The sequence below is a fragment of the Amblyraja radiata genome, chromosome 24, assembly GCF_010909765.2.
Source record: "Amblyraja radiata isolate CabotCenter1 chromosome 24, sAmbRad1.1.pri, whole genome shotgun sequence".
In the NCBI taxonomy this organism is placed as follows: domain Eukaryota; kingdom Metazoa; phylum Chordata; class Chondrichthyes; order Rajiformes; family Rajidae; genus Amblyraja; species Amblyraja radiata.
In genome coordinates this window covers 5,194,524-5,338,702 of record NC_045979.1, presented here as the reverse complement: position 1 = coordinate 5,338,702, position 144,179 = coordinate 5,194,524, and positions in this window count along the sequence as shown.

Genomic DNA, 144,179 nt, shown 5'->3' with positions numbered 1-144,179 from the left:
AAATGCTACAGGTTATGATCTCTGCATTGCTTCCAGTACATGTGTTAGTGAGGGTAGGAACAGGAAGATAGGGGAGATGAATGTGTGGCTGAGTTGGTCCAGAGGGCAGGGATTCAGAATTCTGGACCATTGGGATCACTTCTGGGGCAGAGGTGACCTGTATGAGGGATGGGTTGCACCTTAACTGGAGGGGAACCAACATCCTGGCAGGCAGGGGGTGGGATCGTATACAGGACAGAGGCAGATAAGTGGCTGGACGTATTTATGGATGGTGATGAAAGAATGCTTAGTGGACCGCATAGGCAGGAGGAAGGCAGCTTGTGACGAAGGACTGTTGGGTTGAATTGCACATATTAATGAGGGAGGCCTGATGGGTAAGGCAGATGAACTCAGGGCGTGGACGGTTACGTGCGACTGGGACGATGTGGCCATTACCGAAACCTGGTTAAGAGAGGGGCAGGACTGGCAGCTCAATGTTCTATGGTATAAATGCTTCAGGAGAGATAGAGGTGGGGGTAAAAGGGTAGGTAGGGGGTGTAACTTTATTGATTAAGGAGCATGTCACGGCAGTGGTCAGTCATGATATTAGTGATGGTTCGGCCAGTGAGTCTAAATGGATGGAGCTGAGGATCAAGAAGGGGGTGATCACCTTGTTGGGGATGTACTATAGCCCCCCCAAATTGTCAAAGGGATTTAAAAGAGCAAATGTGCCAGGAGATTGCAGGCAGCTGCAGGCTAATAAGGTTGTTGTAGTGGGGGATTTCAACTTTCCCAATATTGACAGGTACTGTCATGATGCGGAAAAAAGATTACGGAGAGTCGGTTTGTCAAGGAAGACTCTCTCTAACTTCTACAGGTGCACAGTCGAGAGCATGCTGACCGGTTGCATCATGGCTTGGTTCGGCAACTTGAGCGCCCTGGAGAGGAAAAGACTACAAAAAATAGTAAACACTGCCCAGTCCATCATCGGCTCTGACCTCCCTTCCATCGAGGGGATCTATCGCAGTCGCTGCCTCAAAAAGGCTGGCAGTATCATCAAGGATCCACACCATCCTGGCCACACACTCATCTCCCCCCTACCTTCAGGTAGAAGGTACAGGAGCCTGAAGACCAGGTTCAGGAATAGCTACTTCCCCACAGCCATCAGGCTATTAAACCTAGCCCGGACAAAACTCTGAACATTAATAGCCCATTATCTGTTTATTTGCACTTTATCAGTTTATTTATTCATGTGTGTATATATTTATATAATGGTATATGGACACACTGATCTGTTCTGTAGTCTATGCCTACTATGTTCTGTTGTGCTGAAGCAAAGCAAGAATTTAATTGTCCTAGCAGGGACACATGACAATAAACTCTCTTGAATCTTGAATCTTGAATGCAAAAGGCTTAGATTTAGATTTGTACAAATTTGTCTGATGTGTTCAGGTAAGCCTCCTCAGCCAATACCCAGTATAGGGTAACATTTGACCTTGATTTAGGAAATTGGGATGGACGAGTGGATGAAGTGTTCATGCCTTTTGGGACCAGTGACCACTTTTCTATCAGATTTAAGAAAGTTATGGATAGAAAGAGGGCGACCCATGCAACAAAATACCAAATTGGGGCACGGCCAACTTTGAAGGTATTAGACAGGATCTCGCTCAAGTTGATTGGAGCAGGTTGTTTGAAGGAAAAGGAACATCCAGAGAGTGAGATGTTTTTAAAAGTGTGCTGACAAGAGTCCAGGACCTGCACGTTCCTGTTAGAGTGAAGGGCGAGGCAGGTGGAATTAAGGAAGCTGGGTTCACGATAGAAATTGAGCTCTGGTCAAGAATAAGAATGAGGCATGGGGCAGGTATAGGAGGAGGCTGGGATCACACATGTATCCCTGGAGGAGTTTCGGGAATAGAGGAGCATGCTAAGAAAGGAAATTATGGGGCAAAAAGTCGTCAATGAGAATTCCTCCTCTATTTTTACCATGGAGAAAGGCAGGAGGTCCGGGGACCTTGGGGGCAGTCAGTGGAAGTGTCTCGAGGGCAGTCAGTTTCATGGTCGAGGAGGTGCTGAAGGTCCTAAAACAGGAAGGTAGACAAATCTCCTGGGCTTCAGCAGATATGTCCAAGAACACTGTGGGAAGCTAGTAAAGGAAATTGCAGGTACTCTGGCTGAGATTTATGAGTTGTCTTTAAGTACAGGTGAGGTGCTGGAAGACTGGAGGTGGCAAATGTTGTGCCTCTATTCAAGAATGACTGCAAGGAAAACCCGGGGAACTATAGGCCAGTGTGTCAAACATCTGTAGTCGGAAAATTACTAGAGAGTATTCTGAGGGATAGGATGTACATGCAGTTAGATGGACTATCAGCCATGATCATATTGAATGGCAGTGCAGGCTCGAAGGGCCGAATGGCCTGCTCCTGCACCTATTTTCTATGTTTCTAGGGCTGATTAGGGATAGTCAGCATGGTTTTGTACGTGGGAATTCGTGCCTCACAAATCTGATTGAGTTTTTTGAAGATGTGACCATAACGTCTGTGGAGAGCAGAGTTATACATGTTGTATACATGACTTTCAGCTAACAAAGTTTCACAAGGCAGGCTTCTCTGGAGGATTAGATTACGTGGGATCTAAGGAAAGCTAGCTAACTGGATAGAAAATGGGCTTCATGGCAGGAAGCAGACGGTGGTGGCCCTGTGACTAGTAGTGTGCCTTAGGGTTCAGTACTGGCCTCATTACTGTTTGTACTATCACAACGTTTAAAAAATATTTGGAAAGGTACATGGATAGGATAGGTTTAGAAGGACAAGGGCCAAACACAGGCAGGTGAGACTAGTGTAGATGGGACATGTTGGTCAGCATGGGCAAGTTGGGCCCATTGGCCTGTATGACTCTCTATGACTCTCAATGACTCTATGAGGTCTGAGGAAGCAACACCTGGTTCAGGGTTGCATTATATTCCTCCCCTAAGAAACTCCATTGAGGCTCCAGTAGGGAGCAAGGCCGGACTCGGAGTCACTAGCAGGAGTAACCTGTCTAGTGAGTAATAAATAAATAAATAAACAAACAGACAAACAAACAAATAAATAAATAAAAACAAATGGATAAATAAATAAATAAAATGAAAAAAGGAAATGTGCTCCTGGCTCAGGAGGCACTTACAGGCTGTGCCAGTCAGATGCCTGTGGAAGCAACACCTGGTTCAGGGTTGCGTTATAATATCTCCCGCTCAGAAGAAGGGAAGCAACACCTGGCTCAGGGTTGCGTTATAATACTTCCCGCTCAGAAGAGGAGAGTGTTGGAGACTATTGCATAGGTGATCCAACTAAGTGGATATCGATAAGGAATTCGAATCCCTTGAATTAATGGGGGATATGCTTCATTTTAATCATATGAAGGAGCTACCAGCTTGTCACATATTTGCCATATCTTTGGGGATAGGAGATTCACTGGAGGAAGATCTGGCTAAGAGCATCAGGAATCTAACTTCTCATTAGCTAAGGAGGGGAATATGCTGGATACGGCTGGGAAATATGCCTGTCCAGATAACCGCCAGACTTTCGGATGGTCCATAAGTCAATTTCATCACCTATATAAATGCCATGAGTTTGTATCAAACTCACTAATTCTCTGGACCTGCCCCAGTGTTGGAAGGTTCAGAGACTAGTCTCAGCTGAATAAAGAATCGATTTCAACAGCTACAAGCGTTTGAGTCAAGTTTTCTTGACTTTAGATTGACAAAAGAACTCAGTTTAACATGCTGAGGAAACATGACATGAAGCAGCTATAGGCAGCTGAGATATAATGTATCCCTGGAGGAGTAGAGAGGATTGAGGAGCATACTTAAGAAGGAAATCAGGAGGGTAAAAAGGAAGCAGGTGGGGAAAGAGGGGCGAAAAGAAGATAGCTCTGGAGGATGCTTAAGGAGGATCCAAAGAGATTTTATTTATATTAAGGGAAAAAACAAAACTACAGGGACAATGGGGCCCCTCAGAAACCAAAGTGTGCATCTATATGTGGAGCCGCAGGAGATGAGCAAAGTTCTCAATGGAAATTACTCCCTACGTGGAGAAAGAGACGCAGACTAGGAAACATGGGAAAGTTAATGGTGATGTCTTGAGGATAATTGCATTACAATCGAGGACTGCTGGAATGCCTAAAATATATGAAGTTGGATAAATCTCCTAGGCTTGAGCAGGTATATACATGGACACCTCCACTCAGTCCGTCTTAATCTACCTGATCTCCCGGTTGCTCAGCACTTCAACTCCCCCTCCCATTCCCAATCTGACCTTTCTGTCCTGGGGCCTCTTCCATTGTCAGAGTTTACACCCCAGCGGTGTGACCATTGACTTCTATAACTTCAGATAGCCCTTGATTTCCCTCTCCATCCCCTCCCCAGTTCTCCCACTAGTCTTACTGTCTCTGACTACATTATTTCTTTGTCCCACCCCCTCCCCTGACATCAGTCTGAAGAAGGGCCTCGACCCGAAATGTCGCCCATTCCTTCTCTCCAGCGATGTTGCCTCACCCGCTGATTTACTCCAGTATTTTGTGTCTACCTTCGATTTAAACCAGCATCTGCAGTTCTTTCTTACACAAACTACCATCTATATTCTACTTTCCACATTCATTTTACAACTAACTGATTACTTTGAAAACTGTTCAAGATTTCCTGGGATTCTTCCATAATCAAATACCATCTCCTAGTAAGGAATGAGAGAAAATGAGGAAGAGGTGTATCTGATGATATACAAGTGCACATCTAGGTTACAGATCGAACAAACCCAAAGGAGTAATTGGATTCTGTACATCTACCAGAGAGGCCTGGTGGAAGTGTGCCTGAAAGATACTGGCATAGATATTTGTACTCGTATTTCAAAATGGACATCCTCCATTTTTTCTCTCAGAAGTATTTGAGAGCCTAGTTTAGTTTTAGTTTGGAGATACAGCGCAGAAACAGGCCCTTCGGCCCATCGAGTCCGCACCGACCAGCCAATCCGCGCACACTAACACTATCCTACACACACTCGGGACAGTTTACACTTATACCAAGCCAATCTACTTCCATATCTGTACGTCTTTGGAGTGTGGGAGGAAACCGACGATCTCGGAGAAAACCCGCGCGGTCACGGGGAGAACGTACAAATTCCGTACAGACAGCACCTGTAGTCATGATGGAACCCGGGTCTCTGGCGCTGCAAGCGCTGTAAAGCAGCAACTCTACCACTGTGCCATCATGCCGCACAACAGGAGCAAAAGGCAGACAAATAGAGAGATGGGAGATAGACACAGCAAGGGCAGAGGCAGGTTGTGAAGGACTAAGACATAAATAGGCAAAGCTAGAAAGAGAGAGAGAGAGAGTGAGAAACTGAAGGAGACCCAGCAAGTAAAAATCATGAGCAAGAAACCGAGTGAGAGGAAAGTGGCAGGAAAGGCCGAGAGACTCACAACGTGGGTGGAGGTCTTTGTCTCAGGATGAATTTTATCATTGATTTGTTGGTGACTTGTTTTCATACTTTGGCTCAGAACAATCAGGATTTATACAATTATACTCGTGCATCTTCCTCTGTGCTGCTCCATCACACAGTCCCGGGGCAATTATATCACAGAGAATCTCTGGAATCCACCTCCCTGGAGGGCCGTGGAACTTAGATTACTCACTGGGTTGTTTAAAAAAGAAAGCACATAACTTTTTGAAGGATCAGGGAATATGGGGAACTGAGGTCTGCGATTTCTTTAGTTATACTGGGTCTCTACCAGAATTATGTTAATGGCAGGAGGAAAATCTCAATATCCCCTTCGCTTCTGTGAAGCATGGAGTTTTGAATCTCACTGACCCAGCATGGTTTTCAATATTTCTACAGAAGGGAATATTTCAGACTGGTGGGTGGAGGATCTTATCAACAGATTTTTCAATACTGTCTATTTAAATGTGACCATGAATTCAATTTTTACTTTAATCCACAATCCCATCTATGCACCACATCACTCAATCCCACTTACTCACCTCCACATTATCTACTGTCTGTCTGTCTGTCTATATATCTGTCTGTCTGTCTGTCTGTCTGTCTGTCTGTCTGTCTGTCTGTCTGTCTGTCTGTCTGTCTGTCTGTCTGTCTGTGTCTGTCTGTCTGTCTATATATCTGTCTGTCTGTCTGTCTGTCTGTCTGTCTGTCTGTCTGTCTGTCTGTCTGTCTGTCTGTCTGTCTGTCTGTCTGCCTGCCTGTCTGTCTGTCTGTCTGTCTGTCTGTCTGTCTGTCTGTCTTTGTCTGTCTGTCTGTCTGTCTGTCTATATATCTGTCTGTCTGTCTGTCTGTCTGTCTGTCTGTCTGTCTGTCTGTCTGTCTGTCTGTCTGTCTATCTATCTATCTCTATCTATCTGTCTATCCGTCTGTCTCTGTCTGTCTCTATCTGTCTGTCTCCCTCCCTCCTGCGCATGACCAGCATTTATGGCCTGTCACTGGTTGCCCTTCATGAAGGTAGTGGGCAGATCCTTTCATGAACTGGTACAGTCATTCTGGAGAAGGAATTTTGAGATGTTTTTGAGGAAGGAGCTCCAGGATTTAGACCCAGTGATGATGAAAAAATGGCAATATGATCCCAAATGAGAATAGTGCAGGATCTGGAGGGGAACCGCAGGTGGTGGTGTTCCCAAGTGTCTACTTCTCTTGTCCATCTTACTGGCATTGATTGTGATGGGGGACATAGTGACAATAATTTCTTTGAATGTCTAGGGTTGATAGAAATAGTTATTGCCTTGTATTTTCAAGTGCAGGTATGGACTGGTGTGCGTTTTTTTGAGGATTTGTGAATGGAATAGGATATTGCACAATTAACAGCCAAAATCCTCATTTTTACTTCATGATTGGACAAAGTATTGCAGATAGTTGGGCCTGGGACACTACCCTGAGGAACTCCAACCTTTCAGTGAGCAAGATATAACTCTAATTATTGAAGTGCTTTCCTCCTGAGATCCCCAGACCTTGGACTCCTTCATGCCACATCCGGCCAAATGTTGCTTTGGTACAAAAAGCAGCCACTCTTACTTTATACTCAGAATTCATTTCTCTGGCCCAGGCTTGGACCAAGGAGATTTGCAACCACTTGTTCCCGATGTTGGGAGAGTCCAGAACCAGGGGCCACAGTTTAAGAATAAGGAGTAAGCCATTTAGAACGGAGACGAGGAAACACTTTTTCTCACAGAGAGTTGTGAGTCTGTGGAATTCTCTGCCTCAGAGGGCGGTGAAGGCCGGTTCTCTGGATACCTTCAAGAGAGAGCTAGATAGGGCTCTTAAAGATAGTGGAGTCAGGGGATATGGGGAGAAGGAAGGAATGGGGTACTGATTGGGGATGATCAGCCATGATCACATTGAATGGCGGTGTTAGCTCGAAGGGCCGAATGGCCTACTCCTGCACCTATTGTCTATTGTCTATCTCCTGGGATATGAACAGGTGCAATGAGACATTGCACAAAATTGAGACTTTGCTTTATACACTGAAACCAGAAAGTACTGTTGCACCATTATCTATGAGTGCCCTTACAAGTCACACACTGTTTGGATGCAGACATCCAATCATCCTAATTTTTTTTCTCAAAGTTTATTCACAGAATTTAAAAGGCGAACATTAAAAGAGCAAAATGGTGGTGCAGCGGTAGAGTTGCTGCCTTACAGCGCCAGAGACCCGGGTTCGATCCTAACTACGTGTGTTGTCTGTACGGAGTTTGTACGTTCTCCCCGTGACCACGTGGGTTTTCTCTGAGATATTCGGTTTCCTCCCACACACCAAAGACGTACAGGTTTGTAGGTTAATTGGCTTGGTATGAATGTAAGATTGCCCCCAGTGTGTGTAGGATGGTGTTAATGTGCGGGGATCGCTGGTCAGTGCAGACTCGGTGGGCCGAAGGGCTTGCTTCCACGCTGTATCTCTAAAAAAACATCTGGGATATTGCAGTTCCTTCTTGTGAATACTTTCAGGTAAATCAACAAGCAGCTGAAGATTTATCCTGACTACAAATACATTTTTGTATACAGAGTGTAGCAAATTTGAAAACACATCAGCATATCAAATGAAGCTACCAATGAAACCATTATGGAAGAAACTACCTCAAAGAGATGTGGTTGTCTTGCATTTGGTTTTAAAAAAACATGTAATTTTGCTGCTCTAGTGAGTAATTTTTAATGAATTGTTAGGGTTAGAGAAAGGTGCACTTAAAGTCCAATTAGAGTGGAGTGGTGCTGCAAACTACCAGTGCATTTGAGCCATGTTGGTGCCGTTAAATATTTATATGGCTCAATGTTAGCAAAAACTGAAAGGAATCTGTTGTTTTTTGCGAATTCAACAGAATTTTGCTTGTCAGTTAAGTTTGCGGCAAGATAATTATTAGGAAGACGATCAAGAGGCATAACCCAACATAAGGTTTTCTCATCATAATAGTTGGCCCTGTTGTTTTTACTTATATGGATGAGTAAATGGAAATAAAAATATATTCATTCCTGAAAAACTGTTCAATAATTTTTTTTTTCACCGAACAACTGCCTTCTGCCCAGTGGAGTTGAAATGTACAAGCATGCACATCAGTTTCCCGAAGAGGGCAGAGATTTCACTGACTGAACAGTCGACTGTTATTATCATTAGTCTATATTTTTTTCAAAGCATGGTCGAAGTTATTAATTCTGTGCACATCCTGGTGAGATCGTTTACTTGTCCATATTGCTGCTGGCTCAAGTTTCACAGGAGCAATGCACTTTTCCCATTAAGAATAACTCAGCCCAGGAACTTCTGCGCCCTTGAGACTGATTCCTGATATATCGGGTTTCTTGCAACCTGCAACTGAGACAAAGAATCCAATTAAGGAACTCGAGTTACCTTAACTGGCTTCAAACCCAAACAAATTGTCTTAGCATGTGGACTCGTGGTCTGTATCAATGAGAAGGTAAATAAGGAGAGACTGTTTCTATTGAGGGAAATTACAATATCCAGAGAATACAGATTGAAGGTGATTGGGCAGAGAACTAGATGTGAAGAAGCAAAGGTTCAAAGGTTCAAAGGTTGATTTATTGTCACATACACCTATGTGTAGTGAAATTCTTTTTGCCAATGCAGCACATAAAAAAGAATACAAACATAACAATAATAAATAGCTTCAACATAAAAACATCCCCCCACAATGGTTCCCATTATGGGGGAAGGCACAAAGTCCAGTCCCATCCCCAATGTTCACCCATAGTCGGGCCTATTGAGGCCTCCACAGTTGCCTCTACTGAGGCCCGATGTTCCAGGCTGTTCTCGCCGGGTGATGATGTTCCGGCGTCGGGAGAGTCCTCTCAGCGGCTTGGGAACCCTGGAACGGCCGCCTCCCTACTCGAGACCGTGGCTTCCAGAGCCGACAAGGCCGCGCCGAATGGAGCTCAACTGGCGATCTCGTCGCGAGATCCCAGGCTCCCGATGTAAAGTTTCAGCGCCACCGCCCGCAGCTCCGCGATGTTTTTAACGCCGGTCCCAGCTCACCGGAGTTCCACCGGATGTTTTTTTTAAGATTTGGAATATATTGTAATAACAAGGAATTGCAGGTGTTGGTTTACCGAAGAAAGACACAAAAAGTTCGAGTAGCTCAACGGGTGTGGCAGCATCTCTGAAGAGCATGGGGAGGTGACGTTTCGGGTCGGGACCCTTCTTCAGACCGATTGCAGAGGGGGAAGGAAAGACAGCTGGAAGAGAGGAGGGTCAGGACAGAGCATGGCTGATAGTACAGGACAGGGCTGACAATAGGTGAACACAGGTGAGGGGGTTTTCTTTTGGCCGGCAAAGTTGTTAGACAAAGGCCAGAGATGAAAAGATAGGTGTCAGGACAAAAGGATAAAGAGTCGTGAATTGTGAATCTCGAGGATAGAAACGTTTGTGAATTGTGTAGTTGATGGAAGGGATGGGGGGGGGGGGGGGGGGGGAGAAACCAGTGCAGGGTCTGCCAGGGTGCAGAGGAGGGGAGTGAAAGGGGGGAGTGGGAAGAAAGGAGGTTGGTTTGAATGGGAGAAAGGGGAGAGGGAAGGAAGCTGTTTGTGGGTTAGTTATCTAAAACTGAAGAATAGTAAGATTAAACGAGAACTTACCAGTTCGAATTTTGATCGTTATTTTATGAGGAGTAACGTTGAGGGATTACGTGAAGAACCCGCCAGGACGCATGCATGTCATTCTTCAAAGCAGCGGTGTGAAATCACAGATAACAGTAATGACTGAACATAGTAAGATTAGAGAAGAAAATACCAGTTGAACTGTATGATCAAGGGTGGGAGCGGAGGGCACGTAATCCCTCAACGTTACTCCTCATAAAATAATGATCAAACTTCAAACTGGTAAGTTCTCGTTTAATCTTACTATTTTACTTCGGAGTCACGTAAGTGACTACGTGAAGATTTCAAAGCTCTGTGATTTCATGCCGTGGAAACGAGTCCATGCATCACATCTGCCTTAATTGATTAAGAGAGGAATTGTGTTAACATGTTTAAACATGAATCCGACATTGAAATCCATGATAAAGTTATTAACAACAAATTATAGCCCCTATTTCATGGGGTGAAATCATATTACAGAACTTAAAATTGATTCTGCAAAAGTTCCAGGTTTAACCACTGGCTTATGGTAGAATTGTTGGAACTTTTTTCCCTTGACCATCCTGCTGTCTCCAGGATTTGGTCCATCGGTACGTCCAACTCCATAGCTGCCGATGTAGCTGCAGCCCTGGTGGAATGAGATTTGAATATGTTAGTATCCACTCCAGCTGTTGTTAAAACCTGTTTCAGCCATCTGGAAATAGTTTGAACCGACACTTTTTTGTGGGGTTGCTTGTGGCTGATTAGTAGTGCCATCTCATAGCCTCTGATGTTTTTGGTATTCTCTATATATAACAATAAATGTCTTATTATACAGAGACGATCATCTATAGGGTAAGCCCTAAATTCTATTTTGAGGCCTGATGGTCCCGGTCTGTTCTGTTTGACTAATTCGTGAACATGAAAAGTTATATTTCTTGTTGAAGAAGTCATATTGTCCAGCCTTAACTTATGTAAAGACTGTACCCTTTGTGCTGTGACCAAAGCCATCAGCATGACTGTTTTATGCGTCAGTTTTTGCAGGGACAGAGCTGTTGCTGGAGACAGTTCCTTAGCAACGTTAGGACAATACTCACATCCCATATTTGAGAGTACCTGGTTCTTGGGGGATTGATATTAAAAAATTCCCCTCATAAGGATTAGGATTAGGATTAGGATTCAATTTATTGTCATTTGGACCCCTTGAGGTCCATACGAAATGTCGTTTCTGCAGCCACACATTACAAAACAAAAAGACCCGAGACACAACACAGTTTACACAAACATCCATCACATCGTTGTGATGGAAGGCAAAAAAAAATTATCTCTCCACTGCACTCCCCCCCCCCCCCCATGTCAGTCAAAGTCAAAGCCCCCGGCTGGCGATGGCGATTGTCCCGCGGCCATTAAAGCCACGCCGGGTGATGCAAGGTCGCGCACCGGGTCTTGGTGTTAGAGCCCCCGGCGCGCGCTCGCAAAGTCCCGAGGCCATTCCAAGCCGCGCGGGGCGATGGTGTAAGGCCCCGCTCAGGTGCTCTTCAACCCCGCAACTCGGGCGGGAGAAGTCGCCGTTGCGGAAGCCCCGAAAAGCGGTCTCCCAGCAGGGACCCGCGGGCTCCCGGTGCCGCCGCCCGCCAGACCCGCAGTTGCAGCCTCCGAAACTCCGGGGGTCGGGTGGCAGCAGCGTCCACCACAGCTCCACCCACTCCGGACTCGGCCAGCCCCGTGACGGTGAGTAGTCGGCAGCTCCGCAGCTGGAACCCCAGGTCGTTCCTGTTGGAGACCGCTCCACGTTGCAGCCCCAACGACAACGGAGACCCGACAAAGAAAAGGTCGGGTCTCCCGTGCAGGGGAAAGATTTAAAGTTACCCCCTCCCCCCCCACACCACCCCACCCCCACACACACATACCCCAACAAAAAAAATAACAAAAACTACATAAAAACGAGACAAAAAAATAATAAAACACAGACGGACTGCAGAGGCCGCTGCTGACGAGAGTCGCGCCGCCCACTAACTCATAAGTTTGGTTACCAGGGGGTGAGTCCCAACAGAATGACTCTCTGATCCTCGCCATAGATATGCTGAAAGGGCACTTCTGGCGCAGTTAATGGCACTGTAACTGAGTCCCTCATCATAATGGAGGCCTGCCAGGAATTCCACAACAGACGTTTTGTTCATCGTACAGTAGTGATGTTGTTCCTAGAACAATATTTCCCACTTCCTGATGTGGACCCGATATAGTTTCTTCGTGGACTGCCTGTGAGTCGCTGTATATGTTCATTGTTCGGTTCGTTAGTCCCAGGTCCGGAAATGGTTACTTAAGATTCTGCTGACGAACACATTTGTCCTATTATGATAGGGATGATTTTCCCGCCCGTTACGGGATGAACCAACATCTGGTTATTTTGGAACGGAGAGCCATGTTTAGTTGTATTTTGCGTAATACACGACTGATGAGGCAGAAAGGAGGGCATAGAAACAACAATTCCCCCCCCCCCCCCCCCAATGCAGCGAGAAGGCATCCATCGCTGATGCCCCAGTCTGATTCCCAAGAAACACAGAGAGGCAACTGGTGACTAAGCCGAGATGCAATAGATCAATCTCTGGTGTTTCATATCATGCTACAATATCAGCAACCACTTTGCGGTCCAACATCCATTCGATGTTTGTCATGAATTTGCGTGACCTGGTGTCTGCCACTAAATTTGAGGTTACCTGGTAGGTAACTAGCTGATATTGAAATGTTTTTCAGAATACACCATTGCCAAATTGTGTTAGCCGGATTATCACATGATACCGATTTGATTCCACCCATGTAGTTAGTATATGTCACCATGGTGGTGTTATCAATCTGTAGTCTAACATGCAGGTGATGCATTTCTGAACAGTATGATTTTAGTCCATAGAACGCACCCAACATTTCCAAGTAGTTTATGACATGTATCTGAAGCAATGATTCTTCTTGTGCATCCCATCTATATCCACAACTAGAGATGGGGTTAGTAACACGCCAACCATGAACACTGGCATCAGTTTGTAGCACCACTCAATGGTTGCTGACAATGATAGGGTTTGAACAATGCCCAATATTTCCCCTATCATTGTAATTCCGTGATTGCTTAGATTGGTAGCCTCATTGGTCTCTACACATGACCAGTATTGATTTTAAGTGCTTATACCTTTGTCCTTGTAATTATTGGTAATACAAAGGTCAAACAGTGTGGCTGGTAAAGGCCACAGTATTGCCAATTACCCTTGCTACCAGTCGAATAGGTGATTTACTGATGTCAATGAGGTTGTTGGCCTCAGTTAAGTATGTACCTTCCTTTGATAAGTTTCCCACATGTAGACTAAGTCAAAGGTGAACCCCAAGTAGTCCTTAGTGGTGGAAGGTGTTAGCTTAGAATTAATAACGTCTATAATCCTTCCGCATAGGCACCGTATAGTAAACATCTTTTAATGGATGCAATCCATAAAGTAGCCTATGGAATCAATTGTTTGGCAGTAACAAAGGTTTCCATTTTCGAATGAATTTACTGCACAATGTGTTCAGGTTTGTCAGACCTGAATGATTGGTAACCACATCTTTTTGTTTTTCGTAAAGATATTGACACAAATTCCAAAGAGTTGTGTTGGGATTTCCCCATGATTCCCTAGGTAGCCTCTCCAGTTCAGCATACGCTTCCAGTTTTTCTTATCGTGAAGGCACGAACGTTCAGTTCGGTACATGCTGAACCGGGAAATTTTGTGCACAAATTCAATTGTATATCCCTGAACACTAGGTAGAAAATAAGTGTTAGTAGTTATTGCACTCCATGCCTCCCAAGAAAATGTAATCTACACACCAATTTGTGTTATTTACACCTCCTGTTTTTTGGAAGAGACCAGACCCCCCTACCTCCATGGTGACCAGTGGAAAGTTTGTTTTCTTCCTTGCAGTCGCCGTAGAGGTTGTGGCGTCGGTTTTGGGATTTGGGATTTGGGGTCGCACGTCTTCCAGGAAGGCCGGTCTGGGCCAGGCCTAAAAGACCTCTGTCCTGTAGCCCGGCCTTTGAGCTTTCACCAGCTTCTGTGTGTCTTCCTGCTGGTGGGTGCGTGGAGGTGCTGTTGTCGTGTGTAGGAGATCCTGCCTGTTGAGCCCCAGGGTATTGGCCTCCTTATTGAGCTCTTTTACCTGTTTTGACAGGTTGCCCCCAAGTAGTAATATTGGTGGTTTAATCCCTCCAGGTCTGCACAGCTCTGCAAACTTAGGGTTTAAAGCTGGGCGGATGGCGTTCTCCTGAGACTATTAATCTCATACTCCGTATTGCAGAATAATGCCAGAGCGTCTTAGCTAAACATCCTGCCTTCTGACTCCCGTTCCAATGTGTTTTCAGATGTAACTGTTCACCGTGGGAAATTTTTGAGGGATACCCATTTTCCGGTGCCAAGAATTTGGCAGTAGTGTCTATTACAGCCATGTTCCTGTAGTTGTTTTTAGATGTACAAACTTGGACTCCTTTTCCAGGAGGTTTCCTTGTTCTTGCACCCCCTGCACACTGATTTCTTCCTTCAGCAAAACACCTCTTCAGAGGTGTCCCAGAATTGGCTCCCAGTACTCCCCTCTGTCGAGGGAGATGCACTGCGCAGCCCTGATAAGGTACTGCCATGGGTGTATTATATACCCATTGTGACTAGACTCCATCTCCCAGAGTCTGTCACAGTGGAGCATGTGCTCCATAAGCCGCTCCATTTGGCCCCAGTAACGCTGGTCCCCGCGGCATTTCTTTGCAGTTCGACTTGTCAGCCAAGTCGGGCACAGCTGATCCCACTAACGGTGATCTGGTGCCGTCAGCCGCTGCTAGCTGTCCGCAACTCCATAGTTCTTCCCAGCCAGTGCTGCCCTTGTGGACTCCTGTCCATAGTTCCCCCCTGTGAAAACCAGCACGGGAAACAAAGCATGACCGCAGTAATTCCCTTACCTGTCGGTCTTGGTTTAAAAAAACATGCCACTGCAGGGGAATACTCCCCCCCGCCTGCCGTTTTGACTTGTCAGAGTCAACGGCTCTGTCTGTGTAGTCTTCCCGCCCGGCCGTGGTGTTGATCTGGCCAGTGCGGGTGCCAAGTCGGGCACAGCTGATCCCATTCATGGTGATGCTGGTGCCTTCAGCTGCTGCTGGCTGCCCGCAACTCCGCGGTCCTCCCCAGCCAGCTTTAGACGCAGCCCTTGTGGACTCTATATTTGTCCAGTTTCCCCCTGTAAAAAACAGCACGGGAAACAAAAAATGACCGCAGAGTAATTCACTTACCTGTCGGTTGCGGTTTCAAATTTACCGCTGCGGGGGAACGTCGTTCCACCCCGTCTGTCGTTTCGCAATGCGTGAAGCGATATGACACGCGTGTGTCCTGGCGGGTCCTTCACGTAGTCACTCACGTGACTCCGAAGTAAAATTCAATGTTCACAGCATTGGGTGTAAGCTACCCATGCAGCATATGAGGTGCTGTTCCTCGGGTTTACTCCGGCAACGGGCGAGGCCCAGGACAGGAAGGTTAGTGTGGGAATGGGAAGGGGAGTTCAAATAGCAACCGGGACATCCAGGAAGCCTTGGTACACCAAGCGCAAGTGTTCGACAAAGTGGTCAGTCGGAACACGCTGCCTGAAAGAATGGCGGAAGATTTTTGATAGCTAACTTCAAAAGAGAATAGAATTACTTTTGAAGGAGAAAATGTTTGGAGGATACGTGGAGAAAGACGGGGGAGTATCATAATGGTCTGGATTAACATATTCCTTAATGCATCCATCAAGGAGCTGCCTAGCTCATTCCACTATCCTGATTAGAAATAATATGAAACAATTTTCTATCAAATTGTTCATTATATTACTTCAAACCTGGGTTCAAAGCTGAGCTTGGGTGCTGTCTGTGTGGATTTTACACATTCTCTTTGCGTCTGGGTACTCCGTTTTCCTCGGGATGGAGGTTAATTTGCGACCATTGCTTTTTTTCTAGCATGCAGCTAGATGAAACATAGAAACATAGAAAATAGATGCAGGAGTAGGCCATTCAGCCCTTCGAACCAGCACCACCATTCAACATGATCATGGCTGATCATCCTAAATCAATACCCCGTTCCTGCATTCTCATCATAACCCTTGATTCCATTAGCCCTAAGAGCTAAATCTAACTCTCTCTTGAAAACATCCAGTGAATTGGCCTCCACTGCCTTCTGTGGAAGAGAATTCCGCAGATTCACAGCCCTCTAAGTGAAAAGGTTTTTCCTCATCTCAGTCCTAAAGATTGTAGACTATAAGGGGAACTGATGACAATGTGGGAAGAATAAAAAGACGAGATTAATGTAGGATCACTTGAAATGGGCGATTGGTGATCGGCATGAGCTCAATGGACTGAAGGGCCTGTTTCTGTTCTGTTTGTCTCTATGGCTCTATGAAAGTCGATTCTGCATCACTTCCAAAGGAGCTTTACAGATGATTCAGTGGCATCGCGGACAGCAGGTTGTGATCTAGATGATGGTCATCATGAGACTGAAGGATTGTAGGTTTTGGTTCCATTGAAATTGATCTCTATGTCAAAAATTGCTGAATATTAGCACTTTCTTACTAAGTCAATTTGATTTTTGCCAAGTAATAGTATAAAGAAATGCAAAGACAAGCTGATTGATGAAAGTACAGCAGATAAACTTTCATCTCACTGAGTGGCCTACAATATATCTAAAATCTTCAATCATCAGAGAGGTTTAGAGACCTCAAATCTCGTGGCCTGTCTAAACCTTGGGATTTGATGCCTCCTCTCCCAAAGATTGTGATTGTGTCAGGGCCATTCTTTACAACAACTCCCCATACACTGATTTTATTATGCAGTTGGTCAATTTTCAAAAGTGGCAGTGAATATTTGTAAACTATGTGATCGCAAACGTTTAATTTAGAATCTAATTATATATAATTCATAAAACTCATTCATTCTCATGAAGTGGAGAGCGGTGGAAAGGTCACCATGTACATCCCTTGCAGCCTAAAGAAAATAACAGCTTTTATTCTTGACCGTTGCAATCTGTGTGCAGGTGGTGTCAGACAGGCTACTTCCAGACTCTTAAAAGAAAAAAAGGTAAGATTTATATTAATGGAGACATTTTGTAACCTCAAACGACTTGCAGCATTCTGAACTTTCCATTGCAACAGCAATCAGTTGACAAAATGTCCCTTCCTCAGGAGCAAATAAAAAGATACAAAGTGCTGGAGTAACCAGCTTGTAAACCAGCATCTGCAGTTCCTCGATTCTACCTTCGACAGGAGCTATGGGTGTGTTTCATCAAACAGTGGTTGGATTTCAAAGATACTTCAATGGCTGTGAAATATCTTACATTGTGAAAGGTGCTGTGTAAATGCAAGATTTGTTTATTTTTAGGTTGAAAGGAGCTAAAGTCCATGTTTGGACAATTTATCAATTTTATTAAATTAACGGTGGAACAACTGTAGCGTTGCCCTTCTTCTGGTTATATGATCCCAACAGAGAAATAATGATTTAGGGAGCTGTGCTACTGCCGTGACTACTGAAGTTAAAGGAGCCTCTGTATTTCATTGCAACCAGCACACGCTAAAGACATGATGTTAGACTTCCATTGCTTAATCTTTAATCCAGGAATACTTGGCATTTGCTCATCACCTCACAGGTCATAGTATGCTGTCATTAGAAAATGGATTAATGGTGGATAAGATCTGTTGCTGAAGATGGACTCTTCAGTGATGAATGGAAATGAGAGATGACCCGTTTCTCACCAAGGAGTGTCACCCAGAATTCACCCATTGTCTCACTTTATACCTTGGAGCACAGTAGGATGAAGGTGATCTTATATAGGTGTGTACGATCAATAGGTAGAGTAGATGCACATTTTTTTACCCAGAATAGGAGAATCCAGAACCAGACGACATGGGTTTAATTAGAGAGGGAAAAGATTTAAAAGCAACCTGTGGAGCAACCTTTTCATAAATAGGTATATGGAATGAGCTGCCAGAGGAGGGAGTTGAGGCAAGTGCTATAATGACATTTAGAAGACATTTGGACAGGTACATGGATAGGAAAAGTTTACAGGGACATGTCAATCCTGGGCAGGTGGAACTAGTGTAAATGGGGCATCTTAGTCAGCATGGGCAAGGTGGGCCGAAGGGCCTGTTTCCATGCTGCATGGCTCTATGATTAAGTGTCAGATGGGCCAGCATTTACTCTAGATCTTACCTGTGCTGTACCTGCACTGGATATTTCTTAATGGACAATGTAGAGAAAGCTGAAGAAAGGTCTCCACCCGAAACGTCACCCATTCCTTCTCTCTAGAGAAGCTGCCTATCCCGCTGAGTTGCTCCAGCATGTTATGCCTATCTTTGTAGAGAAAGCTTCATTCTGAACCTATTCCATGTTGTATCTGCACTTGACATGTTTGATAAAATAGAGTCAACTTTTGAGGCAAAGCATCATTGAGGCATTGAGCATGGAAACAGATCTTTCAGCTCAATGAGGGCACATCGATTGTCATCATGAGAGGAATAAATTGGGTAGATGCACAAAATCTCTTGCCCAGAGTAGGGGACGCGAGGATCAGAGGACATAGGTTCAAAGTGAAGGGGAAAAAAATTAATAGGAATCCAAGGGGTAATTTTTTCACACAAAGGGTGGTTGGTGTGTGGACCAAGTTCAAGTTCAAGTTCAAGTTCACATTTATTGCCACATGCGCCAATTGAGGGATTTATTTGATTTATTTGAAATTTGATTTATCATGCAGCCATACAAACAAAAGAGTACAATACACAATAGAATATAACATGAACATCCACAATAGTGGAATCAACATTCTTCACTGTGGCGGAAGGCAATATCTTTGTCAGTCCTCCTCCTTTGTTCATCCGTGGTCGCAGCTATGAACCATCCGCGGATGTCGCTACGGATGGCCCGATGTATAGGCCCTCTCATCGAGATGCTCGAAACTCCGACGACGGGACGGACGGACACCCCACGGCTTGGAGGTCCCGAATCGGCCGCTTCCTACTGGAGACTGGGGCTTCACGATGTTATAGGCCGCAGGCCGTCGGTCGGAGCTCTTAAAGAAGGGTCTCGACCAGACCTGGTACATTGTTGGCCAGGGAAGGTGTGATCTCAAGGTAAACTGTGTGAAGCACTGTGGAACTGGTAATACGACAAGGGTGGAGGAAGGGGGCAAAGAGGGAGGGGAGGGGGCTTGTACTCCATACTGGTGTGGGGGAGGTAAAAGAAAGAAAGGTTCCAAAAGAAGGATAAAAATGATTCTAGTTTAATGTCTGCAGTGAAATCTTCTCTGGAGTGTGAAATCCTAGGAATCCCGGTAAAGCTGGAAGCTATGACTCTGCAAATCACACTGTGTAAATCAGTCTTTCCTTCTGTGCTTCCATTTGTACTTGTTCTTGTGAAGAATCTATTTCTGAAGCTGTAATTATTCCAGCTCCCACTCAGTAGAAAGGCTGAGGGAAGAAAGAGCAAGCCCCACGGAGGATCTCCAGCTCTGTGTGACTCACTCTGCTGTGGGCACTTTCCCATCCAGTGTAAAATGCTTGTGCATTCGCTGACTCTCAATGTCTCAGTCAGCACACAGAGGCCTTTGTGCAGAGGTTCAATACTTTAATTGGTTCAATAAATTGTTTCAAGAATCCCAATGCTCTCAGGCAGGTTCTGCCTTTTGCGCTCGGGTCTCAGTAATGGCCTGACCGGATGCAGGCTTAAAGAAAGAACTTAATTTCTAAAATTCTTTAGTAACCAAGGTACATCTCAAACTGTTTACAGCCAACAAAATGTAGTCGCTCTGGTGATGCCAAATATCCAGCGGCCAATGATGTCTACAAGTCAGAGATAGACACAAAAAGCTGGAGTAACTCAGCAGGACAGGCAGCATCTCTGGAGAGAAGGAATGGGTGACGTTTCAAGTCGAGACCCTTCTTCAGACTGTAAGTCAGGGAAGGTGCTATTACAAATGCAAGCATACTTTTCTTCAGTGAATCATCCAGCCCCATTCGATCTTTCAGTGACGCCTTATTTTGTTCGGTCGCTGCTGCTGGACTTTTTCTCAGTCACAGGGGATCGCGTTGAGATCACAGCTTAAGGAATAAGGAGGTCTGCAGAGCGAAAATAGGTCAAAGTCATGGTGAGGTCAGGCGAGCTTGCAGAAGGGTTACAAGAAAATTCCTCAATGGAATTCTTTAAAATGAAAGGGAACATGTCAAAATGTTCAACCTTACTTCCGCAATATACAATATTCTTTAAACTTTCTTCCCAATATTTCTGAAGCTCTCCTCCCAATATTCTTTGAATTTTCTTCCCAATATCCGACCATTCTTCTTGACATTGGAAAAGACCATCCTAATGCCTTCCAGTGCCTTTTGTCAAATTATTTTTTAATAATGGTGCTCCTATCAGTTCTACCCAATATTATTCAAACTTCCTTCTACTGTTCACAATTTTTCTTCCTGACATTGCTTCAGTCTTTCACCCAATATTCCACAGAGCCTCTTCCTAAACTTCTGCAAACCAGTCAAGGGATGGCAGGATTTGGATCAAAGCTCCTGTGTTGAGGAGCAGAGTTGCCAGTTCAGCTTAGATAGACACAAAAAGCTGGAGTAACTCAGCGAGTCAGACAGCATCTCTGAAGAAAAGGAATAGGTGATGTTTCAGGTCAGTCTGAAGAAAGGTCCGACCCAAAACGCCACCCATTCCTTGTCTCCAGAGATGTTGCCTGTCCCGCTGAGTTATTTCAGCATTTTAAGTCTATCTTCAGTTTAAACCAGCATCTGCATTTTTTTCCGACACATCTGCAGTTCCTTCCTACACAGCCAGTTCAGCTTACTGCTCGGTCTAACTATTCACTGTCTGCTGAACATTATGGTGAAGACACATTTGGATTATGGGAAAACTGCATATTGTGATAGATATGAAGAAAGGTGAACAAGACCAAAATGGATTAATGATATTTTGCAGAATTCACCTCCCATCAGCAAGAAAACAGTGGCCAACAACACATTTCTCACTCTTACTTAAACATAGAATCATGCTCCCCATGTTGGTGGGATGTGTTAGATTTTGTTCCTGATGTGTTTCCCACGATGTGTAGTGGGTTGAAAATTACTTTTTAACTCAATTTAATTCAGTTTCACACCTTTATTTATAAATAACTGCACTGTGACATATTATTTGTCATTCAATTATTCTAGTTAATATATAAAAATCTTGTGTGAATATTATTTTTCTATAATATGTCTCTGTTCATGGTTATTGTGGAAACTATAAAGGTCTGCATGCAGTAATTACACTCACCATCCAACGGACTCATTGTAGATATTAGCCCCCAAGTGAGGTCTAGCTCAGGGAAGGACCCAGCCCTTTATATTTATTTCCCATAATTTTCCCCATAATCCCCATATTTATCTGCTTTCTCTTTAGAAGCAATACTTGTCTATGTTTCTCTCCTTGTCCATGGCCTAACAACTTATAGTCAGTAATTTTACTTGTAGTTTAGTTTAGTTTAGTTTGGAGATACAGCGCGGAAACAGGCCCTTCGGTCCACCGAGTCCGTACCACTCAGCGATCCCCGTACATTAACACTATCCTACACACACCAGGGACAATTTTGCATTTTATACATTTATACCAAGCCAATTAACCTACAAACCTGCACGTCTTTGGAGTGTGGGAGGAAACCGGAGATCCCGGAGAAAACCCACACAGGTCACGGGGAGAACGTACAAACCCGTATGTCAGGATCTGGCGCTGTAAGGCTATAGCTCTACTGCTGCGCCACCGTGCTGCCCACTTCTACTTATTCATTTACTGCATTTGTGTGTTGCTGGCCGGATTAGCTTTGACTACACGTCCCCAAGGAACTACATGTTCCTGAGCCACTGCCTACATGTCCGCAGTCTGCGCGCATGAAGGTACGCCCACAGTGGTATTTAACGGGGAATCCTGGATTTTGACCCACTGGCAATTGCTGTACTGATGTAAGTACGCTGCCTGACTTTGTATGTAACAAAATCATAAGAAGGTAATGGTAGGTGATATAGTTATAGAATCATACAGCCACACAGCGTGGAAACAGGCCCTTCAGCCCAACTTGCTCACACTGGCCAACATGTCCCAGCTACACTAGTCCCACCTGCCTGTGCTTGGCACATATCCCTCCAAACCTGTCCAATCCATGCACCTGACTAACTGTTTCTTAATTGTTGGTATAGTCCCAGCTTCAACTACCTCTTCTGGCAACTTGTTCCATACACCCATCACCCATGTGTGAAAAAGTTACCCCTCAGATTCCTATTAAATTTTACCCCTTCACTTTAAACCTATGTCCTCTGCTCCTCGATTCACCTACTCTGGGCAAAAAACTCTCTGCATCTACCCGATCTATTCCTCTCATGATTCTATACACCTCTATAATATCACCCCTCATCCTCCTGCGCTCTAAGGAATAGTCCCAGCCTACTCAACCTCTCCCTATAGCTCAGACCCTCGAGTCCTGGCAACATCCTTGTAAATCTTCTCTGTACCTTATCCAGCTTGTTCCTTTTATATCGTCAATATGATTGTGGCTTGTCTGATCTTAGCCTGTGTTCCACTGTTCTGCCTGTTCTCCATAAATCATGATTCAATGATCCAATCTCTTCAATCTCACATTTCATGATTCTCTGCAGAAAGACTTTTCTCCTCATTTTAATAGTTAATGGGCAGCTCATAGAGAAAATAGGCTTTGTCATTCCATATACCTATACACGGGGAAGATGTAGTCTCAACATTAACGCTTTCAAGCCCTCTCAGCATCTTACAAGCTTCAATAAAATTACTCCTCATCTTTCTCACCTTCACCTCCTTTCCTCACGGTATATTTTTATATCTGGTGATGTTATTATATATGAACAAGTAGCTTATGTACATCCACACATAGTTATAATGCATGAAACCAATGTCTATACAAATGTACAGGTGTAATAAGCAATTAAGGTGGCAAAGGACATGCTGGCTCTCTTGTAAGAGGCTTTGAGTACAGATTATATCACAATGATGCAGATTCTTAGTGAGCCCACCATTGGAGTATTGTATGAAGTTCGGTCTTCTTACCTATGAAAGGATATGTTCACCATAGAGTGAGAAGAGCAAACTTTCAGCAGACTGATTCCTGGGATAGCATTGAAACTTACCAAATAGTGAAAGGCCTGGATAGAGTAAATCTGGAGGGGATCTTTCAACTAGTGGGAGAGTCTAGTACAAGAGGACAGAGCCTCAGAATAAAACGATGTACCCAGAAAGGAGAGGAGAAGGAATTTATTTAGTCAGAGGGTGGTGAATCTGTGGAATTCATTGCCACAGCCGGCTGTGGAGTCCAAGTCAATGGACATTTTTAAGACAAAGACTGACAGATTCTTGATTAGTACGAGTGTCAGGCGTTATGAAGGCAAGAAGGGTTGAGAAGGAAAGATAGATCAGCCATGATTGAATGGCAGAGTAGACTTGATGGGCTGAATGGCCTAATTCTGCTCCTCTGATTTATGAACATGAACATATTGAGGCAAGTAGCCTAAGGTTTTCTTGTTTATTGTCCTGTCTTCATTTCTCTCCTAGCTTCCTTACACCCCCCCCCCCCCCTCCGCCCCCACAACATAATCAGGCTAATCAAAGGCTCCCGGCTGAATCATCACCTATCCATTTTCTGCCTGATCCACTAATTTACTCCAGTACTTTGTGTCTCTTTTTGTAAACCAGCATTTGCAATTCCTTGTGTCTTCATCAGACATTAAAGCTGGGTGTTCTGAGAGCTTTGTGTGGACTTGCAAAGGGGAACAGAAGGGTGAAAAGGAAGGAGAGAGAGACATTACTTTGCAATACCGAGGGCAACACTGAGATTAAAATAAATTAATGCTCATGAAATTTGAATGCAGAGTCGCCATAGAAAAAAAATAGGAAAACGTAGAAAGAAAATGTGAACTCAAACAAGCTAGATAGCCAGGCAGTGGGTGTACATGGGGTAGTTTGTGAGTCACTCACAGCTTGTTTGGAAAAAAATAGAAATGTTCTTTCTGGTTAATAGCACTTTTGAGGTAAAAGACCTGCTGAGAACATGCAGACAATGGAAAAGTGAAGGGCAACAACTTTACTGATGGGGAAGAGCTCTGAAACAGGACAGAGAATGTTCCTTTCACAGAGGTAATACAGATGGCGAAATGGTATTTTAACGCATAGCCACCTGAGATACAGCAATGTGCAAATTCAACACATATAATCAGAAAATGGTGGAACGTTGATTAATTAAGTACAATATCCTATTTAGTTAAAAGAGCAATCAGGACATTTTTTGTGAATGAGATAATAATAATAATAATAATGGATGGGATTTATATAGCGCCTTTCTAATACTCAAGGCGCTTTACATCGCATTATTCATTCACTCCTCAGTCACACTCGGTGGTGGTAAGCTACTTCTGTAGCCACAGCTGCCCTGGGGCAGACTGATGGAAGCGTGGCTGCCAATCTGCGCCTACGGCCCCTCCGACCACCACCAATCACTCACAGACATTCACACACATTCACATAGATAGTATCCTATGGTACAGATTCATGTTAACTAGAATAATGCAAATATTTAACTCAAGCTATCAAGCATGAAGACCTTCGTGCTTCGTGTTTCGAGACTTTTGATTTGTATTATAAATTACAAATGGCTGTGCAAATTGCCAAACTATAACATATGTCAGCAAATGCAAATGTAATATTTGACTACAGGTAAAAACTACCGTTAACAAAACAAGCAGTGCTTCATTCCAGAATTTGGAAGAGCATAATGGAGCGTAATTTCATAATTCATATCATCAATGTAAGACCCATTTACCCCATATTCCTTCTTGTTACCTGTGCCAGAGAAAAGGACATGGCAAATCCAGACACAACGCAATAGACCATTGTGGTGTTGCCAATGCAATGCAGGCCTAGAGAAGATGATTCTATGACATGGTACACAGAGAGGGATCCTGTATAACTTATATACTGATGAAGACAATAATTTATACAGCATCCATGCCATAATGGGAACAGATGAAGCAACAGGGTTTTTAAATCACAACACTCGTCCATGGCAAGTCATTGATAATGCAGATTGACATGACTGTGATGTGGTATCCGAACTTGGGAAAGGATACCTCGTAAGAAATCCAATTGTTTGCCCTTAACACAAAGTACAGCCAAGATAGACACAAAATGCTGGAGTAACTCAGCGGGAGAGGCAGCATGGGTGACGTTCTTCAGACTGGGAGTCAAGGGGAGAGGGAGACATAAAGATATCAAGGAAACCATATATCGGATCATAGTTAGCTGAAGGGAAGGTGTCAACAAGGCATACAATCAGTAAAATTTAATCTGGAGGACAGTAAAACTAGTCAGAGAACTAGGAGTAGGATAAAGCGGGTGAAAGGTAAGTGAGAAGAGGAGTGAAATGTGAAGACAGAGGAAGATATATAGGTGGAAAGGGGCAGGGAGGGCGGGTTAAGGGGCTGCTCCACTGCGGCGACCTTTCAGCGACTGCCTTTGACCTTCAAGCTCGAGGGCATTCGCCTGAAAAACGTCGAGCTGGATCGACCGTCAGCGATGAAACTGGATCGACAGACCGCACACACAAACACACACACACACACACACACACACACACACACACACAAACACATCGCAAAGGCGGGGGCCAGGGAAAGCGGGGGAACGCTGTCTGAAATTCACACACGCGATGACCAGAAAGGTAAAAGATGGCTGCACAGTGTACGGTAAGTCCTTTAGAGAGCGCGGGGGGGAGGGGGGGGGGGGTGAGAGAAGGCGGGGGAGAAGGAATGGAAACACTTTTAAGAAGTCAGACAATGTTTAATAAAGTTTAGCGGAAATTTAACCTACCGGTCGGTTTTCCTTGGTCCTAAAAACTTCAATGAGCCAATTAAAATGCCCGGTCAGCGAAGGAGATTGCCTACGGCTACCCTCGACTGCCTGTAACTACATAGAAACCCCACTCCACTGCACTACGAGTTAAAAAGACCCACGCCGACCAATTTTTACTCGCAGAAAATGTTTCAACATGCTAAAAAAAATTCCGCGACCCAGCTGAAGCCACGAGTATTCGGGAACTTCCCTCGAGCATGAAGGAGAGTTCCAGTGACCTCATAGGACCTCCTAGGACCACGTGTTGACCATGCTGCGAGTTTGAGTCGAGGACAAACGCTTCTAAACTCGCAGATTAGGTCGTCGCAGTGGGACAGCCCCTTTGGTGGGAGAAATGGGTGTCGACCTGGGTGGGGTATAGGAAAGAGCGGGAGAAAAAAAGGGGGGATGTTGCCAAAAAACAAAGTGCTGGAGAAACTCAATGGATCAGACACTATCAGTGGAGGAAAATGGAGAGAGGAAGTTTTGGACCCTTCTTCAGACTCTGTACAGCCAGCTCTCATAGTCAGGGTCAAACCCGAGTCTCTGGGATTGCAGGGGCAACAATTCTACTGCTGTGCCACTGTTCCGCCCACTCTCGGATGCCCAGAAATGGAAAGTTTCATCTTGGGAGCAGATGCACTGATGGAGAAAGGGAGAGTAAGGGTTGGCATCCTACCAAGTGGGAGGAGGTGTCGAGGGTAACTGTGGGAGTCAGTGGGTTTGTAGTAAATGTCAGCACATAATCTCACATTTCATGATTCTCTGCAGGAAGACTTTTCTCCTCATTTTAATCGTTAATGGGTAGTTCCTTATACAGAAAATAAGCTTTGTCATTCCATATTACATTGCAAGGGGAAGATGTAGTCTCAACATCTACCTTTTTCAAGCCCTCTCAGCATCTTACAATCTTCAATAAAATTACTCCTCATCTTTCTCACCTTCTCCTCCTTTCCTCACAGTATATTTTTATATCTGGTGATGTTATTATATATGAACAAGTAGCTTATGTACATCCACACACAGTTATAATGCAAGAAACCAATGTCTATACAAACGTACAGGTGTAATAAGCAATTAAGGAGGCAAAGGATATGCTGGATAGGCTCTCTTGTAAGAGGCTTTGGGTACAGATTATTTTACTATGATGCAGATTCTTAGTGAGCCCACCATTGGAGTATTGTATGAAGTTCGGTCTTCTTACCTATGATAGGATATGTTCACCATAGAGTGAGAAGAGCAAACTTTCAGCAGACTGATTCCTGGGATACCATTGAAACTTACCGGGGCAGAAGCTGCCTGACCTGCTGAGGTACTCTAGCATGTTGTTGTGTCCTTTGCTTTATCTATTGTAGCTGAGTTTGACTTGATTGTATTTATGTATAGAATATCGTATCTGTTTGGATAACATGCAGACAGAAGCTTTTCATCATACCTCAGTAAACACAACAATAATAGATCTAACCTAAACAACATTTTCACAGTGACTTACCCAAAGATTTGTATAGGTTTATCATGACACTAATGCGTTTGGACTCCTTATAAACGCATTTTATAACATTTGGAATCTCCTGGGTATTATGTAGCTTTTACAAACCATTATTCAAATTTTAATTATTTTCATGTTTAGTTCAGTTTAGTTTATTATCATGTGTACAGTGAAAAGCTTTTGTAAATTACCTCCAGATTTTAATTTTGTTTTTAGTTTAGGTATTTTCCATTGGGATCATGCTTCATATTGCTGTGAAATTTGCCACTCACATTTTTAACGAAAATAATCCTCAAATTAATCTGTTCAATCTATTAGCCTGCTCCAAATCTTGCTCAAGTAGCATCCAGTGTTCATAGCAGTGGACCACTGTCACTCCATGTATATTTAATGCATCTCCATCCACAAGTCCAGATAATGTATAAATATAACAGTTGTGGTTGCAAAAGTGACCCCTGGGGGACACTGTGTTAACATCTCTGCAGTACAAAGAACATCCATTAATCATTATTAGTTTATTTGTCCTTTATCCTATTTCCTAACTATTCTGCTACTTCTAGTATGATTTGCAGTTTTATCAGAAAGCCAACTATCCATCTCCTTCTGCAAACTCCTCATAGCAATACCTGTCATATTTCTTCAGTAAAATTGCTTCTCACAAATCCATGCCAACTCCTATTAACTAATTCTTGTCGAAGATAGACACAAAATGCTGGAGTAACTCAGCAGGACAGGCAGCATCTCTGGAGAGAAGGAATGGGTGACGTTTCATAAGATCATAAGAAGTAGAATTAGGCCATTTGGCCCATCAAGTCTACTCCGCCATTCAATCATGGCTGATCTATCTCTCCCTCCTAACAGACTACTCTGAAGAAGGGTCTCGATCCGAAATGTCATCCATTCCTACTCTCCAGAGATGCTGCCTGTTCCGCTGAGTTACTCCAGCATTTAGTGTCTATCTTCAGTTTAAACCAGCATCTGCAGTTCCTTCCCACACAACTAATTCATGTTACTCAGTTTATCATCCGATGCATATAAAATTAATCTGTAAAATCTGAATACATCAAACAGGAGCAAGAGTTAGCCATTCACCCCCTCGATCGACATGGCTGACCTTCTGTCTGACCTTCAACTTCAACACCATTTTTATGCCCTTTCCCTATTTGTGTTAACTCTGGGAATCTATTAATCTCAATGATGGATGCAATCAATGACCTTCACAGCTCAATCCAAGAATTGGTGCCGGCACCTTGACTGCTTTGATCTATATCAATGGCAAATGAAGGAGCAAGTAAAATGCTTCCAGGATTGTTGATGCATATCTAAATGGAATTGTTAACAGTGAGAGGATGGAAAGACATATAGATTTGTTGAGTAAAGTGAAAATGAATGTGGATGATTGAACATAATGGAGAGAATAGATAGGGTGAATGCACAAAGTCTGTGTCATGGGGTGGGGGAATCAAGAACTGGTGGGCATAGGAGGGAGGGGAAGATTTAATAGGAAACTAAAGGGGGCAATTTATTCACACAGGGCGTAATTCTTAGTTGACGTGGATGCATTGGGCAGAAGGGCCTCTTTCTGTACAGTACTACTCTTTGACTCTAAAGATAGACACAAAATGCTGGAGTAACACAGCGGGACGGGCAGCATCTCTGGATAGAAGGAACGGGTGATGTTTCGGGTCGAGACCCTTTTTCAGATTCTAAATCAATTAGCTAGTGGACTTGGGACTTGGTAAATTGGATTGTAGCTTTATGGTAGCTGTTGCTGGGCTCAGGGGAGTGAAGTGGTGGGGACCATAAGTGGATGTTGGGAAGTGTCAACGATTCAAGTTTCATTCCATCAGATGGTTCAGGTTCACTCCCCAGCGCTATACTAAGGGAGTGCTATTTGTCAGACTGAGTACCGGGCATTTTGGGGAAGTGGGCTGTGGCTGGGGATGGATGTAGGGGTGGCCAAGAGAGAGCTGCACAAAGGGTAAAGTTTATTCTTAACCTGAAGCCGTTTCTCAACGTTGCATTCCACCGACTGGACTGTCTCAGGCTGGTGCTCTTTAGAGCACCCTCACTTGTCAAATGAAGACCTGCCTCTCTATGAACACCCTGCTGCATGTGTGTGAATGAAGATTACAACGTAGCTTCCAGTCGTGTGTTGTACATTATCCAATGCCTCAGTGAATACAAGGAAAGGCAGAGACTTTGGAATACACCGATAAATCCCTGTGTTATTTTCCTGTTCACCATGTCTTAAGAATTCAGTTCCATAGTACACAAACGTTTGGTATTGTCATTGCTTAAGGCTAACGTTATCACATGTACTAAGAAATAGTGAAAAGCTTTTGTTTTCATGCGATCCAGTCAAATTAAGTCATACTATAAATGAATGTAATCAAGTACAAGTACAATGAGCTGCCCAAGGAGGTAGTTGAAGCGGGGACTATTGCAACGTTTGAGAGACAGGTACATAGAAACATAGAAAATAAGTGCAGGAGTAGGCCATTCGACCCTTCGAGCCTGCACCGCCATTCAATATGATCATGGCTGATCATCCAACTCAGTATCCCGTACCTGCCTTCTCTCCATATCCCCTGATCCCTTTAGCCACAAGGGCCACATCTAACTCCCTCTTAAATATAGCCAATGAACTGGCCTCAACTACCCTCTGTGGCAGAGAGTTCCAGAGATTCACCACTCTCTGTGTGAAAAATATTTTTCTCATCTTGGTCTTAAAGGATTTCCCCCTTATTCTTAAGCTGTGACCCCTTGTCCTGGACTTCCCCAACATCGGGAACAATCTTCCTGCATCTAGCCTGTCCAACCCCTTAAGAATTTTGTAAGTTTCAATAAGATCCCCCCTCAATCTCCTAAATTCTAGCGAATATAAGCCAAGTCTATCCAGTCTTTCTTCATATGAAAGTCCTGACATCCCAGTAATCAGTCTGGTGAACCTTCTCTGCACTCCCTCTATGGCAATAATGTCCTTCCTCAGATTTGGAGACCAAAACTGTACGCAATACTCCAGGTGTGGTCTCACCAAGACCCTGTACAACTGCAGTAGAACCACCCTGCTCCTATACTCAAATCCTTTTACTATGAATGCTAACATACCATTTGCTTTCTTCACTGCCTGCTGCACCTGCATGCCTACTTTCAATGACTGGTGTACCATGTCACCCAGGTCTCTCTCGTTGCATCTCCCCTTTTCCTAATCGGCCACCATTTAGATAATAGTCTGCTTTCCTGTTTTTGCCACCAAAGTGGATAACCTCACATATATCCACATTATACTGCATCTGCCACACATTTGCCCACTCACCCAGCCTATCCAAGTCACCTTGCAGCCTCCTAGCATCCTCCTCACAGCTAACACTGCCCCCCAGCTTAGTGTCATCCGCAAACTTGGAGATGTTGCATTCAATTCCCTCGTCCAAATCATTAATATATATTGTAAATAGCTGGGGTCCCAGCACTGAGCCTTGCGGTACCCCACTAGTCACTGCCTGCCATTGTGAAAAGGACCCGTTTACTCCTACTCTTTGCTTCCTGTTTGCCAGCCAGTTCTCTATCCACATCAATACTGAACCCCCAATACCGTGTGCTTTAAGTTTGTATACTAATCTCTTATAACCATATAACCATATAACAATTACAGCATGGAAACAGGCCATCTCGGCCCTTCTAGTCCATGCCAAACACGTATTCTCCCTTATGTGGGGCCTTGTTGAAAGCCTTCTGAAAGTCCAGATACAATACATCCACTGGTTCTCCCCTATCCACTCTACTAGTTACATCCTCGAAAAATTCTATAAGATTCGTCAGACATGATTTACTTTTTGTAAATCCATGCTGACTTTGTCCAATGATTTCACCACTTTCCAAATGTGCTGCTATCCCATCTTTAATAACTGACTCTAGCAGTTTCCCCACTACCGATGTTAGACTAACTGGTCTGTAATTCCCCGTTTTCTCTCTCCCTCCCTTTTTAAAAAGTGGGGTTACATTAGCTACCCTCCAATCCTCAGGAACTACTCCAGAATCTAAAGAGTTTTGAAAAATTATCACTAATGCATCCACTATTTCTGGAGCTACTTCCTTAAGTACTCTGGGATGCAGCCTATCTGGCCCTGGGGATTTATCGGCCTTTAATCCATTCAATTTACCCAACACCACTTCCCGACTAACCTGGATTTCACTCAGTTCCTCCTTTGACTTGTGGTCCCCTGCTATTCCGGCAGATTAATTATGTCTTCCTTAGTGAAGATGGAACCAAAGTAGTTATTCAATTGGTCCGCCATATCCTTGTTCCCCATGATCATTTCACCTGTTTCTGACTGCAAGGGACCTACATTTGTTTTAACTAATCTCTTTCTCTTCACATATCTATAAAAACTTTTGCAGTCAGTTGTTATGTTCCCTGCCAGTTTTTTTTCATAATCTATTTTCCCTTTCCTAATTAAGCCTTTGTCCTCCTCTGCTGGTCTCTGAATTTCTCCCAGTCCTCTGGTATGCTGCTTTTTCTGGCTAATTTGTACGCTTCATCTTTTGCTTTGATACTATCCCTGATTTCCCTTGTCATCCACGGATGCACTACCTTCCCTGATTTATTCTTTTACCAAACTGGGATGAACAATTTTTGACGTTCATCCATGCACTTTAAATGCCTTCCATTGCATATCCACCGTCAACCCTTTTAGAATTAATTGCCAGTCAATCTTGGCCAATTCACGTCTCATACCCTCAAAGTTACCTTTCTTTAAGTTCAGAACCATTGTTTCTGAATTAACAGTGTCACTCTCCATCCTAATGAAGAACTCAACCATATTATGGTCACTCTTGCCCAAGGGGACACGCACAACAAGACTGCTAACTAACCCTTCCTCATTTCTCAATACCCAGTCTAGAATAGCCTGCTCTCTCGTTGGTTCCTCTACATGTTGGTTTAGAAAACTATCCCGCATACATTCCAAGAAATTCTCTTCCTCAGCACCCCTGCCAATTTGATTCACCCAATCTATATGTAGATTGAAGTCACCCATTATAACTGTTTTACCTTTGTTGCACGTATTTCTAATTTCCTGTTTGATGCCATCCCCAACTTCACTACTACTGTTAGGTGGCCTGTACACAATACCCACTAGCTTTTTCTGTCCCTTAGTATTTCGCAGCTCTACCCATACCAATTCCACATCCTCCAAGCTAATGTCCTTCCTTTCCATTGCGTTAATCTCCTCTCTAACCAGCAATGCTACCCCACCTCCTTTTCCTTTCTGTCTATCCCTCCTGAATATTGAATATCCCTGGATGTTCAGCTCCCAGCCTTGGTCACCCTGGATCCATGTCTCCGTGATCCCAACTATATCATAATCATTAATAGCTATCTGCACATTCAACTCATCCACCTTATTACGAATGCTCCTTGCATTGAGACACAAAGCCTGCAGGCTTGTTTTTACAACGCTCTTACCCCTTTTAGAATTATGTTGAAAAGTGGGCCTTTTTGATTTTTGCCCTGGATTTGTCTGCCTGCCACTTTTACTTTTCACCTTGCTACCTATTGCTTCCACCCCCATTTTACACCCCTCTGTCTCTCTGCTCACCCATTTAAGAACCCCACCACCTCTTATTCTCTGTTTATTATTGTTTTCTTCTTTCCCCCCTACATGTTGGGTCTGAGTGCTTTCATTCTCTGCCTCCTGCCTCACAAACTGTCTACTAGCTTTCTCTATTTGAGTCCCTCCCCTCAACCGTTCTAGTTTAAAGTCTCCCCAGTAGCCTTTGCAAATCTCCCCACCAGGATATTGGTCCCCTTCGGGTTCAAGTGCAACCCATCCTTTTTGTACAGGTCGCACCTTCCACAAAAGAGGTCCCAATGATCCAGAAATTTGAATCCCTGCCCACTGCACCAATCCTTCAGCCGCGCATTTATCCTCCCCCTCGCTCCATTCCTACTCTCACTGTCGCGTGGCACAGGCAGTAATCCCGAGATTGTTACCTTTGCGGTCCTTCTCTTTAACTCCCCTCCTAACTCCCTAAATTCTCCTTTCAGGACCTCTTCTCTTTTTTTCTACCTATGTCATTGGTACCTATATGTACCACGACCTCGGGCTCCTCTCCCTCCCATTTCAGGATATCTTGGACACGTTCAGACACATCCCAGACCCTGGCACCAGGGAGGCAAACTACCATCCGGGTCTCCCGACTGCGTCCATAGAATCGCCTGTCTGACCCCCTAACTATAGAGTCCCCTATTACTAATGCCCTCCTCTTCTTTTCATGGATAGGGTAGAGGGATATGGGCCAAATGCAAGCAGGTGGGACTAGTGTAGATGGGACGCGTTGGTCGATGTGGGCAATTTGAGCCGAAGGTCCTGTTTCCACGCAGTATAACTCTATGAATCTATGACTCTATGATAAGTAGTGCAAATATAGTGTTAGTGCATTGTAGCATTACAGTTACAGAGAAAAAGTTCAATGTGCACAATGAGGTTGGTTGGAAGATCAAGATCACACACTATTTCATGGAAGGACTGTTCAGTAGTTTGATAACAGTGGGGAAGAATCTGTTCATGAACCTGGTGGTATGTGCTTTCATGCTTTTATATCTTCTGCCCAAATGGGAATTGGGAGAAAAGCGAATGACCGGGGTTAAAAAGGTTCTTTCCTTCGCCCCATAGATGCTGCTGCACCCGCTGCGTTTCTCCAGCATTTTTGTCTACCTTCGATTTTCCAGCATCTGCAGTTCCTTCTTAAACATTTTGTCTACCTCTTAATTATTTTGCCTACTTTAGTTAAGGCAGCATCATGTCATAGAGTCATAGAGTGATACAGTGTGGAAATAGGCCCTACGGCCCAACTCGCCCACACCGGCCAACATGTCCCAGCTACACTTGTCCCACCTGCCCGCGTTTGGTCCATATCCCTCCAAACCTGTCCTATCTATGTACCTGTCTAACTGCTTCTTAAATGTTGAGATAGTCCCTGCCTCAACTACCTTCACTGGCATACACCCACCACCCTTTGTGTGAAAAAGTTACCCCTCAGATTCCTATTCAATCTTTTCCCCTTCACCTTCAACCTGTAATAGAATAGAATAGTGTAATAGAATTTCTTGGCTGATTTTATTAAAAAGGTTTGAGTCTGGGAAGACTGGGGAATGCAGTTATTTACAATGACCTCAAGACTTTGTACATGTATCATTGAAAGCAAGTAAATGATATGTTAGTTTTTTATATAACAAAACTGGTGTTTAAGAGAAAAGGGTCAGTGTTCTGATGGAAGGTCATCAGTTTGACGTCTTAATTCCGCAGCTCTCTCCACTATGTTGACCTACTGATTACTTCCAGCTTACAGTGTTATCATTCCTTAATGAATAATAACAGCTCTGAATAACAGCGCAGAATTCATTAATCCTGATAGTTCCACCTTGGAGTGGAAAACCACTGCATCAAACTGGTTGCGGCCTCATCGTCTAGTCAAGGCAAGACAAGGCAAATCAAGGTCGAGTCAAGTCGTATGCATAAGGTCACGAGGTATGGGTGCAATGAACATGAAACTTTCAGCGGCATCACAGGCACTTAGGCTCAGGCAACAAATCAAACATAAATTATAAGCAAATTATACAAGAAGCGAAAAGAAAAAGTCTACGCAAAAACAAGACATTAATGCAAATCATGATTTGAAAACAAATCCAATGATAACATCTCGTTGCCAAGATAAAATTAAGGGATGCTGCCTGTACCGCTGGGTTCCTCCAGCATTTTGTGTCAATCTTCGGTGTAAACCAGCATCTGCAGTTCTTTCCTACACATAGCTGGAAGGGGATGGGTGGAGGATGAAGGGGAGAAATGGCTGTGGATCCAGGTGGGGCACTGGGAAGAGAGGGGGAAGGAAAAATAAATAAAATGAGGGGGTTGTTCGACTCACCCTGGTCACTCCCTCTTCTCCCCTCTTCCATCAGGCAAGAGGTACAGGAGCGCAAAAACGCACACCTCCAGATTCAGGGACAATTTCTTCCCAGCTGTTATCAGGCAACTGAACCATCCTATTGGCAGCCAGAGAGCAGTCATGAGCTACCATCTGCCTCACTGGAGACCCTCGTATTATCTTTAATCGGATTTTACTGGACTTTATCTTGCACTAAACATTATTCCGTTTATCATGTATCTGTACACTGCGGATGACTCAAACCTGACCTTTTCTTGAAACTGGAATGAGGTGTGAAAATGAGCAAATCTGTGCCCTGTAGATGAAGATAGACACAAAAAACTGGAGTAACTCAGCGGGTCAGGCAGTATCACTGGGGAAAAGGAATAGGTGACATTTCGGGTCAAGACCATTCTTCAGACTGAGGGTCAGTGGAAAGGAAAATGAGAGATATACTGTGGACTAATATAGAGAGATATAGAACAAATTCATGAAAGATATGCAAAAAGTAACAAAGATCAAGGAAACAGTCCATTGTTGACTGTGTGTTAGGTCTAAACGAGTTATACGGACAATGGAACTCACCAGGACAACAGTGGAACTAGTACAATGACTAGGGTGGGTGAGGGACAGAGAGAGAGGCAATGAAAGGGTTACTTGAAGTTAGAGAAATCAATACTCATACATTGACCAGAAACATCACCAATTCCTTCTCTCCAGAGATGCTGCCTCACCCACTGAGTTACTCCAGCATTTTGTGTCTACCTTCAATACTCATACTGCTGGGGTGCAAGCTGCCCAAGCGAAATATGAGGTGCTGTTCCTGCAACTTGCCCTTGGCCTCACTGACAATGGAGGAGGCCCAGGAGAGGAAGTCAGCATGGGAATGGAAAGGGGAGTTATAGTGTTTGGCAACCAGGAGATCACATAGGTCGAGGCAGACTGAGCGAAGGTGTTGAGTGGAATGATCGCCGAGCCTGCGCTTGGTCTTACCAACATATAGGAGTCCACACCTGGGACAGTGGATACAGTAGATGAGGTTGGAGGAGGTGCAAGTGAACCTCTGCCTCACCTGAAAGGACTGCCGGGGTCCCTGGACAGAGTCGAGAGAGGAGGCATAGGGACAGGTGTCAGGATTCTGTTTCATCTGATCTTGCATGATCATGAATATTTTGAATTTGCTTTTGTGGAAATGACTGAATTTTAAGGAGAAAGGGTTAACAGTTTCAGATTGTATGGGTGGAGGCTTTATCCAGTGATTGCATGTTGCATATGCAGCATGGATTACTGTGGCAGAGGCTGAAGTACTTAATTAACTCAAAGGGGTGAAAGGCTGAAATCTAATAAAGCAAATTAAAAGATGTTAATTTCCTGTATTAGGAACAGCGAGATGCTCTGAATAAAATATCGAGAGATTATGGAGAGATTAAGCACATCTATAATACAGAGGCAGGCTGGTTATCAAGAGGCACCAAGGAGAAATTCTTCAAAAATGTTTTGGCAGCTTCTTCACGCTTCGCATTTAACTTCTGGTAACTATTTTGTGGTTCTGTCATTTTTAAATTTTTTTTTAGTTTAGAGATACAGCACGGAAACAAGGCCCTTCGGCCCACCGAGTCCGTGCCGACCGGAGATGATCCCCACACGTTTACACGACCCTAGGGACAATTTACACTTATGCCAATACAATTAACCCACAAACCTGTACACTTTGGAGTGTGGGAGGAAACCAAAATTCTCGGCGAAAAACCCACGCAGGTCACGGGAGAACATACAAACTCCGTACAGACAGCACCCGTAGTTGGGATCGAACTCGGGTCTCCGGTGCTGCAAGTGCTGTAAGGCAGTAACTCTACCGCAATAACATAGAAACATAGACGTACAAAATAGGTGCAGGAGGAGGCCGTTCGGCCCTTCGAGCCAGCCCCGCCATTCATTGTGATCATGGCTGATCTTCCCCAATCAATAACCCGTGCCTGCCTTCTCCCCATATCCCTTGATCCCACTAGCCCCTAGACCTCTATCTAACTCTCTCATAAATTTATCCCATCCTATATTTGGTACAGATTGCATCACATCATGCATATGGAGCAGGTAAGTATTCCATCATTCTATTGGCACGGGTGGGAATCCCCTCATATCTTTAGTGTGGGTGGTATTGCATCAAGCATGTGATATAAGATGATGTCTGATCATGTTGTTGGCACAAATGAAAAATAATCATGCATTTGATACAGGTAGGTCTTTCAGAGCAGCACTGTGGCACAGTGGTAGAGTTGCTGCCTTACAGTGCCAGGGACCTGGGTTTGACCCTGACTATGGGTGCTGTCTGTACGGAGTTTGTACTTTCTCCCCGAGGCCTGCCTGGGTTTTCCCCGTTACCTCCGGTTTCCTCCCACACTCTAAAGATGTACACGTTTATAGGTTAATTGGCTTAGTATGAATGGAAACATTGCCCCTGGTGTGTGGAGAATAGTGTTGATGTGTGGGAATCGCTGGTCGGCATGGGCCTGGTGGGCCGAAGGGCCTGTTTCCACACTGCATAACTAAACTAAACTAAACTAATGAACTGAGGGTAAATACTCTGGAATTGTAACTGAATTAAATTTATCTTGTAATTGCAGAGAGTTCTCCTTGAATAAATAAGCAAGCATGTGGCTGAATAGTCTGTTTCACCTGGGTCAACAACAATTTATCTTTGTGGTTATTGCATTTTAAAGCCTTTTTTAAACAGTTTGGAGAATGGATGACAACTGGAAAAATATTTAACTGGATGGAATGAACTGTTGGTTTTCTCTGGATAAAATTTTCTGGATAAAATTCCCATCATAAGACAGTCATCAGCGTGCATAGTCAAATCTTCATTAGAAATCCTTCTGCAATGCAACAAACTAGGAATCTTTCTCGAGCTCAGTTCTAAAGTCGATTTGAAAAATAACGTCAGAAGCAAAGATGGTGGGCAACATTAGAAATGAAAATATTTGAATCCTCTTGTTACAAGTCTCTTGTAGTCCTAAATGGGGCAGTGAAACAAATTTTTTTAAACAGCTTTCAGGAGTCATTTAAAATCTATTTCTAAAGCTGGCCTATTTTCGCTCCGTCTTCCGCCAGTAGGTTCGTGGGAAGCGCTGTGCCGCGGCAGAAGGCTCCCTGGATGTACCGCGGCTGCACGCTGCGACAGGCCTTACTCGATACTACAAAGAGTGACCAGGGAGGCCGCAGTGTGGAGGATCGGACGCCACCGAGCTTGGCCCTGAAGACCGGCGAGCCAAGGAGGAGGGAGTTGCTGGCAATGACCGACGCGTGGAGTGGGCTGGTAGGAGAGGGACTGGGGTATTGCCTCCAGCACCGGCAAGGTCGGCTGCAGGAGGTATTTCTCACTGGTGCACAGCGGCGGGGGCCGGGCGAGGAGAGGGATGTCAGTTGGTGGGCCGAGCCAGTCGAGGGGCGACGGAGGTGGACCTGCAGCAGCCTGGGGTTCACCTGGATCAGGAGCTGCTCTAGTACATCGAGCACATGGAACAAACTTTGGGCTTTTTGTAAATGGCGCCAAAATATGGCAACATGTGCATGTGTGATCTAGACAAAATGAATTCCACTTGCCGTACACACATGACAATTTGAACCATTGAACCATTGAATAAATAATGGTGACACAGCTTTGGTTGGGCAGTAGCAAATTGGATATTTGATTTATATATAGAATTGTCCACATCTTCAAAATTATTTCAATGGTTGAAAGGCCTTTTTGGATATGAATAACAGAAACGCCTAGAACTAATGTTGTTTGGCTCTGTCTTTCATTGTTTCCCATTGAAGTCACTGTGGTTAATTCAATGGAAAGTTGGATCCATTATGATTAACTTTGAACTTTTGCCTAGAATAGATTTGTATTAGTATCCTACAGGAAAGGTCTCCTGTGCAATGACCGATTGTTGGCACTTGCAGTAATTCACCAGTAGATTAGACTAGATCTGGATTAGATGTGGAGGAGATGTGACAACAGCCTGCGGCATGTAACATACTTGTACATGCCAGTCATAGCTCTTCCACCAATGAGTCAGACATTTGTGGGTCCAAGTTCCAGTGGTGGAGCCAGTATATTATTGTGGGTGTGTGGGACCTGTGGCGGTTTTGCCAGTTTTTAACCCAGGCCCTGGGCAAAAGCTCAATAAGCTCGCAAGTAATGTGGGGAAATATGGCAGCATTGAAATTGAAGGCTATTTATTGATCAGGACATGAGTGAGACCTCTTATGGAAATGTGCCACGTGATGTTTTCTGCAAGGTGATGTTGGACGATATTAGAACAAGAACAGAGAACTGTACAGAATAAGAACAGAGAACGGTACAGCACAAGAACTGGCCTTTCGGTCCGTAATATATGTGTCGAACATAATGCTAAATTAAACTGAAGATAGACACAAAATGGTTATACACCGGTTATACAACTGGATATTAGGCAGGATGCTGGTTATACATTGAAGATAGACATTAAATGCTGGAGTAACTCAGCGGGGCAGGCAGCATGTCTGGAGAGAAGGAATGGGTGATGTTTCGGGTCAAGACCCTTCTCCAGACTCCCTGCACTTGATCCATATCTCTTTATTCCCTACATATCCATGTTCCCAACTAAAAACCTCTTCAAGACCACTATTATATCTGCTTCCATCACCACCGCTTGCAGTGCATCCTAGATAATCACCATTCTCTTTGTTCCCCCTCTCTCCTCTCCCCCTCTCTCCCTCTTCTCATCTCCCCCTCTCCCTCTTCTCCTCTCCCCCTCTCCTCTCCTCCCCTCCCTCCACCCCCCCCACTCTCCCCACCTCTCCCTCCCCCCCCCTCTCCCTCTCTCTCTTTCTCTGCCCCACTCTCTCTGCCCCTCGAGATAGGTTAAAAGGAGCCAATGAATAATATTAATATAATTTCAAGGGGGGTGGCTAGTGTGTGTGTGTGTGTGTGTGTGTGTGGGGGGGGGGGGGGGTGGTGGCTAGTGTGTGTGTGTGGGGGGGGGTGGTTAATGTGTGTGTGATGCGGCAGCCCCCCCCCCCCCCGCAAATGGGCGTTGAGGGGATAGGACCCAACGGGTCGCCCTTGGTCTAGTATACTATAAGAAGGTAGACAAAAATGCTGGAGAAACTCAGCGGGTGAGGCAGCATCCTTCGATTTTTCCTGCGTCTGCAGTTTTTTTTAAAACATTTGGCATATACTATGGTATGTATACTTTGGAGAAATGGCTGAATATCTCCTGTGAAGAACCTTGGGAGGTTTTTATGGCACTATATAATTAACGTTATTGTAAGAGATAAATTTAGTCAGCTAGAGGAAGTAAAGTTTGAATATGTGCTACATATCAAATGAGAAAAGCATTAGATCCTTTTGGTGGCATTAACACACTTTGAATTACCTTGCCCATACTCTGGGATGGACTATGGGAAAACTGAGTGCCAACGTGCCCCACACATAAACCTCATTCTGGCTTGGCAAATCTAATGAACTATTCTTTTAACTTCACATTCCGCAATGTTAAACAACTAATGAAGTCATTTGACTAGCAAGTCTAAAGATAGACACAAAAAGCTGGCGTAACTCAACGGGTCAGACAGCATCTAGGTGACGATTCGAGTCGATACGATACAATATGATAGAACTTTATTCCAGGAGGTAATTGATCTGCCAACAGTCATTAAACAGTCATAACATTTTTTTTTAAATTGCAGTTTTTTTCCCCCTTTTTCCTTCCGCCCACAATATTTAATATGTAAAAGAATATGTGATTCTGTTCCATTCTGTTTGTAGGTTGTTTGGTTGGTTGTTTGTTTGTTTGTCTTTTTGCACAAAGTCCGCGAGCTTTGCCACTTTTCATTTCACTGCACATCTCGTATGTGTATGTGACGAATAAACTTGACTTGACTTAACTTGATGAAACATGAAATTAAAGTGATGAGTGGAAAGGATTGGGGACATGCAAAGATTGGGGAGGGGAGTGTTGGGGGGAGGGGAGTCAGTCTATCCCATGACAGAAGTGGGAGGAGTTGTACAGTTTGATCTGGTTCTGTACTACATCTTGGTGGAACCAGTCTGTTGCTGAAGGCGCTCCTCAGGTTGACCAGTGTGTCATGGAGGGGGTGAGCTGTAATGTCCAAGATGCTCCGCATTGAGGAGCATCCATCCCTCCAAGACCACCTCCCATGAATTCAACTCCAACCCTCTGATCAGTTTGTTAATCCTGTTGGCGTCTGTGCCTTCGCCCTGCTGCCCCAGCACACCACAGTGAAGAAGATGGCACTGGCCACCACCGATTGGTAGAACATCTGCAGCATCTTACTGCAGTCGAAGGAGCGGAACCTTCTCAACAAGTACAGCCGGCTCCGTCCCTTCTTGTACAGGGCCTCAGCATTCCTGTAGGAGGTCTTTGTAACTAATCTTCATGCTCGAGAGTAGTCCCCGCATACTCGAGGCCTCAGCTAGGTCACGGCGTTTTTATCAACATGTTGAAAAATGCCCGCGAGTAATAAAAAGGTCGCCATGGAAAAAATCAATACTTTTTTACTCGTAGGTTTGGTCGTAGTAGGTCGTAGTAGGTTGGCATGTTAGTCGTAGGTAATCGAAGGTAGTCGAAGATAGTCATAGATAAATCTTCATCATAGTCGAAGGGAGGTCGAAGGAGATCGAAGGAGGTCGTCTTCACTCTCCATTATTCGGTGTCTAATTTTCCCGAAGTTAGTCGTAGCTAGTCTTCAACATAGACGAAGGAGGTCTTCAACATGAAATTTTTTCAAACTCTCCTAAACTCTTCTAAACTCGCCAATTAGGTCGCCCAAGTGGGACAGCCCCTTTAGATTGCATCTCGTCACTGGAGGGAGCTCTGTAGTGATGGTGAAGGTGAGGGCGGTAAATCTGTGGAACTTATTGTCACAGAAGGCTGTGGAGGCCAGGTCAGTGGATATTTTTAAGGCAGGGATAGATAGATTCTTGATTAGTACAGGTCAGAGATCATGGGGAGAAGGCTGGAGATTGGGGTTAGGAGGGAGAGATAGATCAGCCATGACTGAATGGCGGAGTAGACATGAATGGGCCGAGTGGCCTAATTCTACTCCTATCACTTATGACTTTTTGACCTGTTGACCTATGTCTATCTGATGTTGGACTGTTTCTATGTTGGACTGGTGACTGTTTAACAGATTGAAGGACCGAATAGAGTATGTATCAGACTGAGAATCTTTCCAGCTGATCTGTGGATCTGGGGGGGTGGGGAGAGTATCAGTTTGTGGATTGATCAGGGAGGAGTTCCGTGCAGCAGCCTGTAGTTTGTGCATTCAGCTGGAGTTCCATGCATCAATCTGGGTTGTTCCGGGATTTGGGACTGTGAACAGCAAGCCAAGAAACAGTCATGGTATATTTTATGCTGTTCTTGAAATTTGTAACTGCCGAAGCAATGGATGATAAGTAAGGCTAATGTGCAGTGTTTATTTGAAAATGGTCTTTAATATCAGTCTCTGGTGACTCACTTGGACAGTGTGAAATTGGAGTTAATAATATTTATCCAGAATTGTTTCCTTGGTTTTTGCTGTCGCAGATCATTGATCAATAACACACAAAGAGGAATCAATGTAAGAGAATGGGCATCATATTACCTGCCGTGAGACCTATTAATTCCAGCCGTTGTCAGGGCTCTTAAAGGGCATTGCCATTTTGGAAAAGGAATAGGTTTAAGCCATTTGTCAGAAGAATGAGTGACATTTGTATTATGAAACACTTTGGCTGTAAAGCACTTTGAGGGGAAACGGAATATAGGATTATAATGTACAAAATATGGCTGACAAGTAAGACACCAGAAATACCAGTGAGAAAAATGTGCCAGGGCGGCACGGTGGCGCTGCGGTAGAGCTACTGCCTTACAGCGCCAGAGACCCGGGTTCGATCCTGACTACGGGTGCTGTCTGTACGGAGTTTGTACGCTCTCCCCGTGACCTGCGTGGGTTTTCTCCGAGATCTTCGGTTTCCTCCCACACTCCAAAGACGTACAGGTTTGTAGGTTAATCGGCTTGGTATAAATGTGTAAATGTAAAATTGTGCGTGTAGGATAGTGTAAGTGTGCGGAGATAGCTGGCTGGTGCGGACTCCGCGCTGTATATCTAACCTAAATTGAAGTAAATGATAAGATAATCTGAGGAGATGCTGATGCTTTCTTCTTCCTGATCAAAGAGCTGTAGGACCTGAATCCCATATGATCACAGGTACAACGGTGATGACAAGGACACTGGTGGCTTTGAATGGATAAATGATCTGGGAAAAGTTAACTGTTCGCCAGTCAGGTTTCCATCAGGGAAGATGGGGTAGCTGACCCTGTCACCACTTGTACCCTGCTGTGGTTTATGATATCCCAAATAATTACACCCTGAACTCCAATGAAGGTAGATAATTCTCAGAGAATGCAGAGTTCCACCATGTCAGGTGCCACCTTTCTAGCTAGCTCTCCTGGAGGATGAGAAAGATGTCATGACACTATTTCAAAGATGTTCTTCCTACTGCCCTGGCCAATATTCACCACTCACCCAACCTCACCAAGGAAAAATCATTATCTTAATGATAAAGGGAGATTGTTGCACACAAATCAGGTGTTGTACAACTGTGATGATAGTTCAAATGTACTTTAGATTTCAGACTTCAGAGTTACCGTGTGGAAACTTTGGACCATCGAGTCCACGCCGACCAGCAATCACCCTGTACACTAGCACTATCCTACGCACTACTGACAATTTACAATATTCGGAAGCCAATTAATCTACAAACTTGTGCGTCTCTGTAGTGTGGGACGAAACCGGAGAAAACACACATGGTTACACAGGGAGAACGTACAAATTCTGTACAGACAGCACCCGTAGTCAGGATCAAACCCGGGTCTCTGCAGCGCTAAGGCAACAACTCTACTGCTGCGCCATAGTGTCGCTCTAAAGAGAAATTCATTAAATGCAAAGTGTCAAGTGAAGAGTCAGGAGTGCTTAATTGTCATATGTACTGTCAAAGGAACAATGAAGTTCTCCATTGCAGCAGCATAGTAGATCTATAAACACACAATATACATAGATAATATATAATAATTAAAAAAATCAATGAATAACAACCCCAATGCTTGTTGCAATACGTGAGATTGTGCTAAATATATGTAAGAGCATCAGTTCCAGTGAGAATGGGATAAATATTAAAAGCTGAACAATTTATAGAGCTATGCTAAGGGAGCAGGATGAAGGGACTAACTGGGTTGCTGTTCAAAAGCTGACAGATATTCAATGGGCTGAATAGATTCCTTCTCTGCTGCAATGATTCTGTGATTCTATGTACATTCATTTCACCCTTAAAACCTACAGGGCCTGTCCCATTTGGCAATTTTTTGGCGACTGTCGGCACAATTGACTGACGTAACAGGTCACCGAAAATCTCACGGCGTGAGGTGGCGTGATGCGCCGTGATGCTCCATGATGCGGCGTGATGCGGCGTGATGTGGCGTGATGTGGCGTGATGTGGCGTGATGTGGCGTGATGTGGCAGTGATGTGGCGTGATGTGGCGTGATGTGGCGTGATGTGGCGTGATGTGGCAGTGATGTGGCGTGATGTGGCGTGATGCGGCGTGATGCGGCGTGATGTGGCGTGATGTGGCATGATGTGGCGTGATGTGGCAGTGATGAGGCGTGATGTGGCGTGATGTGGCGTGATGTGGCGTGATGTGGCGTGATGTGGCGTGATGTGGCGTGACGTGGCGTGACGTGGCGTGACGTGGCAGTGATGTGGCGTGATGCGGCGTGATGCGCCGTGATGCGGCGTGATGCGGCGTGATGCGGCGTGATGTGGCGTGATGTGGCAGTGATGTGGCGTGATGTGGCGTGATGTGGCGTGATGTGGCGTGATGTGGCGTGATGTCGCGTGTTGTGGTGTGATGTGGCGTGATGTGGCGTGATGTGGCGTGATGTGGCGTGATGTGGCGTGATGTGGCGTGATGTGGCGTGATGTGGCATGATGTGGCGTGATGTGGGGTGATGTGGCAGTGATGACGTATTGATGCGCGGTGTCTCCTCAAGTGTCGCAACATTTCCTTTTGTGGCCGCTGGATTTTGAAATGTTCAAAATCTTTCGGCGACTTGATACGTCAGTCAATGATGCCGGCAGTCACTGAAAAAATCGCCAAGTGGGACAGGCTTACCTTAGATGATGGACTGTGAAAAAACATTTGTTAATTAAGGGAGAGAAACAGCTGGGCGCATTGTCCGTTAGTGGTCTACACTGATCATGGCAACTATGGCTTCTCTTTGAAGTGACTTTGAAGGGAGCGGAATAGGTGAATGTGCGACAAGGTGTGGTTGGAAAGCAGAGAAACATAGAAAATAGGTGCAGGAGTAGGCCATTCGGCCCTTTGAGGCAGCACCACCTTTCAATAAGATCATGGCTGATCATCCAAAATCAGTACCTCGTCCCTGCATTCTCCCCATATCCCTTGATTCTGTTTGCCCCAAGAGCAAAATCTAACTCTTTCTTGAATACATTATTAGATGTTCAGTAGTTGTAAGGAAGATTGATATTCTCTTGAGCTTTCAGCCATGATAATGACCTACTAATGAATTATCATTCCATTGTAGAAAGATAGAAACAAGAAACTTAAAGAATAATTCTGAGATTATTCAGACCCTTATTTAATAACGTGATGTTAATAAGTAATGGTCTGCATCTGCATCTGATGATCAGATACTCTGACCAGACAGCACTTAAATGCAAAACTGATGACTGAAGCATCCCTTGGAGTGAATGGTTTAATACTGACGACAGCAAATTACTGTACATATTGCAGCAAGCAATTTCCTGAATTTAATCTAAATCAGAGCACAACATGCTAAAGTAATGATTACATTAATGCAAACAAGTATTACAAAACAGAAATAATTTGTATTAATTTTGTATTCACTAGGGGAGAGAGGAAGGGAAATTGATATCGAGGACAGGATAAAGGATTTGCATTTTGAAGGCTAATTGTATACAGAGTATATTCTCCTCGACTATGTTCTATCAAGCATTCTCAAGATTCGCACAGCTCAGTTTAGACATAACGTGAACATATGCTTATATTATATCTTATATTCTACCAAAGGCTCCCAGGATAGGAACATTAGTGAGACCTGGAATAGACTGAAACCTCTTTGCCGATCACTAGTGCTCGGTCCGCCAAGGCCTACTGGATGTCCCGGTTGCTAATCATTTTAATTCCCCTTCCCTAAATTGACCTTTTACCCTGGGCCACCTCCATTGCCACATGAGAGTGGCCACATGCAAACTGGAAGAACTGCACCTCACATTCCACTTGGATAGCTTACAACCTAACGGTAAGAATATTTCAATTTTCTAATGTTAGACACCACACATATAACCCCCCACCCCCCCTCCCCCCTACCCCCTCCCCCCACCCCCCATCCTTTCTCTTTGGTAAGCTCTTTCCACACTGCCCAATATTTTGCCTGTTCTTCACGTTCACAAGTTACAGGAGTAGAATTAGGCCATTCGGCCCATCGAGTCTACTCTGCCATTCAATCATGGCTGATCTCTGTCTCCTAATCCCATTTTCCTGCCTTCTCCCCATAACCCTTGACACCCGTTCTAATCAAGAATTTGTCTATCTCTGCCTTAAAACATATCCACTGACTCTACCTCCACAGCCCTGTGTGGCAATAAGTTCCACAGATTAACTACTCTCTGACTAAAGAAGTTACTCCTCACCTCCTTTCTAAAATAGCGCCCTTTAATTCTGAGATTGAAGAAATGGAATTGCCAATTGATACAGATGTGACCACAGATCGCAGCAGAATTAATGAGGGTACAGGTGATCATTGATGGAAAGGTACAAAAGATTGGCAAGATTTGATTATAAAAGTCAGCACCACTGGCTGCTTAATACCAACACACACTCCAATTAATGAAAACTGTGGGAAGTCCTTAGATAATTAATATTGGCCTGAACTATTTCCTGGAGATCACTGATTTATCACTTTAATAAAATTCTATCTAAGCTAACATTAAAACCCATATCATGGACTCAGATTTGCATCTTACCAAGATTTGACTAGAGAACCATAGCTGTTATTAAAATGGTAGTCTAGCTGAACGCAGGGACATCAAAACTAATGGTCATACATGCAAAAGAGACACAACTCGAGATTTTAAATGTTGTGGATCGAGGTACACATTTGTAATACAGTGCACATCCATTCTGTCATTTATTTTTATATAAATCCCTACCTCTATCTTGTTAATGTCAGTTGTCCAGAGAAACATTTCCAAACTGATTGGTTCCGATGTTAGTTCTTTAACATTCTAACCTAGAATATAGTCCGTGGTTTCATCCTCAGCATTTCTACTACTGCTAATTTGGTAAACCAGTGGCAAATTTGCTAGTTTGCTTGGGTGGCACAGTGGTGCAGCTGGTTAGGCTGCTGTCTCGCAGTGCCAGAGATGCCGGTTCGATCCTGACCTTGGGAGCTGCCTGTGTGGAGTTTGGACGTTCTCCCCGTAATTGGGTGGGATTCCTCCGGGTGCTCCGGTTTCCTCGTACATCCCAAAGACACAGGGGTTTGTAGGTTAATTTGCCTTCTGTAAATTGCCTCTAGTATGTGGGCAGCGGACAAGAAAGTGGGATAACAGAACTGGAGCGAGCAGTCCAAAATGTTTCCAAATGACTCATTCAAAATGTTTTCTAACAACTCAAGGATAATTCTCCTGTATTTAAAACTACAAAAAATGTTACCAAGCATAGTCTTCTCCTATTCTAGTGAAATTTGTGGAGGTTTTTCTGGGGACCCACTACGGTAAAGGGCCTGTCCCACTTTCAAGACCTAATTCACGACCTTTTTTACTCGTGGACATTTTTCATCATGCTAGAAAAACGCCCCGAACTACTTGATGCCACGAGTACCTATGACTAGCATCACGACCTACCTACGACCTACCTACGACCTCCTACGACCTCTTACGACCTTGTGACGACCATGCTGCGAGTATGAGTCAAGGGCAAACTCGGCTGAGCTCGTGAATTAGGTCGTGAAAGTGGGACAGGCCCTTAAGACCTTTGATGATTATGACTCCAAAATGTGAGGCTGAAGAGTGACTAGTAAGAAGCGGCCAGTTCGGAAACTCCAAGCCACCGAGTGTGTTCCTCCGTTCCGACGCCGGAGTTTTGATCATCCCAGCGAGAGGGCCTGTACATCGGGCCATCCGTAGCGGCTATTGCAGAGGGTTCAAAGGCCCCGATCACGGGTGAACAATGAGAAAGATGCCTTCCCTCACAGTGGGAAACGTTGATTCCGCTGTGGTGGATGTTTATGTTAAACTCTATCGTGTGTTGTGTTCTTTGTATTCGTATGGCTGTATGGTAACTCAAATATCACTCTACCAATTGGTGCATGTGACAATAAATGTGAACTTGAACTTGAACTTAAAGTGACTAAAAGTTAATAATCTGTATTATTGAGTTCTCCTTTAAAGGCCATTACACATCATTTCTTCCGCAGTCTGTGCTGGTAACAGATTATAAATAAAAGCTGATTACTATCTTTCATTATTGGAGCAACCAACCAAATTGAATGCTTGATACTGCTTTTATCTCACAAATTTCATTTGTTGCTTACGTCAATTGTGGGTTGAATAACCAGAGAAAGAATACATACAAGGTCACGACATTTTGGGGAGACAAAGGAAAAGGTTTGAGCCATGCTTAAAGTTGCTGCGCTATCCAACAAAATGAGTCAGTGAAATAAAAGAAGATAGACACAAAAAGCTGGAGTAACTCAGCGGGACAGGCAGCATCTCTGGAGAGAAGGAATAGGTGACATTTCGGGTCGAGACCCTTCTTCAGACCTTGGTCAGTAAAATCTATTGCTCAGATATAACTCAGTCAGTGAGTCTCTTGCATCTGAGTCAGAGGGATATGAATTCAAGACCAAATCAGGAGCATAAGAATTCAAAGGTACACAAAATGGCTGGAGAAACTCAGTGGGTGCAGCAGCATCTATGGAGCGAAGGAAATAGGCGACGTTTCGGGCCAAAACCCTTCTTCAGACTGATGGGGGGTGGGGGGGAGAAGGAAGGAAAAGGGGAGGCGGAGGAGCCCGAGGGCGGGCGGATGGGAGGAGACAGCTAGAGGGTTAAGGAAGGGGAGGAGACAGCAAGGGCTAGCAAAATTGGGAGAATTCAATGTTAATGCCATCCGGACGCAAGGTCCCCAGGCGGAATATGAGGTGCTGTTACTCCAATTTCCGCTGTTGCTCACTCTGGCAATGGAGGAGACCCAGGACAGAGAGGTCGGATTGGGAATGGGAGGGGGAGTTGAAGTGCTGAGCCACCGGGAGTCATAAGAATTCAATTCTGACTGACACTCCCAGTGCAGTGTTGGAGAACTATTGTATCACTGGAGGTACTATCTTCTGGGTGCCAAACACAAGTAACACCCGTCTAATTTTATTGCTGTTACTTTTATTTTACACCTTTATTTTAATCATTTTTTAATTGAACCACTCATTTATGTTATTATGATAGAGGTGCCCTAAGTTCAGTATATTCACTAAAATACGTGCAGTCATGCTCTGGAGTTTAATTATTCTCAAGTAATTTGATTTGACATTATCATTTTCTCTTCACTTACATAATATGGTTATTTTATCAAAGCCAAACTACAAGAATGTTTTTGATTCTTCCATTGGGAATATATGGAGGAAGCAGCCTTGATATTACTCCCCGTAAAATGAGTTTTATTTCAGAGCTGTATCTCTGCAACATTGACCACTGCATTGGTGCTACCTCCTGCACCTATGCAGAACTCATGGACTTCACCACCAATTTCCACCCTGCACTAAAATTCACTCAGACCAACTCCGACACCTCTCTCCCCTTTCTTGATCTCACTGCCTCCATCACAGGATGCTGGTTTAAACCGAAGATAGTCTCAAAATGCTTGAGTGACTCAGCGGGACAGGCAGCATTGCTGGAGAGAAGGAATGGGTGACGTTTTGGGTCGAGACCCTTCTTCAGCCTTCTTCTGTCTATTTGCTTTTGACTGGCAGATGGGTGGACAGAGGTTGGGGATGAAATGGAGGCAAAAAGGTGACCCAAGGGGGAGAAAAGGCGACCAACATTATACACGCAGACAAAGGGCTGTCAGATAAGGCATCCTTTCCTCTTTTATGTCCACTTTTGTCAATCCTTTTGCCTCTTTTTATATCCAGCCTTTGTCCACCCATCTGCCAATCAAACACCCCTCACATTTATTCGCAGATCACACGTCAGGCTTTGTCCTGCCCCCACCTCACTTCCAGCTGTCTCCCCCTCTTACAATTAGTCTTAAGAAGGGTTCTGATCTGAAAGTCACCTATCCATATTCTCCAGAGATACTGCCTGAGTTTCCTCATCACTTTGTGTTCATAAGGTAATAAGTGATAGGACCTAACTCCCTCCTAACCCCATTCTCTTGCTTTCTCCCCGTAACCCCTGACACCTGTACTAATCAAGAATCTATCTATCTGCACAAGATTCCAGCATCTGCTTTTCCTTGAATCTCTCTCTTATATTTCTGTGTTAGGTTGAGCTCATTGCAAATCGAATTGCTCATGTACATATCGGAGCCACGTTCACTAATCTACACTAACTCCTTGTCTGGCAATGGATCGTTTTTAAAATTCCTTCTGATCAAATGCTTCCATGTCGTACCTCTTCCACCATCTCTACAACCAGAATGGTAAAACTGTATTGAGTTCCTGGGCTAATATCCAGAAGCCTAGGCTATTGATTTGGGGTTGAAGTTGTATCCCATGGAATATCTGGGGAATTTTTGGGAAGGTTTCATGCCCATAGTAATTTAGTAGACTCTTAACTGCCCTCTGAAATGGTTCAAAGAAAATAGGCGTATTAATTGCTGGCCTGTGAACAAATTAAATGCAAAAGACTTTGAAGTCTTTTGTGCAACTATTTTCATTGCTATGCTTTCAGCTGTCAAAGCCTTAAGTCTAAAAATTCCCTCCAGAAAGTCTCTTGTCTCTTTGACTTGAATCCAATTGTCTCTTTAATGTGGTTTAGAGTCAAATTTGGTTTGATAGTCAGTCCTGTGGAATACCATAGGATGTTTAGTTTCATTAAAAGTCCTATACACTTGTTGGCATTGCTGCTAAGGGAGGCAATTCATTCCAGACCAAGCAGAAATGACCCATTTCCTTTCTCAGAATATCTAGAGCTTCGAGAGACAGGACTAATATAACAGGTGGAAAAATTAACAAGAGAAAATGTAGTTTAGTTTAGAGATACAGCGCGGAAACAAGCCCTTCGGCCCACCGAGTCCGCGGCGACCAGCGATCCTCGCACTTTAACACTAACCTACGCAAACTAGGGACAATTTACAATTAGACCAAGCCAATTAACCTACAAACCTGTACGTCTTTGGAATGTGGGAGGAAACCGAAGATCTCGGAGAAAACCCACGCAGGTCACGGGGAAGACATACAAACTCTGTACAGACAGCACCCGTAGACGGGATTGAACCCAGGTCCCCGGAGCTGCAAGCACTGTAAGGCAGCAACTCTACCGCTGCGCCACCGTGTCGCACTACACTGATTACACCTTGTGGGTAGTGGATGCCTCAACTTCACGAACGGAACGAGTTATGCAGGTAGAAACCTTCATCATATTTTTTTAAAGAAATAATCAGCATTTGACATTCCATAATGTACAAACCTATAGCCCAAGAGATAGGAAGTAGGGTTCGGCTGGTTAATTTTTTTTCAGCTGCCATAAGATGACTGAACATCTTTCTTGTAAATGTCTATGATTCTGTGAAGTAAATACACGTGGACTTGGTAGCCTTTGCCCTTTTGACCTTAATCAGCACTAAAACATTTGCAGTGCCATGCTACATACTTTCATTTTTATTTTATGTTCTCATGGAACATTGGAATGATGATTTAATAATTTCGTGACCATACTGTAATTTAGTATACACACCTGTCAACTCTTTATCGAAGATGAATAAAAAAGCTAGATTAACTCAGCAGATCAATAGACAATAGACAATAGACAATAGCTGCAGGAGTAGGCCATTCGGCCCTTCGAGCCAGCACCGCCATTCAATGTGATCATGGCTGATCATCCACAGTACCCCCCTGTTCCTGCCTTCTCCCCATATCCCCTCACTCCGCTATTTTTAAGAGCCCTATCTAGCCCTCTCTTGCAAGCATCCAGCCAACCTGCCTCCACCGCCCTCTGAGGCAGAGAAAGAGAGTTAGATTTAGTTCGTGCTAACGGAATCAAGGGATGTGGGGAAAAAGCAGGAACAGGGTACTGATTCTGGATGATCAGCCATGATCATATTGAGCCAATGATCAGCCATTGAGCCAGGCTCAAAGGGCCGAATGGCCTACTCCTACACCTACTTTCTATGTTTCTATGTCGGACAGCATCTCTGGAGAAAAAGGAATGGGTGACGTTTCAGCTCGAGACCCTTCCGTGATCCACTCGCGATTGTCAACTTTTTATTTTCCTCACCTGGTTGTAACAGTGTCACCAGCACTTTTCCAACCTGAGCCATTTCTGAGGGTTTGAAGTGTAAATCTTTGCATTAAATTAATTCAAGACTCATAGCCGAGAGTCCTATAGTGGGAGAATTTTTTGTCGATGCAGTGTTAAATAGAACTCCCATTTGGTCTCTTGAAAGGACATGCAGGATCTCAGGAGAGCTGTTTTGGAAGTGCAACACAGAAGCTTGCCTTCCGGTAGCCCAGTCAAACATATCTCTCAACTTACACCTTTAAAGCTGCTTAAGAAGGAACTGCAGATGCTGGAAAATCGAAGGTGGACAAAAATGCTGGAGAAACTCAGCGGGTGAGGCAGCATCTATGGAGCGAAGGAAATAGGCAACGTTTCGGATCGAGGGTCTCGTTGCCTATTTCCTTCGCTCCATAGATGCTGCCTCACCCGCTGAGTTTCTCCAGTATTTTTGTCGACCTTTAAAACTGCTAATCTGTTTACTTATTCCATTGCAGTTTTGGGGATCTTCAGTTGCCGATGTGTTTTCCATATTAATGACAATACTTCAATTGAACTTTATTGGTTGTGAAGTGCTTTGAGATATCCTGAAGTCTTGAAAGTTTATGTACTCAGGATATGGTCTGATCAAAACATGGCCCTTTCCCAAGACCCCGGACTTGTATAAAATGGCCTTTGGCCCTGTTCAAAGGAAGAATACGCCAACCTATGGGCAACAGAGACCGTTAATGATGCGCCTGTTTCTCATCTGATGAAAGTGCTCATTAGGTGCAGCTAAACTGCCCAGGAACTTCACAGTAAAGTCATCAGGGGGTTAATGGCAGGGCTTGAGCTGTGGAATAAATTTGCTTTGAAATGCCAGGGCTGCTGTATGAGATGCTCTGTTGCTGCAGGCTCCTCGGTGTCAAAGCAGCAACAAAATATCAAAAAACAATTATTGCATTTGATAAGATTCAATCCAACTTGACTTCCTTGCCGAGCATCTGTGGTTGAAGGTCACAGAACCAGGAGGGGGCTGCAAAAGAGGGCTAATCATTCGGGGTAACATTATCTTTATAGGTTGAGACCCGGGTTCGATCTTCACTATGGGTGCTGCCTGTTATGCCCCTGTCCCACTTAGGAAACCTGAACAGAAACCTCTGGAGACTTTGCGCCCCACCCAAGGTTTCCGTGCGGTTCCTGGAGGTTGCAGGTGGTTGCCGGAGGTTGCAGGTAGTGGAAGCAGGTAAGGAGACTGACAAAAACCTCCGGGAACCGCACGGAAACCTTGGGTGGGGCGCAAAGTCTCCAGAGGTTTCCGTTCAGGTTTCCTAAGTGGGACAGGGGCATAAAGGAGTTTGTACGCTTTTCCTGTGACCACGTGGGTTTTCTCCAGGTGCTCTGGTTTCCTCCCGCATCCCAAGGATGTGCAGATTTGTAGGTTAATTGGCTTCTGTAAATTGTGCTTTGTGAGTCAGATGTGAAAGGTGAATAACATAGAACTAGTTTATGACTAGATCATTGGTCAGTGCTTGGTGGACGGAAGGGCCTGTTTCCATGCTGTATCTCTAAATATAATGAAAATAAATGATCAAACATCTCTCATACCCTCAAGACATTCAAACATTTTTTGCAACCTATGAAGTACTTATTTTTGTAGCCAGTTTACATAAAGCAAACTCCCTTGAATAGCAGTGGGATTAATGAGGCCAACATTTCTTGATGTTGATAAAAAATGCCTCAGCACCACTTTTCGTTGTGTAAAGCCACAAGATCTTTTGAGATAGTTTGATCAGGCTTCTTTCAAAGTCTAGATATGAGTTTGTCGAGGGCTGTATGAATCTACAACTCTCTGGTTGAAAGGTGAGAATCTTCATAAATTCATGTTCATGTGATAGGAGCAGAATTAGGCCATTTCTCCACCAAATCTGCTCCGCCATTCAATCGTGGCTGATCTGTCTTAACCCCATTCTCCTGCCTTCTTCCCATAACTGTGCGGTTCCCGGAGGTTGCAGGTGGTTGCCGGAGGTTGCAGGTAGTGGAAGCAGGTAAGGAGACTGACAAAAACCTCCGAGAACCGCACGGAAACCTTGGGTGGGGCGCAAAGTCTCCAGAGGTTTCCGTTCAGGTTTCCTAAGTGGGACAGGGGCATAAAACAAAACCCTAACCCTAGTGTGTGTAGCACTAGTGACGATTTTTAGTTACCAAGCCAATTTACCTACATACCTTTGGAGTGTGGGAAGAAACCAAAGTTCTGGGAAAAAAAGTCACGTGTACATGGGAAAATCCATAGACAGCAACCGTAGTCAGGATCGAAACCAGGTCTCCAGCGCTGGAAGCGCTATAAGGCAGCAACTCTACCACTGCGCCACTAATTGATGGGACGATTTTTTTAAATGTATCCATTATGTTCAATATTTAACAAATTTACTGCATCTTCCTCGTAATGAAGATTAGGCAGCAGTATCCCTATCCCAAATGGAGCCAGGAAAATTAATTTATCCGTTGCTCCACTCCTTATGATGGAGGACGCTTCATCCCTGATGTAGAGGGAAAATGGGAAACCCACCTATACCCCTGCTTTATATTTTTCACCATTATTGGGACATCATTCCATCGAACCTAGATAGTTACAACATAACCTCAATTATTTCTATTTTTTATTAATTTGTGAATTTTCTCTCAACAGTTCATAGCCATGTCGTCACTATAGAAATGTAGGGAATAGCTCTTAGCAACAACTGATGGAATTGTCAGTGACACCCACATCTACACCATAAATAGACTAAAACATTGCACCCATCACGAGATATCTGCATCGTGGATATGTTATTGGCCCGGGAACGATGTCCCCCCCTTCAAAATAATGCTATGGTATTTTTTTTCATCAGCTTAAAGTGTATCCAAAGAATAACTGCCTTCAGGAGTTCTACAGTAAATATATGAGACCATAACCTGGCTGCTCAACACCCAGCTTGAGATCTAACTATTCCTTTGGTTTATGTTTCATCTGCAAGAAGAAGACAGTAAATATCATCCTGGATTTTGTGCTCAGGCCCTGGGAATATGAAGGTGTAGAAAGGAACTGCAGGTGCTGGTTTAAACTGGAAAATAGACACAAAAAGCTGGAGTAACTCAGCGGGTCAGACAGCATCTCTGGAGAAAAGGAATGGGTGATGTTTCGGGTTGAGACCCTTCTCTGGACCCTGAGTCTTCTTCCGTCTGAAGAAGGGTTTCGACCTGGAACGTCACCTATTCCTTTTTTCCAGAGATGCTGTCTGACCCGCTGAGTTATTCCAGCTTTTTGTGTCTATCCTGGCAATTAATGTGTTATTTTCCCATCTGAAAGGCAGCACGTCTCATAATGCAACTCCATGGAGAGTCAGCCTGAATGACACATTCAAGTTACTGCAGTGAGTCTCAAGCCTTTAATCTTCTGGCTCAGAGGTTAGAGTGAACCACAGCTAACACTGAGGATAGACACAAAATGCTGGATTAACTCACCGGGACAGGCAGCATCACTGGAGAGAAGGAATGGGTGACAGTTTGGGTCAAGACCCTTCTTCAGACTGTCAGTGGAGAGGAAAACAAGAGATAAGGAAGGGTAAGGTGTGAAAACGAGACATCAAAGGGGACGAAGACGATGAAAATGTAGAATAGATCGTTGTTAGGCAGGGGAAGGTGACAACAAAGCATACAAAGATAACATTTAATCAGGGGGACATTCAGACTGGTCAGAGAACTAGGATAGGGGAGGGACGGAGAGAGAGGGAAAGCAATGGTTACTTGAAGTTAAGGGCCTGTCCCACGAGCATGCATGCGGCATACGCGACCTAACGTGGTCGCTTGAGCCGTACGGCCTCGCGGGGCCGGTCCCACTTCGATCGCCGGAGCCGTATGGAGTTGTACGGAGCTGGTCCCGACATCGCGCGGGGCTCCAAAACACTGACAGTCCAAACATTCCGCGCGGCAACGGGCTGCCGGATCGCAGCCGCATTGAGGCCGTACGCACCGTCTCGACACCGTACGCACCTTCTCGACGCCGTACGCAGAGTCTTGACGCCATACGTCACGCGCGAACTTCCCGCAGACTTCGCTCGAACTTCAGTCAACTCGTACGGGATCACTGGACCTCCGCGCGGCCCCCGCTTCCGGTTTGATCGCGCTTGCCGCATGCGGTCGCATGCTCGTGGGACAGGCCCTTTAGAGGTCAAAATTCAGACCGCTGGATTGTAAGCTGCCCAAGCAAAATATGAGGTGCTGTGCCTCTAATATGCGTTGGCCTCACTCTGAAAGTGAAGTTGGCCCAAGACAGATAGGTTAGTGTGGGAATGGGAGGGGGTGTTAGAGTGTTTAGCAACCGGGAGATCACATAGGTTTAGGCAGACTGAGCTAACACTTTCTAGAATTAAGGATTTTAATCCTCAGTCTGCAAACGTCACGCATTCCTTCTCTCCAGAGATGCTGCCTGTCCCGCTGAGTTACTCCAGCATTCTGTGTCTATCTTCGGTTTAAACCAGCTTCTGCAGTTCCTTCCTACACAATTAAATCGAAGATAGACACAAAATGTTGGAGTAACTCAGCGGGATAAGCAGCATCTCTGGAGAGAAGGACTGGGTGTCATTCTGGGTCAAGACCCTTCTTCAGACCCAAAACTTCACCCATTCCTTCTCTCCAACTGCCTGACCCGTTGAGTTACTCCAGCATTTTGTGTCAATCTTCGGTGTAGACGGAATCTTCTTTCCTGCACAATACAACACTATCCTTGCTTATGTTTGAACTTCCAAGCTCCAGCAGAGCTTAAGTTTAAAGCCTCATCAAAAAGAGAGCTCTTCTGAAAGTGCAACACAACCTGCACATTGAATTAGGTAGACAAAAGTGCTGGAGAAACTCAGCGGATACGGCAGCAGCATCTATGGAGCGAAGGAAATAGGCAACGTTTCGGGCCGAAACCCTTCTTCAGTCTGCACATTGCATTAATGACAGCCCAGTTTTAACCTTGCAGTGGAGTTTGAGTCTGTAACTTTCTGAATTGGAACCAAGAGCCAAGAGCCATCAGAAGAGCAAGGGTGAGGTTGAGGCAGAAGGGATAGGGAGCGATCTGCACTTCAGCGAGAGAGAGAGAGAGAGAGGGGTGTACGCTTGGAAATGGAATAATAAAAATGTCATTCCATTTACTTTTGAAACAGGCAGATAATTAGTAGCTAAGCTTACTGTTCTAGTGTGCATCTGCTTCAGAGACCTCAAACGTCTTACTGTGAGAATGGTTTAAATTATAATAAGAAGGGACTGTAATGAGATCAATATACTCTCCAACCCCAGGGTCGTGTTCGAAGATCCTTCTGTGTTTATTGCCTTTTTCTGCAGGAATTAGATTCTCACTAATGTGACTCAGAGCATTACCCTCTCAGCAAGCGTCCATTTTAAAGGAAGTATCTGTGATTCAAACAGCGGCTTTTATGGATTCTGGGATGTCCCACAGCTTTTGTTGCCAATGAAGCACTTTCGATGTGTAGCCACTGTTGCACTAAGGTTAGAATAATGATGGCTGTGTTGGGTACAGTAAGATCCCAGGCAGAGCAAATAAGCAAAAGATGAGATCATTTGATAACTAACATTGGTTGGGGGATAATTATTGATCAGGACATTGGGAATATAACTTGAAAAAAAGACACAAAGCACTGGAATAACAATGCGGGGTCAGGCAGCATCCCCTAAACCACAAATTGCTGGAGTAACTCAGCGGGTCAGGCAGCTTCTCTAGAGAACATGGTTAGATAACATCTTTAGACTGAGTGTAGGGGGCAGGGAAAGAAAGCTGGAGGAGGTTTTTAGATAGGCAGATGGTTGGACAAAAGCCAGGGATGAATAGGCATGAGACAAAAGGATTGAAAAGTTGTGAATTGTGAAGCTGGAGGAAGGAATGTAGGTGAAAATAGAGGGGCAGGGGAGAAATAGGTGTGAGTCCAGGTAGAGTACAGGGGAGAGAGGGAAGGGGGGAATAAAGGAGAGGGTTGAGAGAAGGAAGGGATGGGGTGGACTGTTACCTGAAAATTGGTGATATCAATGTTCATACTGTTGTGTGGGTACAGGTGGATTTCACCTCTCTTCCAGCTTTCTTCACCCCCCCCCTCCCCCACCCCCGCCGACGATCAGTCTGAAGAAGGCGAAGGACGGTCCAAGAAACTAAGTGGCCTCCCCAACATCAGCAAGATGTAGAGCAGGCAACCATTTCACTAAACACATGCGCTCGATATGCCATGGCTTGCCGGATCTCCCAGTTGTTCCTGAGTTGTTCCAAGGATCCTGACCCAAAAGGCCACCTATCCATGTTCTTCAGAGACCTGATAAGTGACCCCAGCACTTTATGTCTATTTTCATAATCCAGCATTTGCAGTGCATTGTTTCAATATTTGTTGGACCGTCCTTTGCATCCATCTGTAATGACATTGGCTATCTGAAAGACACCACCGAAGTCCCAGCCTCTGCTGTGTGCCTTGTCTCTTGAACTTGGAAAGATCTTCCTTCCCAAAGGTAAAATGTTATGAGCTGAACCAAAGCTGACACTTGCACCAGTGATGCTTCACATCTTCAGCTACAATGGTAGACAAAAATACTGGAGAAACCCAGCGGGTGAGGCAGCATCTATGGAGCGAAGGAAATTTAGGCAACGTTTCGGGCGGAAACCCTTCTTCAGACTGCTGTGAAGGTGGGGGGGGGGGGGGGTGGGAGGAAGAAAGGAAGAGGTGGAGCCAGTGGGCTGAGGGAGAGCTGAGAAGGGGAGGAGAAAGTAGGGAGTACCTGAAATGGGAGGTCAATGTTCATACCGCTGGGGTGCAACCTGCCCAAGCAAAATATGAGGTGCTGCTCCTCCAATTTACGGTGGTCCTCACTCTGGCCATGGAGGAGGCCGAGGACAGAAAGGTCGGATTCGGAATGGGAGGGGGAGTTGAAGTACTGAGCCACCGGGAGATCAGGTTGGTTATTGCGAACCGAGCGGAGGTGTTTGGCGAAGCCGCACCTGGAAAGACTGCTTGGGTCCTTGAATGGAGTCAAGGGTGGAGGTAAAGTGACAAGTGTAGCATTTCCTGTGGTTGCAAGGGAAAGTGCCCAGAGAGAGGGTGGTTCGGGTGGGAAGGAACACATTGACCAGGGAGTGGTCTCTGCAGAAGGCAAACAGGTGTAGGAGATGTGAATCCACCATGGGCCGTGAATTCCAGACAATAACCATCTCTGAGTATAAAGATTTTTTCTTTGTAACTTATAACTCTCACTTTAAATCTGTAGCCAATTGGTAAATCTTGAACAATTGTCTTTAGTTTAGCTTAGAGATACAGCGCGGAAACAGGCCCTTCGACCTACCAGGTCTGCGCCAACCAGCGATACCCACACATTAACACTGTCCTACACACACTAGGGACATTTTTTACATTCACCAAGCCAATTAACCTCCAAACCTGTATGTCTTTGTAGTGTGGGAGGAAACCAAAGATCTCGGAGAAACCCAAGCAGGTCACGGGGAGAACGTGTAAACTCTGTACAGACACGCACCCGTAGTCGGGATCGAACCCGGGTCCTCTAGGCTCCAAGCGCTCTAAGGTAGCTACTCTACCGCTGCGCCACCATGCCGTCTAATATGCCATATTATCTTTATTCATCTGATCTAAACTAGTTCTGATCTTGCTGACCTCTGTTAAATGTGCCAATCCTTCTTTGCTTCAAGGAGGACAATCCCAGCTTCTCCAGTCTAATGTTTTGCTGTAATTATTACACCAGGGAAACATCCTAATCAATCTCCTCTGCACCATCTCTAGGTAATTGTATACTTGTTCATCTTCTTGAACATTTTAATTAATTAATTCTAAAATTCATGTTCAGAAGTGATAGGAGCAGAATTGAGCCATTCGGCCCATTAACTCTACTCCGCCATTCAATCATCGCTGTTCTATCTCTGCCTTCTAACCTCATTCTCCTGCCTTCTCCCCATAACCCCTGACACCAGTACTTATCAAAAATGTATCTCTTTGCCTTAAAAATATCAATTGACTTGGCCTCCACAGCCTTCCGTGGTAATAAGTTCCGCAGATTCACTGCCCTCTGACTAAAGATGCAAAATTATTGAAGAGGTAACGAAAATTTGTTTTCAAGTAAAAATAGATACACTGAAATCCAATTGCGTATGCTAGAAATCCACAATACAAACAGAAAATGGCAGGAAAACTCAGGAGGTCAGGCAGCATCTATGGTTCATGTGTCAGGTCTGAGACCCACCATCAGGACTGGGAAGGAGAGAAGCAAGTTAGTTTAGGTGGCAGAGTGAGGGTGGGGGAAGGCAATGGGCAAAACAAAGGGAATTTATGTGTTTAGTTTAGGGATACAGTGTGGAATCAGGCACTTCGGCCCATCGAGCCTGCGCCGACCAGTCACCCCCGCACATTTACACAATCCAACACACATAAAGGGCCTGTCCCATGAGCATGTGACTCCATGCGGCAAGCGCGACCTAACGTGGTCGCTTGAGCCGTACGGCCTCGCGGGGCCGGTCCCACTTCGATCGCCGGAGCCGTATGGAGTTGTGTGGCGCTGGTCCCGACATCGCGCGGGGCTCCGAAAAACTGACCGTGTTCAAAAATTCCGCGCGGCAACGGCCTGCCAGCCTGCAGCCGCCTCGACGCCGTACGCACCACCTCGACGGGCATATGCAGCGTCTCGACGCCGTACGCACGTCTTGACGCTGTACGTCACGCGCGAACTTCCCGCGGACTTCGTTCGAACTTCACGTCACTCACTCGACCATGCTGGTCGCATGCTGGTGGGACAGGCCCTTAAGGCACAATTTACAATTTACCAAGGCAATTAACCTACAAACCTGTACGTCTTTGGAATGTAGGAGGAAACCGGAGATTCTGGAGAAAACCCATGCAGGTCACGGGGGTAACGTCCAAACTGGGTACAGACGGGACCCATAGTTGGAATCAAACCCAGATCCCTGGTGCTGTAAGGCAGCAACTCTACCGTTGCGCCACCGTGCCACCCCAGTAGATGGGGTAAAATAATGTGGCAGCTAAGTGGGGGATAAGATCCTTCGTCTGTGTGTAACGTGTTACTAATGTTGCACAGCCTGTATATTTATTCAATCCTTGGATGCCAGAACCATCCTGGTGAATTTGCACTCCATTCCTTCAAAAACCAATCATTACTGAGGTGCAGTTCCCAGAAATGTATTCTATAGTCCCGACATGATCTTCTAATTTTGTATCGCTGAAACAAGCCTCCTCATATTTCTATTCTTGGCTGCCATTTATAAACACTAACATTTCATTTACTTTTTGATCACTTTTTTCCACTGATTACTTGTGACCAGCGATCTGATCCTCAAATCAGCCTGCATTCACGGCTCCGAATTCTTTACACTTTAAATATTGCACACATCTATCCTTTCTTGATGACCTCACATTTATCTGCATTGAAATCCATCTACCACAGTTTTGCTCACTCACTTCATTTATCAACGTCTCCATGTAATTTTATGCCCCTGTCCATACCACTTATTATACCACCAATCTTTATATCATCGGCAAAGCTGGACATCTGACTCTATTATGGCCATGCTTAAATTGGTCGGGGGTCATTAGTTATCAGCTCTAGGGTCAACAATCCAATCGGCAGCTAACTACACCCTCTTCTGTTCCAGTCGCAAGATTCCCGTAATTATTTCTTGCAAACCAAGCAATCAGAAAATTTATCAAGCAGAAAATTCTTCATTAATCAGCCAGTCCATTAGAGCAGCAGCACCTTCCACTACTGTCGATATGAGTCGTTGTTAACAAGGTTCCTTGTGGAGATGTTTTTTACACATAAATATATATCTGTACAAAAAATTCGTAAATGCCTTCACAGTACAGATTGGTTACTGTGTTGGCAAGAACGATGCTGTGCCTTGAATAAAGAACCCACTTTGAAGTGAGTGCTGGAGCTTTTCCCTCGTGGGATTTCAGAGGCACATTATATTAAAACCTGATTAGTGCTCCAACTCATTAGAAATTCATTTAAGGACTACTTTGAACTCCTGCAAGGAACCTGAGCAGAATACGATTAGAACTGTTGAATGCTCTGACTATTCCAGCTGATGTGGAGCGCTGTCTGCTTAGAGGATTGAGCCATTAACTGTCTCGGTACCAGACTGAGGTGAAACATTGGCAAAACATTCCCACTGAGGGGAGGGTTCCCTGGTGCAGAAAATGACTTTTCCCACATATCCAGATTTGACAGTGGATGAAGCAAAACTGATCAGGAATTTTCCATTTATTCCTTTTAAATGTCGACAGGTTTGTTCATGGGTGAGATTTAAATTTCCATTTGATTTTGGATCTATTTGCTTCCATTTAAATAGATGCTGAATCAGTTCCAGTCACCAGAGGTTTAAGAAAGAACTGCAGATGCTGGTAAAATCGAAGGTAGACACAAAATGCTGGAGAAACTCAGCGGGTGAGGCAGCATCTATGGAGAGATGGAATAGGCGATGTTTTGGTCGGTTGGACAGCAGGTCAGGCTGCATCTCTGAAGAAATGGATATGCGATGTTTCGGGTCAGGACCCTTCTTCAGACTGATAGTACTGGAGGGAGAAAGGTGTGAGAGAGATTGGGGCAGTTAAAAGCCTGGCATGTGGTAGGGGGCTACAGATGAGGGGGGTTTGGTTGACAGACATGTGGACAAAGGCCAGAGATGGGCAGAAGACAAAAGGCTGAGATAAGGAGCTAAGGAGAGGGGGGGCATGAAATGTAAAGCCAGAGGAAGGCATGTTGGTGGAAGGGGATGGGGGAAGGGGAAGGGTTGTTGTTAGTTAGTTACCTACTTCAAATTGGAGAATTCAATGTTCATACCCAAGTATCTTCTACCCAAGTGAAATATGGAGCGCTGTTCCTCTAGTTTGTGCGTGGGATCACTCTGGCAGTGGAGGCCAAGTCGCACACAGTCCCAGGAATGATAGCTCAATAGGGGAATGGAAAGGGGAGTTAAATTGGTTAGCAATGGGAGATCCAGCAGGTCTTGCTAGACCAGGTGCAGGTGTGCAATAAAATGGTTGCCTAGTCTATGTTTAGACTCGCCAATGTATAGGAGGTCACATCAGCAGCAGCGGCTGCAATAGGTGAGGTTAGAGGAGGTGCACGTGAATCTCTGTCTCACCTGGAAGAGTTTTTGGGGCCCTGAATGTAGGCAAGGGAGAAGGTATAGGGACAGCTGTTATATCTCCTGCGGTTACAGGGGAATGTACCTGGGGATGGGGTGATTTGAATGAACCAAGGAGTTGAGGAGGGAGCAGTGTCCATGGAAGGCAGAAAGAGGTGGGGATGGGATGATGTGACTGGTGGTGGGATCACATTGAAGGTAGTGGAAATGTCAGAGAATGATATGTTGGATGTGTAGTCTGGTGGAGTGAAACGTATGGACCTGGGGAACTTTATCCTTAGATAGACACAAAATGCTGGAGTAACTCAGCGGGACAGGAAGCATCTCTGGAGAGAAGGAATGGGTGACGTTTCAGGTCGAGACCCTTCTTCAGACTGGTTGGGGATTTACTCTTGTTCCGTTTTGGGGGGAGAGGTATCGAGAGCAGAACGATGGGACACAGAGGAAACTGATGAGGGTGTGGGATCCATCGACAACAGTTGGGGGGGAAACCATGTTTACAAGAATAGAGGACATCTTGGATGTCCTTGAATGGATGGTCACTGGGTGCAGATGCGGCGGAGATGGAGACATTAAAGTAAGGGATGGCTGCTTTGCAAGAGGCAGGGTGGAAGGGGGTGTAGCTCAGATAACTGTGGGCATCAGTGCATTTACAGTAGATGTTAAACGATAGTCTATTCCCTGAGATGGACAGAGAAATCAATATAGGGGAGAGAGTTGTCAGAGATAGTCCAAGTGAATTTGAGGACAGGGTGGATGTTAGTGATAAAGCTGAAGGTAAGTAAATTCCAAACATCGCACCAGCTATTTATTACCACACCCCCTACCTACCCTGTGCCCCACCTTGAATCATACCCATTCCCCCCACCACCTATATTCCTTCCTCTGGCTTCACAATTTGCATCTCTGCTAAGGTACTCAAAAATGCTGGAAAAACTCAGCGGGTGCAGCAGCATCTATGGAGCGAAGGAAATAGGCAATGTTTCGGGCCGAAACATTGCCTATTTCCTTCGCTCCATAGATGCTGCTGCACCCGTTGAGTTTCTCCAGCATTTTTGGGTACCTTCGATTTTCCAGCATCTGCAGTTCCTTCTTAAACACTTGCATCTCTGCTATCCTTAACTCACTACACCTTTTGTCTGTTCATCTCTGGCCTTTGTTCAACCATATGCCTATCAGAATCCCAGTCATGCATCACATGCCTTCACTGGCTTAGTCCTGCCCTACTTCTCTTCCACCATTCTCTGCCCATAGTAGTCTGTGCATCGAGACTACTAGATAAAGGGAGTTAGAGGCTAGGTCAGGAGCAGTGAGGGTTCAGGAGCATTGGAAGATGAAACCGAAAAGCTGTGGTCAGGATTAAAATGGCTGCGGTCACAGCTCCTGGCAGCTCCTGGGTCACCAATCTCACTGGCAGCTAATTTAAACTACATTTGGATTTAAATGACATTTAAAAGGCATGGATAGGATAGGTTTGGAATCAAGAGTCAAGAGTGTTTTATTGTTGTATGTCTCAGATAGAACAATGAAATTCTTACTTGCAGCAGCATCACAGAATATGTAAACATAGTATACTGTAGACAATAAATTAAACAAGAAAAATAAGTCCAGTGTGTGAATATATACACACACATATATCGCACACACGCTGTTCCCGAACCTGGATGTTACAGTTTTCAGGCTCCTGTATCTTCTTCCCAATGGCAGGGGTGAAATGAATGTGTGGCCAGGGTGGTGTGGGTCTCTGATGATGCTGACTTCCTTTTTGAGGCAGCGACTATAAATCGATGGTGGGAAGGTCAGAACCCATGGTGGACTGGGCAGTATTGACCACTTAGAGGGATATGAGCCAAACGTAGGCAGGTGGGACTAACGTAGGTGCGGCACCTTGGTTGGCATGGGAAAGCTGGGCCGAACGGCCTGTTTCCATGCTGTACGACTCTACACTCCCATTGTTTTGGAAATGAGATTCCCACAATGATCTCTTCCAGATGGAGTGTTGGAGAGTGAAGCAGCATGGAGGCATGGGACTTTGGATTGGGGATTGGGGATCTGAATGTGGGTGTAAGTGCATTGGGCATTTGCTTGTGCCAGTATCCAGGGAGGGTTTGGGGCCTGTTTCTGTGTGAAGTTGGATAGTGATAAGTGTTGGATCTAGATCCTGAAAAAAGTTTGCAATGAATGGAAATGGTGTTGCAGTGATCTTCAAAGAACATGCGTCTAAGTTAACCCAACTGCAAAACTGATTGGTCTCTCGGTTTCCATGGCAATAAACAGGAAAGCTTTGACCTTTCCACTAATGCCAAAGCGAGCCTCAACTCTACAATTAAAATGTGCCGTGAGTTACGCACACTGTTCATGGGCATTCAGAGTGCAACATAGGCATTGCATGTCATTTGGCACTTGGTTTAGTTTAGTTTAGAGATGCTAAAGTCAAAGTCGACTATATTCGTCAGAAGCAGTGCGGAAACAGGTCCTTCGGCCCACCGAGCCCATGCCGACCAGCAATCCCCGCACACTAACACTATTATACAAACAGTAGGGTCAATTTATAATGACACCAAGCCAATTAACCTACAAACCTGTACGTCTTTGGAGTGTGGGAGGAATCAAGAGATCTCGGAGAAAACCCACGCAGGAGAACATACAAACTCCATACAGACAGCACCTGTAGTCAGGATTGAACCCGGGTCTCTGACTCTGTAAGGCAGCAACTCTACCACTGCGCCACCATGCACACGTCTGACAACCTCCATGTTTCCGAAACAGCCGCACCTATTAAATCCAATTAAACAATCCACTGTACAAGCTCTCGGTTGCTTGTCCAATCGTGGTTTATTTTGTGGTATAGTGTCAAATGTTGCTTGCTATAAACCTCCTGAAATGCCTTTGGACACTTTAGCATATTGAAACATGCTGTATAAATGTAAGTTATTGATAGTTTTTCTGCTGATCATTGTCTTTTCTTGTGATATAGGCTATCCTCTTACCTAAAAGATCGCTATTCATTATTCCTCGATCACTTAAAACCCCTACAGGCAGACAAAGTGTTTTATTACCAAATGTCATCCATACCCCGAATAAATACAGAGGTTGAGCAACTTCAACAGGAAGATTAAACCAAATCCAAAATGTCCACATCAGTGTAAATAATATGGTATCCAACATAACAAAAGAACAGCTTTATAAGCTGATCTGCACTGCCTGAAAAGGTGATGGAAAGGTTCTCAACACCAAAAGCGTAGGATGAATACATGCAGAAGTAAAGCACAAGGAGTACAAGCAAAGAGCAGAAGAGTATCATTTATTGATAGCTTTCATCTAGAATTTGACCCAGGCATAGTGGCTTCCTCTGGCTGCACCTCTACAATTGTGGAGTATTGTGTGCAGTTTTGGTCCCCTAATTTGAGGAAGGACATTCTTGTTATTGAGGGAGTGCAGAGGGAGTACAAGGTTAATTCCCGGGATGGAGGGACTGTCATATGCTGAGAGAATGGAACAGCTGGGCTTGTACACTCTGGAGTTTAGAAGGATGAGAGGGAATCTCATTGAAACATATAAGATTGTTAAGGGTTTGGACACGCTAGAGGCAGGAAACATGTTCCCGATGTTGGGGGAGTCCAGAACCAGGGGCCACAGTTTAAGAATAAGGAGTAAGCCATTTAGAACGGAGACGAGGAAACACTTTTTCTCACAGAGAGTGGTGAGTCTGTGGAATTCTCTGCCTTAGAGGGCGGTGGAGGCAGGTTCTCTGGATGCTTTCAAGAGAGAGCTAGATAGAGCTCTTAAAATAGTGGAGTCAGGGGATATGGGGAACTGATTGGGGATAATTATCCATGATCACATTAAATGGCGGTGCTGGCTCGAATGGCCGAATGGCCTACACCTGCACCTATTGTCTATTGTCTATTGTCTAATTTATATAGATAGTGAGCATTTATTTAGTTCATTGACAGGAGCTGATTAGTATGATATCTGCCATAACATATGTTCATCTGTTATTCTGCTGTTACACATTGGCTTGCTCAGTAAACTTGCTTGCTGAGTCTGAAACAAGACCTGGATTGTAAGCTTGCGCATCTTTGGGCAGAGTAATGAAAGAGGATGGTGCAATTCTGGGAATAATTGGGGCAGAGACCTTCACACATTTGGAGGGAAATTGGATAAATGTGTGAATGGAGGGTGATTCAGGAGCTGGTCACTGTAATATCACACAAACAGAGCCCAGTGGCCTGCGGTTATAGATTCTGCTGATTCTATTTCCAAGGGTAGCAAAGAACAAAGAGAGGGGGGGGTTTCTGTCCGTGCCTCCGTGCTCCCTTTCAGAAACACATCCGTAAACCAGTGAAAATACTCTCGAGACTGTGAGCGGCTCGGATTTGCCGAAGAAAGTCATGCAAAAATCCTGCTGCCAAACCATCTCTTCTCGGAAGGGAAAGAACGAAACAAAGCGAAACTGTAAGAGAAAACAAATGCCACCTCAAATATGCTCCCTACTTTATTTCATCGTTTCATTCAGGCCCTAGCATGAAATAGATGAAACGGGGGATCTTTGTTTTTGAGGGATTTTTTTTAATCACAAAATGATAAGGCTCTGACATTTTGTTAATTTCCCATGTGAGTACAGATTAGGTCTGAATGCCAGTCATGGTGCCTAAGTAAAAACTGAAAGATTGATCAGCGTATCTGTAGACATGCACATCATGAACATTAGCTTGCAGGCAGATGTCCTGTGGACTATTCGAAGGTCACATACTCCAGATTCCCAACCATCGTTTATCCCTCTCTGTCTCACCAATATTGCCCAATGATAAATGCCTGTCCCCTATGGGTGGGGAGAGCTTCTTTTGCCGCAAAGGTTTCAGCTTCACTCAATCATTTCTTTCTGCATCTCCTATGCACAAAAGGACCATTAGAGTGGTAGATCATGTGAAATTAGTAGGACGAGTCTCTGTCATACCAGACAGGTGGCTGTTCATCTTGTGCTGCAGGCAGATTGTTGCCTTAACAGGTCATGAGGCAAATGTAAATCACACCAGACTTCATGCAATAGAAATAGCTCGATACTTAAGAGCCACTCTGAAAGGCAATTTAGCCTGTCAAGAATTAAGTTGCCTATAAAATTTGGTCAGAGGATAATCGGCCTCTCCTATGGACAAGCATGGAGTAAGACAAATTATTCAATCCTTACAGTGCTTCTTGAAGCTTGAAGGGTAAAGGATTGTCATTAATCCTTGAAGGGAACGCTGCTTAGGCTGCGTAATCTTCACTGGAGGTTCCACAAAGAGTTAAAAAACAATACAAGGCATAAGCTAATTAAAGCAGTATCCTATCAAAGAAAAAGGAAGGACCTTTCACGTTCCTAGCTGAAAAATTGAACTTCACCGAGAAGATTAAACCTGCTAACATCAAGGTTGATAGCCAAACAGAACGTTGTTATATATAACCAGATTATAGGAAGTTATTTTGAAGAATGTAACTGTCAGAAGTGTATCCGTGCGATGGGAGATTTCTCTCACAACTTATTAACACCGTGACATGCATGCTTGGGGTATTAAATGGAGAGTTCAATTGTTTACAGCATTTCAACAGAGTCAGCAGGACTTTATTCTACTGCTCTCTTGACAGCCATGTAAGAAGTGTATTCGATGGAGGTGCAACCAATGAATCGGGTTTATCAGCTCTGTAAGCCATTAAATCAGGTATTAAGTCATGGGGCATGAACCCGTGATAACAACAAGCCATGACGACGAGAGATAATGATGACAAGAGCCTCGGCTTCCTGACCAACAGACCACGATTAGTGAGGAGAGGGGACAAATCAACCTTGGTGCCCCGCATGGATGCGTTCCCAGCCCCCTTCTTTACTGCTTATACACCCACGACTGTACAGCCATGTACAAAGACGCCACTGCAATGGGCCGGATATCAAATAATGCTGAGACAGACTACAGGAAGGAGATCGAGAACCTCGTGTCCTGGTGTCGAGACAACAACCTTTCTCTGAATGTCAGCAAGACAAAGGAGATGGTGATCGAATTCAGGAAGCAAAGCGGAGATGGTTGAAAGCTTCACCTCCTCACCAGCAACCTGTCCTGGACTAGCCACATCGAAGCAATGGCCAAGAAAGCATACCAATGCCTTTACTTCCTTAGAAGGCTTAGGAAGTTTGGCATGTCACCAACAATACTCACCAACATCTACAGATACACCATAGAAAGCTGTTATCAGGGTGCATCACAGCATTGGGAACAGCTCCATCCAAGACTGCAAGAATTTACAGAGAATTGTAGACACAATCTAGATCATCACACTAACCAACCTCCCTTCCATTGATTCCATCTACACTACACGCTGCCTCGGCTAGGGCACCAGCATAATCAAGGGCGAGGCTCACCCCACTCACTCCCTCTTCTCCCCTCTCCCATCAGATAAGAGGAACAGAAGTGTGAAAATATATACTTGACCAGTTTCTTCCCAGCAATTATTAGCCAAATGAACCATCCTATCAGCAACTAGAGAACTGTCCTGAGCTACTATCTACCTCATTGGAGACTCTCGGACTCTACTGGAGTTTACTAAACATTATTCACCATGTCACCATGTTTCTAGTGCCATCTTGTAGCTTTCATTTATCAAATTCTTAAAATTATCATGTCTTATCTTTGACTTTAACCTGTTCACTGCCAAGATTTTTTTGCACCATATTGGCCAGTATACTCGGGGTGGCACTGAACAGGTTAAAGCCTGTTGTCCTGGCAGCGGCAGTGGGTCAGTGATGTAGTGGTCGGCCTGTCTCAGTGATGCTTCTTGTGATGAGATAAGAGGTGGCCTGTATTCTGGGATGTACTCCTCCTACATAACACTTAATCTAGAGCACGCGGGAGGCAATGCACTCCGATAGTGGAGTGGGCCACTGGTGGCCTGGCAGCAGCCTGGGGCTCGGCTGGATCAGCCGCCACTCCAAGAGGCCGAGGGCATGGACCAGATGCGGCCTGCAGCTGCACGGAGTGGTGGAGCAGCGGTGGAGGACACCAACGGCTACACTTGGCCAAGCTGACCCTGCAATGACACCAAGACAACGGGTCTATATGGCCAGGTTAAGAACTCTGCACTTACAACAACTGGGACTTGAAAATGACACCAAACTGGCAACTCTTATATACTTGTCTCAGTGTACTATTTTTATACACCAGTGCTGTGTCTAAGATGTACTTATGTATAGTAATACTTGTACTGAATTGTATGCAAAAAATAATTTCACATGTACCCACAATACAAGTGAGGGTGAAGTACCATTCAACAAGCAGCAATGCCAAAGAATGGAACTTGATGAATATTGGGCAACTCTTCCAAAAAAAGTGATCCAATCTGGAAAAAACATTCAGAAGGGATTTTGAATGTCCAGTCCAGTCCTATTTTGGCTGAATCCACCCACTACCATTAGGCACTGCCTTGGTCTCCAACCAGCCCTCTCTTCCCATTCTTTCTCCCCGAGTCCTGGAGGCTTTGAACACTACATTTGGTCAAGCATGAGACACATCATCACAAACCAACCTAGCCCTGACTCTAGTCTGAAGAAGGGTCTCGACCAGAAACATCACCCATTGCTTCTCTCCAGAGATGCTGCCTGTCCCGCTGAGTTAGTTACTCCAGCATTTTGTGTCTATCTCCCTTCTATTGACTCCATTTATACCTCACGCTGCCTCGGCAAGGCCAGCAGTATAATCAAGGATGAGTCACACCCTGGCCACTCCCTCTTCTCCCCTCACCCATCAGGCAAAAGGTATAGAAGCGTGAAAACGCACACTTCCAGATTCATGGACAGCTTCTTCCCAGCTGTTATTAGGCAACAGAATCATCCTACCACAACCAGAGAGCAGTGCTGAAGTACTATCTACCTTATTGGTGACCCTCGGACTATCCTTGATCCGACTTTGCACGTTATTCCCTTATCATGTATGTGCACACTGTAAATGGCTCGATTGTAATCATGATTTGACTTTCTGCTGACCGGTTAGCAACCAACTTAAGCTTTGTACTGTACCTTGATACACGTGACAATAAATTAAACTGAACTGCTTTGAAGATTATAGCAACATGAAAAAAAAGTGCTTTCTGCGCATCATCTAACAATCAAGTAACATCCCTTTTCAAGCATACTACAGATGCTTGGCCCACAGACTCAACACTAGTATTGAAAATAGACACAAAAAGCTGGAGAGTGGGACAGGCAGCATCTCTAGAGAGAAGGAATGGGTGACGTTTCGGGTCGAGACCCTTCTTCAGACTGGTTAGGGAAGCTATTTTAGAATTTGTGCACAGGTCTCTGGAGTGAAACGAAACCCTTAACCTTACAGGCTGAACAATGATCTAAAGTTGACATGGTAAACCCTGACATGCTAACCCATTAACCGTTTTAGAACAGGCCTGGTCCTCAATTTTGAAAAACAAAGGGGTTAAGTACTGGGAGACAATTCAAGTTGTAAAAGGTGATCAGCTACACTTGTTTACAGATAAACATCCCATTGCATTCAAGCTCTGGGTCATGTGAATGGTGGATAGTAGAACTTTCAGAATTTGTTCTCTGAAATCAGATGACGAATATTAAAGTTAGCTGATAGAAACATTGATGTGTGTAAACGAGTCTATTATTGATTTGACAAAAAAAATGATATTATTGATCCATGTAAATAAAGCTGCGCCGTTTTGTTTCCTACTGCATATTTGAAACGCAACCAGATCGCCCTGCTAGAAAAGTCAATAGTGTGGAGCCTTTAGTTCCTTTGTTACCCCTCACTCTTATCTTGTAATTAACTGTCTCCAAACCCGCTGGTTTATAACTGAATTTATGGAAACTTGTTCCAGAGTCCAGGTAATTTGGAATGCATATGAGGAAAATCTTCATGGCTTCTTGTCATCACTTGTTGATGTGCCTGAGTTTGGCAGAGAATATCACCTACAGTACATGGGGGACAAACGATCAAATGTAGACATAATTCAGCTTCTTTCTATTCTCCAGTAAACCACCTTGTGTAGCATTGACTATTCTTGTTATTATTGCACTATTATTGTTTGTTTGTTTTGTATGTGTACGTATGTGTGCACGTGTATAAATATATATAATGCTGGCGTAACTCAGCGGGACAGGCAGCATCTCTGAAAAGCATCTCTGAAGAAGGGTCGCTCCAGAGATGCTGCCTGTCCCACTGAGTTACTCCAGCATTTTGTGTGTGTATATATATATACACACACACACACACATATATATATATACACACATGTGTACACACACATACGTACTCATAAAATAAACAATATATATCTATATATGTGTATGTGAGTATGTGATATGTATACACACTGAACTTTTTTTTCTCATTTATTATACAGTTTACAGCGTACTATGTTTACAACTTCTGTTGTGCTGCTAAGTAAAAATGTCATTGTTCTCAAAGTCAAAGTCAAAGTAGCCTTTATTGTCATTCAGACCTTTCGGTCTGAACAAAATTTCATTGCCTTGCAGTCACACATATAATAAAAATGACAAAAACACACAATAAACACAAATTAACATCCACCACAGTGAGTTCACCAGGCACCTCCTCACTGTGATGGAAGGCAAAAATCTTAAAGTCTTAAAGTCTTTGTCTCTTCCCTCCTTTTTCTCCCTCTGCGCCGAGGCGATCCAGGCTTCGGATGTTGTGACCCCGCCGGGCGATGGTAAGTAATGTCAGTCCCGCAGCTGAATCCAAGCACCGCGAACGGGCCGGTTCAAACTCCGTGGCCCGGGGCGGTCGAAGCTGCTGAAGCTGCCGCCCTCCAGTCCAGCGGACGCAGCTGATGTTGCGGGAGCTTCGGACACACAAACTGGTGGACAAACTGGGGGACTTGGGACTTCCACACTCCACCTGCATGTGGATAAATAGCTTCCTGTCGGGTCGCAGCCAGAGAGTCAGAGTGGGCCATCACACATCCACGGCCCTCAGCCACAGTACCGGCTCTCCACAGGGCTGCGTGCTGAGCCCCCTGCTCTACACCATCTACACACATGACTGCACCCCCGCCCACCACAGCAACACCATTGTCAAATTTGCGGATGACACTACGGTGGTGGGACTCATCTCCGGGGGGGACGAGTACGCCTACCGGGATGAGGTGGAGCAGCTGACAGTGTGGTGTGGAGAAAATAACCTGCTCCTCAACACCTTAAAGACAAAGGAAATAATAATAGACTTCAGAAAGAATAAAACGGACATGGTACCATTAATTATCAGAGGGGACTGTGTGGAGAGGGTGGCGGATTTCCGCTTCCTGGGAATCCATATTGAGGAGGACCTGACGTGGAGCGTGAACACCTCTGCGCTGCTGAAAAAGGTCCAGCAGAGACTGCACTTCCTGAGGGTGCTCAGGAAGAATAACATCACTCAGAGACTGCTGCTGTCCTTTTATCGGTGCTCCATTGAGAGCATCCTAACATACTGTGTATGCGTATGGTACACCAGCAGCACAGCGGCTCAGAGGAAAGCTCTCCAGAGGGCCATTGACAACGCCCAGAGGATTGTCGGCTGCCCTCTCCTTACCTTGGAGGACTTACACAGTTCCCGCTGCATCAAAATATCCCAGAGTATTATAAAGGACATTTCCCACCCCGGACACTCCCTGTTTGAACTGTTACCGTCAGGCAGACGGTACAGATCTACAAGGACAAGGACAAACAGACTTAAAAACAGTTTTTACCCCACTGCTATAAAGGCACTAAATGTAGCCGCCAAGGAACGCAGGGGCGATACATACTAAGAGACTGTGAAATCGACAGAAGGATGTAGGGCTGGGTGTTTATGCGTGCTATTTTTATGATATTTATTTTAGTTGTTTATCTTTTTTTAAATATTTTACCTTGTATGTATCGTTAGCTTTTAGAAATGTTTGAATGGTGCACTGACTGGCTGACATTTTACAATTTCGTTGTACATGGTTCATGTTACAATGACAATAAAGAAACTATTCTATTCTATTCTAAAAACAGGTCACCAACCTGTGACCCGCGAGCTCCCGACGATGTTGTCCACCGGGCCTGTGGCCGCTCCTCCGAGGTCGGGACGCCGCGGCCGCTGGAACGCCACAGCTCCGAGGTCGGGTTGCCGCGGCCGCTGGAACGCCACAGCTCCGAGGTCGGGTCTCCGCTGCCGCTGGAATGCCACAGCTCCGAAGACCAAGCACCGCGAACGGGCCGGTTCAAACTCCATGGCCCGGGGCGGTCGAAGCTGCCAAAGCTGCCACCCTCCAGACCAGCGGACGAAGCTGTTGTTGCGGGAGCTCCGGAAAAACAGGTCACCAACCTGTGACCTGTAAGCTCCCGACGATGTGGCCGCTCCTCCGAGGTCAGGTCGCCGCTGCCGCCGGAACGCCACAGCTCCGAGGTTGGGTCGCCGCTGCGCCGGAACGCCACAGCTCCGAGGTCGGGTCGCCGCTGCCGCTGCCGCTGGAACGCCACAGCTCCGAGGTCAGGTCGCCGCTGCCACTGGAACGCTGCCCCTGCTCCGAGGCCACCAGCTCCGCTATTAGGCCTCGGCGCAGGCGGAGACGGGGGATACGACATACCCCGAAGGAAGAGACCAAAACATGTTTCTACCCCCACCCACCCACACACATACACAACCTAATAAACCAAAAATTAACTAAAACAAGACAAAACAACAACAAAAAAAAGAAAAAAGCAAACGGACTACAGGCGAGCCGCAGCTGCTAATGCAGCACCGCCATGTTGTTACTGGAACATATGACAATAATACACTCTTGACTCATGACTGTACTTGTTGAAGGGTGTGGAATCTTTTATTGTACTGTACATGTTAGTTATTTATTTACTTGTAACTCTAAAGCAAATTCTTAATTTTATAATTCAATCTTTTGACCCTCCTACCCACTGCAGCCAATGCACACTCCGATATCTCACTTCCACCCTACCCATTCTAGCATTCAACACAGAATATTTATTTCAGTATCAGCTTTGATGGCATCAGCATTTGCCAAAGTGTTTTACATTTTTGCTATGTTGTTACAGTAGTTTAGTTGAGCTGAGTTTAGTTCAGTTTAGTTTACTTTAGATACAGCGTGGAAACAGGCCCTTCGGCCCACCGTGTCCACACCAACCAGCGATCCCTGCACATTAACACTACCCTATACATACTAGGGATAATTTTACATTTATAACCAAGCCAATTAACCTACAAACCCGTACGTCTTTGGAGTGTGGAAGGAAACCGAAAATCTCGGAGAAAACCCACGCAGGTCACGGCGAGAACATACAGTCATGCAACCATAGTCAGGATCGAACTCTGGTCTCTGGCGCTGTAAGGCATTAGCTGTACCTCTATACCACCGTGCCGCCCCAGTAATCTGGTAAGAAACACAACAGCCAATCTGCACTCAAATATTACCCATAACAATATTTTTGACTCTGAATCAGAGTATTGAGGGTTTAATGTTGAAGAACAAATCACATTGGGCATCACTCCCCAAGCAGTGCTCTGTCTGTAGAGAGTGCTATGCAGTCAAGAATCTAACCTCTCAGTGAAATCTATTCCCTTTCAGATGTATATAGAAATTTGATTGGTATTATTCAAGGGGGGTGCAAACATATTACCCACAATATTGAAACATAGAACAGTACCATATAAGAATAGGCCCTTTGGCGCAATGTCTATGCTGAACATGATGCTAAGACCGAAGATAGACAAAAAATGCTGGAGTAATTCAGTGGGAACAGTCAGCATCTCTCCAGCATTTTGTGTCTATCTTCGGTGTAAACCAACATCTGTAGTTCCTTCCTACACATGATACTAAGACCATCACATCTACCTACACACAAACCCATAGCCTGCCATTTCCTGCATATCCATATGCCTATCCAAAAGTCTTTAAAATGTCACTATCGTATCTGCCTCAACCACTTACGCCCGGCAGTACATTCACCTCACTCACCTCCATTTATGCTAAAAAAGATCCCCCCATACATCGTCTTTAAACTTTGACCCTCTCACCTAAAGGCTATGTCCTCTAGTATTTGATTTTTCAATCTTGGGAAAATGGTTCCAACTGTCCATCCTCGCATACCTTTATGTGCTTCTATCAGGCCTCCCTGCAACTTCTGGCATTGCAGAGTAAACAACTCAAATCTGACCAACCTCTCCCTGTAGCTAGGACCCGCTAATCCAGGCATCATTCCGGGAAACCTCCTCTGTACCCTTTCCCGGCTCCTTCTGGTAATGGAACTACCAGAACTGCAAACAATGCTCCAAATGTGACCTAACCAAAGTCATATAAAGCTGCATCATGACTTCCTGACTGTTATACTCAAGGCCCAAAACCTATGAAAGCAAGCATACAATATGCCTTCTTTACCACTTAATCTACTTGTGTTGCCCCATTTTCAGGGAGTTATGGACTTGGTCCCCAAGATCTCTCTCTACATCAATGCTGTTAAGGCTCATGCCAGTAATTGTATATATTTCCCCTCACATTTGACCTTCCAATGGGCAACGCCTCACACTTGCTCAAATTAACCTCCATCTGCCATTTCTCCTCCCACTTCTGTAACTGATCTATATCCCACTGTATACTTAAGAAGCCATCCTCATTGTCCATGACCACAATAATCTGTGTGATATGCAAACTTACTAACCAACCTATCTACGTTTAAGTCGAAGTCATTCATATACATCACAAATATATATATATCACCAGCAGAGGTCCCAGCAGACATCCCTGTGGAACTCCACTGGTCACAGATCTCCAACCTGCATGGGCGGCACGGTGGCGCAGCGGTAGAGTTGTTCTGAAAGTGGTAGAGACCCGAGTTCAATCCTGACCACGGGCGCTGCCCACCGATCCACCAAGTTCATCTGCTTTCCCCCACAATACTTGTGTTAAAATAAGCACACTTCAACCAATCAGCATCTCGTATTCCTTCACTTCCTTCCTTTGAGATTTACTAGTCCTGACCTGTACCTTCCCATCACTCCTTCCGATTGCTGACCGACTACTCTGGTTCCCACCTCCCTGTCTCTCTAGTTCAAATCCTCCCAAGTAGAACTTGCAAACCTACCTGCAAAGATACCCTCCTGTGGTCACTATTGTTCCCTCTCCACAGGCTATATTGTGGCCACTATTTATCGTGATTGTCTATTTATCAAACAGAATCATTGATCATTCATCTCCTTGCTCTTCGTGAAGTCCAACACAAGTTGGCCGCAGAGTTTCCTTTAAGTACATAGTGTTCACTAATGAAAGGTGGGCCATTCAGCTCAGTTATGCAGAATGGCACCTGGGTCACCCTATTACCTAAATCCCTCTGAATATCCAGCTATTTTTTCTCCTTGTGGGAATATACATATTCCCTTTAAATCCTTCTCTGCTATTTCTCTTCCCACATTTCACCTTCCGCTGAATTCCTTGTTGGATTCTCTAGCGATTATTCAACAGCATTTATCAAACTTAGTTTCAAGCTTACCTGAAACATATTCCATATTTAGAGTCATAGAGTGTGATACAGTGTGGAAAATGGCCCTTCGGCCCAACTTCCCCACACCGGCCAACATGTCCCAGCAAAACTAGTCCCACCTGCCTGTGTTTGGTCCATAACACTCCAAACCTGTCCTATCCATGTACTTGTCTAACTGTTTCTTAAACGTTGGGATAGTCCCTGCCTCAACTACCTCTTCTGGCAGCTCGCAATATACACCCGCCATCCTTGGTGTGAAAAAGTTACCCCTCAGGTTCCTATTAATCTATCCCCTTCACATTAATCCAGTGTCCTTGATTTACTTACTGTGTGCAAGAGATTCTGTGCATCCAATCCTCTGATAATTTTATACACTATATGATCACCCCTCATCTTCCTGCGCTCCCTATAACTCAGACACTCAATTCCTGGCAACATCCTTGTAAAATGTCCACACACACACACACACACACACACACACACACACGCACACGCACACGCACGCACACACGCACGCGCGCACGCACGCAAGGGCGCACGCACGCACGCACACACGCACACACGCACACACGCACACACACACACACACACACACACACACTGAAGAAGGGTTTCGGGCCGAAACGTTGCCTATTTCCTTCGCTCAATAGATGCTGCTGCACCCGCTGAGTCTCTCCAGCTTTTTTGTGTATCTTCGATTTTCCAGCATAGGTAGGATTTCATTAGCTGTAAGGAGCCTTGGTGTGTCGTGATATTGAGAAGGGAGCGAAGGAAAGGACTCAGATGTTTTCTTTTTCCATGACAAATAAGATATTACTTTAATATCCGGGACATCGTGATTCTCATGATTTCTCTAATGAGATGTTTCTTTGAGATTAGATTAACTTGACTCAGAATTTAGTTTAGTTTAGTTTAGAGATACAGCTTGGAAACAGGCCCTTCGGCCCACGGAGTCCGTGCCGACCAGTGACCATCGCCAATTAACACCATCCTACACACGCTAGGGACAAATTACAACTATACCAAGCCAATTAGCCTACAAACCTGTTTGAAGATCTTGGAGAAATCCCACACAGGTCACAGGGAGAATATACAAACTCCGTACGGACAGCACCCTTAGTCAGGATGGAACCCGGGTCCCTGGCGCTGTAAGGCAGTAGCTCTACCACTGCGTCACCATGCCCTATCATGATGATCTTCCTGATGTGATTGTGGATGCTCACCAATTCATTCTCCTTCCATCAGATGCAATTAAACTCTAGTGTCAAACCAGTATTCAGAAACTCAAACTGATGACAGCATGCATAGCATTAATATCAAATATTTCTTCCCGAAAACCTGCTTACCCCTGCTTTGATGCCCCTTAAAACCTAGGTCTTTGGAAAGTTTTTTCATCACCTGTTCTGAGACTCAATGTCAAATTAGATGTAATTAATGGTCTTTGTGACATTAAAACCATCGTATAAACATTTGTTGTTGATGGAAATTCTGAACTGCAGTGTATTAAAAATTCATTCGCAGATCTTCATCAAGCTTCATCTATTTACATTTATTGTTTCGATTAAGTACTTTGCATAGCTGTAAGGGCATAAGCATTGCCCTTAGATCACTTTGTGACAGTACTGAATAATGCCCTTAATATTTGGAGTTTCATGAAATGACAGTAAACTAATAGCTGGATTTCCTAGTATGATATATATATTTTAATTCAGGTGGTGTAGACGAGCCAAATGGGACCAGGCTTCTTTGACCAGCTTGCCTGAGGCAATGAGACTCCAGAATCAGTTAATAACTGAGTGGTCTCATAGGACAAAAGACTTCAAACCGTGCCATTTATTGCCTTTGTTAACTCCCCATTGGATTGGGAACTCAACGATCTTCCACTGTTACGCTGATGACACCCAGATCTACCTCGGCACCAAATCCCCCCACAACCCCCCCCTCTCCCATGTCAACTCCTGTTTGTCAGCTATAAAAACCTGGATGCAACATAATTTCCGCAAACTCAACAGCGATAAGACAGAATTCCTCCTCCTCATAGTCTCCAAAGCCACACTCAGCAAAATCAATAACCCCACTCTCACCATCGACGGCACCACTGTCTCCCCATCTCCCCAGGCCCGCAACCTTGGCGTGATCTTTGATTCCACCCTCTCCCTTGAGCCTCACATCCGCCATGTCATTAAAACCTCCTTCTTTCAACTCCGCAACATCGCCAAACTCAGACCCTCTCTCACACCTCCCGCTGCTGAAAGATTCAACCATGCCTTCATCTCCTCCCGACTGGACTACTGCAACTCACTTCTCCTTGGCATCAGCTCCACCTACATCAACCGACTCCGACTGGTCCAGAACGCAGCCGCCTGACTCATTACCCACACCAAATCCTGGCATCACATCACTCCAGTCCTCAAACAACTTAACTGGCTTCCCATCTCCCACTGGATCAACTACAAAATCCTGATCCTCACCTACAAAGCCCTCCACCATCTGGCCCCCCCATATCTCACTGACCTCCTCTCCCCCTATCAACCCTCACGGTCCCTCAGATCCACATCAGCCGGTCTCCTCTCCATCCACAAGTCCAACCTCCGCAGTTTTTGGGACAAAGCCTTCTCCAGGGCAGCTCCCAGGCTCTGGAACTCCCTCCCCCAACTGATCCGCAATTCTGTGTCCCTCACCATCTTCCAGTCCCGCCTCAAGACCCATCTCTTCACCTCTGCCTATCCTTAGCCCCACGTCCCCCTCCCTTTTCATCTGTGCATTAATTGCCTCATATTGTGTTTTGTATTGAATTCTCTCTTTACTTTGTGTATACGTCATGTCTCTACTATTTATTTCATTCCCCTTACATGTTTTTCCTCTACCTGCTAAATTTTTGTAAGGTGTCCTTGAGACTCTTGAAAGGCGCCCATAAATAAAATTTATTATTATTATTATTATCCTAGGTAAGTGATGTGCTCCAAGTCTTCCTGTTCCACAAAAAAAACTATTCCTATAGAATTGCTGTTAACTTACCTCCCTGGAGCTTCACCTTAACTTCCTAAATGCTTTGACAAATTTAAAATTTTCCATCTGTTTTCACATATCTTTGTGGCCTCTCCCATCATTATTTATTTATTCTTGCCATCTCCTTTATTTCTATGATTTTTACATTTTCCTGAGGACCTTTGGCTTGAATCACCGGAGGTCGAGTCCCATATTACCCATCAGATCGATCTCCATTCCATATCAGTAATTCATCCCTTCCATGTATCTAGCCTGCCTTGAAATTAAGTCCTTCAGACACCCAAAGTTAAATGTTCAACTGAGAATTATAAGAGTGTGCAGCACAGAAACAGACCTTTTCTTCCCACCTCATTGATGACAAATGTGATGTCCATCTACACTAACCCTATCTGCCCACTTTAGGACCATATTCCTCTTTGCCTTTCGGTCCATGTGTCTGTCCCAATGCTAGGTAATTGTATGTGGCTCCACCATCTCCTCTAACAGCTCGTGCATGATATTCAGCACCCTCTCAATGAAAAACTTGCGCAACAAGTCTTTTATCATTTTTTCCTCTCTCACCTAAAACCTGTGCTCTCTAGCTCTGGACACCTCTGCCCTGGGAGAGGGAATCTGACTGTCTATCCTAATGCCCCTCATCATTTTATATTTGTCACCCTCAGCCTCCTACGTTCCAGTGAGGATAAAGCCAGCCTATGCAAACTTTACTGATAACTACACACCTTCATTCTTGGTCAATCATCTCTATTCTCTCTGTTGCTCAACGTTCTTCCTGCAATGCAGTGACCAGAAAAGTACTTAACATTCAAAGATAGACACAAAATGCGGGAGTACCTCAGCGAGACAGGCAGCATCTGGGGAGAGAAGGAATGAGTGACGTTTCCAGTCAAGACTCTCGGCCCAAAACGTCACCCATTCCTTCTCTCCAGAAATGCTGCCTGTCCCGCTGAGCTACTCCAGCATTTTGTGTCTATCTTCAGTGTAAACCAGTATCTACAGTTGCTTCCTACACATAATATTCAAAGTGAGGCCTAACCAATGATTTATACACTACAACACAATGTCCCAACTCTTAATCTCAATGCTTTGACATATGAAGGCAAACATACCATGTGCTTTTATTCACTAATCTATCCATGTGTATAACCACTTTCACCTTATTAATGCAAGATTCTGTTCCACTCTTTAAGTAAGGATCCCTCCATTTGTTCCATAATTTTTTTTAAATGTCTTTCTTCCCATTAAATATCTGTGCAATTGAAACACCCATAAATAACATGTTCTGCATATGTGCTTGTGAAGGTTTTGCTCGAAGGAAGAGAGAATATGGGTTTAAAGCTGAATGTAAGACTATCCAATGTACTGAGTCCCATTAGAGAATATCAAGGGCTGTGCAATACATCCAGGATAATGTGCTCACATCTCATGAATCTGCATTGTTAATAGACTCATTCCAGTGAATGCAAGTAGAATTACGAAGCCTCTTAAAGATATGGTAAAATTCTGATATAAAATTCATGATGACATTATGAAATATGAGTTACTGGCCATGGAGCAGTCTCAGAGGGAGAAATTTCAGTATTGAAGGATGTTGTTATTGTACCTTGGCAGCCTAAGAACTAAATCTAGTTTCTCCACTTCCCTCGCTGCCTTTCCCCAACACTCTCCCAATATCTCTACATCTTAAGGGCCTGTCCCACTTGCATGCGACTGCATGCGTTTGGCGCGACCAAACGGAAGCGGAGTTCACGCGAAGTTCGAGCTAAGTATGTGTTAAGTACGCGCTAAATTTTAACATCATTTGCGTCATACTTACCAATCAGCTGGGCAGGAGGCGGGCCGACTGAATTTGGGCGTCGCACGGCGTCGGGCGGTGACGTCATCACACAATGCCAGGCCGGGCGGTGACATCATCACACAACGCCACTCGCAATGCGTACGCCATCAAGATGCTGCGTACGCCGTCAAGATGCTGCGTACGCCGTCAAGATGCTGCGTACATTGTCAAGACGCTATGTACGACCGCAATGCGCCTGCGTGCCGAAAGTCCGTTGGCGCGCAAAGATTTCGGACTATCAGATTTTCGGAGCCCCGCGCGATGTCGGGACCAGCCCCCCACAACTCCGTGCTTTTAAGTGGGACCGGCCCCGCGCGGCCATACGGTGCCCGTACGCCTCAAGCGACCACGAGGTTGCATAATTTGCGAGCCAAGGTCGCGTAAGAGGGACAGGCCCTTTACCCTGCCTCAAATACTTATCCTGTTTTCCCTTAAAAGATGCAGTTGCACAACGATTAAAATATTTGCTCCAAACTCATCTCAGTAACTTAAACTACTATATAGCTGCCCCCTGTCCAGATCTGGCCTTTAATACATGGCATTCTGTCACTTCTCTCGGTCATAGAATCGTGGAGAGAGAGAGAGAGAGAGAGAGAGAGAGCAGGAAATGTTGCCATTCAGACTACAAGTCTATATCCACCATCAGCCACCCATTAGCATTAATCGCCATTAATTAGACTGGGGTTTCATGAACCCCATTTTATTCTCCTCACATTCATATCAACTCCCTTGAGATTGTTTTATCTATCTATATATCAAGAGGAATTTAGAAAGACAATTATCCTATCAAATGCACATCTTTGGGACGTGGGATGAAACAAAAGCAGCTGAAGGACATCCATGCAGTCACAGGGAAAAACATACACACTCCATCCACTCAGCACCTGAGGTCAGGATTGAACACTCAAAGCAGAAGATCTATCAGCTGTACCAATGTGCCATCTATGCTGTGGGCATTTATTCGTTTTGAAACATCCTGGCTTTCATCTCGTTGTGTGCCTGTGGTGGGGAGCTGGATGGAAAGTGGCATTGGGAGGTGTGAGATGGGCCGTTGGGATAGTGGGGAGTCCCCATGTCTATGAAAACCAAGCCATGATAGACCTTTAATCAATCTCTCGCAATGCATTTACCAGTAGGATTTCCCAGTCAGTTGAGGGCCACCTTTGCAGATTCTAGTTATCGCGAGCACAAGTCCATTGTGGACGATATGTATTGAAGCAGATCAGTTGACATCACCAAATCAGAGAAAGAATTTGCTGGTCTCTGATCTTCCAAATTATATGAAATAGGTGGATAGAGTCTACAGAGGAATGGAGAATACTTAGGCTGCAGGAGAAGATGAAATGAATGATTAGAATCCATGATTGGAAAGTGTCAATGGTTATGGAAGGGGATGGAATGGATGAGCTCGAGAACCTGTATCCTATACTTTGCCTGACCTGGCATCATCAGGGTGACTTTCTCCAACTTGCACACAATTTAAATCCAGTGAATAATCTGGGGTTTAATCTTTATCTTAATTTCAGCTGTTACAGTGAAGTGAGTTTCGATGCTCTTATTTTAATTTATGAAGAGGCAAACTATGAAACAAATAACTCAGCATAATTGCAGCTTATACGGCTGACATCCTGAGAAAGTGCTGGCTCAGGCAGGCCCCTGTTTCTGTGCAGCTTGCATGAAATTGCAAATGGAATTTAATTTGCTGTGTCTATCCAGTAGGATCAGGTTATAATGATTAATGTTCGGTTGGATGTTGCTGTAGTGTAATTCATTGCTTCCGCTGAGTACTCACTAGTACTATCAACTATCAGTGACAGGTATGGCTGCTCCTTCTCTGTACAAATCCCCTCCAACCCTTGTAGTCAGGTGTTGGTGAAAGAAAACTTGGAATCAATCGACTCTGCAGCCAATCTATTTTCTTTTAGAGGAACATATGTATTTACATTTGAAAATGTATGGGGCTGAGCAATAATGTGATTCAAAGATGCAAGCATGTTGTGTAGGGGATGAGCAGGTTGCTGAGAGTGGATAGGGAGAGATTTGGGTTTTATTACTGTCACGAGTACCAAGGTACAGTGAAAAACTTCATATTGCATGCTATCCAATCAAAACCACACTAGTGCTAGTGTACGAGCTGATCGCTGGTCGGTGCGGACTCAGTGCACCGAAGGGCCTGTGTCTCTTAAGTCCACAGTCTAAATTTGATAATACTTTAGCCGATGCAGAGACGATGACTAAGTTTTTAGAACAATTTTTATTAACAACTCGCTCCGTAGTCAACAGGTCTAATGCACACGCGTCTGGCCACAACGGTGGTCAGCAAAACAACTGCCGCGCTAAAGCGAAACCGCCCGAAAACCCCGGCCCCTCCCGGGCCATGTGCCCGCGGCTTCCGAACGCCGGGTTCGATACCTGCGTGCGCCAGCAGGCGCGGCCACAATAGGTTATATAGTTGCAAACAAGCTAAGGAATCCCAGAAAATATCTCATGGTTAAGCAAAAGACACAAACTATGAGTGACTCATTTTTTTGTAATTTTATTTTGTCTGTACTACTAGGTATGGGATATATTCCATGCATCCAATTTTTCCAGCTTAAAACACCCGTCTATTACAGTAATAGAGCAAAAAACAGACTGCTCCAGGAAGTTAGCGGGTCAGAGAGAATGAAGAAGGGTCCAAAGAAGTCCCACCATCAAACATCATCTGTCCATTTCCCTCCACAGATGCTGCCTGACCTGCTGAATTCCTGCCGCATAGTTTTTGCTCAAGGTTCCTCCATCTGCTTTCTCTTTTGTTTCCATCATTATAGTTCAGGAGGGGGGAAGAGTAGTGAGAAGGGGTCTCACAGAACCAACCTGCCGATCATAAACCTCCTCACCTGTGTTAACCCCGCACTTGCCATGTTTTGTCCTACCTCCACCATTGTTCCAGCTCTCGCTCCACCCCCAATATTCCAATCAGTCTGAAAAAAGAGTCCTGACCTGAAACGTCATCTATCCATGTTCTCCAGAGCTGCAGCCTGACCCATTGCATTCCTCCAGCACTTTATGTCTTTTTTTAGAAGCCAACATCTGCATTTCCTTGTGTAAATTTGGGGGGGGGGGGGGGAAACACACAGACTTATAAAGCTCTCTCTGTTTCCCACATATTAGACTGCATAACTTGCATGGGCACTTCATTCAGACTCAGGAACAGCTTCATTCCCAGAGCTATAGCGGCTCTGAACCGGCCCTGCTGAGTGCCCCCCACCCCCATGGACTGTCTCCCTCGGATGGTCACGTCGCACAGACACATCTGCACTTTAGTCTGTTTGAAGTGTTTTGACTATTTTACTGTTGTAATGTTCTTTTTACAAACCATGTTCTCAGGGTATCTAAATCTAAATTGTATTAGTGATTTAAGTTATGACATCGGATGGAAGCTGCATACCAAATCTCGTTGCACTTATGTGCAATGACAATAAAATATATTATTATTATTATTATTATTATTATTATTATTATTATTATTATTATTATTATTATTATTATTATTATTATTATGATTATTATTATGATTATTATTATTATTATTATTATTATTATTATTATTATTATTATGGATTAGGAACTTAAAAGTGTGCAAATTACATTGGTGGGGATAGGGCAAGAAAGTATTGAGAAACTGTTTGCACTTGGTGATAGGATGAATCTGAAGTTACAATTAGTCGCAGTAACTTCAACACACAGATTTAAAACAATGACTCAGGTCCGGCATTGAGCGTAGGAGCTACAAAGGATAGTATATGCTGATTGTTGAGGATAAACCCGGTTATCTGTTAAAGAAGCAGGAATGATTCAAGATACCAACTTGTACCAAATCAGTTAATAGCAAGAACTTTTTTATTTAAGATAAATCGTATGACCCCCAGTTTTAAAATAGAACGGATGGAGATGTTCTCCAGGGCCATCAATATAGTTGAAATTGAAGGTAGATCAAAATGTGGCTTGTTTAAACAAAACGACAATAGAACCTGGGAAAGCAACATAATTAATAGAGAAAGGGTCACTTTCTTAAGTTTCTTATCTCCAAGGTACACACCTGCATCTTTTGCTTGGTTTTGAAAGAGTGCACTGTCTGACCTGCTGAAGGATGAATGAGCCCTGCCTCTTGTGATGGAGCACACTTCGCAACACTGATGAAGTGGCAGGAAGATTGGAGATATGCTTTATTCCAGCACCCTTGGCGATTGTAGAAAGTTACAAATTCAGACAAAGAAACCAAAGGTTGGGCAAGGTCATCAGTGATTACATGCTTATGTTGAAGAGTCTCTTCCGACACCTGCAATTTTGCTGAATTGAGCTCTACGGGGCAAGTTTGTGATCAGTTGAACAGAGGAGCAACAACACTCTAAATGATAAAATACACAAAATCCCCACATAAATGCAATAGTTTGCAAATATGACAACCAATTTTGGCCAGTGCGTAATGTCAATGTTTAAGCTATTTATGGGAAAAGAGCAATAATATAAGCAGAAGCTGCAGTACCAAGCCAGAGTTACATGGGCAAATTTGGCATGAAAAACTAGACTGATGGGAAAGGCTGCTACAGGTCTTGTACACAGTTTGCTGAATGTAGGTGCGGCAAAGAAATGAAATGAGGTGTTTGCCTTTATTGGAGAAGTTGGGCACAGGGTCAAGGATGTGATGTTGGGTTGCACAGGTCTGATAGGCCAGCTTAGAGCAGTCAAATACTTCAGCTGCAAATCAGAACGGCTTGTAGTCTCAGTGTGCAGGTGTCTCCAGAATTACAAGACAGAATAATGTCGGCCAAGTAAGTTTCCATTGTAAGGGCGATGCTAATGAGAGAAAATCACAACAGAGAGGTTTGCATGATATTGAAGATGATGAGCAGCAGGAAGAGCAACACAAACAGTAATCATGCAACCAGCAGCATCATGGTTCAATGCAGTGATTTTACAATTAAAATTGAAGTTACTGATGAGAATATTGGGACTAACTTTGAAACTAGGAGTAGGAATAGGTCAGTTGACCCTTTGTTCCTGCTCAACCATTCAACATCAGCATGGGGCAAAGCCCACAAATGCATTAAGCTGAATTGCAAAGGTTAGTATTTTACTGCAAAACTGCAAAACTAGATTAGTACTTGCCTCATGGACAGAACCCAAGTTTGATCCTAACCTCTAGCTCTGTCTTGGTGGAGTTTGCACGTTCTCCCTGCCGTTGCATGGGCTTCTTCCAGGTGACTTTTTGCACCTGCTCAACCATTCAACATGAGCATGGGTGGTCAACCAATGCAGTACCTTGTTCTACATTAATTGATTCCTGTGACATTAAGAAAGATATCTACCACTTTACTGATCATATTTAATGTTGGTCTCCTCTGAATTCCATGGGATCACCAACAATGGGTGAAGATATTTCTACAAGTCTCAGTTCTAAATGGCATACGCTTTGTCCTGAGGTGGTGACCCCTGGTTCTGGATTCTCCTGCCATCGAGAACATTCACACTGCTATCACTTGATTCTGGTTAGACCTGTTATAAGTTGAGAGGTTTCAATGAAATCAATCAATGTTCCATACTCCACACCATATCGGCTGTGGTGTCGGGGACGATGCTGGGTTTGGCAGTGACAACACCGACACACACAGTAGGATGATCTCACGTATATATTTCAGTAGGATGGTCCTGGACCACATGGGGGCGCTGTCCCTTGTCATCAGGGCACGTGCAATGGGGCTGGCGATCTTGGGCTTGTCCCGGCAGCTCAGTACTGATCTTCGAAGGAAGAGACGCTGGCATCTCAGGCTTGCACCGGCCACTCATCTTACCCGCAGTGGAAGTCTATAGCTTCTTCCCAACAGTTTAATCTTGGCCACACGGTGGTGCTGGTGGTCTCGGGGTTGTCCCGGTGTCTCAGTCTTCCTCGAACCTGCGACAGGAGAGCGCAGTCAGCAAGCAGGGAGGCAGTCCACTTTTCATCTCTTCTCCCCTTTTTCCTCCCATCCTCTCCAGTTCCCCCCCCCCGCCCCCCCTCCTCTGTCCTCCCCTCCCCTCCATGATGCTGGGGATTAGCCTCTCCTGTCATCATCGGCCTGTGACAGGATCAGAGCCGCATCTAAAGGAGAGGGCATTGACATAAGGCTTATCTATTCAACAACTCTTCATACATTTGTCCCGTAAAGGAATCAGTCTGGTGAAACTTAATTGCTTGTATAAAGAGATCAAACCTACACATAAAACCCCAAATATGATCTTACCTGTGCAACTCAGCAACACAACATTGAGCCTGTGCCGAACTTCTACAACAAAGGCAAACACCTCCTTTCATTTCTTTGCCGCACCTACATTCAGCAAACTGTGGACAAGACACCCAAATCCCATTGCACGACTGCAGAACCAACCAAACCCCGTCTACTGATACTCTCCTCCACCTAGCGGAGCTGGTCCTTACCCTTAATAGCTTTTTGTTTGACTCCTCCTATTTCCTCCAAATACAAGGTGTAGCTATGGGCCCTAGCTATGCCCGCCTCTTTGTAGGGTACGTCGAACAATCCTTGTTCGAGGCGTACCGTGGCCCTATCCCCAGACTCTACCTCCGCTACATCGACGACTGCATTGGTGCTACCTCCTGCACCCACACACAACTCACTGACTTCATCCATTTCACCACTAATTTCCATCCGGCACTCAAATACACCTGGACCATTTCCGACATTTCCCTACCATTTCTTGACCTCACTATCTCCATCGCAGGTGATAGACTACTGACCGACATCCACTATAAACCCACTGACTCCCGTGGCTACCTGGACTACACTTCTTCCCACCCTGCTTCCTGTAAAGACTCCATCCCTTACTCCCAATTCCTCCGTCTATGCCGCATCTGCACCAGGATGAGGTGTTCCACATCAGGGCATTGGAGATGTCCTCATTCTTCAGGGAACGGGGGTTCCCCTCTTCTACTATAGATGAGGCTCTCACCAGGGTCTCTTCTATACCCCGTAACTCTGCTCTCATCCCCATCCCCCCACTCGTAACAAGGGCACAACCTCCGTAACTGTGCTCAACCCCCAACCTGGAGGACCAGTGGATCGCTCTTCGTCTCGCCTCTACCCTTCGACCTGTCCAGCATGGGAGACCCTAACAGGAGACGAATCTCCCGCTGGCATAGCTCTAGGGGTCACTGAGACACACAAGCTCCCCGACCAAGACAAGGTTGCAATCCGACAGGGAGAATTGCTAATGGGCATAGATATTTAGTTCAGCAAGTGCAATTAGCAATGAATCCACTGAATCTGTAGACATGCATTGGCAACACACTGAAAACTTAGATCGGATGTGATATATAGTTTCTCATAATGATCAAAAGTGAGACTATCATTCAAAGTAGCTGACAATGGAAAAAAACAGACTCCATTAATGAAAGAATGCTTCTAAGTACCAGAAGTGGTTTGGAAGAATATTTTTAGTGTAAGGAATTTGCAACCACATCCAGAAAAGCAATGTATAACTAAGTTCAAAGATAAGTATCTTGGCATTAAGGGGCACAAAGCCACGTGCATTAAGAATAATTACATAAAATTGGTATCTTACTGCAAAGCTGTAAACTTCTTACAACAAACCTACATTGGTATTTGCCTCATAGTGTTAGGCGCTTCCCCCTCCTGGTGAATGCTATGTACTTACCTTTCTCTGTTTCTATCCCAAGTACAGGCCTCGTGGCTGTGAGTCTGGAATCGAGGGGTTAAAGGCTCCTGTACCCGATTGGCCAAGCTGCGTCAGGTGACGGGTGACTCATCTGAAGTATAAATACCAGAGCTTCCCAGGATTCTCTCTCTTCTTCGTCGACCCTGACTGATGAGCAGACTGTGGGTGTGGGCCGAGGAAGCCTGACCACATGGCATAGAACTTTGTATATTTTCATCATTCCTTGTTAACAGATATTGAATTGGGACGGATAAGGGCTGACCTTAGAGTTTTCGTGTATTTTGGTTTCAGGGTTGTATCTCTTTGGGCAGGTTTTGGAATCTCCGGTTCGACGGCCCATTGCGTGGCTGGCTGGAGCATTGTTAAATTGTTTGTCGGTTTATCCATATCCCTGACTGGGTTGTTTAAATCAGGTTTGGGTTTTGTGTTCCAATGAATAATTAAAACTGTTTTTGAACCTGAACCTGGTTTTTGACTTGTGTTACGCGGCTCTGAAGTACTTGCATTCGGGAGTCGTAACAATAGACAGAACCCAAGTTTGATCCTACCCTCTGGCTCTGTCTGTGTGGAGTTTGCACATTCTTGAGCTTCTTCCTGGTGACTCTTTGCTCCTGCTCAACCATTCAACATGAGCATGGGTAGTCATCCACATCAGTACCTTGTTCTGACCTTCTCTCTACATCCCTTGATTCCTTTGACATCATAGAGATATCCACCTCCTTACTGAACATATTTAATGTTGGCCTCCTCAGAATTCCATGGGATCACCAACCGTGAGTGAAGATGTTTCTTCAAGTCTCAGTTCTAAATGGCATACGCCGTGACCTGAGGTGGTGACCCCTGCTTCTGGATTCTCCTGCCATTGAGAGCATCCACACTGCTATCACTTGACTCTGGTTAGACCTGTTATAACTGGAGCGGTTGCAATGAGATCCCTCGTCATTGTTCGGTATTCCAGTGAATATCGACTTTGTGGAGTTTCCACGTTATCCCTGTCTTGGCATGAGCTTCTTCCAGATTCTCCAGTTTTCTCCCACATCCTAAAGACATATATGATTGTGAAGGAAATTGCCACTGTAAGTTAGCCCTGGGTGAATGGTTGAACCTGGTGAGAATTGATGGGAATGTGGGGAGAATAAATATGGCAATGATGTGGGATTAGTGTAAATGCGTAGTTGATAGTCAGCATGGACATTGTGGTCCGATGAGCCTATTTCCATGCTGTTCATTTCTATGACTCTGTTGCTCATGTGGAATGATTGAAGTAGTTTAGTTTAGAGATACAGTGCGGAAACAGACCCTTCGGCCCATCGGGTCCGTGCCGACCAGTGATCTCTGCACATTAACACTACTCTACACATACTAGGGACATTTTACATTTATATAATATACCAAGCCAATTAATCTACAAACCTGTACGTGTTTGGAGTGTGGGAGGAAATCATAGATCTCGGAGAAAACCCACGCAGGTCGCGGGAAGAATCTATAAACTCTGTACAGACAGAACCCGTAGTCAGGATCGAACTCGGATCTCTGATGCTGCAAGGCAGTAACTCAACCGTTATGCCACTGTGCCGCCCTCCATGAGTAATACCCGTTGTTATGAGATGAGTGTTAAGGGGCTGTTCCACTGCGGCGACCTAATTGGCGAGTTTAGAAGAGTTTGAAAAAGTGTCATGTTGAAGACCTTCTTCGACTATGTACAAGACCTCCTTCAACCTCCTTTGACTATGTTGAAGACTAGCTTCAATTAGCTTCGACCAGTTTTGGGAAAATTGGACACTGAATAGTGGAGAGTGAAGACCACCTCCTTCGACACCCCTTCGACTATGTTGAAGACTATCTACGACTACCTTCGACTACCCTCGATTACCTACGAATAACATGCCGACCTACTACGACCTACTTCGACTAAACCTATGAGTAAAAAAATGTAGATTTTTTCCATGGCAACCTTTTTTTACTCGTGGCCATTTTTCAGCATGTTGATAAATACGCTGCGACCTAGCTGAGGCCTCGAGTACGCGTGGACTACTCTCGAGCATGAAGGAGAGTTACAAAGACCTCCTAGGATCTCGTGTCAACCATGCTGCGAGTATGAGAAGGGCAAACTCTTCTAAACTCGCCAAATAGGTCGCCGCAGTGGGACAGCCCCTTTACAAGCTGCTAAAGAATAATGGACCATCTCCAATGAAAGGAACAACAGAAGGCATATAATATCAGTAGTATTCGTAGTAGTGAGTGTCTTCTGTTAACCACTTCATCATCAAATTTCAATACATGATTGTGATGCATCCATTTTTGGAGTTCGGTCAGTAATAAGTCATGTTATCGAAAACAGCCAAGCAAAAGAATTTGAGTCATGCAGACTGAAAAAGAGTGAGAGGGGCTCAAATAGAGATGGAGGCGCAGAGGAACAGATTGTGATGAGAAGATTCCACTAGTTCTGATAAGAGAGATTGTAAATGCCTGTTAGATATGTTTGTACCATCTCTGCATTCCTGAAGAATTACAGAAGTGCCCATCTTCCTGCCCCAGTATGATTATATTAAATATCAAGTAAATGCACAGAATGTCACAGTGGATGTTTTATCAAGATTGTCATGTGCAGTTTCTGATACACACATCACAAATGCAATATTCACCCGACAGTAGAAGACGATTTTCCTGTAATTGCTCTGGAGATGGTGAAATTGATATAGCAGGAATCAACTATTAAATCATGTATATGGCTGTACTTTAAATGGCTGAATTGACTCAGACACATCTTTGCGTGAGAATATCAAGCATTTCATCATAGCTGGTACAAGTTGTCCATAAATCAACTTTGTGTCCATGAGGAAACAGTCATTATCCCTATAGAACTACAAAGCAGGATGATTGAGAAATTTAACCTGGAGAACTCTGGCATTGTTAAAATACAAACAGAAATCCTCAGTCTGAAGAAGGGTCTCGACCCGAAACATCACCCATTCCTTCTCTCCAGAGGTGCTGCCTGTCCCGCTGAGTTACTCCAGCATTTTGTGTCTATCTTCGATTTAAACCAGCATCTGCAGTTCCTTCCTACACATCATGCTGACCAAGTTGTGGGAAAGCTTGGACCAGTATCAACATGCTGTGGATCTAGAGCAGTGGACAAAGCCAGAAGTTACAAAGGCTTGCAAAATAGTCTCCGAGTTTCACAGCAAATGTGTAAGTAACCCATGGACTTTCCGTTGGTGGACGGCCATTCAAAATAGCTTGAACTAAAGCATGTGGGGTCAAATATCACCACTGAGCAGAACAAAGTGTGTAGGAAGGAACTGCAGATGCTGGTTTAAACCGAAGATAGACACAAAATGCTGGAGTAACTCAGCGGGACAGGCAGCATCGGTGACGTTTCAGGTCAAGACCCTTCTTCAGACCAGAGTCAGTGGAAAGGGAAATGAGAGATATCGACGGTGTTGTAGAGATATCGAACAAATGAATGAAAGATATGCAAAAAAGTAATGATGATAATGGAAACAGGCTGTTGTTTGCTAGCAGAAAACGAGAAGCTAGTGCGACTTGGATGGGGGAGGGATGGAGGGAGAGGGGCTGCAGGAATTACTCGAGTTAGAGAAATCAATATTCATACCACTGGGTAGCTTACAACCGAGGAGAATGTGTCTGATGATAGTCCAGAATTCATTTAATGTCAATACAAGGTACTCAAGAGATTAATGAGGAACATTGTAGTTTTGAATAGACCCCTGAGTGGTTCCAATAATTGTCAAAGAATAGTTGGCATGGAACATGACTGAAGAGTGTCAAAAACAACACTTTATTGAGTCTAGAGCAGACGTAGCCTCAACATTATTTGTAAATCACAAAACAACTTAAATAAGCAAGTATTCAATAATTAAAATGATAAATTTAATTAAAGAAACATGAATCTTCTGTTAATTAATTTTAAAAGATATACATTTAAAAAAAAATCAAGCTGTACCTCAGTGAGGTTGGCTCACCCTATTTAACTGAACGGGGTTGTGAAAGATGCAGCATTTACATTTTATTATAAATCTGAGAATCTGAGGTATGAATTTTATCTGGTTCCTCAGCACCAGTAAATCATGGAATACTTTTGGACTCAAAAGCTGCACTTCTGTCTTGAAGCTTTCAAGCCTATTCTGCCACGTGTGTGCTTTCATTCTGCATGTCTTGAGCTAATTCATGTTGAAAGTATAATTGCATTAATTGAATGTATAAATTGTGTTTATTACTACCTTAATCTTCCCTACACTTCCTGGCAAGAAGTCCTTCCTTAAACTGCTCATTCCTTTGATAAAACCCATTCAGAAATCCTTATGTTTTCGAGCATTTGTTCTACCTTCAATGACTCTAAACTGGTGACCAACAGCATCGAGACATTCTGTGGATGTGTGACTCGTGTACATTCACAAGTCCTGTTAATTCCCACATACTGCAGCCCTGACATCTACCCTTTCGTGTCTCCTCGAGCTTTTCTTCGAGTTACTTGCTTACTGATAACCTGAAGTACAATTATTTTTTGACAAAAGGTCATCGACAGATACATGGACAAGGCAGGTTTGGAGGGATATAGGCCAAATGCAGGCAGGTGGGAAAAATGTAGCTAGGACATGTTGGCTGGTGTGGGCAAGTTAGACTGAAAGGCTTGTTTCCACGCTGTATGCATCAATAACTCTATGACTCTAGACAATGTAAAACTTTGATTCTCCACAGATTATGCAAACCTGAAATATCGAACATTATCTGTTTTTATTTACAATTAGAATTTTTTAATGCCAGATAAAAACAGAAAAGTTAATTGTATTCACCTGCATGACTCACCCACAGACCCCATCTGCAATGCACCATGTTGCAAATTTACCCAGGATCATGAGGGGTCAGGATAAAGTGAACACTAACAGGGTTCTAAAACTAAACCTATCTGTTTGAGATGAGAGGAGAGTGATTTAAGAGTGGTCTCAGGGGAAACATTTTCACTCAGAGTGTAGTCTGCAACTGGAACGAGCCTCCAGATGAAGCTGTAAAACTGGATCCAATTTGGATAGGTAAACGGATAGGAAGAGTTTAAAGTGTGAGCAAACGGGACTAACCCAGTTCGCCAAGTTGATCGACATAGACAAGGTGGGCCAGTCTATGACTGTAATATTGTACTGACCACCTAGGTCCATCAACATCTTCATCGCTACCTCTACTAGTTTACAACCACAAGGATATATTTCCGATGTAAAAGATGACATAAAGGTTTTGAGGGCTCAGTTTCCCTTGCCACTGAGCATCTCTCCTTGAGTCCTATCAAATTTTGCTCAGTCATAATCTATTAATTCTATCAAGGGCATGAAGGACTGGTGTATGAATGGCGATGTTAAGGACCTCTTCAAAATGTTTTTGCTCATCTGTCACAATTTCTTCTTCTGTGCCGAGGTATTGAGTTCTGTTTTTTGACACGTCTTTCCTTGGGATGTATCACTATGCTAATTATGTTATTTAAATGCAAATAGTTACTGTTGCAAGAGTTTCTATTAACTAACACGTGAATGACTGATTTCTGTTATCACCTCTGATAGGGCTATTTTCTAAATTTGTTATGTACCGTTGTACTGGAAAAATTGTTTCCCTCTATTCAGCCTATCCAATAGTATAGTCATCTTCAGTATTTCAGTTAGAACTCCATTTAACCTCCTAACCTAATGGAACTCAATGCTAGCCCTTGCAGCTTACTAGCACAATTTAACCATTTTAGTCCCCTCCCCCATCCTCCCCATAGTTATTTGAATTTTTGAATTTAGTTTTATTTGTATATGGACAGTGCATATTAATAAACATTTACATGTAATACGCAAGATTGTAGCCAGTAGCTAATTTCCATCTTTAGTCCCTCTGGTAAACAAGGTAAACACATCACAACACAATCAATCAATAAGAAAAGAGACAAAACAAAAGAAAACAAACAATATGGTTTAGCCTGCAGTCATAACATAGAATAAATAACAAACACTCAACACAGTTTAAAGTCCCAAAGTCATTGTCTCTTCCCTCCTTGCTCTCCCTCTGCGCTGAGGCAATCCAAGCCTCCGATGTTGTGACCCCGCCGGGTGATGGTAGGTAAGGCTGAATCCGAGCTCCGCAAACGGGCCGGTTCAAACTCCGCGGCCCGGGGCGGTCGAAGCTGCCGAAGCTGCCGTCCTCCAATCCAGCGGACGCAGCTGTAGTTGCGGGAGCTCCGGAAAACAGAACACGAGCTCCCGACGATGTCGTCCACTGGCCCACTGGCCCGCGGCCGAGCCTCCGAGGCTCCAAAGTCGGGTCGGAAGCTGTGTCGCACCGCAACCACAGCCCCGAAGTCGGCCAGGCTCGCGTTGGTAAGTCCTGGCTCTGCCTCCACAGCCTCGAAATCGGTCGCAGTTGGAGGCCGCCAGCTCCGTGATAGGCCTCAGCGCAGACGGACACGGAGACGGGGATACGGCAGGAAAGGTCGCATCCCCCCGAAGGAAGAGTCAAAAAACATGTTACCCCCCCCCCCCCCCCCCACACATACACAGCTAAATAAACCGAAATAAACTGTAAAAAACAGGACAAAAGAAAACAAAAAACAGAAAAGACGAACGGACTGCAGGCGAGCCGCAGCTGCAAGGCAGCGCCGCCACTTCCAACTTCTGGCAATACTCTGCCTAACACACCACCCGACAAACCAATGTATTCAAGAGAGAGTTAGATTTAGCTTTTAGGGAATCAAGGGATAAGGGGAGAAAAAGCAGGAACAGGGTACTGATGATCAGCCATGATCGTATTGAATGGCGGTGCTGGCTAGAAAGGCCAAGTGGCCTACTCCTGCACCTATTTTCTATGTTTCTATCTTTCTAATGTGCTGAGTTCAGACTGATTGTATTTGATAAAATCCAACCAGAACATAGTATATGACAAAGCCTGGTTAGCTGGACAACCCAATTGAGGTAAAGGAAAATCCCCTTGAAAATCCTCAATGACTGGTGGAGAATGATGCAATGTGGAATAAAGCAAAGGCAGGAATGTGCGGGTGGGACATTTGGGTGTGAGGAACTGTGTCAGGAAATTTTCAGGAATGCAGTCAACCAAAGAGAGAAGATAGACACAAAGTGCTGGAGTGATTCAGTGAGTCAGGCAACATCTCTGGAGAAAAGGAATGTGATATTGAAGGTTGAGACCCTTCATCAGACTAGACCAAAATGTCACCTGTTCCTGAGTTATTCCAGCACTTTGTGTCTATCTTTGGTCTTTGGTGTAGCTCCCTCCAACATAAAGATAGCGACTCCAATTCTGAGCGGAAGTCTCTACAAAGCCCTTATCAATGAGTCTGTCTCACTTGGTTGAAATAAAGTCCTCATCAGAGGCCCCAATATTGTACTTTTAAAACTCAAGGCCAAGTAGCTATGATAGTCAATATCCAGAGGGGGGGTCGGTTGCAGAAGTCTTTTCTCTCTAGTGTGGTTGAGATACGTGGTGTAGTTTACGCAAAGGAAAGGTAGGCAAGCACATAAACATGGTTTACTGACAGCATTGGATGAAGAAGAATGAGATGTAACTGATGTCAAGCATAAACACCAACAAGGGTCAGTTGGTCATAAATCCTCAGCAATTCTATACAACTTAATTTCACATGCCGGGGAAGTAATACATATGCACCTTGTCAAGCCTGATTTACTCTGTAACTGCGTTAATCCACTGTGAATTTCACATCCACATGCTTAATAATAGGAGTTTTAAGGATTTTATGGCAGCTTTGATTTTCTCTCCATACAATTGAAGGGCGAATTAATGGTCTTGAATGCCTTCACATTCTAATCACGAAAAGAGAATGAATTCTTTAACTATATGAAAAAGATGCTAAATATTGAGGATTAAACGTATAAATGTTATTTCTAATTGACGTCTTGTGCTGGAATTGGACACAGCTTGGCAGAGGTAGGAATGCAGAAAGTTGGATGAAAATGGCCATATCACTAGTGGTATTTAAGAAGGAACTGCAGATGCTGGAAAATCGAAGGTAGACAAAAGTGCTGGTGAAGTTCAGCGGGTACAAGAGCTGTTCCAGAGCCGCTGCCTGAAAAAAGCACTGAGCATAGCAAAGGACAGACTGCACCCACTCCACACACATCTAGATCTCCTGCCATCAGGAAAGAGATACCGTAGCATCAAAGCCCGGACAACCAGACTGCTAAACAGCTTCCTTCCACAGGCTGTGAGGCTGCTAAACAGTAACTCCACCTGATTCTGCTGCTTTTGCACTGACAATTTAATAACTGGCAATGAGTAATAACTCTGGCACTGGCTCAGGCCACTTAAATCAGCTGCCCTGGACTTTTTTAATGACTGTTTTTACTTGTATTTTAATATTGCTGTTTATACCTGCACTTTTTTAAAAACTATTCGTACTGTTTTATCAGGAACTGGATTGTTTTTTTTATCGTTTAAAAATTTTTTTATGCGTGAAATGTTTAAGTTTTTATGTGCGATGCTCCGGTATTCCCTGGGAAACGTCTTCTCATTTTGCACTGTACAACAGTTGCTTTGCAAGATGGCAATAAAGGATGATAATGCTAATGATCTATGGAGCGAAGGAAATAGGCGACGTTTCGGGCTGAAACCTTTCTTCAGACTAGTGTTATTACCAGGGGATATGTATTGGGACTTCTGCAATACATTATATTTATAAAAGATAGACACAAAAAGCTGGATTAACTCAGCGGGACAGGCAGTACTCTGGAGAAACGGAATGGGTGACGTTTCAGGTGGAGACCATTCCCCTGACCTCAGTCTGCAGTTCCTTCCTTCATATTTATAAAAGGCTTAGTTCTGATCCAACTTCTTTGTTTTTCCCACGTCTAGCTGCTAAACCCCCAACAGGTAGCTGACTTTTTCTGGATTATTGATACATGCCCTTAGGTTACTAGTTCATCAACCGATTAAGCATGTACATCTATGTGTGCTGAGACCAATGAGGCACACAGTGAGTCATGTAGATGAGAGCAGAACGTCCCAAAGGGATATGGATACATTGGGCTAGATCATGTTGGACATTAAATGGAGATAAAAAGAGCCGCATATGAATTGAAATATGAAACAAAAACAGAAAATCATGAAAATGATAAAGGCCTCCCAGCATCTGTAGTTATAAAAAACTTTGCTAATGTTTTAGATTGAAAATCCTTAATCGGAACTGGGAAAACGAAAAATAAATAGTGTTACGTTTCAGAGAAGATGAGGCAGGGAGATGGATAGAATTAAGACAATATCGGTCATAGGTTGAGGCAGAGTTTAGTTTAGTTAAGTTTAGTTTAGTTTAGAGTCACAGCATGGAAACAGGCCATTTGGCCCACCAAGTTCACGCTGACCATCGATCACCTGTTCACACTAGTTCTATGTCACCCCAATTTCTCAGCAACTGCCTTTGCACTAGGACTAGGAGCAATTTGCACAGGTCATATAACCTACAAACCCACTTGTCTTTGGGATGTGGGAGGAAACCGGAGAACCCAGAGGAAACCCATGCGGTCACAGGGAGAACGTGCAAACTCCACACGAGGTCAGGATCGAACCTGGGTCTCTGGCACTGTGAGGCAGCGGCTCTACCGGCTGCGCCAATGTCTTCCCCGGTGTTGCTGAGGGGATGAGTTGTAAATGCAAGTTTTAAAGGGCGATGAAAAAGCGAGATGTGTTGCAATGGACCCGACAGAGAGATGGAAGACGCTGAGACGATGTTACAGGCGGAAGGCATTACGTGAATGATGAGTCCTGATGAGAAACCAATCTTGGAAGTTGGGGAATGTGATATTGGGACTTCAAAGGGTTGCCCTCTGTCCATTTGGAAGATGAGGATTTGTTCCATAAGCTTTTCTGGACCCTCATTATAACAGTGCAGGAAGGTGGTCAAAGTGGAGGTGGGTCATCGGTGATAGGCCATTAAAAAAGTTGACATTAGGAGAATGAAAAATGCAGACATTTGGGAGCTCAGGGTCACATTTGCAGACTGGACACAATAGCAATCTGTATTTAGCTTCTCCTAGATGACCACTGAATGCAGTACCTGAAGTGTTAATCAAGTGAAGCACTGCTTCACCTAGATAAAGTGTTTAGGTTACTGGATGATGGAAGGGGAAGAGGTGAAAGGACACATCTAAGTAAACAGGTAGCTGGATGCACACCTTAAGAGTAGAAAAGAAGAAAAATGCAGGTGCTGGAAATCTGAAATAAAACTGATGTCAGGCACCATCTGTGGAAAGAGAAACAGTGTGAATCTTTCAGGTAGATGACCTATCACCATTTTAATTGAGTTACTCCAGCTCTTTATGCCTTTTTTTTGTAAACTAGCATCTGCAGTTCCTTGTTTCCACATGTTAGAAGAGAATATGATGATGTTCTTAACAAATACTTTTACATCTGACCTCCGGGAGGAGGAGTATAATGTCTTATGTATAATTAGGATGAGTGAAAAATGGGATGACCATAATGAAAGAGGGAATATTAAAGGATTTGTAGTCAATCTCTTGCTTTCTTTAATATATACTAGTTTTTTAGAGCGCATGATGAACTTGTGGGTAAAATAAACATTGGCCACGTGTTTGACAGTGATCAACGAAAAAAGCTTCAGCTTGAAGACGTGGGTTGTTTGATCAGTTGGGCAAGAAAACAGCAAATGGAATTTAATCCAGAAATGATGAGATGATACATAGAAAGGCATGCACATCCGAGCCAATGAGAGATGCCCAAAACACACAATGGCTCTGAAATTCCACTGTTGACAAGCAGATGACTTGATTACAAAAGCAGATCATAGTCTGGATGCTCCTCATAATATCTAATATGGAGGTATGTATATTGCTTGAATTTGCAAGCTAGCAGCACAATTGTAGCAGGAAAGTGCTGATGGCCTCATTAGGCTGGAAATGTTGATGTCCATTGACAGTCTGTGATGAGTTAAAATTGGGAATGTTTGTGGAAGACTCGTCCACTGATTAAACAAAGTAATGAATGTGGCAATCAATAGTGATAAGATGCCAGGAAGTTTCAAGGGATTGGTGACCATAAGCATCCTCCCTGAATACCAAAGATTGACACAAAAAGCTGGAGTAACTCAGCGTGTCAGACAGCATCTCTGGAGAAAAGGAATAGGTGACGTTTCTGGTCAAGACCCTTATTCAAATTCGAAACGTCACCTATTCCTTCTCTCCAGAGATGCTGCTTGTCTTGCTGAGTTACTCCAGCAACCAGCATGTTGTGTCTATCTTCGATTTAAACCAGCATCTGCTGTTCTTTCCACAATACACACAATACACAATACAATTTATTTGTCACTTGAACCTCATAGAGGCTCAAATGAAATGTTGTTTCTGCAGTCATACACACAAGAAAAAAAGACCCAAGACACAACACAATTTACACAGACATCCATCACAGCGCATCTCCTCCTTGCTGTGATGGAAGGCAAAAAAACTTATCTCTCCCCTGCACTCCCCATTCCCCTCCCGATGTCAGAGTCAAAGTCCCCGGCGGGCGATGGCAATTATCCCGCGGCCATTAATGCCGCACCGGGTGATGCAAGGCCACGCTCCGGGTCTTGTTGTTGGAGCCCCCGGCGGGCTCTAGAAAAGTCCCGCAACCGTTGAAGCCGCGCCGGGCAGTGATGTAAGGCCCCGCTCCAGCTCATCCTCGACCCCGCGACTCGGGCGGGAGAAGTCGCCGTTGCGGAAGCCCCGAAAAGCGGTCTCCCAGCAGGGAGTCGCGGGCTCCCGGTGTCACTTTCCACCGGACCTGCGGTAAGCCTCCGAATCCCCGGGGTCGGGTCGCAGCCGAGCGCCACCACAGCTCCACCCGCTCCGAAGCCGGCCAGCTCCATGATGGTAAGTAGGTCCGCAGCTCCGCGACTGGAGCCCCAGGTCGTTCCGGTTGGAGGCCGCTCCACGTTGCAGCCCCAATGACAACGGAGACTCGACAGGTGTCACACACACACACATACCCCATCAAAAAAAAAAAAAACTACATTAAAACGGGACAAAAAATAACAGAAAGACAGACGGACTGCAGAGGCCGCTGCAACGCCCACACTTATTGTCAGAGCAGTTTGATATAAAGGAAGACTTCCCATCCGAAACATTATCTCTTTCTCTGTCAGAACAGTCTCTGATTGTTCTCCGGTATCCCCAGTACTTCGATTCTGTTTTAACTTTAATCGGACTTTGTTCTACACAACACAACTCTTACACTAACTGTTTCTCTCTCACCTCCATCTTCACCCCACTTTAGAAATCTTCTGTCTCTGATCAAAGCACTCAGTCATCTTCCTAATTGTCACATGTAATGAGATAGTCAAAAACTTTGTTTTGTATGCTGTCCGGGCAGATATACATGTACCATCTGAACCTTCTGAATTTTGTAGTGGGCAGGGCAGTACTCTGCATATCGCCACCTTGGACAATTTTACATTTTTATCTAGCCAATTAAATCAAGCTAATTAAAACATTTACATTTTTATCAAGCCAATTAACCTACAAACCTGTACGTCTTTGGAGTGTGGGAGGAAACCGACGATCTCGGAGAAAACCCACGCAGATCACGGGGAGAACGTACAAACACCATAGAGACAGCACCCGCAGTTGAGATCGAACCCGGGTCTCTGGCGCTGCATTTTGCTGTAAGGCAGCAACTCTACCGCTGTGCCATGCAGAATATAATGTTACTAATTCAGAGAAAGTGCAGATTTTTATAAAAGTTCAAGGGTCTCAATGCGGTAGGTGGGAAAATCAGGAATTTGTCCGACTCTTTAGTATGTAAGATGTCCATTCAAGAGTCTATTAGCTGTGGGGGAAGAAGCTGTTCTTGAATCTAGTGATACATTCTTTGAAGCTTTTACAACTTCTGCTGGATGGGAGAAGAGACAAGAGAGAAGAACCAGATGTGAGTGGTCATTGATCATGTTGCCTGCTTTCCTGAGGCAGCATGAAGTATAGATGAGGAAAGGGAGGGAGGCAGGGTGGGGGGGGGGGGGGGGTCATGATAGTGTGATGGACTGGGCTGCATTAACAGCCCTCTGTAACTTTGTGAGCTTGGCCCGGAGCTGTTGCCTTACCAAGCTGTAATGCATCGTGAAATGGATGCTTTTTGAGGTGCATCTGTACAAATCTGTAAGAGTCGTTCGAGACATGGTACATTTCGGTAACCGTCTGATGAAGTAGAGGCCTTGGCTGTAGTCATTCTGTCTCCACCTCACTAGCTTTTTACGCTAACCTGCACCATTGTTCAAATTCAGGTTGCCATTGTTGATGGCTTTAGTTTTAGTTTAGCTCAGAGATACAGAGCGGCCCATCAAGTCCACACCGGCCAGCGATCCCGCACATTAACACTATCCTACACACACTAGGGACAATTTACACTTACACCAGGCCAATTAGTCTACAAACCTGTACGTCTTTGACATGCGGGAGGAAACCGAAGATCTCGGAGAAAATCCACGCGGTCACGGGGAGAGCGTACAGACAGCACCTGTAGTCGGGATCGAACCTGGGTCTCTGGCGCTGCAAGCACTGTAAGGCAGCAACTCTACCGCAGAGTCACCGTGCTGCACTAGGCTTTTGGGTTGTTGCTTGAGTGCAGAAGGCCTGGTGAGTTAGTTCCCTGCTCTTCCTGCAATGTGGCATGATCTGAGATCTGCATGGAACTCCCAGTTCTGGACTCAAACACTCAGCACTGTGCTAAGTCTTGAATTTGCCTCAATTCAAAGAATATTATGAGAACCAAACCAAGCTTGCAGTTATTGAACAAACTCCTAAATACTTTTGTCGGAGATGATTTTCATTCTTACGTTGCTAAACTTGCTAACTGTTTGCATGCCATTATTTGAATGTTTAATAATTTTAAAAGTCTTTATCTCCTGAGACAAAACACAACATCAATATTTTTTAGCCCTAAATACAAGCTAAAGATACATCCACACCCTTCCCTCATGGATTCCCCAAGCTGATTATATTTAGTATCTGCTAGAGGCTGTTTTATGATGGATGTCCTAATGGTCCCATTTTAAAGGTGAAAAAAAATCCTAAATCCTAATTGATTAAAGTCAACTGGAAGCGCAACTGTGCCAGATAAAGCTGAAAGATGAACATATGCTGTATTTCATTGCACAGACATCATGCAAGAGTTACTGCTGCATCCTGTTATCCAGTCTTTAGTGACTGTTCTGGTACATCAGGTTATTTATTCAATTGCATATGGGTCTCAGTCACATTAACAATCATGCACTCCACTACTGTTCCACATTTTCTGTGGCTGGCTGCTGAACTAGTAATGAGCACAACGCTGCAGAGGGCTGCAAGAGTACAACAATGCAACGCCTTTTTGATTAGATAATGGTTGCTTGAATGCGGGACAAGAAGAATGAACCCTTAAGCCCCTAGGAAAGTGCACAGGTGGGAGAGGAGTTAGGTGTCTACGATCTACCTCTTTGGTGACCCTCGGACTATCCTTGATCGGACCTTGCTGGCTTTACCTTGCACTAAACGTTATTCCCTTATCATGTTATCATATATTATCACTGCAAATGGCTCGATTCTATTCATGCATTGTCTTTCTGCTGACTGGTTAGCACGCAACTAAAGCTTTTCACTGTACCTCGGTACATGTGACAATAAACGAAACTGAACGGAACTAAACAGATGGAGGGTTTGCAGAGGGATAGTTCGCCCATTCCTTCGCTCCAGAGATGCTGCCTGTCTCCTGCTGAGTTACTCCAGCATTAAGTGTCTACCTCACAAAAAATGCCAGGTTTAGTGGAGAGGTGTCAGATTTGATGGCCTATATTAGCAGAGATAACCATTTTGATGGGCGGTATTAGTAACTTGAGGATTTTAGAGGAGGTGCAGAAAAAATGTGGTTAATATCATCAAAGATCCATACCATTGTAAGATGGCGGACTGCAGGAGTGGGGCGCCGTTGTGTATGGCTGCTCTGCCTGCAGTCCGTCCTTTCACCCTTTTTTATTTTTATTTTTAGTCCTGTTACTACAAAATGTTTGTTGGAGGTCTTCTTTTATGTGGTGGGTGGGGGAGGGGAAGGGGGAAACTTTTCCTGGTCCCTACCTGTTCGGAGAGGCGGTTTCCCTCCGAGCTGCTTCTTCGCCCCTTCCTCGCGGCCTACCATCGGACTGCAGTGGCGTTTCCTGTCGGGATCGGCCGGGACTACAGCTTCGGCGGCGGTGCAGCGCTGGGACACCAACACGGAGCGGGTGATGCCTTACCGGGTCACCGTGCGGTAAGCTCCGGAGTACTGTGACCGCCGACCAACATCCGAGGAGCTGTGGCTGCGGAGCGTCTAGTCGCAGGCGGCGCTGGATTTAAACACCGCGGAGCCTGGGATTCGAGATCACCAGAGTCGGAGCTCCAACCAGCGCGGTCTGAAGACTTCGGGTGCCGCGGTCTCCGGGGAGGAAGCGGCCGCTCCAGACATTTCCAAGCCGCCGAGGGGTGTTCACCCGATGCCGGCATTCCAGCTTTCTGGCAAGAGGGCCTGAAAACATCGGACTGGCTGTGGAGGCCACAAATAGGCCTCGACCTCGGGTGATCACAGAGGGAGAGGACTGAACTTTCTGATGCCTTTCCCCACAGTGGAAATTTTTTATTCTGTTGTGGGGGGACGTTTGTGTTGAATTATACAATATGTTGTGTCATTTTTCTTAATTTTAATTTTTCTATGGATGTACGGAAGCTTAATTCTTTTTTTCGTTTTTTCTATGTAAAGCACTTTGGTCTCAACGCGAGTTGATTTAAACGTGCTATATAAATAAATTTTACTTACTTACTTACCTACCACGCTGGCCATGCTCTCACTTCACTATTTCTATTGGGAAGGAGGTACAGGAGCCTGAAAAACCGTGACGCCCAGTTCAAGATCAGCTTCTTCCCAGCGACCATCAGACTTTTGAATACTACACAACACTAACCTCAGCAACTATGATCTTCCATGATCTGTGTATTTGGTTGTCCGATGTACTTCACTATTTGCACATTTATGACTACCTTGGTTATCTGTTATGTTTAAATGGTGACAATAGAAACATTTCTCATGAACTTATGCTGATTATCCACCCATTTCATTTTATCCCTGTCTAAGGTGTAACTGATTACAGAGACAAGTGTATATCTAGGCTGGACATTTCAGTGTCAGTACTGGGAAAACCCTGTACAATCTAACGTCTATTACTCATGGAAGAATTTAAAGCAAGGTTCTATCTTCTCTCTAAGGAGCAAGTAAACAATCCCTGGGATGATGTTTTGAAGAATGATAGGGAGCTCCACCCTAGTAGCCAGTGGCTGGTATTTATTCCTACACTCGATAGACAGAAATGCTGGAGTAACTCAGCGGGAGAGACAGCATCTCGGGAGTGAATTCTGAAAAGTCACCCTTTCCTTCTCTCCAGAGATGTTGCCTGCCTGCTGAGGTACTTCAGCATTTTGTGACTATCTTCGGTGTAAACCGGCATCAGCAGTTCCTTCCTACACATTAATCTTACTAAAGGGGCTGTCCCACTGACGCGACTATTCAGCGACTGTCTTCGACCTTCAAGCTCGAGGGCACCCGCCTGAAAAACCTCGAGCTGGATCGACCGTCAGCGATGAAACTGTGAGCCAGATCGACCGTCTGCACACACACACACACACACACACACACACACACACACACACACACACACACACGCACGCACGCACGCACGCACGCACGCACGCACGCACGCACGCACGCACGCACGCACTCACACACACACACACACACACACACACACACACACACACACACACACACAAATAAATCATAAAGGCGGGGGCCAGGGAAAGCGGGGGAGCGCTGGCTGAAATTCACAGTTACGGTAAGTCCTTTAGAGAGCAAGGGGGGGGGAGAGAGGGGGAGAGGGGCGGAGAGAGGGGGAGAGAGGGGGAGAGAGGGGGAGAGAAGGGGGGGGGAGAAGGAGTGGAGACAATTTAAAGAAGCTAGACAACGTTTAATAAAGTTTAGCGGGCATTTAACATTACCGGTTGGTTTACTTACCTTTTTTTACTCAATGAGCTTTACCTTCGACTACCTTCGATTACCTTTGATTGCCTTTGATTACCTAGGATAACATGCCGACCTACTACGACCTACCTCGACTAAACCTACGAGTAAAAAAATATTGTTTTTTTCCATGGCGACCTTTTTTTACTAGCGGGCATTTTTCAGCATGTTGAAAAAAATCCCGTGACCTAGCTGAGGTCTCGAGTATGCGGGGACTACTCTCGAGCATGAAGGAGAGTTACAAAGACCTCCTAGGACCTCGTGTCGACCATGCTGCGAGTATGAGTCGAGCGCAAACTCTTCTAAACTCACAAATTAGGTCGCCGCAGTGAGATAGGCCCTTTATGCCCCTGTCCCACTTAGGAGACCTAAACAGCAGCCTCTGGTGACCTTGCCCGCCACCCAAAAAAAAATCAAGGTCGAGGTGACCTGCAGCCTCCTACAACCTCCCACGCATAAGTTGAAAACGGCTTCGACTAGACCTGTGACAAAAAAATTATTTATTTTTAAAATGGCAACCTATTTTTAGTCGAGGCCGGTTTTAATCATGATGAAAAAATAGCAGCAACCGAGATGAAGCCTCGACCACACGGAAACCACTTTTGACCATTAGGGAGAGTGACCAAAACCTCCGGTGACCTCATGGAAACCTTGGGTGGCGGGCAAGGTCACCAGAGGTTGCTGTTTAGGTCTCCTAAGTGGGACAGGGGCTTAAGGTGGGGGAAAGAAATTAGTGTTTCTCATGTACCATTTATGCGCAACATAGAGTTATAGTTATATATAGAAAACAGAGAGTTTTAGTTATATATAGATGGCTAAAGGAATCAGGGGATATAAGGAAAAAGCATAAACGATGTAGTGATTTTGGATGATCAGCCATGATCATATTGAATGGCGGTGCTGGGGTATATATAAAATATATTTGCATATGTGAGTATGTGTATATAAACACACGCTGAACTTTTTTTTCTAATTTATTATATTGTTCACAGTGTACTATGTTTACATATTCTGTGATGCTGCTGCAAGTAAGAATTTCATTGTTCTATCTGGAACATATGACAATAAAACACTCTTGACTCTCTCAATGGAAGTTTTTTTTCCTTTACTCGTTTTGCCTTTGCCTCCCTGCTCCTCCTTGAGCAGCAGATTTAACAACGACTCTGAAACAATGAAAGTGAACTCCCTCCAGGGACCTGACCACAACGATCGTGTGTCCAACATGTGTTTGTGGAGAGACATAAATAACACAGGAAATGGATTCTAAGTCCTCTGTGGTTTGTGACTTGACACATGTTGCATATTTTAATTTTGATTAAGATCACAGTAATATTTCTTTATGGGACACAACATCATGCTGACCAGAAGATAGGCACAAAATGCTAGAGTAACTCAGCGGGACAGGCAGCACCTCTGGAGAGAAGGAATAGGTGACGTTTCGGGTTAAGACCCTTCTTCACCTGAAATGTCACCTATTCCTTCTTTCCAGAGATGCTGTCTGTCCCGCTGAATTGCTCCAGCATTTTGTGTCTCTCTTCGATTGAAACCAGCATCTGCAGTTCCTTCCTACACATCATGCTGACCAGGTTGTGGGAAAGCTTGGACCAGTATCAACATGCATAATACCAGCTACATCAAGTCTAATCTGATGTATTTAGAGTCATACAGCATGATAGCAGGCCTTTCAGTCCAACTTGTCAATACCGACCAAGATGCCACATCTAAGCTTGTGCAATTTGTCCGGGTTTGGCCCATATCCCTCTCAATCTTTTGATCCATGTATCTGTTAATGTGTTTTTGAATGCTGTCATAGTACCTACCTCAACTACTATGGCAGCTTGTTCCATGTACCCAACACCCTCTGAGTGAAAAAGTGACCACTTGGGTTCCTATCTTTCCCTCTCACCCAAAACCCATGTGTCCTCTGGTTCTTGATCCCCCAACTTTGGGTTAAAGACTCTGTGCATTCACCCTATCTATTCCCCTCATGATTTTATAGAAATATAGAAGCATGGAAAAATAGGTGCAGGTGTAGGCCATTCGGCCCTTCGAGCCAGCACCACCATTCGATAAGATCATGGCTGAAATCATCTAAAATCAGTACCCCGTTCCTGCTTTCCCCCCATATCCCTTGATTCCTTCAGCCCTAAGAGCTAAATCTAACTCTCTTGAAAACATCCAGTGATTTGGCCTCCACTGCCTTCTGTGGCAGCGAATTCCACATATTCACAACTCTCTGGGTGAAAAAATGCTTCCTCATCTCAGTCCTAAATGGCCGACCCCTTATTCTTAAACTGTGATCCCTGGTTCTGCATTTCCCCAGCATCAGGAACATTTTTCCTGCATCTAGCCTTTAAGATTTTTATATGTTCTATACGATATCCTCTCATCCTTCTAAATTCCAGTGAATACAAGCCCAGTCGACCCACTCTTTCATCATATGTTAGTTTTGCATTCCCGGGAATTAACCTGGTGAACGTACACTGCACTCCCTCAATAGCAATAATGCCCTTCCACAAATTAGGAGACCAAAATTGCACACAATACTCCTGGTGTGGTCTCACAAGGGCCCTGTACAACTGCAGTAGGACCTCCTTGTTCCTAAACTCAAATCCAACATGCCATTAGCTTTCTTCACTGCCTGCTGTACCTGCATGTTTACTTTAAGTGACTGATGGACAAGCACACCCAGGTCTCGTTGCATCTCCCCTTTTCCAAATCTGACACCATTCAGATAATAATCTGCCTTCCTGTTCATGCCACCAAAGTGGATAACCTCACATTTATGCACATTATACTGCATCTGCCATGCATCTGCCATGCATCTGCCCACTCACCCAACCTATCCAAGTCACCCTGCAGCCTCATAGCATCCTCATCGCAGCTCACAGTGCCACCCAGCTTCATGTCATCCCAAAATGTCTAAATCGTTAATATATATTGTAAATAGCTGGGATCCCAGCATGGAGCCTTGCGGCACCCCACTAGTCACTGCCTGCCATTCTGAAAAGGACCCGTTAATTCCTACTCTTTGCTTCCTGTCTGCCAACCAGTTCTCTATCCATGTCAATACTCTACCCCAATACCATGTGCTCTAATTTTGCACACTCTTTAAAATCACCCCTACCTTCTGTGCCCGAGGGAATAAAGTCCCAATCCTGCCCTACATCCCCCCATAGTTCAGGCATTTAAGTCCAGCATAAAGTCCTAGCCTATCCTTCTGAGTGCCATTCAAAGGTTTTTTTTCAAAATTATGTATACACTGGAGTTTACCTTGCTCATATGATTTCCCATACCACAATCAATGTGGGCTTCAAAGTACATGTCACATTTTAGGAAGTATTCATAATCAAGGCTGACGTTTCCAATTGGAGTACAATTGCAATGTTGAAAGTGTCATCTTTTTAATGAGGTGTTAGACTCATTATCCTATGACATTCTTTAGAGTAAAAGTAGGAGATGTTTTTCTTCTATAATAGTGCCCTTTATTGAGAAGGGGATGGGTGGCTGAAGTTTCTGCTCCTATTTTTAATGTTTAATGTTTTATGTGTCATGCCTAACTGTCACTGTATGTCATGTTGTCACTTGCGGGCGGAGCACCAAGGCAAATTCCTTGTATGTGAATACTTGGCCAATAAACGTATTCATTCATTCATTCATTCATTCATTCTTTATTATCCAGTGATTTCACCTGGATAATGTGTGAACCATATGCAGGGAGTCTGAAGAAGGGTCTCTACACGAAACGTCATCCATTCCGTCTCTCCAGAGATGCTGCCTGTCCCGCTGAGTTACTCCAGCTTTTTGTGTCTATCTAACAGTGAGTGAAAACTGCATTCCTTCTCTCATCAGGATAAAAGGAAGAAGAGGAAAAACACAGTGGCATTGTGAGAATAGGAATTAAAGCCACCAGTTGATAAGTGAAGAGTCGGCATCGGATTAAAATTGCCTTTCACAATTTCAGGATGCCACAAAACCCTTTACACCCATTCATGTACTTTAGGAAATCTAGCATTTCTGGGCAAAGCATCAGCCAAAGTAAGTCCACAATAAGCTCACAAAAACATCAATGACCAGGATTTATGTAGTAACTTTGTTTAAGGGATAAATGTTTTCTTCGAATATTTCAACGGATACCATGGGATTTTACACGTTCATTTGGGAGGGCAGGCAGACATTAATTTTAACCTCTTATCCATCTCTCACTCCCCCAGTACTGCACTGGGATTATTAGCCAGACATTTGTGCTTTGGTCTCCAGAGTGCTACTCATTTATTTGTAGTTACTGATATATTGAAAGTTCCAGGAGATTGCTTCGTATAAAGTCTCTCCACTTTTGCTCAATTAGAACTGAGCGTTCACTGACGTAATGCAGGAAAATGCGTGCGTTGCTGTTAATGATTTTCTGGGAAATCGGTGATAATTAAGTGTGGCAGAAATGAACCTGATAATGAAATGCATTCGACTGAGTTGCTTCACAAACAGGCGGTTCCTTGCAAACCTTCTTCTTTTATTTTGAAAGCGACATGAAAGGTAAGTACCAAATAATTATTGGCTCTGATGTGGAAAACATACCCAAAGACAACCAGAGAGTCAAAGGAGGTCATCAATTTAAGAATAGGTCGATTGTGGAAGAATAAATAGTTAGAGTGGCTTTGCACCTTAAGATTCAATGTACCCTGGAGGAAAATTAATGATGAACATTTTTCCTCTTAAGTCTGGTGAAGGGGATACAACTCAACATTGGGAAGGTCTAAAGGTTAATGGATTGAAAAATCTCTGTACGTTCTATCTTCTCTGATGATCGTCCGATCAGTAGAGAAGGTTGTTGGCTGCAATCTTCCCTCCATTGATGAACTGTACACTACAAGGGCCAGGAAGCGAGCGGGCAAGATCATCTCTGACACCTCTCACCCTGGACACAAACTCTTTGAATCACTTCCCTCTGGAAGGCGACTCCGGACTGTCAAAGCTGTCACAGCCAGACATAAAAACAGTTTTTATCCACGAGTAGTAGCTCTACTCAACAGCCAAAAATCTGTAGCCTCCCTTTGATCTGGTATTTTGTTGGTTCACATGCATGATCAATGGTGTTTTATCATTAATGTTTTATTATTATTAATGTCTAATGTTTTCTGAGTCATCCGTAACTGTCACTGTATGCATTGTCGTTACTTGTGGGCGGAGCACCAAGGCAAATTCCTTGTATGTGAATACTTGGCCAATAAACTTACTTACTTACTTAGAGAGGCATCAATATTAACTCCATTTACACCACGCTATCTTGGGAAAGCACATGTTAAAAAAAACAGTGACCATTTTCACCCTGCTCATTCCCCCCTCTTCCATCGTATGAGAGATACAAAAGCTTAAGCACCTACTATGAGATTTACAGACTTCTGAATGTCCTTCAGTAGGCTAAGATGTAGTCTGATCTTCCAACCAATGCCATTGGGAATCTTGCACTTTCCCTGTACCACTATATTCTGCACTCTGGTCTATTTCTCTTTGCACTACATGTTGTACTTTTTGATTGCATGGTTTGGTATGATTTGACTGGGGTAGTGTGCAAATAAAGTATTTCATTGTATATTTGTACAGGTGACAATAAATTAATTCCAATGGGAACTTTTGGCCTTGGCTATCTATGCACCTAAATTACTCATTCTCCAGAAACATCACAAACATTATTCTCATGTTGGCCGTCCCTTGTTCTTCATCAGGCATTCATTTAGATCATGGCTTGACTACATTTCCATTCCATTTGCCAGCCATGGGTCTACTTTCCTTGCGGCTTGTACCCACCAAGAATCCAGCTATGTGGAGGAAGGAACCGCAGATGCTGTTTTAAACCGAAGATAGACACAAAATACTAGAGGAAATCAGCGGGTCACGCAGCATCCCTCGAGAAAAGGAATTGGTGATGTTTCGGGTCGAGACCCTTCTTCAGACTTCAGGTATTTTGGATTTGCAATTTTCAATTGAACTCTGCAAATGTTTCAAAATGTAGTGGAAATTCAGAACTAATTTTCTACCAAAATGCTCCATTTCCCATGAGTGCTCTTTACTGCACCAAAGTTGCTCTGAATTGTCATAATCTGCTCTGTTCCCCTTGTTGGGATCCAATATATCTAATAGTTGAAGATGGACACAAATAGCTGGAGTAACTCAGCGGATCAGACATCATTTCTGGAGAAAAGGAATAGATGATGTTTCGTGTCACGACCCTTCTTCAAACTCAAATCTGAAGAAGCGACTCGACCTGAAATGTCACCTATTCCTTTTCCCCAGAGATGCTATCTGACTCGTTGAGTTACTCGAGCTTTTTGTGACCATCTTCAGTTTTAACCAGCATCTGCAGTTCATTCCTGCACATAACTAATGGTTAATACCAATTTTACTTCGGAGTCACGTGAGTGACTACGTGAAGAAGCCCGCCAGGACGCATGCGTGTCATATCGCTACACGCATTGCGAAACGTCAGACGCGGTGGAACGACGTTCCCCCGCAGCGGCAGTTTCAAAGCCGCAACTTGCAGGTAAGAGTTTACTCTGCGGTCTTTTTTGTTTCCATTTCCAACTACAAGTGGGAACATGGACAAAACAAAGAAGACAAGGTCTGCGACAAAGCTGGTGAGGGAGGACCGCGGAGCAGCGGGCAGCCAGCAGCAGCCAGCGGCACTTGGATCACCGATAGTGGGATCAGCTGTGCCCGATGTCGCCTCCGCACCGGCCAGATCCACGCGGCCGGGCGGTAAGGCTAGACAAAAAACAAACAAGGTCGTGGACTCAGAGGAGTCCGACTTTGAACAACCGCGGGCGGCCAGCGACCGTGAGCGCTGGAGCCAGATGGAGCGGTGTGGAGCATTTGCTCCAACGTGACAGACTCCGGGAGATGAAGTCGGGTCACAGTGGGCCCTATGATAAACCCACAGCAGTACATCTTGAAGGGCTGCACAGTGCTTCTACCTCATCAGAGGGGAGCACTGCGGGTCAGTTCTGGGCTGACCTGGAAGAGGGGTCCGCAGAAGGAAAGACAAGTGTGCAAGGGGTGCAGGAACGAAAGAACCTACTGGACATGGTGTCCAATTTCATACAGCCAGACCAGACTGGTCAAAATCTGGGGCCAAAGCTAGCTGCCAGTATAGACTATATGTCTCTAAACCAGTTACAAGAACAGGCTGTACTGGACACCACATCAAGACACCTGGCACCGGGCAACTGCATATCCCTGAATGTTCCAATAGCAAACACCTGTATATGGAAACACATTGGAATAGGAGTCAGAAGTATGGACGTCAAATTACAAAAACCCTGGGACTAATAAAAGGGACTCCATCAAAAACCCACTACAGCCAAAGACAGCACCCCTACGCACCCACCAGCAGAACAAGAATGACTGGTGAAAGCTCGAAGGCCCGGTACTCAAAACATGAGTCTTTTTTAGGCCATGGCCCAGGCCAGCCTTCTTGGAAGATGCGCGGACCTCCAACGCCAACCAAACCACAAATCCAGACACCAGCGCAACAACAGCAGCGAAGAACCTACAAAAATAAGTAAACCTGCCACTGGTAACTATGGAGGTAGGTGGGTCTGGTTCCCTACAAAATACAGGGAGCGTGGAGGTTGGTGGGAGATTACACTCTTTTCTGAATGCATGGAGCATGTTAACAACCGATACTTACATCTTAAGCAGTATCCAGGGATATACAATAGAGTTTATACACAAGTACAACCCTCCAATTCAACATATACCGAACCGAATGTTCATGCTTTCTGATAAAGAAAAATCAGAAGCGCAAGCTGAACTAGAGCGGCTTTACGTAAAAGGTGTAATTGAGCAAACTCAACACGAACCATTAGAATTCGTGTCCAATATATTTATCAAAAACAAAAAAAATGGTGGTTGTCGCATCATCATAGATCTGACAAAATTGAATACATTTGTACAATATATTCACTTCAAAATGGAAACCTTTGTTACTGCTAAACAATTAATTTCCAAAGGTTACTTCATGGCCAGCATCGATTTAAAAGATGCTTACTATTCAGTGCCTATACGAGGTGACCACAGATGTTACTTAAAATTCAACTGGATGGGACAACTGTGGCAGTATCAAGCACTGCCAAATGGCTTCTCATCAGCCCCCAGGCTGTTCACAAAAATTTTGAAACCAGCCCTAGCACTTCTGTTCAGCCACAAGCAACCACACAAAAGAGTGACGGTCCAGACCATCTCAAGATGGCTGAAACAGGTGCTAACACAGGCTGGGGTGGATACTAATATTTTAAAATCTCATTCCACCAGGGCTGCAGCTACATCGGCAGCGATACAGTTGGATGTACCAATGGACCAAATCCTCAAGGCAGCAGGATGGTCAGGGGAAAAAACATTCCAACTATTTTACAACAAACCAGTAATGAAACCTGGAACGTTTGCAGAAACAATTTTAAGTTCTGTAAATTAATTTAAACCCATAAAAAGGGGTTATAATTTTGTGTTCATAAATTTTATGATTTCAATGTCGAATTCATGTCCAAATTATGTTAACACAATTCCTCCTACAGTCATCAAGGCAGACGTGATGCATGGACTCGTTTCCACGGCATGAAATCACAGAGCTTTAAAATCTTCACGTAGTCACTCACGTGACTCCGAAGTAAAATAGTAAGATTAAACGAGAACTTACCAGTTTGAAGTTTGATCTGTATTTTATGAGGAGTTACGATGAGGGATTACGTGCCCTCCGCTCCCACCTTTGATCATACACTCAACTGGTATCTCTTCTCTAATCTTACTATGTTTAGTCATTACAGTTATCTGTGATTTCACACCGCTGCTTTGAAGAATGGCACGCATGCGTCCTGGCGGGCTTCTTCACGTAATCCCTCATCGTAACTCCTCATAAAATACAGATCAAACTTCAAACTGGTAAGTTCTCGTTTAATCTTACTATTAGATGCCATGATACACATGATTTTCTGGAAGTTCGGTAATAATGAACCCCTTCTTGTGAGAGGACTCTCCATGGCTTTCCCATCACTGTCTATCTGTGGGGTGACCCTTGGCTCACCTATTCCAATGGGACATTTTGCTGAAGGTATCGGCCTGTGATTTATCGCCATGCCTGTCAAGGTTACCCACTCTATATATCTTTTTCAGAATCAGTTCAAACAGAAAATAACTAGGACCTTGATTACCCAATTGGTTAATGTTTGGCCACCATCTTTTTCAATATGATTTATAACCAATAAATATCCAAAGAAAATGAAAGAAAGACGCTGCCTGTCATTTTGAGAGTTAGATATAGCTAATATATATACATACAGAATCAAGGGATATGGGGAAAAAGCAGGAACAGGGTACTGATTTTTGGATGATCAACCATTACCATATTGAATGGCTCGAAGGGCCGAATGGCCTACTTCTGCACCTATTTTCTATGTTTTTATGTCCCGCTGAGTTACTCCAGCATTTTATGTCTAACTTCGAAAGAAATTCATATCTGGTTGTGTTCTGAGGTTGTTTCCCTGGGAGTTTTAATGCTGATGTGTTTTGCAGATGAATCTTAATTTTGTACGGGTAATCCTAGAAAATTGACAGCTCCAGATTATCACCAGTTTAAGCGCTAAAGGGCTGTTGCACACACTTATGCCTGGTAGTTTTATCCAGACTGAGCATTCTGCTCACATCTCGAGCGTTTGATGGCATTGATCTACCCCTGGTGCCCAACCAGCTGGTGTGTTAGCGACAAGGTAGGGAACATAATCACAGACTTGTCATTTCTAACTCTCTGTCTGACACTCACAGGATCATCTTCCTATACTGGCCCTCTGCTGCCTTACACAGTGCGCTGTTGAACATGCCATTCTGACTTATGTTTCGCATCTCACATGAATGCACCACGTCTGTAAGAGGCATTAAATATTAATCTGTCAGGCTGAATAATCTAATGTTCCAGCTGTAGCAGCTCGCTGGAAAACAGGCAAATATCACAAGCAAATCATTTTCAGCCCAATTAATTTGCCGAGCAGTTATTTGTAGGATCTGTTCTGCAAACTTTTTTAATTAGACAGTAATTTAATGAATATGCTAAATGGAGCTCAATTCTATGCCCTCAAACCCACCAATTTTGCTGTTGAAATTGATATTCTAGACACCAATGCCATAATTTCTGAAAGGGGTAAACGATAATATACAAGTTGGACATTTTACTTTGACTGCAAACATACAGAAATATATTCTCATGAAGACATTATTTCAAATGTATGTAGTACTAACCACAATCCCAAAGCATCTTGAAGCATTTCACATTTAATGTTGTCATTTTAAGGTATTGTGATTTTGTCATGTAAGGTAGTGTAGACTGAAAGGTTCTGCAGGTGGCAATATAATGATCACTGGGGAATCTGCTTTTAGTTGAGAGTTAAATGTGACATTGTATAGAACTCCCCTGATTAGTTCTAAATACTCACATGGACATTTTATTAGGGGGAGTGGAGTATGGAGTCAGGCAGATAAAAGTGTGGCTGGGGTTTTGAAGGTGGATTGAACGGGTCGAAGCTAAATGGGCATGATGTTTCACAAGTTACTGTAGTAACTCATCGGGTCAGGCAGAATATGGACAGGTGACGTTTCGAGTCAGAACACTTCTTCAGACCAAAGGTGGGGGAGGGGGGGGGAGAGGAAAACAGGTAGAGAGGAGGAGTGGTACAATGCCTGGTGAAGGGGCAGTGGTTTGACAGGCAGGTGGTGGCAAAGACGAGAGATGAAAAGCCAAGGAATGTGGGGTAAAAGGACTGAAGAGTTGCAAATTGTGAAGCTGGAGGAGAGAATGGATGTGGAAGGGAAGGGGAGGGGGAGGAGATACAAGTGGGGCACAGAGCAGTGGGGGAAGGGGATTAGGGGGGGAAGAATGGAGAGGGGGATGGTATGATACCCAAGCGGAATATTGTTCCTCCAGTTTGCATGTGGTCTCACTGTAGTGAAGGTGCAGGACAGAAAGGACGGCATGGAAATGGGACGAGGAAGTAAGATGTTTAGTAACGGAGAGATCCTGAAGGCCTTGGTTGAACGAGTGCACGTGTTTGTTGGAATAGTCGGCGTGTCTACGCTTGGTCGATGCCAATGTACACGAGGCCACGAAGGGAACACCGAATGGAGTTGTTTAGTTTAGAGACACATCACGGAAACAGGCCCTTCGGCCCACCGAGTCCGCACCAACCAGCGATCCCCACACACTTACACACTAGGGACCATTGTTACATTTACACCAAGCCAATTAACCTACACATCTGTATGTCTTTGGAGTGTGGGAGGAAACCGAAGATCTCGGAGAAAACCCACGCAGGTCACGGAGAGAATGCAAACCTCTGTACAGACAAACACCCTTAATCAGGATCGAACCCAGACCTCTGGCGCTGTAAGGCAGTATCTCTACTGCTGCACCACCGTGCCACCCTCGATGAGGGTTAGGAATTTAGATGAGGTTAGATGAATGGAAGACAGCTGGGCTTCCTGGATGGAGGTGAGGGAAGAGGTATCAAGTCAAGTCAAGTCAAGTTTATTCGTCACATATGCATACGAGATGTGCAGTGAAATGAAAAGTGTCAATGCTTGTGGATTGTGCAAAAAACTACAAAACAGAATGGAACAGAAACAGTAATTACATATATATGGGAGAAAAAAAAGAAAAAAACAGCAATTTTAAAAAGACACAACACTGGTACAGTAAGTTAGTCCCTGGTGAGATAGGGGTTTACTGTCCTAATGGCCTCTGGAAAGAAACTCCTTCTCATCCTCTCTGTTCTCACCGTATGGCAACAGAGGCGTTTACCCGACCGTAGCAGCTGGACGAGTCCGTTGCTCGGGTGGAAGGGGTCTCCCATGATCTTGCTGGCTCTGGAGTTGCACCTTCTGATGTATAGTTCCTGCAGGGGGGCGAGTGTAGTTCCCATAGTGTGTTCAGCCGAACGCACTACTCTCTGCAGAGCCTTCTTGTCCTGGGCAGAGCAGTTCACAAACTAGATCGTAATGTTTCCGGACAAGATGCTTTCCACAGCCGCTGAGTAGAAGCACTGGAGGATCCTCAGAGACACTCTGAATTTCCTCAATTGTCTGAGGTAGTCTTACTCATTAGTGCTGCAGCGTGAGATGTCCATGTCAGATCCTCAGAGATGTGGACTCCCAGGTATTTAAAGCAGCTCACCCTATCCACAGTATCCCCATTTATCTTCAGTGGTGTGTACGTCCTGGGATGTTGTGCCCTCCTAAAGTCCACGATCAGCTCCTTAGTTTTTTTGACATTCAAGACGAAGCTGTTATCCTGACACCAGAGTGCTAGATCAGCCACCTCCTCCCGGTAGACCTTTTCATCGTTATCTGAGATCAGGCCCACCACCACAGTGTCATCAGCAAACTTGATTATAGAGTTGGAGCTGAACCTAGTCACACAGTCATGTGTGTACAGGGAGTACATAGGGGGCTGAGGACGCAACCCTGGGGGGATCCTGTGCGCAGGGTGAGGGGCTTCGATGTATTTCCTCCCATCTTGACTACCTGGGGCCTGGCGGTGAGAAAGTCCAGGACCCAGGCACACAGGGTGGTGTTGAGTCCCAATTCTAGCAGCTTCTCGGCCAGTCTGGTGGGGACTATTGTGTTGAAGGCTGAACTGGTCTATGAACAGCATCCTCACATAGCCCCCCATCTGGCTGTCAAGGTGAGAGAGAGCAGTGTGCAGAATCTGGGAGACCGCACGGTATGCGAATTGTAGCGGGTCCATGTTGCGAGGGAGGAAGGCGCAGATGTGTTTCTTGACCAGCTTCTCAAAGCATTACATGACTTGTAACGGTGAGGTCCACCGGACGGTAGTCATTCAGACAGGCTGGGGAGGCATTTTTTGGTACAGGTACAATGATGGATCTTTGAAGCAGGCAGGGACCACGGACTTGGCCAGGGAGAGGTTGAATATTGTAGTGAGCACTGGAGCTAGCTGCGTAGCACAAGACTTAAGTACTTGCCCCGAGATGCCATCTGGGACTACAACTTTCCTCGTGTTCACACGTGTCAGGGCCCTCCTCACGCCGTGCTCTGACAACGAGAGTGCGTACCCATCCCTAGCGGTGGACCTCCCTCCAGCCTCGCTAGCCAGCACGCTGGCGGTGTTGTCGTTAGCCGGCAAGCCTGGGGTGATGTTGCCCGTCTCGAAACGAGCGTAGAAAGAGTTCAGGTCATCAGCTAGGGAGGTGCCGGCACTTCCGGTTGAGGGGGGGCTGCTCTGGTAGTTGGTTACAATCCGTAGCCCCTGCCACAGGCGTCTGGTGTCCTGCTGCTCCATCTGTGACTCCATCTTGTCCCTGTACCTCCTTTTTGCGTCCTTCGCCGCCCTTCGCAGTCGGTAGGACTCTACCTTCTAGACGTCCATATTTCCGGATGCCAGGCCAGAGTTGTAGGCAGCGGTGCGAGCATTCAAGGCCACACGAACGGACCTGTCTACCCAGGGTTTTTGATTTGGAAAGAAGCTTACCCTTACCGTGGGGACGATGTTATCGGCTATTGTTGTGATGAAGTCCGTGATCCCTTCCACGAACTCACTGACGTCACTGGAACTTGCTTGGAACATATTCCAGTCGGCATCAGTCAGTGCATCTTGCAGCATGGCCTTGGGCAGGTATTACATCTCTTGCGGTTGCAGGGGAAAGTACCTGGGGAGGGGATGGTTTCAGAAATGCCAATGTAAAATGTTATTCCTAACTCATTGTACCCATGCATGATGATATTTCAAGATAGATTACACTCTGAATATGATTTTGGTTAGGCAAGGGTTTTAAGTATGCAAAATATGTGTTGAGGATTACATCATGTCATCGGAAATCTTTAATTAATGCAGAACAATTTGGAACCACAAGGTCAGTTAGCCAATATCTGAAGAAAAGATTTAATGTCATTTATAAAAAGTATTTGTAAGAACTTTTTTAGTGAGTATGCACAAATGCATTTAAATTAAAAAAATACTTTAGAGTCATAGTCATACAGCGTGGAAACAGGCCCTTTGGCCCAACTTGCCCACACCGGCCAAAATGTCCCAGCTACGCTAGTCCCACCTGCCATGTTAGAAACATAGAAACATAGAAAATAGGTGCAGGAGTAGGCCATTCGGCCCTTCGAGCCTGCACCGCCATTCAATATGAACATGGCTGATGTTTGGGCCATATCCCTCAAAACCTGTCCTATCCATGAACCTGTCCAACTGTTTCTTAAACGTTGGGATAGTCCCTGCCTCAACTACCTTGTTCCATACACCCGCCACCCTTTGTGTGAAAACGTTGCCTCTCAGATTCCTATAAAATCTTTTCCTCTTCACCTTAAACCTATGTCCTTTGGTCCTTGATTCACCTACTCTGGGCAAGAGACTCTGTGCATCTACCCATTCTATTCCTCTCATGATTTTGTACACCTCTACAAGATCGCCCCTCATCATTCTGTGCTCCAAGGAAGCATCATTCTGTACTCCCAGCCTACTCAACATCTCCTTACAGCTCAGACCCTCTAGTCCAGGCAACATCCTTGTAAATCTTCTCTGTAGCCTTTCCAGCTTTCTTGAGATTATGACTCTCACTCAATTCCTTATTTGATTACTGCTCGCATGTCTTCCCCAGCTGCATTGGAAGCACGTTGCAGCCTCATACAATAGGCTATTCAAAGGCATTACACAGCTGCTCCTCGAAATACGATGGTGTTGCGTTCCAATAAACCCATCGTAAATCGAAAATATTGTGTCGAAAACGCATTTAATACAATTTGATCACATGACTGGACGTGACGTGGGGCTCGCTGCCGTTGCCGAACGTTTGCACCATCGTAAAGTCGAAATATCGTAAGTCGAAGCATCGTAAATCGGGGAGCATCTGTACTTCAATACATCTTGATGTCAAAGGTACACAAAAATGCTGGAGAAACCCTTCTTCGGCCCGAAACGTTGCCTATCTCCTTCGCTCCATAGATGCGGCTGCACCAGCTGAGTTTCTCCAGCATTTTTGTCTACCTTCGATTTTCCAGCATCTGCAGTTCCTTCTTAAACATCTTGATGTCAAGACCTGCTAAGAAAATCCTGGCACAGCTTGCTGGCTGCAGGTCGTTTATATAACCTACAAATAGGCAACGTTCAATTCAATGGATCAAATCCATCGAATACATTAATCTTCACAGAAAGAGGCACTATTATCCCCTTGTTTCACAGGTTTTGACTTCAGAGTGAGTGCAGACTTTCCTGACTGACCAACAGTCGCCACCTGTGGAAGCTTGTAGCCCTTTGCAACAATGAGTGAAATACACCTGATTACTTAAATTTGCCAATTAACTATAGTAAATAATATGAAAACTTTAAAATCTGTGCAATAGGACTAGGATCGCAAAGCAATCTATGGTATCTGTTGTTCCAGGTGTGGACTCTGATACATCGGTGAGACCAAATATAGACTGGGTGATCGTTTTGTTGAACATCTTCGCTCAGTCCGCTTGGACCTATCTGATCTCCCAGTTGCCAAACACTTTAACTCCCCTTCCCATTCCCATACTGACCTTTCTGTCCTGGGTCTCCTCCATTGTCAGAGTGAATCCAAATGCAAATTGGAGGAACAGCGCCTCATATTTTTTTTTGATCATCTTACAACCTAGCAGTATGAATATTAATTTATCCAACTTCAAGTAACCCATGCACCCTGTCTCTCTCGGTCCCTCCCCCACCCGAGTCGTTATAACGTTGGTTGAGAGGCCAGAGATAAAAATATAAAAAATATAAAAAATATAAAAAAGGCCAACACAAAATTGAGATAAGGATAGAAGAGACATGAAGTGTGAAGCCAGAGGAGGGAATAAAAGTGGGCGGGGGAAAGGGAAAAGGAGATATTGGTGTGCATCCAGGTGGGGTACGGGGAAGAAAGGGGGAAAACTAAGGGGGGTGTTGTTTGTAGTTTAGTTACCTAAAATTGGAAAATCCAATAATCATGCCATTGGGTTGTAAGCTACCCAAGCAGAATAGGAAGTGCCATTCTTCCAGTGTACACGTGGGCTCATTCTGGCAATGGAGGAGGCCCAGGACAAACATTTTAGTATGGGAATGGGAAATGTTCATTTAGATTGTGCTGCCAAACAGTCATGGCACAGTATGGTGTGGTTCAAATGCAGGGTTACGCTAACAGACCATGCAGAATCCGGGGTCAAGCATAGGGTGGCGAACAAGCTGGCTTCCAGCCACAAAGTGGAGAGCAGGAGTATCCACTGTGATAGAAAGTAGAGTGCTAGAAGGATCTTTGCTGAGACCACTGTTACTGGATTTGAAGTCTATTAAAACTATTTAAACCGGGAGATTGTGAATACTGAGAAGAGGTACAGCGATTTTCCAAAAATATAGCCTAAAATATACAGAGCAATACTGGTTGTTATCCCTGTTTCTTGACATTTTTTCCCCGTGTAACCAACAATCCGTATAATTTCTGCACAAAGGCAAAAGGACTTGAGTTGCGATCATTATTTTTTTATATTGGACTTTATGTTTAGTTTTAACAATTCCCCAGCACTTACAGCAGGGAATCAGTGGCAATTCAGACCTGGCACAGGAACAGTGCTTCCGTTTATTTGACTGGAGAGGAACAGCTGCAAGGGACAAAGTGTAGATGGTGTTCTGTTGACCACAAAATCCAGGCCGGTAACAAACTTGCAGTGAGGAGACATAATTAGCAAACGAATTACAACGCAGATAGTGTGGAAACACAACACGTTGGGGAGGGAAACATGGAACTCATCCAGTGGAATATGTAAATAATGTTGTGCAGCCATAAGATAAGTACATAAGTCACGAAAAACTGTGCCAGAGGTTGGTGGGACAACACAAATCAATCCTCAGGATTTATTTCCGAGTCTGATTCAGAATTACACTCCTTACTTTATAAAAATAATTCAGGGGATTAACATAGAAACATAGAAAATGTCTGTGGAATTCTCTGCCTCAGAGGGCAGTGGAGGCAGGTTTTCTGGATGCTTTCAATAGAGAGCTAGATAGGGCTCTTAAAAATAGCAGAGTCAGGGGATATGGGGAGAAGGCAGGAACGGGGTACTGAATGGGGATGATCAACCATGATCACATTAAATGGCGGTGCTGGCTCGAAGGGCCGAATGGCCTATTCCTGCACCTATTGTCTATTGTCTATTGTCTAAAATAGGTACAGGAGTAGGCCATTTGGCCCTTCGAGCTAGCACCACAATTCAATATGATCATGGCTGATCATCCAAAATCGTATACCATTCCTGCTTTCTCCCCATATCCCTAGATTCCGTTAGCCCTAAGAGCTAAATCTCTTTTGAAAACATCCAGTGAATTGGGCCCCACTGCTTTCTGTGGCAGAGAATTCAACAGATTCACAATTCTGGGTGAAAATGTTTTTCCTTATCTAAGTCCTAAATGACCTCCCCCTTATTCTTAAACTGTGACCCCTGGTTCTGGATTGGAGAAAGTAGAAAATGAATCACACAATTAATATTAATTCTTTAAAATTAATTAAATAAAATAATTAATTAAAACCTATATTGACACCAATCAGGAAAGGATTAAAAAATAAACCATTGTGATAATATTTTAATCTATATTTACTGTACTCTTTTTAATGTTTAGGCTGTTTCCACTAGTGGGAGAGTCTAGGACTAGAGGTCACAGCCTCAGAATTAAAGGATGTTCTTTTAGGAAGGAGATGAGGAGGAATTTCTTTAGTCAGAGAATGGTGAATCTGTGGAATTCTTTGCCACAGAAGGTTGTGGAGGCAAAGTCAGTGGATATATTTATCGCAGAGATAAATAGATTCTTGATTAGTACGGGTGTCAGAGGTTATGGGGAGAAGGCAGGAGGATGGGCTTAGGAGGGAGAGATAGATCAGCCATGATTGAATGGCAGAGTAGACTTGGTGGGTCAAATGGCCTAATTCTACTCCTATCACTTATGATCTTATAATCTTATGATTATCTGTTGAGTACCGTGTTTACAAACCTGTTGTGCTGTTCAAGTAAGATGTCATTGTTCCGTTTTGGTACATGTAACAGACAATGAAACACCCTTGATGGAGAAGATTAAATGAAGGAAATGTTTCTGTCAAGGGGATGCTTAAAGTGTTTCCTTTTGCTTCGGAGCTAAATGCAATGTCATTAAGAAAAGAAGTATGCATATCAGAAGGAACTTCTTCATCCGCAGAATGATACAAATTTGGAACCTGCTGCCACAGTAATTGAGGATTAGTGCAAGTTTGGTGCGGTAATTAGTGTAAGTGAAGGAAGATAATCATGTGAAAGGGGATAAAGGCTCACACTGACAGCTGAATGAGGAACGGTAAGAGGTGATTTGGGTGGAGTATATAGACCAGCATGTACTGGTTGGACTGAATGACCTGTTTCTCTCCTCCATGTTATATTATAATGTATATCTGGTCAACTAGCCCAGAGGCAGTGAATTCAGCATTTAGATACCATTGTGCAACTGTTCCTAACCAACACTCTCTTGAAGTTACAAGTAAAATCATGGAAATACTCAGCAGGTCAAAAGGCATCTGTGGAGAGAGGAACAAGGGGTAACATCTTAAACCAACGATCTTTCATTAAAGCATTCTGTTGGGCAACTTACATATTCTTGCTTGTCATTCTTGTTCTCAATCTTACACTCTATCCTATTTTCCTTTTCCTGCTGCTTTTCTCTCTTCTTTTCCGGAGGGGGCGCTGCTCTGGCAGCAGCCATGTCATGCAGCTCGTCAGTTTTTCAACAATTTTTTTATTTTTTTAGTATGTTTTAAAGTCTGTATTTAATGTTTCTTTGTGTGTTTTGTGTGGGGGGTGGTGTGGGGGGGTTAAGGGGGAACCGCTTCGGTCGCCTCCTCCATGGAGAGGCGACTTTTTCCAGGTCGCCTCCCCCGTGGCCTAACATCAAGGATCGACGCGGCCTTTCCCGGAGACGTGCCTGGGGCTCCAGCGGCGGGCGCAGCGTGGACTCTCGGCCTGGAGTGGGCGACCCTCGCTGGGGCTCGCTGGAGGGGAGCGCTCCGTTTCGCTGGCCCGGGGCAGCCGGCAGCCTGAAGTCGCAGCCTGAAGCCAGTCTGCAGAGCTCCAGCTGGTGCGGCGTCTACAGCCCGGGATCTCACGTTGGGGACCCGGGGGAAGAAGAAGCCATCACTGCCGGCCCGCGGCTGACTTCTACCGCGGGTCCGGCATGGACTTACCATCACCCCTGGAGGGGAGCTTCGACCGCCGGCCCTGCAGTCTACGGTGCTTCTGGCTGCGGCGGGGACTTTAAATTTTGACCGCCGGCCTGCGGCCTACAACAACTTAAAGCCGCGGTCTCCGGTGAGGAAGAGCCGATCCTGGACTGACTCTGGACTCTGGTCCGGTCCACGGGGGGGAAATGGAGGATGACTGGCCAAATTTTGTGCCTTCCACCACAGTGATGAATGCTGTGGTGGATGTTTGTGTTAGTTTTATTGTGGTTGTGTGTTCTTTATTATTGTATCGCTGCAGACAACCCAAATTTCCACCAGCCTGGCTGTGTGGCAATAAATTATATCTATCTATCTATCTATCTATCTTGTAGAATTAGATAGATTAGATCTCTCACAATATCTATCTCTTTCAAATATTTTACTATATTCATTGCACTCTTTTTTTATGTCTGTTAATTATATTATCTGTGGAGTACAGTGTTTACAAACCTGTTGTGCTGTTCAGGTAAGATGTCATTGTTCCGTTTTGGTACGTATGACAATAAAACCCTCTTGAGTCTTGGCCCTCTGTCATTAATATTTAATTTATTTGTTTTTCATTTCGTTTTCTGTGATTTTTTTTTTTCAAATTGCAGTGAAAGAAGAATCTGAATTGAAGGGATGTCTCCTCTTGCTCCTAATTCATATGTTTGTATCTTCCTCCTATATTCTCTATCCTTTGCTCTCTTATTTGTAGTCTCTAACTCACGCGCAAACCCTATCTCTTACCTTTGCCCTCTCTTTCATCTTTGTTCTCTATTTCTCCAAACAACTACGGTTCTTTTGCTATGTAAATTATTCCATATCATAGGTTTATAGAGGGATAGAGCACAGAGACGGGTCCTTCAGCCCTATATGTCTCTGTACATCTTGCAACTTTTTACACTATTCCTACTCTATTCTATTGTATCCTCCTCATATTCCCAATCACTCCCTCTCAGATTCTTTTTTTTTTGTTTTTGTTTTGTTTATTTTATTAGAAGTCAATACAGTACAAAACAGTACAGTGGAACCTAATTTTAGGTGCCAACTATGTCATACCGTAATCCATTCTATCTACAACCTCTAGTTTTATGTTTTGAGAAGGAAATAAGCAAGACAAAAAAAGAAAACAATAGAAAGGGGAAAAAGAGGAAAAATAGATGGTAGAGAATAGAAAAACGTGAAGTGTGTATATATATAAAGAAGAAAAAGTGGAAAGTAGAAATAGGAGAGAAGGCCCCTCAAAAGAAAAAATTTCAAATCTTTATTCGGAGATGTAGATCTATCCACGGCATGAACTGAAATCAGCAATCTTTACGATACCGCTGCATCACATGATTCCAAAAAGTCGATGAAAGGAGACCAACTCCTTAAGAATTGGTCATATTTATCTATTAGTCGGAGTCTCATTTCCGACTAATAGATAAATATGACCAATTCTCAGATTCTAATACTCATCTGCACTCTCGGGCCAATTTACAATGTTAAATTAACTTATTGACTAAAGGGCCTGTCCCACTTTCATGACCTAATTCACAACCTTTTTACTCGTGGAGATTTTTCATCATGCTAGAAAAAACGCCCCGACCTACTTGATGCCACGAGTACCTACGACTAAAGCATCACGGCCTGCTATGACCCACCTAGGACCTCCTACGACCTCCTACGACCTCGTGACGACCATGCTGCGAGTATGTCAAGGGCAAACTCGGCAGAGGTCGTGAATTAGGTCGTGAATGTGGGACAGGCCCTTTACCAACCCACACGTTTTTGGAATGAGGGAGGAAACAGTAGTGGTGAAAATGCAACAATAGAAGTGAGGATTGCACCTGTGTCACTGGACTTGCAAGGGAGCAGCTCTTGCAACAGTGCCACAGTGCCACACACCCTATCTCTTCCCTCCCCTTCCCGATTTGAATGTCCAGGAATGAAGGATCTTACCAAAAGTGCCTTTCCCGGTGGTTTGTCTCACTCTCACACTGATTTTCAGAAATTCCGGATGTTCATTGTACTGTGCCAGGACAGTTCAACCTGGTTCCTCTCATTAGATAAACACAAAAAGCTTTTGCAACTCAGCGGGACAGGCAGCATCTCTGGAGAGAAAGAATGGGTGCTGTTTTGGGTCTGAAGAAGGGCCTAGACCCGAAATATCACCCATGCCTTCTACCCAGAGATGCTGCCTATCCCGCTGAGTTACTCCAGCTTTTTATGTCTATCTTTGGTTTAAACCAGTTCCTTCCTACACATTCCTCTCATTAGATGATTGAACGTGATCCCAAGGCACCCGGCCTGGGTGATTTATTACTGGTACTTGTTTTGCATTGGATCAGCAAGGTTATACTGGGTAAACAGAAAGCTTATGTTTTGTTCCTCCATCACTGCCAGCGCCTTCAAAAAAATCAGGTAGTATTATTCAAGCTTTGACAGAAATACAATTCATTTATGACAGGCTGGAATATCTCTAGTTACCTCTAATCACCTCTTAACCAATACACTATGCCATGATTGTTTCAACCCTGCAAGGTCTCATCTTCCCAGTCGTGTCATGCTCGACTTGAATGACTTTGAGGTTAGATTGGACTTGGTTGATTTGCAATGTGAGCCATTTATTGCTGCAGCATTCGCAATAGTAAGCACCAGAGCATTGCTTGGACTACTGCCAGCACACCAGTCAATGAATAAAGCATGGCCTGTTAGTGCAGCATTGCTTTTAAGGATAGAAGGCAGCTATATCTTCTACCTCATCTGACTGCAAACAAATATTGGAATAGAATCAGACCACAGTCTTTCTCTGTAAAGTCAGGAATGATTTCTATCGAGTTATTCTGAGAAAACATCCTTCAGGCTCATTGTGTGAATCAAATCCCTGTTATTCAGAGACAGTGTAGCTGGTGAATTATTAATATGGCCACATATATCTTCATCTTTTGGGATTGTTGCTGGGTTTATTCACCTTTCTCTGTTTGCACACGTGTCTTAAACGTGGACTGAGGTGAATCAGATAACATGGTGTTCAAATCTCTTCACTCCCAAAGGCCATCGGACTGTAAACTCTGATCTCACCAGGGCATAATTACTGTGGTGTCTTTTTTTTTTAATGTCAATACTGGTTCTGTTCTGTTCTGTTCTGTTGTTCTGTTGGGGTTTTTTTTTTGCACAATCCCGCAGGCATTGCCACTTTCATTTCACTGTATATCCTGTTTGTGTATGTGACAAATAAAGTTGACTTGACTTCACTCACTTACTGCCAAATTCAGGTAGGAGTGAACTGGTATAACGTGTTGCAGAATGCTCCAAACGAGAGATGGAAACATTTGAAATGTAGCCATTATATCCAAATGTCCTCCTTCTCCCTCTCCTGACAATGTTGACTGCTCCTGTGAAAATGCAGATTTTTAGATCAAATGTTCGTAACTTCATGTCATAGGAGCAGAATTAGGCCATTCAGCCCATCATGTCCACTCCACCATTCAATCATGGCTGATTTATTTTTCCCTCTCAACCCCATTCTCCTGCCTTCCCCCATAATCTTTGACACCCTTACTAATCAAGAACCTGTCAAATTTAATAATACCCAATGACTTGTCTCCACAGCCATTTGGCAATGAATTCCACAGATTAACCAACTCATGACTAAAGAAATTTCACCTCATCTCCTTTCTAAAGGTACGTCCTTTTTTTTCTGAGGCTGTGCCCTCCAGTCCTAGTCTCTCCCACTAGTGGAAACATCCCCTTCACATCCACTCTATCCAGGCCTTTCACTATACGGTAAGTTTCAATGAGGTCCTCCCTTATACTTATAAACTCCAGTGTGTACAGACCAAGTGCCATCAAACGCTCAGCATATGTTAACTAAATCATCCCCGGAATCATTCTCGCAAACCTCCTCTGGACCCTCTCCAACACCAGCACATCCGTCCTCAGATATGGGGCTCAAAACTGTTCACAATATTCCGAATGCAGTCTGACGAGTGCCTTATAAAGCCTCAGTATTACATCCCTGTTTTTAAATTCTAGTCCTCTTGAAATGCATGCTAGCATTGCATTTGCTTTCTTTACTACCAATTCAACTTACAAGTTAACCGTTTGAGAATCCTGCACCAGCACTCCCATATCCCTTTGCACCTCTGATTTCTGAATCCTCTCCCCAATTGTAAATTGGCCCACAAAGCCATCAATTCCATCATCCAAATCATTGATATACAACGTGAAGAGCAGCGGCTCCAACATTGACCCCTGCGGAACACCACTTATCACTTGCAGCCATCCAGAAAAAAAAACCCCTCTATTCCCATTCTTTGTCTTCTGCTATTCCATGGGTTTCCTCCAGGTGCTCTGGTTTCATCCCACATGCCATACACATTTGGGTTTGTAGGTTAATTGGCCTCTGTAAAAAAATGCTCTGAGTGTGCAGAGAGTGGATGCAAAACTGGGGCAGCAGAGACCTAGAGTGAACAGGAGATCAGCATGGACTCGGTGGGTCGAGGAGCCTGTTCCATGCTGCATCTCTAAACTAAACCAAACTAAACTAAACTAAACTAAACCAACCTAAGCCTCACATCATGATGTATTTGGTCATGTGTGTAGCATAAACCCACATAAGGACCTTGAATACACCAGGCTAAAGTTCTGGAGATAGACACAAAAAGCTGGAGTAACTCAGTGGGACAGGCAGCATCTCTGGAGAGAAGGAATGGGTGACGTTTCGGGTCGAGACCCCTCAGAAATTCTGGAGCTCTGTGTGTTTCCCATGTATTATTCCCACTGTTATTTCATTAGAAAGTGGGAATCGACAAGGGCATTTGCACTGCACCGGTGATGAGGTTAGGATGAAAAGGAGCTGAAGCTGTCCAAAGTAAAAAGAACGGATTGAATACATGGAGTGACTGTATACATAGGGTGGCAGGCTCTGTCTGCAAACGCATTATTAGTCACTATAGTTGCAACATGCAGAGAGGATACGGGGGATCATGACAGAAGCCTCCTGATGGCGAACCCTGGAAGCGATGATGTGATGCACTCTGTGACGCGTCGGGCGACAATTCTGTCAACATGTTGTCACTCTGTACTCACAGTCACTTGATAACTGGCACTGGCCACTCAAATCAGCTGCCCCGGACATTTTTATGATTGGTTTATTGTATTTTAACGTTGTGTTTTACCTGCTTTTAACTATTTATACTGTTCCATCAGGGACTGGATTGTTTTTAGTGTTATTATGTGTGAAATGTTTTAAATTTCATGTGCGATGCTCCGCTATTCCCTGGGAAACGTCTTTTCATTTTGCACTGTACAACTGTTGCTTGCAAGATGACAATAAAGGTTGATTGATTGATTGACGACGACAGAAGTCAACTGTGAGCTACACGTCGTCTGACACACGAGCGAGCGAACAAACGAGTTAAGATACAGACGGGGAAGATAGAGTATGTAGAATTATTTCATTCTCGCACGTTGGATAGTCACAGAAGTCTTCAAACTAGACACCAAAGGTCAAGCAGACACTGATGGTTATATATCTAGTCTTGATGTCTCTGGCTTGAAAGTGTCATTTGGCAATTTCCTGATTTGAACACAGCAGGGTAAACACGTTAAACAGAAAGGTAAATCTGATACTTTAAGCATGAATGTCGAATTACAACTTTGAAGAAGGGTCTCGACCCGAAATGTCACCCAAACATTCTCTCCAGAGATGCTGTCCGTCCCGCTGAGTTACTCCAGCAGTTTGTGTCAACCACTTTGATGAGGTAGCTTTCAACAGCACTCAAGGTCATATGCAGTCTACAGGCACATTAGAGTGGCTATTGTGGGAATGCAAAAGCAAAGTCGTGTGAGTGAGTTCAAGAGAAGTCAAGGTTGCTGCCTTACTGCGCCAGAGACCCGGGTTCCATCCTGACTACAGATGCTGCCCGTGTGAAGTTTGCATGTTCTCCCGTGACTATATGGTGTATCTGGAGAATTGATGTCAAGTAACCCGACAAGCTTTGGGACTACGCTAATAACTAGAGAGAGAGATGCTGGGATCAGGAGAACAAAGAATCACTATGAAAATGATTGTATGTTTGTCATGTGGTGAGAGCAGAGCTGAAGGTAACTTCATGGTCATGTAGTGTGGCCTTGAGAAGATAAAGTGTCTGGGAACGGCCATTTTGCGAAGGAACTTAATGAAAATATGAACAGACAACATAATTAATAAATCTCTATCCTATTACAGAACGAAGATGAGTTTTGTTTATGCAGCACTTGGATGAGTGACATCTTGAAATGATTGACCAGAATTGTGACATTCTTGGGTAAGAACAAACGCTTCCTTTAGGAGTTTGAAGGGAAAATTAGTATAAAAGAAGGGTGGTTCGAGACATTGGCAGCGACAACCCGGGAACAACCATCGCGAGAAGAAGGGACCTGAGTTTGAAACTCAGAGTAGACTACCCCCTACCAACGGAGTGAATCTGGGCAATTCATTCATATGGGTAATATCTGAGTCCAAGTCATTGAGGTTTGTGATTTAGTTTAAGAAATTATAAGTTGAAATAGTAAAGGAAATGAGAAGTTATTAGTAGTCAATGGTTTGCATGCATGCTTAAGTTACTCGATTAAGTTGAATTAAACCTTGGTTTAAATTATTTTGTTCAACAAGACAGTTGATACCCTACAGAGGTAATAGGGTCAACAATGGGTTTTCTCCGAATGCTTTGGTTTCCTCCCACATTCCAAAGACATGCAGGTTTGTAGGTAAATTGACTTTTGCATGTTGACCCAAGTGTGTAGGGTAAAATTAGGGTATGGGTGATTGCTGACCAGCACAGACTCTGGGGGCTGAAGGGCCTGTTTCCTTGCTATCTCTAAACTAAACTAAAAACGGAACAATGTTATTCTTACATGCAGCAGCATAACAGGTCTGTAAACTCATCAATAAAGCACAGTCCTCATTTGGTGTAAAAAGTGAGCTTTTTCAGTGAAAGTGAAAGTTTTCAAGAGAGTTAGATTCAGCTCTCGGGGCTAAAGGAATCAAGGGATATCTGGTAATAGCAAGGGAGGGGTACTGATTTAGGATGATCAGCCATGATCGTATTGAATGGTGGTGCTGGCTCGTAGGGCCGTATTTTCCATGCTTCTATGTTTCAAACTGCTGGGAGAAGCTGCTATCAGTGTAATTGAGGTCAACCAGCAGAGATGGGTCAGTTTAGAGCAGTGAAAAGTGACATCTGCAAAGGGCAATGAGCTTGTAGCTTCTGTGTTTATGACGAGACGCAGGATTGCGAGACAGGATGATATCAGTCAAGTAGATTGTTAGTGTAAGGGCCATTCTGCCAACAGAGCGACACAAGGGGGAGGTTTGTCGGATATTGAAGCTGATGAGGCATGTGAAGAGCAAATCTTAAACAGCATACAGCCACTGGCAGCAATAATGTGAAATGCAACGAATGTAGAAGTAAAATGAAAGTTACTGATGGGACTATTGATATGAACATTGATTCCACTGCTGATTGATAAGGGGAAGACCTACGTACATCAAGAAATCCAAAGTGTGGTTAATAAAAGGGCCGTGGAAACTGTAACACTCTGGCAAGACTGAAAATCTTCAATCAGATGTGTAGTTTCACAATATGGTCAGAAATTAAAACTCTCAATTATTCCTGTCTTCAAGGGGCAACTCTTTTTTTAAACACTGGCCCTATAGTTCTATAATTCTATAGTTCTATTATTCAAGAGTTTTTTATAATTATAATTCACTTTGAGATCGTAATTAATTCAGGTAACCCCATTCATTCTTCTAAACAATACAATACAATGAACGTTATTTTTCCGTTAGGAACTGAATAGAAGCTTAGTGTACCCTAAAAATCCTATGCAATAGAAACCATGTGTTTAAGAAGGAACTGCAGATGCTGGAAAATCGAAGGGAGACAAAAGTGCTGGAGAAACTCAGCGGGTGCAGCAGCATCTATGGAGCGAAGGAAATAGGCAACGTTTCGGGGCGAAACGTTGCCTATTTCCTTCACCCCATAGATGCTGCTGCACCCGCTGAGTTTCTCCAGCACTTTTGTCTACAATAGAAACCATCCCTTCTCTCCAGAGATGCTGCCTGTCCCACTGAGTTTGTGTGTCTATTCCTCATAAAGCAATCTTTTCTGTGCTGCTTCCAAAGTGTTAACATCCTTCCTTAAATAAGGATTCCAATGCTGCATGCAGTATTCGAGAAGTAGGGGTTTCACCACTGAAGTATAAACCCCCTACTTTTGTATTTAATTTCCCTTGCAATGAACATTATAAAGATCAAAAAGCTGCAGTTGCAGAAAATCTGAAACTAATATAGAACATGCTGAAACAGCAAGGTGGATTTCACCTTTAGTTTAGTTTAGAGATACAGCGCAGAAACAGGCCCTTTGGCCAACCAAGTCCGCGCCGACAAGTGATCCCCGTACACAAGGGACAATTTACAATTGACGGACCTGTACGTCTTTGGAGTGTGGGATGAAACCGGAGGACCCAGGGAAAACCCACAGGGTCACGGGAAGAATGTGCAAACTCCGTACAAGCAGCACCCTTAGTCAGGATCAAACCCGAGTCTCTGGCACTGTAAGGCAGCTACTCTGCCACTGTGCCAACTTAATATTAAAAGAGAAAAAGAGAAATAAATTTGCATTTCGGGTCTGAGGTGTGCAGTCACAAATGGGAAGCATGGAACTCAAGCTGGGGAGAGGGTGTAGTGGGCCAGGATGGGACACTGGGATCATTTCTAAAAGGGTGAGATTAGGGTTGACCTGGGGATTAGGTAAATAAGATCTTCTGGACGATGGATTAATGGGACTGCTCGGGACCAAGAATGTCCTTTGTTCATATTAGTTATGAAAGGAGTCAAATAGACAGAGAGAACACAGGCAAAGGAATGTAAGGTATGGGGCCCTATCCTACCCTCTCCTATAAGAACTGTGCAGGAGGCCAGAAACAGATAGAACACAAGAACAATAGAAACTAAGAGCAGGTGTAGGCCACTCGGCCCCTCAAACCTGCCCTTCCATTCAATATGATCATGGCCTATCTGTGCCAGTTCCCCATAGACATCAATTACTCGACTTACAAATATTTATCTCTCGCAACCTTAAATATATCTAACGATCAGGACTCCGCCTGAGGCAGAGAATCCACACATTCACTGCCTTCTGAGGGACAAGATTTATTTGCTGGTCGGATCAGAGTGGGAGTGGGATGGAGAATTATTCTGGCAGGCAACAGGAAGTTCATGGTTTCACCTCTGGCTTGAATGCAATGCTTTGCAATTTGATCGTTCATTCTACATTTGGTTTCTCCAATGTAGAGGGATCCACACAGTGAACACCGAAAGCAGCACACAAAATCAGAAGATGTGCAGGTGAATTGCTGCTTCACCTGCAGGGACTGTTTGGTTGCTAAAGGGCCTGTCCCACTTGGGTGTCTTTTGCATGTCACGCAGGTGGCGCGCAAAGATTTTGTGAATCCCAAAATCCTGGGGTGCCGTGCGCGACCACGTGTCACTGCCTACGTCACCATGCGCCATGCGTACATCACGTGCGTGCCATGGATTCGCGTAAATGACGCGCAAATGACGCACAAGTGGGACAGGCCCTTAAGGTTATGGGAAGGAATGCGATAAATGAGCAAGTGCTGCATCTCCTGCAGTTGCATGGCAAAGAGCCAGAAGACGGGTGCTACACCGGTGGGTTTAAACTAGATTGGGAGGGGAATGGGATCCAATGCAGGACTGTGGCAGGTGAGAGTCTGAAAGTCATACGGATGGTGATGAAAGAAAGTTCAGTAAACAGGAAAGACAGGAACACTCAGGGAGGGAGGACGACTGTTGGATTGAATTTGACTTATTTTAACGCGAGTGGCCTGACGGGCAAGGTGGATGAAATCAGGGCATGGACAGGTATGTGACTGGGATGTTGTGGCCATTATGGAAACCTGGCTAAGAGAGGGACAGGACTGGTAGCTTAATGAGGCAGGGTTGCTACAGGAAAGATAGAGGGTATGGTGAAAGGAGGAGGAAGTGTTGCTTTATGGATTGAGGGAAATGTCATGGCAATAGTCCAAGATGGAATTACTGATGGTTCATCCAGTGACCCCATATGGGTGGAGATGAGATATAAAGAGGGGATGATCACCTTGTTGGGAGTTTACTACAGGGATCCAAATAGTAAATGGTAATTAGAAGAGCCAATCTGCCAGGGAATTGCAGGCAGCTGCAAGACTAATAAGGTTGTTTTTTAGAGGGGATTTTTACTTTCCCAGTATAGACTGAGACTGTCATAATGCAAAAGGCTTAGATGGGGTGGAACTTGTCAAATGTGTTCAGGAGAGTTTCCTCAGGCCATATGTAGAGGGCCCAACATGGGAGAGGGCAACGCTTGATCTGCTCTTATGAAATTGGGAAGGGCGAGTATCTGAAGTATTAATGAGGAGCATTAGGCGTAGGCGTTGATAGGCGTAGGTTGTCTGCGGGCAAAGGAATGTCCAGAAAGTGGGATGTTTTTAAAAGTTTGATGACATGAGTTCAGGCATGCATGTTCTTGTTATGGTGAGGGGCAAGAGAAGTGGTTGCAACGAAGCTTCGATGACAAGAGAAATTGAGGCTCAAGTCAGGAAAAAGAGAGGCATGGGACATGTGAATTTTTTGAAGTGTCCATCTATAATATCCTTAGAAGCTGTTTTTATCCATCATATAAGCGGTACATAGTTTCCTGCTCTTTGTCCTTCTCCTTTACTGTGGGTATTTTCCAATCCAAAGAACCTTCCCTAAATCAATGGAATTGTGTTAAATCAAAGCCGATGCATCAATAATCGCACTAGCCATTTCTCTGAAGAACCTAGAATGAAGTCTATCAGGACCTAGAAATCTGCCACAGTTCCGACAATTTGCGCAGTGCAACTTCTTTGGTGATTGTATCCATATATCCATAACTATCTTAAAGCTAATAGAATGTCCCTGACCTCCTTTTCTTCAACCTTCTAATGTATACATATTTCTGGGATGTTATTTGTGTTCTCCATGGTGAAGACTAGTGCAAACATCCTGTTCAATTCAGCTGCCATCTCTCTTGTTTACATTATTGATTCACCAGCCAATCTTATTAGAAGATCAAAGAATTAAAAGTGGATTGGAAGAATGTATTTAGAGTACAAATTTAGAAGGCCTGTATAGGTGCGCTTGAGAGCAACATGCAGATCAGTTAAAAAAGATCCATATATCGGCATTAAAAGCATAAACTGCATTAAGCTAACTTTTAGAAAGTGTAGACTAGCACCCAATGCAAGGAAGGCTCACATATTGGAGACATGCAGTGTGTTGATCAAAACAGCTTCGAGTGGTCAGGCAACAACCATTGTAATGGTGCCCATGGTTTCTATAGACCTGAAATGTTTTGTGTCTCTACTTTTTAGCAAGGCACATTCCATCAGAGCTCTGCTGAACAGCATCAACCAAACTGCTTTTGGTAGCAAAACACAGAGTACTGGAGTAACTAGCATTCTAGTACTGGGTGGCGCCCACAATGGCTGCCTCGCCAACAGTCTGTGTTGTCCCTTCCTTCTTTGTTGTTTTTTAGTATGTGTTAAATGTATGTTTTAGTGTTCTTTAGTTTGTTTTATGTGTGGGGGTGGGGAACTTTATTTTAATCTCTTACCTCGACGGAGATGCGATTTTCTTTCCATATCAAATCTCCGTCCGCACTGCGGCCTAACATCGTAGAGCTAGCGTCCTCTGCTGGAGACCGACTTCTGGAGCTCCAACCACGGGAGCCTGCGAACTTTAATATCGTGCAGCTCACGGTCTCTGGTTAGAAACCGACTTTGGGAGCTCCAAGCCACAGGAGCTTTGAGCGCCCCGACACGGTACTCCGATCGCCCCAATGAGGGAGCTTCGATAGCCCGACATGGGGGCTTTGATCGGCTGCTGCGGGTGCGTCGATCGCCCCGACACGGGGGCTACGATCGCCCCGACACAGGGGCTACGATCGCCCCGACGTGGGGGCAACGATCGCCCTGACTGCAGATGTTTTGATTGTCCCGACCGTGGGAGAATAAAGAGGAAGAGGATTTGACTTTATTGCCTTCCATCACAGTGAGGAATGTGGGGAATCTGCTGTGGTGGATGTTTATGTTGACTTTTATGTAGTTGTGTGTCTTGTTGCTTATTTATAATATGGTTATTCAAGTTTCGCTCTACCTTAATTGGTACACGTGACAATAAACAGATCTTTGAATCTTTGAACCTTTTAACTCAGTAGATCAGGCAACATCTATGGAAGACATGGATCAGCGAGATTTAGGGTCAGGATCCTCCGTCGGTTCCAAAACGTTGCCTATCTATGTCTCCAACAGATGCTGCCTGACTCACGGAGTTACTCCAGCACTTTGGATTTTGCTCAAGATTCCAACAATTGCAATTCCTTGTTTTTTCCATTATCATGGTTTCTGCGAGCAGCCAAGTTGACTGGCTGAAAATTAACAATAAGCAATTCATCCACAGCTCATTATATAAACCTGCCAGCTGTTTCAATTGCCATGCTTCTTTATGAGAAATCTACACTTGGGTGAAGGCTTGCTTGGCCTGCAAGGTCATTGTGACTGAAATCACACTGTCATCAAGATGCCCTTCCCGGGGTGTGAGATGTTTGAACACTGACCATCGTCAATGCCGAGTTGGATTGGTCCCACTGCTTGCTTTCTCTCAATCAATTATTGAAGATAGTTGATTTCTGTTTTGTTCTTGATTTTTCTCATGGTTCCTTGATAAATACCAATGAAATGCAGGCCCTGAGGTAAAAGTCTGAAGAAAGGTCTCGACCCGAAACGTCACCCATTCCTTCTCTCCAGGCCTGCTGCTGATTTACTCCAGCATGTTGTGTCTATCTTCAGTGCCAATGAAGTGTTCCTTCTGGGTTTGCAAGTCCTCATAGCAGAGATTGTTTTTTGATGAAGGAAATTATCACAGTTGCTTTCTTTGCTATTTGTTGAGATAAGTTAATACATGAAATGACGCAATTGATCTCTTGGGGTGATTTTGAAAGCGCTAATTACATGAATGGCATCAAGTGCAGTTCCCTGAGCATACTGTATCTGACTGCCATTAAGTATCACTGTTAGTGTTTGATTCTATAATGTACTGAATAGACTTTGAATGGAGATGAACTCCCTAAGAATGAGAAGCATGTTGCACATTGCATGCATCAAGTAAACAGCATGGATGTTGAAGCATATGCTCATGCCTTATTCCAGAATCTATGCGTTGGCAGGCACCCAGATCTCCACACAAGCCTTCTCCAACCAAACAACATTATCCACAAACTTAACAACCACAGCACCATGATTCCTTTTAAAATAGCATCAGGGATCTCAAAAACTACAACAGGCGCATTAAGGGATTGGACTAATTTTCTGAGACTAACTTTATTATTTCATAACTTGAAAGAACTAATACCAGCCCTGTGAGGTGTAGCCTGGCCAAGTCTAGGACTAATGTACATACATCTTCTGAGATGTGGTCTGGCGAATCCCAAAAACTAATGTGGACCAAAACAAATCTTGGTTCCTTATATCTTGACCGTCCAACCTTGCTGCTTCGTCATGCAACAAATGATTCATGATAACTTGACCTGACATAGGACAGCGACCTGATTATGTGCCCTTCTTCTTCTTGCGTATAGCGTGCACAGCCTAAAGTTGGTGGACAACATGTTCTATTTGACCTTATTTGATTGTGCACGCCGGGTTGATCGCATTTGTCGAAACAGGGCAGACCACGTGAAGGTTGCAATCTCCCACCCCATTATGTGCCCCAACGACTAATTCACCAGACTACATCTCAGAAGATATATTCACATTAGGCCTGGATTTGACCTGACTACACTTCTCAGGACTGGTATTAGTTCTTACAAGTTACAAACTAATAAAGTTAGTCTCAAAAAATAAGTCCAGTCCCTTAATCCACCTGGGGTACACAAAAATGCTGGAGAAACTCAGCGGGTGCAGCAGCATCTATGGAGCGAAGGAAATAGGCGACGTTTCGGGCTGAAACCCTTCTTCAGACTGAAGACTTAATCCACCTGTTGGAGGTAGGTTCAGCTTTAAAATAAATAACACCATTGCCCTGCCACGGAAGGCTGGCCATTTTAAAGAATTTCTCCTCCTTCCAACTTACATTAACACCTACCCTGCTATTACTAAAGTCCTCAAAAGGTATATCCTCAAAAGGAAAGAACTGTCGATGCTGGTTTAAATCGAAGGCAGATACAAAATGCTGGAGTAACTCAGCGGGACAGGCAGCATCTCTGGAGCGAAGGAATGGGTGATGTTTCGGGACTGAAGAAGGAATTCGACCTGAAACATCACCCATTCCTTCTCTCCGGAGATGCTGCCTGTCCTGCTGAGTTACTCCAGCATTTTGTGTCAAATGTTATACCACTATGGTCCTTAAGACACTTCATATTCCCCAGCGATCTGGGGTACAGGAGCATAGGTCAAAAGTAGGAACATTGGGAGACAGGGTGTTGAGGAAAGCGTTTGGCACACTTGCTTTCACTGGTCTGGGTATTGAGTACAGGAGTGGGATATTATGTTGCAACTGTATGTGTAGTTTGTGACACAACACTTGAAGCATTTTGTCTAGACAAGGTCGTCCAGCTACAGGAATGTTATCATTAAGGGCGCAGAAAAGTGTTACCAGTGCTGGAGATATATAGTAATAAGGAGCGGCAGGATAGATGGGGGCTTTTTTCCCAGAGCATAGGTGGTTGTGGGGTAACCTTATAGTGAACATGGACATTGATAAAGTAGATGCCATTGTCTTTTTCCCAGGATAGAGGTGTTTAAAACCAGAGGGCATACATGCAAGGGGAAAGTTTTAAAAGGGACCTGAGGGGCAAATTTTACACATAGAGGGTAATGCGTATGTGCAAGGAACTGCGAAGGGAAATAGTTGAGGAAGGTACAAGAACAATGTTTAACAGATATTTATACAGGTAGCTGAGATGTCAGTATCTTTGTCAGTATCAATGAGTTGGGCCAAAGACCCTGTTACTATGTTGTGTAACTCTATGACTCAGTGGCCTTAACTCTACCACCAACCTTATCCTTTTCCATGACTCAAGCTGGAAAGGGTACAGAGAAGATTTATGAGGGTGTTGCCGGGACTCGAGGGTCTGATAGGGAGAGGTTGAGTAGCCCGGGACTCTATTCCTTGGAGCTCAGGAGGATGAGGGGTGATCTTATAGAGGTGTATAAATTCATGAGAGGAATAGATGCACAGTCTGTTGCCCAGAGTAGGTGAATCCAGAACCAGAGGGCATAGGTTTAAGGTGAAGGGGAAAAGATTTAATAGGAATCTGTGGGGTAACTTTTCCCCACAAAGGGTGGTGGGTGTATGGAACGAGCTGCCAGTGGAGGTAGTTGAGGCAGGGACAATTCCAATGTTTAAGAAACAGTTACACAGGTACATGGATAGGACAGATTTGGAAGGATATGGGCCAAATGTGGGCAGGTGGTACAAGTGCAGCTCTCACATGTTGGCCGAAGGGCCTGTTTCCACACTGTCTCATTCTATGTCTCTATGACAACCTAGACACTGAGTGAACTATGGTCATTGATTCAAAAGGATTTCTCCACAGATATTCTATCACTTGCCCATCCTCATTCTCCTGGATAAGGTTTTGCACAAACATATCTAGTTGGACTCCACAAAAACTGTTGTGAACTTCTCTAACTCCCCCCCCCCCCCCCACACACACACACACTTGATGGCATTTCATGAACACACTATTATAAAGCCCTTATATGAGGGCTATTCCAGTCAAGATTGGGAGAATTATAATTCTCCACCACTATGACTACATTATTTTTTACACCCTGGAGCAGTTTCTTTCAATTTCATGTTGTGGCATTTTTCTGTAGTGACTTTTTCCCTCTGCAAGGAACAACCCTTGCGTTCTCAGTGCTGCCCATTAGTAATCATCGCAAGAACTGATTTATCATTGATGATTGTGTGTTTCTGTGTTGGATAAATATTGAACTGGAAACAACTGATTGATAGTTTTTTTCAGCATCGGTGTGCATTCATTGAATGGAAATTTTTAATTGGAAAAGGAATGAAATGTGAATGCACTTATCTAATTTGCTAATGGGCTCAACGGTTCAGATGGAAGTCACTCATTCAACAGATAGCTCGCCTGTTTTCACGATTGAACAAATGAGTGCATGGATTTAAACCCAGCAGCCACCATGGCTGCACCAGAGGATGCTTTCTTGCCTCAGACTTTGTTGTAATATTTTAATACATCTTACACATACATTAAAGACAAGAACTCAGCTAGAGAGAGGAGACGACCACTGTAGACTTAGGAGGGAGCCATCCTCCGTCTACAACTAATTGAGCAAAGGTACAGTGCAGTGATTGAAGCTGTCATGTATTCACTCACATTCTGTCCCTGCATATTGACAAGGAATTTCCATTTCTCTCTTTTTAAATTATTATTATTTTTTATTGTCACACAGAAATACGCAGCAACTGCGTTTCAAACTGAGAGTTTCACACACATCTCTTCCCTGACTC